General features: G+C 42.1%; 1 pseudogene; it reads right to left on the reverse strand.

The window, feature by feature from the left end:
* Positions 1 to 132,697: 132,697 nt before the first annotated feature.
* Positions 132,698 to 133,847, reverse strand: LOC100345176 (tubulin beta chain pseudogene; annotated as a pseudogene).
* Positions 133,848 to 144,179: the final 10,332 nt, after the last annotated feature.

A 144,179-nucleotide genomic window follows, 5' to 3' on the forward strand; every position in this document is an offset into this window, starting at 1 on the left:
CTGGGACATGAACCTTCGCCCATATAGGATGCTGGCACTGCAGGAGGAGGCTTAGCCTACTGCACCACAGTGCTGGCCCCCTGGTTTTTTTCATACAGAGGCAATCTGCCCATGGCTCTGCCCCACCCCTTCAAACTATACTTTTTAAAGCTGGTCTTTGTTATTAAGGAATTTCCTTATCAGTAGATTGGGGTTATTTCTTCAGTGTATGCCCAAAGAGCAAATTGGTGCTTATACCAGAGAATAATCTGAAAAATCAATTTTAAAGTTTCTTGCCAATCACACTAATTGTCAGATGACAAAAGAGTCTATTCTGGGGCCGGCACTGAGGCTCACTTGGTTAATCCTCCGTCTGTGGTGCCTGCATCCCATATGGGTGCCGGGTTCTAGTCCCGGTTGTTCCTCTTCCAGTCCAGCTCTCTGCTGTGGCCCAGGAGGGCAGTGGAGGATGGCCCAGGTGATTGGGCACCTGCACCCACGTGGGAGACCACCTGGCTCCTGGCTTCGGATTGGTGCAGCGCACTGGCCGTGGCAGCCATTTGGAGGGTGAACCAATGGAAGGAAGACCTTTCTCTCTGTCTCTCTCTCTCACTGTCTATAACTCTACCTGTCAAATAAGAGAAAAAAAAAAAAGAGCCCATTCTATAACAAAACTCACTGCTTCATTGTATGCTTTGGGACAAGAAATATAATCTTAACTTACATGTCCACCTGCAGAATGAAATAACTAGATAAGTTAATTTCCAAAGTTCCTTCTAGTTCTAGGTTTCTATTCTCCTATGACACAGAGCAGAAAATGTTAGTAATAATAACAAGATCCAGTGTATTCAAAAGTTGCCAACCAAAATAAAGTGCAGTATACTAATCAAATTGCTTCAGTCCAAATGAGTAGCCAAAGATTAATTATACAAGATATCAGAAAATGAGAGTGAAAAGCTCTACGTCGGTCAGCAGGATAAAGCTAAGCCAAATAGTGCTACTGGAAGGAAGTAAGAGGAAGATCCTATCTCTTCTGGATTAAAGTCTTCCCTAGTAGAGTTTAGATTAGTTCTTTTACAGGTAAGTTAAGATCTTTAGCCTCTTACTACTCAAGTTGTTGGCATAATGAGGAAGTCCATGAACATATATTGACTTGTCCCAACAGAATTTTCAAACCTAGTAAGCTAAGAGCACTCCATAATTAAAATTTCAAGATTGTGATCTTTGGTTTTCCCTAGTTTTGGTAACCTAATGGAAAGCAACAGTCTAATTTTCAAATCATGTATATATATATATATATACACACACACACACATATATATATACATATATATATAGTTTTAAAAATATCAATGAAAATTACCTGTAAGTATCCAAATCTGTAGAGTGATCATTTGTTTTAATCTGCCTGATATCAGATAACAAATTGAACACTTTTAGTTATTTTAAGCCCTCATCAATACTGTCTTGTCCATAAGTACTTAAAATAATTTTTCTTTAGAGGGTTTGAAAAGCATTTTCTTAGTTGATCTCATGGGTCTTAGAAAAGTTACTTTCTTTTCTTGGGTCACCATAGAAGCAAGGAAGTAATTTTCATTTCCACGTACAATAAATCAATCACCATTTATAGAACACCTATTCTGTTCTGGGCCTTAGGCTAAGCAATGTGGTGGATACAATGATGAATAAGATATGATCTCTGCCCTGAAGGCAAGCCAGGCTCTTAGACAAAAAGATAAGAAACAGATAATACGGGGCAGCATATGATAAACAGTAAATGAGTGGCAAGGGAAATATGAGTTCTGGTGTTTTAGAGGTGGGAGAGATCGGTTTGGCCTGCGGTGGTTGGAGAGGGCTTCAGGGAGTGTGTGGGAAATGACCTGGACCTTAGAGGATTGATGCTTTGAGACAAGCAAGCAGAGAAGGAGAGAGTATGGCAGGCAGAGGAAGTAGCGTGCAGAGCAATAGAGCTGTGTATATTGTCTGGCCAGGCAAGCACATCAGCAGCCTCTGTAGTACATGTCAGGCTGTGCCCAGAGCAAGCAGCTGCCCCATGCTCTAATTGAAGACAGGCAGCTGGCTGACAGCAGAGGCAACACTGGGATAGCAAACTGCAAGGCTCGTGTGTGAAGAAGAGGCAGTAGCAGTGGGCTCTGCCTTCCGACCCTGAGACACCCACAGAGGCCCAGAGCTTGGCATCGGGGTGGCTTTTGAGTAGCTGCTGTTCCCAGCATGAAGGCAGGAGCTTGGGGTGGAAGGAGCCCTGGAGTCTGAGCTTCCTTGTGAACAAATCCTGCAACCCTTGGAAAGTCGTTTGATTAGCTGTGCTTCAGGGTCCTCCCTTTTCACATGAGACAATTTGACCTGGATTTTGTCTGAAGCCTGCTTCCATTTTAATGCTTGATGTATCTCTGTAGGGGAACCTTCTCTTAGCAACTTCTGTGGCTCAATTAAAGTACACTTTTTAGGGGCTAAGCTAACTAATTCTCAATGTGTTTTCATTATATATCTTACTATTTAAATTAGAAGCCAAAATGAAACAAAACATGTGGTCCACATTAAGTACAGGTGAAGACAGTGGAACACACAACATGTGTTCAGATTGCAGTCCGTTAACTTAGCAACTTTGTGACCTTGAGCAGGTTATTTGATTTTTCTAAACATGCAGTTTCTTTACCTGCAAAAAGAAGATGACAACAGCATCTACAGATTATGATAGACTTTGAGATTTTACATGAAAGTGCTTAGCGTGGTGCCTAGCATGTAGAAAGTGTTCAATAAATGTTAGCTCTTTTATCATTATTAATATAATGCTGTTAGCTGTTGTTGGCGTTTCCTAACTTTTAAAGAATGCTTTTGAAGAATTCAGTAACGTGGGGATTATATTATCAGGTAGTTATAAGCCTGGAAGTGTTGTTCACATTATAGATTGACAAAGCAATAAAAGAGAGAAACCCAGTAAGACTAGACATGTGAGGCAGAAAATAACTACAGTTTAAAATAGGAAGGAGCTGAGTGCCTAGAGATAAATGATTGGAAACAGAGATATCCAGTGAAAGGCAGAAATTTCTCAAAAGCCCTAGAGTCACAGTAAACAGCACCTGGAAACTGAACCTGCAAAGTGATAAGATGATACAGTTCTGGACACCTGATTATTAGAAAGGTGTTAACCAATACGAAAGAATGGAACGCAGAGAAAGAGGGCTCGAGGGACTAAAATTTGGTTGAAGATTTTCGAAAACTAGACGTCTCTGTCACTGTGAAGAGAATCCATGGTGCAATATGCTTGTTGGGCATGTGGGTTGAAGAGGCAGAAACATCAAGGAGGGAGGTGAGATAAAAGGATAAGGGTGAGCAAGATCAATGCAAGCAAAGGAAAACATTTCTAATGGCCAGGTTCCCTGAGGACTCGATAGAAGCCATTTCCATCCCACCAGGACAATGCCCCAGGAGAACACTCTGCAGGGAACAGGTTACAGCTGCTAGGGCCTGGATAAAGCAATATTTCCAGTTAGCTATGATGACAGTGCTCTCTTCCCAGGGACGCTGCTGTGACTCCACAGAAAGATCAGCCTGCCGCATTAAAAGAGTTAATGTTTGCATCATGCTTAGAAGAGAGCTTGGCACACATCAAGTGCCACACAAATATTTGCTAAATAAATGAATTTTGAATTTCAGAAAATATTTGGCAAGCAATTCAGGACTCATCAGTATTGCTTCAAGGGTGAGCAAGTCTATTTGCCAACTCAGAAAGAATCAATTATTAAACCAAGCCAAGAAAATGCTTTTGGAGGTGAAGCGGTTCCTGTGCCATGGCCTTATCACTATGGTTGAGACTGGAGGTCGAAGTTTAGAAGAACCCCTGCTTTCAGGTAGCAGCAGAACAAAAAGTTTTACATAGGAAGAAAGCTCTACAAAATTTCATAAGATTTCTTCTCTGAAATCTTTGCAGAATTTGTATAGAGCTTCTGAGATGCCAAGCTTCTCTCATTCCCTGCATTGACGTTTATCCAACAGTGGCTCAGAGATTACTGTTCACCAAGAACCTTTGGTTGCCCTGCCTCTGCTAACATGCATCCACATTTCATCTGCGCCATAGCCCTGGGAACTCAAGGTCAGGCCACCTGGCACAACCAAGCTTTTTTTCTTAAGGAAGTCATGTTGGACTCGACCTCTTAATTATTGTCAGATAGGTACCCGCCTCTGAGGGAGCAGGTTCATTTCAACAGTATTCATAAAAGTCAAGGTCTGGAAACAAGTTAAGTGTCCACTGATGGATGAATGGATAAGAAATTCATATGTATGTTATGGAATATGAAAGTACTTCAAAAAGTTTGTGGGAAGTAGATTAAGAGAGAAATTTGTTTTGGTGTAAAACCCCTCATATTATTCAGTCCTAAGCAAGAAAACCCTTGGGGGCTGGTGTCATTTTATATTCTACGTTTCCCTTTTAGAATAAATGTGTTCCTATATTTCTGTACATCCACTGAACAGTCCATGCCACAATTTTAAGCATTTCCATGTTGGTATTAACAGATTGTCGCCACTTGGGGCGCCCACATCCCGCATTGGAGTGCTTGGCTTGCGACCTGCTTATTTGCTTCCAATCTAACTTCTGGAGAGCTTGTCACCCAGGTGGGAGACTCAAATGGAGTTCCTAGCTCCTGGATTCAACCTGGTGCAGCCTCCACTTCTGCATTTTGTGGAGTAAACCAGCAGGTGGGAGATCTCCTTCTCTCTCTCTCTCTGTCCTCTCTTTGTTACTCTTTGAAATAAATAAATCAATCTTAAGGAAAAAAGGAAAGAAAATTAAAGGCTAGGCCACAGATTGAGAGGAAAATAATACACATATCTTACAAGGAATTTCTACCCAGAATATTTTATAATGATGTACAATAAAAAGATGACTAAAATATGAAAGTGAGAAAAAAATTTGAATAGAAATTTGTGAGACAAGCTATACAAATGCTGAATTAATATATGAAAAAAGTCATTATTCTCAAGGAAATGAAAATTACAGCTATAATAAGACATCACTACTTACTTACTAGAACAGCTTCCATGAGAAAGATTGACAACCTCAAGTGTTGGGGAAGTTTTGGAGATATTGCTTTTTTGTCTGAGGAGTTAGAAAACCTAAAGTCTCTCTAGACATACTGTTTAAGAAAATGGTATTAATGTAAAAGCCTGTGTTTTCTATGACTCTGGAACTCTGTAACTCCAGTTAGCAATGCTTCTGTGTGTTTCCTTAGACCTCAGTGATTCTGCACCTGTTCTGGAACACTTTCTCTATGGGTTTGCCAGGCAACCTCCTGTTCTTTAAGAGTCTCTCAGTTGGTATTTTGTTGTAATAACAGAAGCCTTATCACCTAGTTGAAGTAGAAGGGGATTTGAAAAATGTACTTTTCAGTGCAAGCACAACAATGAAGTCATACATTTTTATCACCTTAACAAATTCTCATTTGTTCTTTCCAAAGCACCAGACAGCACAAGCTCCTGTCGATGGATCTACTTTCTGAAACTAGGTTTGTTTTTTCTAAAATTTTATTTGGATGCAATCAGAATGAATTCTAAATCTGCTTCTGGTCAGCATGTTTCTAGGATTTGTGTGGTTACAGTGCATGAGTTTATATTGTAGAGCAGTGTTCTACTGTATGGATAGACTACAATCTGTTTATCCACTTACACGCTGATGGACACTGGGGATGCTTTGGGTTGGAACTATTAAAAATAAAGTTGCTATGAACATTTTTATAGATTATTTTTAGGACAAATGATTTCATTTCTCCTGGGTAAATATCTTGGATGGTTTTCATGGGTTATACAGTGAGTCGATCTTTATAAGCTGCCCAAACCTCCTCCCACATAGTTGTACCATTTTATGTATAGTACATTTTGAAGAGCAAAAGTCTTACCTAGTGATGAATTAAAAACTTATCAACTTGCTTTTGTGTTTCACTTGGGTGTTTGTGACTTAAAACAATCTTTGCCCACCATAAAGTCATGGAGATTGGCCCACTGACTTTCTCCAGAAATTTTGCAGCTTTAGCTTTTCTGTTTTGACCTATGATCTATTTAATGTCAATTTTTGTGTATGATATGACATAAAGGTGGAGGCATAGGTTTTCAATATAGCTATCCAGTTTCCCATTACAATTTGTTGGAAATGCTTTTTTTCCTTATATCATCATATTATCTAAGTGTCTTTGTTGAAAAATCAAATTACCATAAACATGAGGATTTAATTTTTGACTTTCTGTCTTGCCCCTTTGATTTCTTTGCCTTTTCTTATAGTACAGTGTTTTATCTCCTATAGTATTATTCCTTTTTTTTTTAAAAAAAAGGATTTATTTTATTTTTAAAAGAGTTACAGACAGAGGTAGAGGCAGAGAGGGAGAAAGGTCTTCCATTCGCTGGTTTACTCCCCAAATGACCGCAATGGCCAGAACTGAGATGATCCAAAGTCAGGAGCCAGGAGCTTCTTCTGGGTCTCCCACATGGATACAGGGGTCCAAGGGCTTGGGCCATCCTCTGCTACTTTCTCAGGTTCATTAGCAGGGAGCTGCATCAGAAGTGTACTGGCTGTGAACTGGTGCACATATGGGATGCTGGTGCTTCAGGCTGGGGCTTTAAGCAGCTGTGCCACAGTGACAGCCCCATATAGCATTATTCTAAGTCCTGAACTCAAGTAATTTATTTTCCTTTGTTCTCATTTTTCAAAAAATTGTACATATTCAAGTTTATTTGTATGTCTACAGAAATTTTCAATAAAACTTATTAGCTTTTTCAAAAAATTACTGCACTTGTGATTGGATACATTTTGGAGGATTGATATCTTAAATACACAAATACAAAAGATTTCTCCATTTACTTAACTATTCTGTAAAAACTATCAGCCAGGCATTGTAATTTTCATTATGTAAGTATTTAATATATTTTGTTAAATTTATCTTTATACATTTAATAGCTTTATATTATTATAAATAGCATATTTAAAATTTCATATTCTAATATTCTAATACTGATATATAAAAGAAATTATTTTATTACAATACTTTTGATTTTTTCATAGATTGAATTCTTGTGACCTTGTTAGAGTCACTTGTTAGTTTTAGTAGCTTATTTACTTATTTATTCTTGATTATAGTATTTCTATAAACCTGATCATTTAATCTATGAATAAAAAGTTCTAATTCTTTTCTTTTTTTTTCTTTTATTCCCCTCCCCAAAAAACATTTATTTAAGGAATACCAACTTTATGCATTTCATAAGTACAATTTTAGGAATATAGTGTTTCTTCCCAGCATACCCATCCTCCCACCCACACTTCCACTGCTCCTCTTTCTCTCTCTTCCATTCCCAGTCCCATTCTCCACCAAGATACATTTTTTATTAACTTTATACATAGAATACTAACTCTATGTCAGGTAAAGAGTTCAACAATTTGCACGGAAAGAAGAAACTTTCTCAACAGTCGAGACAAGGGCTGTTCAAAGTCGTTGCATCTTGAAGTTAATTTCACTTTTTTTTTTTTTAGGAACTTAATTAACTTTAAAGAAGTACTCAAGAATGATACATCTTTTTGCCAGTATTTAGACATAATAATAATACAGCTCACTGAGGACAGAGGTCCTGCATGGGAAGTTAGTACACAGTGACTCCTGTTGTTAATTTAACAATTAACACTCTTATGTATGATGTCAGTGATCACCTGAGGCTCTTAACATGAGCTGCCTAGGCTTTGGAAGGGTTTTGAATCCACAAACTCCATCAGTATTTAGATAAGGCCATAAGCAAAGTGGAAGTTCTCTCTTCCCTTTAGAGAAAAGTATGTCCTTTTTTGATGACCACTTCTTTCCACTGGGGTCTCATCCATCAGGGTCCTTCACGTAGGACATTTTTGCCAGAATATTTTGGCTTTCCATGCCTGAAATGCTCACGTGGGCTTTTCAGCCAGACCAGAATGCCATAAGGACTGATTCTGAGGTCAGAGTGCTACTTAAAGTGATTGTCATTCTATTAGTCTACTGTGTGGACTGCTTGCCATGTTGGAGCATTCACTCCTTTTTATTTCTATCTATTATTGTTACCAGACACTAATCCTATCCATCTGATCACTTTAACACTTAAGCTGGTATTTTTACCACCCAGCTTAAGGGGATTTGGGGTCCCATAGCAAGTTTTTAAACTGTTCCCTTAGAAGTAAGTCTGGGGTCAGTGCTGCAGCTCAATAGGCTAATCCTCTGCCTGCGGCACTGGCACACCAGGTTCTAGTCCCGGTTGGGGTGCCGGATTCTGTCCCAGTTGCCCCCCTTCCAGGCCAGCTCTCTGCTGTGGCCAGGGAGTGCAGTGGAGGATGGTCCAAGTGCTTGGGCCCTGCACCCCATGGGAGACCAGGAGAAGCACCTGGCTCCTGGCTTCGGATCAACACAGCACGCCGGCCGCAGCGGCCATTGTGGGGTGAACCAATGGAAAAGGAAGACCTTTCTCTCTGTCTCTCTCTCTCTCACTGTCCACTCTGCCTGTCAAAAAAAAAAAAAAAAAAAGAAGAAGAAGAAGTAAGTATATGCAGAACTATATAGTTTACAGTTGCAAATTTCATACACTTCATAATTACGACTTCAATAACATGATGATTTCTTCCTACTGTGCTGGCCCTCGTATCCATACTCCCAATCATCTTCCTCCTCCCTCTCTTATTCTCACTCTTATTTTTTTTATTGTGATCTATTTTAATTGACTTTATACAGATATGTTTAACTCTATGTTAAGTAAAGAGTTCAACAAATAGTATGAAAAAAAAAAAACACCCTGTTCCTCAAAAGTTAAGACAAGGGCTGTTCAAATCATTACTTCTCAAAGTGTCAATTTCACTTCTACAGATTGCCTTTTAGATGCTCTATTAGCTATCACAGTTCAGGGAGAACATGTGGTATTTGTCCCTTTGTGGCTGGCTTATTTCACTAAGTATGATGTTTTCCAGATTCATCCATTTTTTGTAAATGACAAGATTTCATTTTTTTTTTACCGCTGTGTAATATATTTCGTGGTGTACATATCTCAAAATTTATTTATCCAGTGTTCAGTTGATGGGCATTTGGGCTGATTCCATGTCTTAGATATTGTGAATTGAGCTGCAATAAACATTGGGGTATAGATAATTCTTTGGTATGCTGATTTCATTTCCACTGGGTGAATTCCCGGGAGTGCGATGGCTGGGTCATATAGTAGGACTACATTCAGATTTCTGAGGTATCTCCATACTGTCTTAAATACTGGCTTTACCAGTTTACATTTCCACCAACAGTGGGTTAGTGTTCCTTTTTTTCCACATCGTTGCCAGCATTTGTTGTTTGTTGATTTCTGTATGAAAGTCATTTTAATGGGGTGAGGTGAAACCCCATTGTGGTTTTGATTTGCATTTCCCTGATGGCTAGTGATCCTGAGCCTTTTTTTCATGTGTCTATTGGCCATTTGGATTTCCCTTGAAAAATGTCTGTGTAAGTCCTTTGCCCATTAATTACTGGGTTGTTTGTTGCTGAGTTTCCTGATCTCTTTATATGTATTCTGCTAATTAATCCTTTATCATTTGAAAAGTTTATAAATAATTTCTCCCATCTGTTGGTAGCCTCTTCTCTTTGCTGAGTGTTTCTTTCACAGTGCAGAAGCTTCTCAGTTTGATGTAATCTCAATTGTCAATTTAGACATTGATTGCCTGTGCCTCTAGAGTCTTTCCCAAGAACTCTTTGCCTATGCCAATGTCTTGCAGGGTTTCTCCAATGTTCTCTAATAATTTGATGGTATCAGATCATAGATTTAAGTCTTTAATCAATTTTGAGTGGATTTTGTATAAGATGTAAGGTAGGCATCTTGCTACATACTTCTGCCTGTGGAGATCAAGTTTTGCCAGCACCATTTGGTGAAGAGACTGTCCTTGCTCCAGGGACTGATTTTAGCTCCTTTGCCAAAGATAAATTGGTTGTAGATGCTTGGATAGATTTATGGTGTTTCTATTCTATCCATCTGTTTTTGTATGAGTATCAGGCTGTTTTGATTATAACTACCCTGTATTATGTCTTGAAATCTGGTATTGTGATGCCTCTGCCTTTGTTTTTGTTGTGTAAGATTGCTTTAGCTATTCAGGTTCTCCTGTGTTTCCATATGAATTTTAGCATCATCTTGCAATATCTGAGTTGAATGTCCTTGGTATTTTGATTGGTGTCACATTGAATCTGTAAATTACTTTTGGTAGTTGGACATATTGAAGATATTGATTCTTCCAATCTATGAACATGGATAATTTTTCCATTTTTTTGAATCTTCCTGTAGAAATCTTTGAAATCCCTGGTTAAATTTATTCCAAGGTATTTTTTTTTTTGGCAGCTATTATGAATTGGATTGATCTTAGAAGTTCTTCCCCAGTCATGGCATTTTCTGTGTATAAGAAGGCTGTTGATTTTTGTATGTTGATTTTATATCCTGCTACTTTACCAAAGTCTTCTCTGGTCCAGTAGTCTCTTAGTGGAGTCTTTTGGATCCCCTATATATGTAATCATGTCATCCATAAATAGGGATTGTCTGACTTCCTCCTTCCCAAATTGTATCCTTTTGATTTCTTCTTCTGGCCTAATGGCTCTGGCTAAAACTTCCAAGACTATATTGAGTAGCAATGATTTGAGTGAGCATCCTTGTCTGGTTCAGAATCTCAGTGGGAATGCTTCCAACTTTTCCCCATTCAATAGGATGCTGGCCATGAGTTTGTCATAAATTGCCTTGATTTTGTTGAGGAATGTTCCTTCTATTCCCAATTTGCTTAATGTTTTCATCATGAAAGCGTTTTGTATTTTATCAAATTGCTTTCTCTGCATCTATTAAGATAATCATATGATTTTTGTTCTTCACTTTGTTAATGTGGGGAATTTGACTACAATGTGTCTTGGTGAAGATCTTTTCTGGCCGTGTTATTAGGAATTCTATGTGCTTCCTCTACTTGGATGTCCCTTTATCCAAATTAGGCAAATTTTCTGTTATTATTTCACTAAAAAGACCTTCTTATTCTTTTTCTCTTTCCATGCCTTCAAGAACTCCTAGAACCTGTATGTTGAGTCATTTGATAGTATCCTGTAGATTCCTGACAATGTTTTTTTAGTTTTTTAATTTCTTCTTCTTCTTTTTGGTCTGACTGTATACTTTCCTATGATTTGTCTTTTAAGTCAGATATTCTTTATTCTGCTTCACCAATTCTGTTGTTAAGTCTTTCCACTGCATTTTTATTTGTTTTATTGAATTCTTCATTTCAAGATTTCATGTTGCTTTCTCTTCAAGATCTCAATTTCATAGAAAAAATTTTCTTTTGTGTCATATATGGATTTTAATATTCATACATTTGCTTCTGATTACTTCTATGTAATCCTATGTTCAATTTTTTGAATTCTATTTTTGGCATTTCTTCTGTCTCTTCATCTTCACATTCTAATATTGAAGTGTTGTGTTCTTTTGGGGGTTTCATATTGTCTTCCTTATTCTTGTCTCTTGATTTGCTGTGTTTATTACTCATCATTTGTGAATACTTGTTGGTTTCTTCTTTTTTTTTTCCTGTGATGTCTTTTATCTTTGGACTGTGCCTCTGTGGATTAGGGGAGTGTCTGCTTTTTAGTGAATGCCCAGCGGTGTATGGTGGGTGTGACCAGGGAGCTGTGTTCAGCACTCCAGGTTAAGGTATATCCAAGGTGACACACAGGTTGGAGGTTGAGTGTGGTAAATCTCCTTTTTTTTTTTTTTTTTTTTTTTTTAATCAGAGGGGAGGTTTGTTCAGCTCTGTTGTTATAGTATCGGCTCACCTCTCCTCAAAGGAGACCAGTGGCTGGGTACTAGCCCCAGTGGGTGTAATATCCACACTGCCACAAAAGCTACACAAAGGATCTGTTCAGTCCTTGGTATAAGCACAGATTCTGCAGCAATGACCCTCACTAGGGAATCAAGGATCTCTGAGTGTGTGGCACATCCCACAGTGACTGTACTCTCTCTACTTTTTAAAAGCTATCTTCTTCTAGACTAGAGCAGTAAGCTCGCTCCCTACTCTGCTTCAACACTCTCCCTACACTACCTCTCTGTGATACTTGTTTAATTAATTTATATTATTGCTCTAGGGTTGACATCTTTCATTTATCACAGTTTTACTTTAAGTAATTATTTACCATTTATAAAATGTAAGGTCCTTGAAGCAACTCATTTTGGTTTCTCCCCTATTGTACTTTTTGCTGTTATTATATATTTGCTTTTACATACTTGTATAGTAGAAGCCTCACATTACCATATTCTTTTTTAAAATTTTTAAAAAGATTTTATTATTAATTTGTTTGAGAGGTAGAATTACAGACAGTGAGAGGGAGAGACAGAGAGGAAGTTCTTCCGTCCATTGGTTCATTCCCCAAATTGCCGCAATGGGCAGAGCTGCACTGATCTGAAGCCAGGAACCAGGTGCTTCTTCCCGGTCTCCCAGGTGGGTGCAGGGGTCCAAGCACTTGTGCCATCTTCTACTGCTTTCCCAGGCCACAGCAGAGAGCTAGATTGGAAGAGGAGCAGCTGGAACTAGAACCAGCGCCCACATGGGATGCCGGCGCCACAGGCAGAGGATTATCCTACTGTGCCATGGCACTGGCCCCACATTACCATATTCTTGTCTTGACTTCAGTTGTCTGTTATCCATTGAAAACATATAAGTATAAAAAGATCTTTTATATTTACCCAAATATTTGCAACTTATGGTGTTTATATCTGTATGAAAATACCTTAAAGGACTTTCTGGAGCATTTTTGTAATATGGGCCTATTGGAGATAAATTCTCTTTACTTTTTTTTCTATGAAAAGTTTTGTATCCATAGTTTAAAAAACTGTTTTCCTGGACATATAATTGCAGGTTGATAGTTGCTGAAGCATTTTAAATATGTTTGTCCACTGTGTTCTATGTGGAACAGTTTCCCTTAAGAAGTCTGTGTTGATTCTTATCTTTGGTCCTCAAGACTTTTCTCTCTGCCTACATTCAAGGTTTTTTCCCACTGGTGTCCATGAATTTGGCTATTATTTGCCATGTGTTTTTCTTTATGTTTCTTGTGCTTGGATATTCAACTTCTTTGATATTTCAGATTATAATTTTATCAAACTCAGGATAATATTGGAGCTTTTTTCAAATATTTTCCTTCCTTTTCCTCATCTGTCTCTGGAACTGCAATTTCATGCATGCTAAACCACTTTGTCTTGTCTCGTCAATCATTCAGTTTCTGTATGTTTTATTAGATCATTTTTCTATGTTTCATTTTGGATAGTTTGTGTTTCTATGCCTTCAGATTCAAAGAGCATTTTTTCTGCCATATCTAAAGTATATTTTTATTTCAAGTATTTATATTTTCCATTTTTAAAAGTTTCCTTTGGATATTTTTAAATTTATTTTTTCTATTCTCCTTGTGTTCATGTTTTAAATATTTTATTTTATTTTATTTATTAGAGAGTCAGAGATACAGAGATAGAGAGCTCTCATTTGCTGGTTCACTCTTCAAATGCCTGCCATAACTGGGACTGTGTTGAGGTGGAGGTGGGAAGCAGGCACTCAATCCAGATCTCCCATGTGGGTGGCAGAGACTCCCCAACTTGAGTTATCACTTGCTGCCTCCTAGGGTCTGACAGGAGGCTGGAATCAGGAGCTGGAACAGGGAATTGAACTCAGGTGCTCTAATATTAGGAACAGACATCTTAACCAGTAGGCCAAATGCCCACCATATCCTTTGAATATCTGAGCATTGTGGGGAGCAACTGGGAGCAACTCGGACTAGACTAAGTTACTGGAATTAAGACTTATTCTATGCATCTGCTCTCCCACAATATGGTGCTGAGAAGGGAGTAACAGCTTCTACACAGCTGCCTCCAGTTCAACCAATAAACAGCAGGACCTGTTCCTGATTGGAGGAGAGCAGCGTACTTGGCGTGTGGGTAGCAGAGTTGGGATTGGTGGAAGAGGACTATAAAGGAGGAGAGAGACAACATGCACCAGGAACATCTATCTGAAGGAACACCTGTGCAGCCCCCGAGAGAGCCGGCCGGCGGTGTGCCGCTCCCCCGCGGAAGTGGGGAAAGTGGCAGGGGGAACTGCCCTTCCATGGAGGTGGAAGGGATGGTAGCCAACCCGGGAAGGACCAGCAGCAAACCCGGGGAGGGCCGAGCAGACAAAAGAACAGCGCAGGGTCCTGTGTCGTTCCTCCACGTAGACGGGGAGCGACAGAGCATATCCTGGGAATCGCACAATGTGTGTCACTTCTGCCTGTTTTCATTTAATTTTTCTTTAGATTTTTGGTTTATAGTTCCCTGATTTTTGATGTGCTCTATGTTTTGATTAAATACTGGACATTGGGAATGCCACATTTTTGACTGTCTTATTTTGTTTTTGTCTTGCTTTCAAGCATTGGGCTTTATCAAAGCAGATGAAGTTACTTGCAGATCTCTTTTGTTATGGCAGGTATGGGAGGGTAGTCCATCCCTACTACCAAGGAGTCTACTGTGCTCTCTACCAGTGCTGTCTACCGTGGATGTCACAAGTGATCACCAAGGAGTCTTGCTTTGTTTGGAGTCTGAACATGTCCCTAGCTGGTGTATATTCTGGAAAGTTTTCAGTTTACAACTCTTTGCTGGTGACTTGACTAGTCTTGTGGAGTTTTATTATATATGCATGCCTAGTGATCACCTTACGCTTATTTCTGAAGATGGTTTTCTAGATATAGCTGCCTACTTTCTGCAACTGCACTTTGAAACATCCAGTCACTTCGGCTTCCCTGAATTCCAAAGTCAATTTTCTCAACTCAGCAAAACCACTGGACTTTAGCTGGGCTTCTGATCCTCAGAGTCTGAAATGTTGCTCCAGCCATGTAGCCGGAGTGATTGTGTGGACTTGCTGTGTTTATTTCTTTCTTGGGTATTGCAGTCTTGCCTTGTCTGCTATCCAAAGTCTGACAACTATTTTGTACAAAGTTTTAATTGTTTATTGTGTGAAGCTAAGTTAGGGCTTTTCTCACTTCACCGTGGGAAGAAGCAGAAGTCTGCATGAGAGTTTTTAGCAGTCAACAGAGCATGTTTGGGAGACTAGTGGCTAGCTAAGTTTACAGAGAAAAGCAACTTCAGAAATTATAATTAATTATTCTAAGAAAAATCTTGTTTGAGCACCTAAGCTCCTGTGCCTTTCTTTAAAATAGTATCAAAATACTCAATTTGAATATAACTGGGTGTCTGCATTTATATTCCTGTTTGGAAAACTCTACATTTCTTTCTATTATCAGCCACAGCTGTTATGTTTAGGGGTGTAACTGCTCCAACCAGAGAATTTGCCCATTCTACTAATTTGAGTGTTACTGTGGGAAAGTGTTTGTCATGTGTTTTTCTCACTAAATTAAAATGGGAGGCATTCAGCAAAGTAGGTGCTATGCCGATGGTACAACTTCTAACATTAAGTATGAACAGTTTAATGTCTAAGAGTTGAAATAAAGGTATTATTTTCTTAACTGTCATGCTGCCTTCCAGAGAATTCAATGTTAGCTGATTCTGAAATGTTTTTATTTTTATTTTTTATTTTTCACAGGCAGAGTGGACAGTGAGAGAGACAGAGAGAAAGGTCTTCCTTTTACCGTTGGTTCACCCTCTAATGGCTGCTGCTGCCAGCGTGCGGCGGCTGGTGCACTGCGCTGATCCGAAGCCAGGAGCCAGGTGTTTCTCCTGGTCTCCCATGTGGGCGCAGGGCCCAAGCACTTGGGCCATCCTCCATTGCACTCCTGGGCCACAGCAGAGAGCTGGACTGGAAGAGGAGCAACTGGGACAGAACCGGCACCCCAACCGGGACTAGAGTCCTGGCTGCTCTGCTTCCAATCCAGCTCCCTGCTAATATGCCTGGGAAGGCAGCAGAACATGATGCGAGTACTGGGGCCTCTGCCACCCACATGGTAGACCAAGATGGAGTTCCTGGCTCCTGGCTGCAGCCTGGCCCAGATCTGAATGATGAAGATATTTGGGAATGAACCAGCAGATGGAAGATTTTCTCTCTTCCCTCCCCCTCCCCAACCCTCCTCCCTTTCTGTTACTCCACTGTTCAAATAAATAAATACTTTTAATAAAAGTTGTCAACTAGATATTTTCTTAATATATAGAATATTAATTCTGAGCTTCCTGAAAGAGCAATTGGAAGCCATTATACTTAGTGAAATAGGCGAGTCCCAAAAAGACAGATGTCATGTTTTCCCTGATCCAAGGTAACTAATAGTATACCTGAAATGTAATTTATTGGAGTGAAATGGACATTTTGAGATTCCATGATTGTTTATAGACCTTTTCTTGATTGTTAAGGAACAGTGTTTTTTTCTTCATACTATTTGTTGAACTCTTTACTTAGTGCAGGGTTAACCTTATGAGTACAAAGTAAACCGAAAATAGATCTTTGTAAAAATTAAGAGTGGGAATTGGAGAGGGAGGAGAAAAAAGTGTTGGAGTGTGGGTGGGAGGGAGAGTAGAGTGAGAAGCATCACTATGTTCCTAAATCATATGAAATACTGAAACTTGTATACCTTAAATAAAAATTTAAAAAAAGAAACAGAAGAAAAAAAACAACTGATTTGGACATATGGTATACTTCCAAAAATTGTGTTTTACTCTTGTGAATACCCAAAGGGATAATGTAAGTGAATTAAATTGGCCAAGCTATTCTTAAACTTCACATATCTCTGTGTGGGAGTTAGGTTCATATAATTCCTTTTTTAACTTTTCAAAAATCAATTACTAATATTTACCCACATATTATTCTATCAAAAACATTGGTGACACATTTCTTGAAAAGTTGTTCATTTGCTGTCTCTCTGATTTTCTTCCAAGCTGCTAATGCAAATTCTCCAAGTTTTGACACATTCTGAACCCATTTAAACCCAGAGTGACAGCTGTTTTCAGACAACAGCTAAGATTTGTATTTCTTTTTTTTTAAAAAAGATTTATTTATTTATTCGAAAGTCAGAGTTACACAGAGAGAGAAGGAGAGACAGAAGGAGAGAGAGAGAGAGAAAGAGAGAGATAGGTCTTCCATCCGTTGGCTCACTCTCCAGTTGGCCGCAATGGCCAGAGCTATGCTGATCTGAAGCCAGGAGCCAGGAGCTTCTTATGGGTCTCTCACGCAAGTGCAGGGGCCCAAGGACTTGGTCCATCTTCCACTGCTTTTCCAGGCTATAGCAGAGAGCTGGGTCTCGAACTGGCACCCATGTGGGATGCTGGCGCCTCAGGCCAGGGTGTTAACCCGCTGCAGTACAGCACCCGCCCCAAGATTTGTATTTCTTTGTATGGCAGGCTTCAAATGTCTTTGCAGTTGTTCATTCTGTTTGACAATTATACTATGATTGCTTCCCAAATTTTGACTGTAAGAGACAAAGAAATGTATGATATGCCAGAGATGTGAAAAATTTTAATTTAAGAAAATGAGATATTCTTCCTCTCTGTCCTTTGTCTCTTCTTTCTCTAAATGGCAATAAATGCTACAGAGGTGTTCATAGATTGAGGCCAAAATTGACCCCAAAATGGCTAAATCTGGTATGAGGATAAGTAAGAAAAGCTTTGAAGAGCTAAGAGCATAGTACTCAGAGCAGATGTTGTGGTGCAGTGGGTAAAGCCACTGCCTGCAATGCTGGTATCCCATGTGTGCACCAGTTAAGTCCCTGCTGCTCCACTTTTGATCCAGCTCCCTGCTAATGGTCTGGAACAAATAGCAGAAGATGGTGCAAATGTTTGGGACCCTGCCACCCATTGAAGGAGACCTAGATGAAGCTCTTGGCCAATGCAGCCATCTGGGGAGTGAACCAGTGTGTGGAAGATCTCTGTCTCTCTGTCTCTGTCTCTGTCTCTCTCTTTCTAACTCTGCCTTTCAAATAAATAAATAAATCTGTTCTTTTTAAATAGTACAATGCTATAGGAGCATGGAAGAAGGAATGCTTACACTGTCTGTGAATGGTACATCAGGCAATAATAGGATGAAAGTGCAACAAGTTCATGGAAAATGGGACTCCATGCAAAATATTTTTGACTTCCTGTATAATTTTTTTCATAATAGTCATTTTTGTGAATTTTTAAAGACCCTTCATATAAGAATGAATCTTCAGGTTTTTTTTTGTTTTTTTGTTTTTTTTTTTTGACAGGCAGAGTGGACAGTGAGAGAGAGAGACAGAGAGAAAGGTCTTCCTTTTGCCGTTGGTTCACCCTCCAATGGCCGCCGCGGCCAGCGCGCTGCAGCTGGCGCACCGCGCTGATCCGATGGCAGGAGCCAGGAGGCAGGTGCTTTTCCTGGTCTCCCATGGGGTGCAGGGCCCAAGCACCTGGGCCATCCTCCACTGCACTCCCTGGCCACAGCAGAGAGCTGGCCTGGAAGAGGGGCAACCGGGACAGAATCCGGCGCCCCAACCGGGACTAGAACCCGGTGTGCCGGCGCCGCTAGGCAGAGGATTAGCCTAGTGAGCCGCGGTGCCGGCCTAAAAATGAATCTTGAAAATGAACTACCAAGCTGCCAGCACAGTGGCATAGTAAGCACCGTCATCTCTTATGGGCACTGATTCCTGTCCCAGCTGCTTCTCTTCCAAATTCAGCTCTCTATTATGGCCTGGGAACAAGTAGAAGATGGCCCAAGTCCTTGAGTCCCTGCACCCATGTGGGAGACCCAGAAGAAGCTCCTGGCTCCTAGCTTTGAATCTGTGCAGTTCTGGCTGTTGCAGCCATTTGGGGAGTGAACCAATGGAGGGAAGACCTTTCTCTCTCTGTCTCTTCCTCTCATTGTCTGTAACTCCAGCTTTCAAATAAATAAAATCTTAAAAAAAAAAAAAAAAAAAAAAAAGAATAGTTGGCCGGTGCTGTGGCTCACTTGGTTAATCCTCTGCCTGTGGCGCCAGCATCCCATATGGGTGCCGGGTTCTAGTCCCGGTTGCTCCTCTTCCAGTCCAGCTCTCTGCTGTGGCCTGGGAAGGCAGTGGAGGATGACCCAAGTGCTTGGGCCCTGCACCCACATGGGAGACCAGGAGGAAGCACCTGGCTCCTGGCTTCAGATTGGTGCAGCGCCAGCCGTTGCGGCCATTTGGGGAGTGAACAAATGGAAGGAAGACCTTTCTCTCTGTCTCTCTCTCTCACTGTCTATAACTCTATCTGTCAAATAAAAAAAAAATCTCTATTCAGGCCCTTTTAAAAAACAAAAAGAAAAAAAATGAAAAAAAATAATGATAGAAGTGGAGATAAGGTGAGTAGGCAGGGAGAAACCCATAAGGAAATACAAGATGTGTACCCATAAGCAAGAATAGGTCTCGTTTATGTATGATTCTGTAATGGATGTCATTAGCTGATTTTCCCAGTTGCGTAGTGAAGTCCTGAATGCATTAATAGAGACCCCTTGATTTATGCATTTTGTTTGAACAATATCTGGGAATATGCTCTTATCTGAGACTCTAAATAATTAAAATTATTAGTTGAGAAGATTGTAACTTGTTATGGAAAGAATGATGTACAATTTCGTATATGGTTAAGTGAATAAATATATATGGATATAAATGTAGATATAGACACCAATCCATAATTAAGGAGGCTATCAGCACAATTTGCTTCTTCTCATAACATTTTTCACTAGGGAATTAGTGTATGTTGTATTTAGAATTATGAGAAGCATCTCTCTCCCGGCCCTATCTGGATTCTTTTCTTTATCTCACATTCTGATCCTCCTCTTCTGTGCCTCTACTGATGCCCATTTATCCACCTGAGACTGGCCACTTTCTCCTAGCATGGTGAATACATTGACCAAAGACAAATTCAGTTTCTTTTTATGATCAACATATGCACTGGAAGGCAAAAAAGCCTTAATCAACTTAGTTTTTTAAAGGCTTTAATTAGCTATTTCTGTTTTTATTTATTAGTGCATGAATTCCTGCAATACTGAAAGTATGTTTTTCCTTTATGTGTACACTTCAGACATGGTGTTGGAGTGACTCAACAATAGCTTCCCACTAACATTTGGGAGTAAATAAGGTGAGGTGGGAAAAGGGGAAAATGTTTCAAATCCTTACTCCGCATTTATTTGCTGTGTCATATATCAGTTGTCTTGGGGCAGGTACAGTGGCTGAAGTTCTATTTTAATCATTTCAGTTGTATTAATAAGTATGTTATGGTACCTACAAGGCATAGACTAGCCAGAGAAGGTGGTAGAAATATAGAAGGCACAAAGGGGTGAGTGAGGAAGGCTAATGGAACACAAGGTTAGAAAAATGTCTAAAGATTATGAAGTGGAATATATCTTGTGTTAATCAATTTTTACTCTAAAATTACAAAGCCATATCTTAAATTAGAATACCAAAAGCATTTGGTTGATCAAGAGGAATTAGAAAAGAGGAACAAAGAAGATAGGTGAAACAAACAGAAAACATACAATATGATGGGTGAAATAAATCTATCAATAACTATTTAAAATGCAGAAGACCTAAACATTCCAAATAAAAGAAAAACATTGTTAGATTAGACTTCAAAACAAAATAAAACAAAACTCTGGACCCAAATACATATGCTGTCTATAAGAGAAAGATTTTAAATAAAATGAAACAAATAGGTAAAAAATAAAAAATATGTCATGCAAATGATAAAAATACCAGTAAAATATATTTCAAGGCAGACAATATCATTAAAGATGAAGAAAGATATTTTGTTATAAGAAAAGAACGAATACATTGAGAGGACAGAATATTTACAAATACAAATCCACCTAATAGCAGAGCTTTAAAACACATAAAGCAAAAAATGAAAGAATTAATAGGAGCAATAAATACATCCTCTCTTCTAGCTGATGACATAATAGTCCTCTTCCAGGAACTGATATGATAGGAGACAAAAAGAGATCAGTGAAGACAGAGAAAATATGGACCCTGCCAATCAACTTGACCTAAGTAACATTTGTAGGGCTTTGTACTCAATAGTTTAAAGATTTTTTCCCCAAATATACCAAATTTTCCAAATATACCAAATTTACCAAGAGACCATATGTGGGACCACAAAGGAAAGGTCAATGAATTCTAAGATTCTGAAATATTAAAGATATGTTCTCTGACTACAACTGAATTAAATCCAAAATCTATATAAGATGACATCTGAAACATGTTGTGGGTAACATAATAGAAACATACCCCACTGTGTCTGTTTCTGAAACTAACTATAAAACCTGCTCAGAATGCCTGGGGCAGCAATTTCAGGACCCGGGCCAGTCCTGTACTTACTCTGCCCAGTGCTGAAATCAGTCATTTAGGTATCTGAAGAACCCTCATTCCAAGACTTGGGCATTAGGTGTGGTTTGTGACTTTGGAGCATGTTTGATTCTTGGCTTTTGATTCAATGGAAAGGATGTGAATATGAAACGCTCGTACATAGACATCCACATAAATATATATTTGAACATACACCCACATGTGCACATGCAAGCGTGGATGTATGCATATACATGGACATATTTTAGAAATCATGATGCTATCACTCCAGTCTCTCCCCTGAGGTTCTCTCTTGCTCCACCCTCATCCCATTTCATATGTGTGTGTCCTCCCACAGTGGAAACTCTCGTTTCCAACAACACCCTTGTTCATTTTCTCAGTCCTGAAATGCACCTAAGGTAGTCTCAGGATGGCCTCACTGTGCCATTACAATCACCAAGCTTATTAAAAGAATTTTGTTTATTTGCAACTTGTTCCTCCCTCCCTCCACTGCCAACACACAACTATCTACCCACCTCTCTCAGGATTGAGTGTACAGAGCCAAAATTTGCAGCTGGGTTATTTGGATTTGTTTGTTTTCTTCTTTCTCTCCTCCCTCTTCCTTTCTTCCTTCCACACCTCCCTCCCTCCATCTCTGCCTTCTTTCCTTCTTCCTTGCTAACCTTGTGATTATGGCATTCTTTGGACATACAATTGGATTCTCTTGTTTCAGGTTGCTTTTATGTTAGATTCCCCCCTTCCTGCATTCTTGCTGATTGCATTTTACTTTGTTGAATATGTAGATTATCAGGGCCGGCGCAGGCTCAATAGGCTAATCCTCCGCCTTGTGGCGCCAGCACACCGGGTTCTAGTCCCGGTCGGGGCACCGGTTTCTGTCCCGGTTGCCCCTCTTCCAGGCCAGCTCTCTGCTGTGGCCCAGGAGTGCAGTGGAGGATGGTCCAAGTGCTTGGGCCCTGCACCCCATGGGAGACCAGGAGAAGCACCTGGCTCCTGCCATCGGATCAGCACGGTGCACCGGCAGCAGCGCGCGGGCTGTGGCGGCCATTGGAGGGTGAACCAACGGCAAAAGGAAGACCTTTCTCTCTGTCTTTCTCTCTCACTGTCCACTCTGCCTGTCAAAAAAAAAAAAAAAAATTATCAGTATGTTTCCAGGCAAACCATGCGAAAAAGTAAATTCAGGGAAGTGTCACTCCCACCTGTGTGTGTCCTTTTACTACATTTCAACCCCTTCCCTACTTTTGTAGGCAACCAATCTCATTGTTTTCTGGTTTACACTTCTTCATTGCTTTTTGCAGGATTTTCCTGTATTTCTCTTTTTCTTACACAAAAGATAGTAGGTAGATGTAGATATTAGCTGTATTTCACTTTGCTTTTGTCATTTAAAAATACTTTCTGGAAACCCTCAATATTAGTTCATGGAGCTTCTTCATCGTTTTTAAACAGCTGTATAGTAATCCATCATGTAGATGAAACAAAGCTTATTAAACCAACCACTTATATTTGGATATTCAGGAAATTTTCAGTATTTTATAATTTTGAATAATGCTGCAGAGAATAACCTGTGGATACATATTTTCACTTACATGTTGTTGGAGGTGTATCTTACGGGTAAATCCCTAGAAGTGAGATCGAGGAAACAGGGTAAATGTGTTTGTAGCACTGTTAGAAATTCCAGATTTCCCCACGGAGCATATCAAAGAGCGTGTTCTCCTGCCTCCCTGCTTAGAATGGCATTTACATTTCAGACTTTACATTTTATTTAGTCCAGAGTTTTTCAAGAAACACTCATATTTTAGGGTTTATCACGTCTTAGTAGAATAAATTAAAAGGTCATTTTTTCAGTTTCAAAATTTTAAGAGGAAGAAAAACTCCAAAACCATGTACAACAGCATCCATGATATGATCAAGAATATAAAGAGCATGGACAAAGGAAGAAAATATAGAGAAAAAAAATTAGGTCACTAAAACTTTATTTTTATTAATACCTGAGAACAACAGGTTTGAACATATATTGACAACTTCTTATAAATATGAATCTATTAAAGCTAATCTTAGAGTGATTATCTTGTAATCATTACTTTTGACTACAAACCAAATTCTGAGGTTGAAGATAAATAGAATTTTGAAGATTTGAACAAGTTTCTTCCAGAAAAAGACACTTTAAACAGTATTTTATTTGTATTTTGTTTTACACAAAGCAGCTAATCAGATTTTAAATAAGCCACCTGAAAATGAGTAATTCCTTAGTATCCCAAGTAAGCAGGATGAAGACTACATGGGCAATTTAGCAAATAAGAAACAAAGACATTTTTAATCCTATCTTATACTGTCAAAACTTTGGAATTTGACTTAATTATAATACATCCTTAAATGTAAAACTCAGAAATTCTCATATTCCAGAATTCCTTCAACCTCAGTTTCGGCAGCTATTGATTTTGGTCAACATTGACAATTAAACACTTAGCCACAATGGCCATTTGGTATATCTCTAATTGTAATTTTTTCCCTGAGTTTGGAAAAAGAAAAAAACAGAGATTTATCTACTCTAGCTGTTCACATCATTTTTAATTTAGGAAGTGGAGAAATTAAAACGGCCTGTGAGTTAAGGGGGAAAAAGAAAGCTAAGTCAGGAAAATCAAGATAAGAGAAATGCCAAGGGAGAGAAGTCTGGAGAAGGCGCAGAAAGGCAGAAACTGGGAAAGGGGAGGAGAGAGGAGAAAAGTGAGCTGGAAAGAAAAAACAGCTATCTGGCAGGAAAAGGCCAAGTGCTTCGACAATTTTCCATTGTAACAAATCATCCCTCTGTCTTTAAGGGACATTACACTGCAACCATCCCAGAGTGTGTGTGTGTGGGGGGGCATTTCTTTGTTTTTAAATAAGATACACATGTGCATACACACAAATATACACACACACAACAAACAAGCTAAACTTTTTAGCCTCACTGGTTACAACAAACAATGACATTGGACATTTTAGCTTTAAATCTGGACTAACAAGAAGCTGAAGGGTGTAAGTACTGGAAGGAACCTCTGACACCATCCTGTCCACTGCCTTATTCCACAGAGGCTCGCCCACGGTGATGCAGCCACGCGTGGGGGACTCCGGCTAGGACTTGGGTCTTCAGATGTCCATTCCAATGATGCCGTCAAGATACATGGTGCTCTCCCTCATCTTTTGACTGAAGAAGTAACAATCTCTTCTGTTAGAAAAACAGATCTCAGCTCAATTGCCTAATTTCTTAAAGGATATTACAGTAAATAGAATGCCAGTTCCTTTTAAAGGGTAAAGAAACTTCAAAAAATGTTTTACCGCACTTGTTAAAACTTCTGTGGTGAATGGAGAGGATTTTGAAAACATCTGTTTACCAATTTCCTACTGGTAACAGAACCTCAGCTGCAATAACCGAATCACCTCCTTGCTCTTCTCTGTGAAGCCATTAAGCCTAGGAACATGCTGTTTTTGGCAATACAGAAATCAAAGTGGTAGCACAGCCGAGCAGATCTGTGTTAAAGAACAAAAATCCACAGGCTGCTTCAAATATCAACAAGGAACCCTGAAATTTTCTATCAATTTCTTTTCATGGCCTTGTGACATTTTCAACTTAAAACTATATTGCTTAACATCAAGGCACTTTGAGAGAGCTTCAGTTGGAAAAGGTAATTTTTGAGTGAGATTCAGCAGAAAAAGGTGATTTTTTCAGAGAGGTTCACTGGGAAAAGGTAATTTTCAGAACCAATTGCTGCATTCTTTTGCTGTTATTTTGTCTTTTTTCTAAGTAGCCCTAATGCCATTCATGGGCACTCTATGTCAATACATCTGTACTGGCTAAGTCGTTTGTGCAAAGTAAGTTTACAGAAACTGTAGCTTTAGGCTATGTTATTCCAGGGCTGTGAAGATCAAACAATGCAATTTCACTTGGAAGTTTCATCAATTTTGCATCAATGTTGATGCTCGAGCTGGAGGCCTGTACCCAGAATCATAATTTCAGCCACAAAATATTTTGTTTTTGATGGAGAATCTAATTTTCTGTGATGACCATTGTTTGGTAATACCGTGCTTCAGTAATGCAGTTCCATAAGCCTCTAGCGCTGACCCCCAGTTGATGGGCAAGCCGTGGAGGGACTTAATAGCTGATTGAGACTGCATCAATTCAGGCTGTTTTTGAGATACGAAAGGAAGAGTAACTCATCTTAGAATGCATGTTATTATATGTTATTTGTATAAGTGGACGAGCAATATCCTTGAAAGCTGAGACCTTTCATCTGTTCATTTTTGGAGAGCTTCAATCTTTAGAAAGGAAATTATACAATTCAGCTTTAATGGTTTGAAATGCAGGCTCTGAAATTAGCAGACTCCTCATATATCTCTCCTTTGATTATGTCACCATAGAGAAAATGAACAACAACAACCAAACACTCCTTCAACACAAGATGTGAAAGTTGAGAGGCAGAAAAAGAAACATTTTATAGCCTCTTCTTTTTTAAAACCACAAGCCTGAACAGGCTAGTACTTTTCTCTCTCCTTTAAATTATATGTGTTTGATTTCAAGCGAGTATTAATGGATCTCCTTTCATTAATCCCTTTGTTTTGCAATTCAGCCTTTGTGTAAGAAATTGCACTATAGAGAAGTTCATGTTCACTGGTTATATCAACATGTCTCCAGCACAGTTGGGACACTTGCCGTGCCAGCTCCGCTGACACTGAACACAATTGCTTTTTCTCTCTAAAGAGCTCCATCGGTCACCTCTCTGTCCCACAACAGCACTGTGGATTGAAGACAGCAAATCATGATGGCATTCCTATTGAAAATAATTATCTCTTTTGTTATAACAAAAAGGCATATTTCATCAAAACTTACCTTCAAGTTGATTTTTTATTCATACCCACTGAGAGAAAAATTAAATGAATCAACTGTGATTCCTTTGGGTTTTTTTAATCTAGATTTTATCTAGTTTTATCTGGTTTTCTGTCTATAGTCATCTCTAGTCCAGTTAATTATTTGATTTTAAAGTCGATATTGACAACCTGTTGTATCAATAATAACTGGATGTGCACAAGTAGATGTTACACAGGTCATCATCAATCACTTAAAACAATCCCTGCCAGTCAGGACATATGCAGCCTGCTTCTGAGCTCTTTACCCGATGTGTTTTCAATTATCTACCATCCACACAAAGATTTTTCAGCAGCCAGTGCATAAACATTTTACTAAGTGGAATATTTTGTTTAATTTTTGTTTTGTCAGACTATAACAATAATTCTGAAAATGTGTTAAGAGAGTAGATCTCATGTTAAATGTTTTTGTCTGCATGACCTTTGGCATATCATTTATCCGCTCAAGGGTTCAGTGTAGCTTTTCTGATCCAAATGGTTATGATAGTACTTTCTATAATTGGTTGTTAGGAGGTTAAATGAGACAATATCTTGGTGCGCCTGGGCCAGAACCTGCATATTCTAATACTATTCCATTTTATGTTGGTGACAACACTTGCTGCTCTAAACATGCTATTCAATTAGAGTAATTTTGGATGAAGATAGGGTGGGCTCTCCTCTGGTGTTTTGCATCTCATCAGAAGATGGATCCTGATTCTGTGCTTTGGAGATTACAGAGGGAAAGCTTTGCTGTACTCTCTGGGAGGGAAGGCGTCATTCCCATTGGACCGAGAATCACCTGAAATCATGAAGCAGAGCTATGCACAGCACACACATCTTTACTTTCCTATCAGGTAGAACACTCTGCATAGAAGGATTCTGTAAATGCTCATTGAAATAAGGGATGGGATGGTCTGGGGTTGTCAGATGGCTGCTCCTCAATCCATGACAGGTTGTCTCCTGAATGTGGTATAACCTAATCACCAGTTCCTTTTACTATTTCCATAACTATTTGTATTCCATGCTCCATGATGCCATTATTAAGGAACTCCAGTGGGGTTTATTGTCCTGTTAGATTTTAAAATTATTTTAAGGTTACTTTGGTTGAAGCTATTCCTTTCAAAACACGTTCTTTTTCAAGTGGAAAATTATCCTAAATGTTTCTGTTCCCTAAAGCTGCAGTGTGCTGGTGCAGGCAAGGAGAGCCTTCCAGGGGTGGTGCCTGGGTTGTCTCACAAACACAGCTCCAGACACTATGAGACAGATAGGATGCAGTTAAATGAGCATAAATAAATGTATAAAATTTACATAAATGTATTTATAAATATATGAATGCATTTATATGTAAGTATGAATATATGGATGTGAATGAAGAGGGCGTTTCCCACTCCTATTTTCGAACTTCTATCTTTCAGCCTGTGGGGCATTCTGGTTACTAAAACCCTAAACAGAATTCTGTCAAGTCAACCTCTTGGTTGAGTTCTCCCACACTTCTCATAATTTGTTCCAAGGACATATCCACTAAGTCCCCTATTAACAGCCCAACTTGTTGGGACTCTGCTCACCACAGTAAGGCTGTCATTGATGCCGGCCAGGTGAATTCTAAGGCCCAAAGTCCAGTTAACAAAGGAAAAAAAATGCCCCACCACATTGCCAGGAGCTGGGCCTACTTTTATAGAGCGATTTTAGTGTTAGGCTTAATTCTCTCCAAGTTTGTGAATGAGAAAAAACAGGACATTTCCTAAGACAATTTGCTTGGTAAAAAGCTCTTTACCGTTACTCATCCGTAGACTGCTTGCTGCCTGGGTCTCTCAGCCTGCACTGCTCTCCTTTGCTTTGCTGGGCAGCGTGCCATTTTGTTCTTGTTTTGTAATTGAAATTTACAGGGCTTTTGTTTTCTTCCAAAATGTACTTTGGCTTATTAAACTTGGCTGCTCTCTCAGGTTATTATTTGTAACCAAGTTCAGGTTCAGAAGGGGCAGAACCAGGGATAATTCAGTTAAAAAAAGCAAAAATAGAAAGAAAAATAAAAAAGCCTATCCTTTCTCTTGGACGTGCACTTTGGGGCTGTGTGAGGTGTAGGGTTTTATCCATTACACCTGAGTTGGCAGGAAAAAGACTCTCTCGAACTATAGAATTCGCCTCCTTCTTGCTTCTGCTATTCAGCTTAGAGCCACAGGGACACCATCCATCAAAAGAACCTTTCCTGAAGAGGAGAATCTTGTTAAGTCTGGCTGTCAACTTGAGAAAACTAATCATGGTATTGAACAACAAAATGATTTTATGCTGCTTTCCTCCTTCTCTTCTACTGAGCAGGCCATTAAGGAGAAAGACCGACAGATGTTCAGCAACAAACTAAAAATGGCAAACCTGCTTTAAATATCAAGCGTGCCTGTTTGATTCTGGGGTAAAACAGTACGTGGAGCGTCCACATGGAGCGGAATTCCGATGCGAAGGAGTCTGATTCCGATTTGGCAGCTGCCATGTGAATCAGTGGGCAGTTCTTTCAGCCAAAGCACTTAATGACTCTATCAGATTTTCTTTCTTTTCCATGACCAGATGATGTCGAAATGTGTATGTGCTACTACTGATCTGGGCACATATTATGTCCTAGAGCCAGAAAGATCGATTAGTGGGGTTGAGTCTGCAAAATAGACTCAAGGCATTTTATTTTCTGCTCACTGTGTTCTTTTTATCTTCTCTTCAATGTAGCTTTCCTTTCCTCCTTATGCTATGGTACTGGCTGAATGCTGATGACTCCCACTACAACAACAGCCAAGTTACATTTAATGGTAATCTGGTGGCCACAGCTGCCAGGTTACCTACTGATACTGAAACAGGCAAGGACTATTCATTCTTATTTACAGCTGAGCAAAAATCCTGCAAACAGCCATCCTTCAAGCTTCAGTTCCCACCCCACCTTCTTCCACCTACCCTGAGGACTCCATGATGTTCCCTTTTTCTCTCCTCAACAATGGGAGTTTGTTCTCTCTCTCTCTCTCTTGCTTTCACTCTTTCTCTCTGCCTCTCACATTCACCACTTAGTTCTTTGTTCTACTTCTTTTTTTTTTTTTTCTTGACAGGCAGAGTTAGGCCGTGAGAGAGAGAGACAGAAAGGTCTTCCTTTTCCGCTGGTTCACCCCACAAGTGGCCGCTACGGCCGGCGCGTTGCAGCCGGCACGCTGCGCTGATCCAAAGCCAGGAGCCAGGTGCTTCTCCTGGTCTCCCATGGGGTACAGGGCCCAAGCACTTGGGTCATCCTCCACTGCCTTCCTGGGCCACAGCAGAGAGCTGGACTGGAAGAGAAGCAACCAGGATGGAATCCGGCACCCTGACCAGGACTAGAACCCGGGGTGCCGGCGCCACAGGCAGAGGATTAGCCTAGTGAGCCGCGGTGCCAGCCTCTGCTTCTTTAATTGATAATAAATGCTAGCTAAAGCTTTCCCTGTTTATATACCATCAGTAAATGTTCATTGATTATTTAGATTGCTTGTACCAGGAGGGGGCAGGACTACTCTAAATATGCAAATTGCAAATCTTGGTAACAAAACAACATGCATGTATACATACACACCAATCCCTGCATCTAGTTGAGAGGATTCCCTGACCCCCTTGAGGCCTTGCAAGGAAGGAACCCTGTTGCTGAAGGACACTGTTTAGTGAGAGAGAGTCCTTGTGAGGACTCTTGGGAGCAAGACAGGTGCCTAGTGGCTTCTCCACAACAGGCAGAAAATAGCCTGTTTGTTTCAGAAATGTACAGTTTCCATAAGACTCTGAGGTTATGCACATGTATCTCAACATTTGTACTACAAGGCTGTGAGGCCACAATACAGAGTGGAGAGAACAGCTGAATTTATTTCAATCAGATCAGGACTTGAATCCAGGTTCTGCCATTTACTGCCTGTGTGATCTTAGCCAAGACATTTAACATTTCTGGATGTTGTTTTTAATTGACAGATTATTCTATATGTTTATTATGGGGAAGAGGAGAAATACTGGTCAAAAGGTATAAAGTTGGGCTGGGCATTTTGGCACAGCAGGTGTCACTGCTTGGGATACCCACCTCCTATATTGGAGTCCTTAGGTTTGAGTCTTGGCCATGCTTCTGATTCAGCTTCCTGCTAATGCAATGTGGGAGGCAGTAAGGTGTTGGCTGAGTCTCTGCCACTCCTGTGGAAGACCTGGATTGAGTTCCAGCCTCCTGGCTTTGGCCTGGCCCACACCTGCTCTTGTGGCCATTTAGGGAGTGAAACAGTAAATGGAAGGTCTTTCTCTCTCTCTCTCTTTCTCTCTCTCTCTCTCTCCCTTTCATATAAATAAACAAACAAGCAAACAAATAAAAATAAGCAATTTTTAAACAGGTACAAAGTTGCAGTTCAATAGGGGGGATAGGTTCTGGCCATCTATTACATAACATGATGACTCCAGCTAATAGTAATATATTTTACACTTCAACACAGCTAAAAGAGGATTTTAAGTACTCTCACCACAAAGAAAGGGTAAGTATTTAAGGTGAGGCATAGCTTGATTTTATCATTTCATAATGGGCTTTAGTTTTCCATCTATATCTATCACCTAGGAAAAAAGTTAATACCTTCTACCTCAGAGATGTCAAAGCACTCAGTCTTGGTTTACTCTATTCTTGGGAGATACATCCATATCTACATCTATATCCACATCTATATATTTATATCTATACCTATATATGGATATATAGAGTTACTTTGGGCATGATAGAAACATTCGTACATTTATTGTGGTGGTTCTTTCATGGGTTCATGAACATGTCAAAAGTCATTAAATTGTCCATTTTAAATATATGTGTGTTTTATTGTACATCAATTATACTTCAATTAAAGTGAAACATGCAAAAATGTCTATGTATATAGACATTTTTTGAAGCTGAAAGATTAGAAAGAAATACACCAACAAACTTAACAATTATTTCTGGGATTATAGGTGATTTTAATTTTTTCTTTATGCTTCCATGGAATTTCCTAATTATTTTTCATTTTTAAAGAAAATTAGCAGATTCTATTAACTTTATATTTTATTATTTTTGAGATGACATTTTAATTTATATTACAGCCAAAGGCTTAATTCTCCACAAAATGAAGAGCTAAACAAATAAAAAAAAAACAGAGTTCAGAAGGAAAATAGGCAAGGCTACAAATAATTTCTAAAATGCCCTTACATTAAATGTCTGTACTTGATGTAACAAATTAACACATATTGGATTAATGAAAACAACTAGAATTCATGGTCTCGCAGCTGTGGTGGAGAGGGTGAAAGAGCTTCACTGGGCTGATGGCAAGGTATCTCTCACAGTGCTTGAAGGCAGAATTTGTTCCTTGGCTCTTCTGTCCCCTGCTGGCTGCCAGCTTTCCTTGGCTTGTGGTAGTGTTATGCTAATATCTAAGTCAGCATATTCAAGTTTCTCTTCCTTATCTTCATATCACCTTCTCCTCTGTCAAATATGCCCCTGCCTCACACAAAATGAGTCATGTGATTGCATGTAGAATCTACACACACAATCCAGAATCATCTCCTCATCTCAAAATCCTTAACTTATTTACATCTGTAAAGACACTTTTCAAAAAAATTTGGTGGCATTTACAGGTTCCAGGGACTTGGACCTGTCTTTGGGGATTTTATAGCCTACTATAACACCCATATTGTAGCTTCCAATATTTTGTGTTTTTTTTTGTGTGTGTGTGTGTGTTTAGTTCTTTAAGTTTCTTTGAAATTGTATAGATGATCAATGAATATATGCTCATCATTAAAAATTCAGACAACATAAAATGTTACAAAATAAAAATCAAACTCCACTGTGCTAATGGACAATGCTAAGTGAAAGTCAACCTCCTTTACAGATGATGAATTCAGGCAAACCCTATTACAAGCACTGTTCCTGTGAGACACACACACAGCATAATTTACAGTAGCTACTCTCACAAATTTAGTGTGCATCCTTCCAGATCCTTTATTGTAAATTTTTTTTTTGACAGGCAGAGTGGACAGTGAGAGAGAGAGAGACAGAGAGAAAGGTCTTCCTTTTGCCATTGGTTCACCCTCCAATGGCTGGCGCGGCTGGCGCGCTGCGGCTGGCACATCGCGCTGATCTGAAGCCAGGAGCCAGGTGCTTCTCCTGGTCTCCCATGCAGATGCAGGGCCCAAGGACCTGGGCCATTCTCCACTGCACTCCCAGGCCATAGCAGAGAGCTGGCCTGGAAGAGGGGCAACTGGGACAGAATCCGGCACCCCGACCGGGACTAGAACCCGGTGTGTCGGCACTGCAAGACGGAGGATTAGCCTATTGAGCCACAGCGCCAGCCTATTGTAAGGGAGAGAGAGAGAGAGAAAGAGAGAGAGAGAGAAAGAGAGAGAGAGGTCTTACATCTTCTGGTTCACTACCTAAATGTCAACAACAGTCAGGCCCGGATCAGGCAAAAGCCAGGAACCAGGAACTACATTCAATTCTCCCACATGGGTGGCAGGGGCCCAAACATTTGAGCCATCATCTGCTGCCTCCCAAGGTGTGCACTAGCAGGAAGCTGGATCAGAAGTAGAGGTGGGGCTCCATCCCAGGCATTCTGATTTGGGATGTGGGTGTCCCAAGCAGTGACAGCTTGTTGCACCACAATGCCCATGCTGCCAGTCCCTTTTGTTGCATTGTAATTTACCTGTTGTGATTTTTAGTTTTTTGTTTTGTTTTGTTTTTGTTTTACTATAATCATCAATGTTGCAGTGAATATCTTGTGCCTATAGTTTTGGACGAATGCACAATGTCCTATAGTTTAGCTTCCTAGAAGTGATTGCCAAGTCAAAGGGCATGTGCATTTTACCTTTTGATAGGTACTACCAAGTTACTTTCCAAAAATGCTCTTTCAATTTATGCTTCTGCACTATCATACAAAAATATTTTTATGCCCACATATTTGCTGCTCTGGCAAGGAACCAGCTATCACTACTTTATCATTGTAATAAATATTAAAGCTGCCATGTGTTGGTTCTTACTTTAGCAGGCAGTATAGCATTATGATGAATGTTTCAGACTCAAGAGCCAAACCACAAAGGCTGAAATCCCAGTGCTATTACTTAGTTGTGTGACCTTGGTCCGCATGCTTAGCTTCTCATTGGTGAACTGAAGACCAAAAGTTATTTTCCCTTAATTTCTGCTACTCACTGGCTCTTTCTCCATTCCTTTAGCAGTTGGGATGTTTAGATGCTGACTGTAGGTAGAGATGTCAGACCAGAGGGAGTCAGAACAGAGCTCTTACATTTGAAAGTAGGGTTTATAGCAAATGAAAGAAAAAGGCTTTGAGTTAAGATTAGCTTGTTTGCTAAGTTTATTTTAGTTCCAAAAGTCTAAGTGTAAGCATCGCAGGACATGATATGAACAATATGTTGAGAGGAACAGAAAAGAGGTAGCTTGTCATACTCCCTAACTTGATGGAGTCCACACATTGGCCTGTGTAGAGACAGAATAGGAAGAAGAAGGAAGAAGAGGGCTTGGCCTCTGGGGCCTTAAGAGGTGTCTATGTCCAACCACCTCCACAGCAGGTGGAGTGCTGGTGGGACAGACAGAACTTCCAGAAAGGTTTGTTTCTGAGAACAGAATCTCGGCATTGCTGACACCAGCGTGGTAGAGGAGCAGGAGGAGGGTGTCTGCACACAGGCCAGCTTCAGGAATGAGTAACTTGCCCAGGCACACAGGCCCTCACACTCTCCTGTCACCATCTTAAACAATTCTTGATAATTTTTGAACAAGAAGCCCAGATTTTCCTTTTGCATTGAGCCTCACAAATTGGGGAGCTGGTCCTGTCTACACAAAGTGGCCTGAATGGTTCTGACATCCCAGCATAGAATGGGAGCAGTGTGATGATGTCCCTGCCCACCCAGAGGGAGAGACAGCTGGCAGTCCTGAAGATGCTTTGCAGTGGGGACAGGAGGATGCTGTATTGACAAGCACAGCCTGATGACCAGAGACCAGCTGTGATGACAGGCACGTTGGTGGATGCCAGCGTGGACACTTACCGACACTGAGGACCAGCTGTTCCCAGCTCAGAATCTGACATCTCACAGGTGTCCTGGAGCACCTGGGAGATGTAGGAGCAGAACCAGAATAGTCTGAGATTTTATCCCTCAATAGCCCACAAAATGGGGGCTCAAAGCAAATGCAATCACAATGTTTTAAAAATGTCATTTCTCACATGCGTGAATATATGGACTATAGTTTTTACCTATTTCATAAGTAAACATATGTCTTATTACATGGATTTATTTATTTGTGTATCCATTACGATTCTTTTAAGTACTATGTATCTTGCACGTGGATGGTGTTATTTAAATTTAAAGTTGATGGCTTTATTGCTTTTGCTTAAAGCGGTAGAGTTTCCCCTACTGGCACTTGGATAGTGCTTAGATACAGCTTAGATATTTCTCCTACAGCAACTGGATACAGCTTAGATATTGGGTTACTTTTTCAAATGGCTTTAATGGGGACTTTCTCAGGGACCCAAATGAATTTCTTGACCTTGTAAATCTCAAACTTTTAATTTTCAATCTTCCCTTACTTAACATATGTCCTAGAAAGCCAATATAATTCATTAAACTCCAAATTGCCAAACACAGGCAGCCGTCTGGAAATGGAGCAATGCCGGCCTTCGGAGGACCCCTCATGAATGACGGGAAGTCTCATTCACGCACTTCAGGTTTGCCTTGCAGTCTGGAGGACAAAACCAGTGACTGTCACCTCGGTCTCCAGCACAAGACGCTTAAGAAAGATGACATTGTGAGAACATGGGACGTGTGGTTTCAAAGAAACAAGTGTGGAGAAAATGAAACATACGGACAGAAAATGAGCTCTTCTCACCCCACCCCCCAAAATAAAATACTTGAAAACTTGAACTCAATCAGTGCAAAAAAGTTGTGCAAGTAAAACCTGTCATTAATAGAGATTGCATTTCCCAAGGCAGGAGGCTACGGTGCCTTTGCACACCATGTACTAAGAAACCATTTCTGCTTTGCCCTTGCAAATGTCCCATCCATCTTTAATAATATCTGTGTGCCTCATTGCATGCCACAGCAGTGTGAACACAATATCCAAAGAGCAAGTGTCAACTAGGCATGAGCAAAGCAAGGTGCAAACAGGGAAAATGAGATTGGACAGGGCTTGGGGGGTGGGGAGAAGAAATGATAAAGCTTCAAGTTTACCAGATAGGGTTTATCTGAAAAATGCTGTAGTCCAGTTTTAAAATGATGAACACATAGGGCTGAAAGGGCCCCTGAGAAGTCATCTGAGTCTTCCCCCAACCTCCAGGGAGATTTTATCTAAACCATTTTTACCGAGAGGTATCTGTCGTGTTCTTAAAATTCTGTGGGGAAGTGGTTTTGACAGCCTCTCTAGCATCCCATTAGAATGCTTTATAACCACCAGTGTCAGAAAGCCCCTCCTTATACATATATATCCTTTTCTGCTCCGGCTCAACCCTATTGTTTCTGTTGCATCCCCAGTAGAGAAATGTTCATATATCTGGATACAGTTTCTGAATAATAATCTTTCCTACATTTAAAGAGGCATGAAGTGGCCCATTTCTTCTTCTTCTTGAGGGTAAATAATCCCAGGGGCTTTATCTTTTCTGCATTGCCCCATTTTCCCTGTCCCTCTGAAGTTTTTGACATCTCAAGCTGGGCTTCTTTACTTGGCAGGAGTTTTGACTTGTGGGTGTTTCCAGTGCTAATATCATTTTCCTTCCACGTGGTTGCCTTTCAAGTCTTGTCCATATAAACACTGCACAATGGGGTGGGAATTTGTCATTGGATTTTGCAAAAACACAAAATTTCTTCACACTAAGTTTGAGGGTGCCTGGCACAGCTGGCAGAAAGAGTAAGATCACAAGAGAGGATTGTGAGAGCTGGCTCCAGCTATAAGTAGAAAGACAAATTCGATTTCTTGATTCCATATCTTTTTAAAGGTGTATTTATTTGAATATGTATTTATTTGAAATGCAGAATTACACAGAGAGAAGGACACACACACACACACAGAAAGAGAGAGAGAGACAGAGACAGAGACAGAGAAAGAGATCTTCCATCTGCTGGTTTACTCCCCAAATGGCTGCAATGCCTGAGGCTGGGCGATGCCAAAGCCAGGAGCCAGGAGCTTCATCCGGGTCACTCACATGGATACAGGGGTCCAAGTACTTGGACCATCTTCCACTGCATTCCCAGGCTCATTAGCAGGAGCTACATGGGAAGCAGAGCAGCCAGGGCTCAAACAGGTTCTCATCTGGGATGCTTGTGTTGTAAGCAGCGGCTTAACCCACTGCACCACAATGCTGGCCCCTTGATGTTATATCTTTATGTGGCTCTGTGACTGTGAATACCCCTGAGATAATCATTTGCAAACCCTACCACCACTTTGGACTCCTTTCCAACTATAGGCCCAGAGATGAAATATCAAGACATAATCTTCCCACCCTCAAGACTAGATGACTCAGCTCTGGAATTATCTGGGTGCTACATTTAGAATATTGACAGGATCATGATTTCTGAAGGAAAACTGGGAGGGGTAACAATGATATGCAGTTGTCTTCTTTCCAACCAAATGAAACCAACATGCAGAGTCTCTATCTTTCAAAAGTCCTGCTCTGTGAATTAAGTATGGAGGTGGTACAGTGAGGAGATAATAGCAAATTTCAGTGACCTAAGCCCCGAATGCATTAGGAGCAGATAGACCTCTTTTATGATAGTTGGAAAGTTAGAGTCATTTCTATTGCCAAGTAACTAAAAGTGAAATGTATGGGACCATATTTTATCAAATGTAAAGACACGAAACAATAAGAGAACAGAGTCTCTGATTAAAAACTGTGCCAAAGACCTTAAAAACATCTCATCATTGAAGATGTACAGATGGCAAATAAGCACCTGAAAAGATGCTGTACATTATATGTCACTGGGGAAATGTGAATTGAAACAAGGATGAAGTAACATTACATACCTATTCAAATGGTCGAAGTCCAGAACACTGACAACACCAAATGCTGGCAAGGAGGTAGAGCAATAGGAACTCTTACTCATTGTTGGTGGTAATGCAAAGTGTCACAGCCAGTTTAACAGACAACTTCATAGTTTCCAAAAATCTAAACTTACTCTGACCATACCATGCACCTATCACACTCCTTGGTGCTTGCCCAAGGTTCCAAACTTATGTTCACACAGTAACTTGGACACAGGTGTTCATGGCAGCTTTATCCATAATTACTCAAAGCTTGGAATAACCAAGATGTCCTTCACCAGGTGAATGGATAAACTGGTACATTCAGACCATAGAATGTGGTTCAGCACTAAGAAGAAATGACCTGTCAAGGCAGGAAGAGAGGTAGAGGAAACTTCACTGTGTATTACTAAGAGAAGGAAGCCAGTCTAAAGAGGATCTGTTCTGTTTGATGACAATTCTATAATATTCTGGAAGAGGCGAAAATGTGGAGACAATAAAAAGATCAGTGGCTGCCCAAGATTGGGCAGGGTAGGAATAATTAGATGAAGCATGGAAAATTTTTAGTCAGAGAAATTGCTCTGCATGATGCTGGGAGTATAATGGTGGGTACATGTCATTATGGATTTGTCCATGGCCATACAATGTGCAACACCAAGAGTGAACCCTAGGGCTCAGCATTGTGGTGTGGTGGGTCAAGCCACTGCCTGTGATGCTGGCATCCCAGATGGGTGCTGGTTCAAGTCCCTGCTGCTCTACTTTCAATCCAGCTTCCTGTTCATACACCTGGGAAAGCAGTGGAAGACGGCACAAATACTTGGGCCCCTTCTGCCCATGTGGGAGACCCAGATGAAGCTCCTGGCTCCTGGCTTCAGATTGGCCCACTTCTGGCTCCTGTGGCCATCTGGGGAGTGAACCAGAGGATGGAAGGTCTTCCCATCTCTGTCTCTCTCTCTCTGTGTAACTCTGTTTTTCAAATATATAAATAAATCTTAAAAAAAAAATAGTGAACCCTAAAGTAAGCTATGGACCTTGTGATAATGATGTGTCAGCATGGGATCATCAGTTGTAATAAATGTTCCATTCTGGTGGGCCACGTGGAGAATCGGGGACACTGCACATATGTGGAGTGGGGGATTGAAGAAGTCTCTGTACCTTCTGTTCAGTTTTTCAGCTAACTTAAAAGTCTAAAAGATAAGCTATTAAAAAGTCTTTCTTAAAAAATGAAAGGTAACACACAAATATTCATTCTTGTTGTTGTTGTTAAAGTCTGTCAGCCTGGCTGCAAAGTGGTTTCCCGTGGCCGGTGCTTCATGTAAAGGATATTCGCTCTTGACGTTTATGTTTGTAATTATTATGCAGGTTTATTTAGACTCGGATGGATAGAAGCAAAACATGGCAGCTTTCTCACAGATCCTAGCAGCTGATGGGCAGAGGTTAATTTGCCTGTACATGGACACATTAGCTTGTCACATCTGCTATTAACTGCAAACAGATATATTAGTCTAATTAAACATTGCAAGGAACTGACCTAAATTGTTCAGTGCCTGTTGCTATACAGACTCCACGATTAGCACACTTCGGGTTGAATGTTTATCCTTGCTATACTGATAGGAAGTAGCATTCTCAACTCCACAGCTAGTAACGGTTCTAGCAGTCATCACTGCTGGTGTGTTAACTATGCCTGAAATCAAAAATAAAATGCATGTGACATAACCATGCGATTGTACTGCTGGACTGGAGCCATTTCTACCCCACTGCCTTGACCAAGAGCATTTTCAAATGCTTATTTTCTGTGGCAGCTGTCTAAGTGGGTTGCAGCCATTCTAATTTTGGAGCTCATTATTAGGACAAACAGTTGTGGTACATCAATAGCCCATCAGAATTAATTAAATGGGGAACAGCAACCGAATGTTCATCAGATCATTCACAAGCAATCGAGGGAGAGGCTGCAACTTCCCTTCTCAGACTTGAAATTGGTTTATTTTGTGACTTGCACTTGGGACGTGTTTAGTGATCACCAGAGAAAATCTGTCTATGTAGCAAGTTTATAATAACAGAAGCCCAGTAATTGGGTGAAGTCTTGGAATTAATCACCAATGTGCATTTATTTCCTTAATTTTTTATCAATACTAGACTCCCTATCATAAGTATATTGGCAGATCTTTCTCTGCATTAGGATAGCTCCCTACTAATAAGAAATTCCCCTTTGTGCCTACAGTCTTGTCCCGGACCCGGATACTCAGTAAATATTGATTGCATGAAAAAAACTTGAGGAAATAGTTTGCATCTTGTATAAGGCAGAAACAATACATTTAAGTGTACACTTTTCAGAGGCAGCATGTGGAGTAGTGGATGGGCACCACTTGGGACACCTACATCCCTTGCTGGACTGCCTGTGTTTGAGTTCTGGCTCTGCTTTCAATTCCAGCTCTTTGTGAATGGATACCCTTGGAGGCAGCAGGTGATTACCCAAGTGGTTAGGTTCTTGCCTCCAATAAGGGAGACCTGGACTAAATTCTAGGCTTGCAGCTTTAGCCTGGCTTGGCCCAGGCTGTGTGGCAATTTGGGGAGTGAACAAGCAGATGGAAGATCTTTGTCATCTGTATCTCTGTCTCTCTTTTTTAAAATAAAAATAAATACATTTTAGAAACACACAAATTTGGGGGCCTGCGTTGTGGTGCAGCGGGTTAAAGCCTTGGCCTGCAGTGCCGGCATCCCATATGGGTGCCAGTTCGAGTCCCGGCTGTTCCACTTTTGATCCAGCTCTCTGTTATGGCATGGGAAAGCAGTAGAAGATGGCCCAACTCCTTGGGCCCCTGCACCCGCATGTGAGACCTGGAAGAAGCTCCTGGCTCCTGGCTTTGGATCAGCGAAGCTCCAGCTGTTGTGGTCATTTGAGGAGTGAACAAGTGGATGGAAGACCTCTCTCTCTCTCTGTAACTCTGCCTTTCAAATAAATAAATAAGTCTTAAAAAATACATAACGTTTTACTAATAATGTAAAGAATTTCTTCAATATACATAAAACTTTATAAAATACATGAAAGATAGCTCATTTTTAAGCAAAAAAAAATTTAGAAAGTCAAATTTTAAAATGGCATAAACAGGTTTTCAGTAATTCTTGAAAATGTTGACATACAAAGCTAAGAATTGATAATCAAAGAATATTTCAAGGTGGAGTTTGTACACTGTACCATCTTGCCAAGTCCTGGATGCCTCTGAAAAGCAACCTTGCAGTAGCTGAGACAGTACCAGGTAAGAACAGACTTTTGCTGCAAGTGCTGACAAACTTGGCAGGCAAAGAGCGATTGAATTATCTGACTCTTTTCTCCTTTTTTTTGTAAATCAGTGCAGAAGCTTGGACACTTGGAAATAGATGCACTTTGCATGCTTCTCCTAACAGATTGCACAGTAAATCTCCTGAAAGATTGATGCAGTTGGCCCCCTTATACTGGAGATGAAGAGGCTGAAATATTGCATTGGGAAAATTTTCTCTGGCTTCTCTTTGATTCTGTAATTTCTTTTCTTCTTGGCAGCATCAGATCTCCTCTGCCCTGCTCACTTCAAGCTTCCTGGCAACACTTCATGATTCAGGCAATGGGCTTTCACCTTGATCTTGATAGAGGGATGAGATCTAGGAATGTGAACTCAGAAATGGGAGCCAACAGTTCTCTAGGAAGATCTGGTTTTATTGTTTTTTTTTTTTTTACGTTTGTTCCCCCACCTCCTTTCTGTCTGCTACAGATCTGCAAGAAGGCTCTTTTGTTGAATGTTTAGTTGAGTATGGCTTCATCTATTCTAGTTGAAAAAATCACTATTTTTTCACTCAACAAACACAACGATGGGTAGTACAAGGATGAGCTGGAAATGGTCCTTGCTCATGAGGAATGCATAATACATAGAGTAGCTGAGAAAGACATACTGACTAATGAATAATAAAGACAAGCAATATGTAAAGTGCCAGCCGGCGCCGTGGCTCAATAGGCTAATCCTCCACCTTGCGGCGCCGGCACACCGGGTTCTAGTCCCGGTCGGGGCGCCGGATTCTGTCCCGGTTGCCCCTCTTCCAGGCCAGCTCTCTGCTATGGCCAGGGAGTGCAGTGGAGGATGGCCCAGGTGCTTGGGCCCTGCACCCCATGGGAGACCAGGAAAAGCACCTGGATCCTGGCTCCTGCCATCGGATCAGTGCGGTGCGCCGGCTGCAGCGGCGGCCATTGGAGGGTGAACCAACGGCAAAGGAAGACCTTTCTCTCTGTCTCTCTCTCTCACTGTCCACTCTGCCTGTCAAAAAAAAAATATGTAAAGTGCCAAGGAAGAACAAAGGAGGTGAGCATTCATTCTCTATTGAGAAGACTGCACATAATAGATACATGAGCAGGGTATCAAAGGGAACCACTAGCTTGAGTGCTGGAGGATGAATAGAAAGAACAAGTCTATTTCTTGTGAACCTTAAATTCTAGTTGGGGAGACAGATAATTATCAAGTAAGTTGGTGAAAGGTCAGGCAGATATAAATACTATGGAGAAGAATAAAAGTAAATTAAAAGCATAAAGAGTGATGATGATGGTAGTGGGAAATTATGCTGTTTTATGAGGGGTAAATTGGAAAGTCTCACCAGAAGGAGATGATGTTTGGTCAGAGAAATGGACAAACAAGGTGACCAGGTGAGTACCTGTGGAAGGATCACTCCAGATAGAAGTCAACAACTCTGTCCCAGTTTCAACATGAGCAAGCAGTGAAGAGCTTTGTTTCCTGGCCTGTGTGTGTGTTCAGCAACTCCATGAGATAGATACTTTAGTGTCCCCATTTTACAGATGAGGAAAATTACTTGCCAAGTCCTATCAGGTACATTCCCCGGGGTGGTTGGAAACTAGGCTGACTTCTCTAGGCCTTCATTTGGGGCTCAGTGTTGCTTCTTTTTGCACAATGGTACATTCTATGGTTATTCTTTGAATCTTGCGAGTCGGGTCTATACCTGCATTATTCCCTAAAGTAATGGTTTTAAGCCTGATTGAACATATCTGCTCCAAATTTTAAAAATTTCACATTTAAATATTTATCTTTCTAATTTATTAAAGAGAGAGAGAGAGAGAAAGAGAGATCTCACATCTGCTGGTTCATTCTCCAAATGTCTCTAACAGCCAGGGTTGGACCAGGCTGAAGACAGCAGCCTGGAACTAAATCCGGATCTCCCACGTGGACTGTAGAAACCTAGTTACTTGAACCATCACCTGATGCCTCCCAGGGTGTGCCTTAGCAAGAAACTAGAATCAGGGGAGGAGTCAGAATCCAAACCCAGGCACTCCAATATGGAAGGTGGGTATTTCAAGCTTGTCTTAGCCACTGTGCCACTCACCCCAAAGTTGAATATTTAAAATATCAAAGGAAATTGTACCCCAGTAAAGGGAAATCACTTCAGCTGTGCTTCATGTGTTGGGTGAACCAGATGGCTCTCTGAACATGACAATGTGATCGGAGATGGTTTTGAACTCCTTACGACATATGTCTGAGTTCTGGTGATTATAAGTAGAAGCAGTAGGGGCTAGAAATAACCTTGATCTGATTCCTTAACTTCCAACAAATCACAGATACATTGGTAATACAAAATAAGGATAGGCTTCTAGTTGGATGCTACCCAGTTCTGAACTATTTAATGGCTTCCATCAAACTTGGAATAAAATCCAATCCTCTGATCATATTCTCCAGGGCCCTACATGAACTGGCTGGGTTCCTGGATTCATGGATCCAAACACCCTAACATTTGTTAGACCCAGGCAAGAGGTAAAACTTGAGGGCCATATTACATATATTTCTACATTAAAAATTAAAGACAAAGATAATAAAATGTTATATGAGTTATGTTCTGTTCTATTATGGCAAACACACCTTTATAATGACAAAAGCAAACAATTCCTAAAATTGTGAAAATTACCTATTAAGGTTAAGAGACAACATGTTTTGAGATGTCACATTGTATCTCATAAATATCATGATGATAAAATATATTTTTAAAAAGTTTAAATTGGTCATAATGAAAGGACTAAGAGTCAAAGGGAGCACATAAACAAGTCTAGTACCTGCTAACACTAACCGATGGAATAAATAAAGGGGAAGTGAGATACTCAGCAGACTCATAGAATGGCAGATGTCCTAAATAGCACTCTGGCCTCAGAATCAGCCCTAAAGGCATTCGGATCTGGCTGACTGGAGCATAGGGAGACTACTGATGCCATAGACAGGAGTGTCAATTGGTAAAGTCAACAACAGGAGTCACTGTGCACTTACTCCTCATGTAGGATCTCTGTCCTTAATGTGCTGTGCATTGAGATTTAATGCTATAACGAGTACTCAAACAATATATTTCACTTTGTGTTTCTATGGGGGTGCAAGCTGTTGAAATCTTTACTTAATGTATACTAAACTGATCCTCTGTAAAAAAAAAAAAAAAAAAAAAAAGAAATTATCAACTCCCAACTTGACTCTCACTGGGATTAAACATGACAATAGGTCTGATCTGATTTCATCATCATTTAAAAAAATCATCTATTATTTTTCACTTTATGTTTCTGTGTGGGAGCAAACTGTTGAAATCCTTACTTAATGTATACTAAGCTGATCTTCTGTATATTAAGATAATCGAAAATGAATCTTGATGTGAATGGAAGGGGAGAGGGAGTGGGAAAGGGGAGGGTAGTGGGTGGGAGGGACGGTATGTGGGGGAAGCCATTGTAATCCATAAATCGTACTTTGGAAATTTATATTCATTAAATAAAAGTTAAAAAAAAAGAAACAAAAAAAAAGTTTAAAAGACAAATGCAAATTCTAATTAATGACCATCAAAATTTTAAAGCAGTGAAGAAAGCCAAAGTTTCATTTTTTGAAAATTTAACTAAATGTTGCAAGCTATTTTCAGAATGTAAAATAGGCACCATTGTGCAGCTGAAGGTCCATCTAGTTGTCTGAGTATCACACTTCACATTGGCTACATCCGGACTCACGTCTATACACACTTAAGAGAAACAGGGACTGTTGAAGACTGCACTATGTTCCTCAGCGTCCCCGTGTAGCTGTTGCAAATACCACCCTAATTTATCCTAATTTATGAACACTTCCAGAGCCAGCACATGGAACTGGGAAGGGAGCGAGAAGATGATCTGAGAGACTTTCAGTATGCAGGAATCAGTTGTGTTCACGCTTTCTGAGAAAAAGATTTGACAAGTTAATTTCAAGTCAAAGGGCTTCCGGGTCTCAAGCCCGCCCTCCCTGCATTCTGCAGCTGCATGTCAGCACACTGAACCTCGACCCCCTGCACTCAGACACAGTCGTCTTTTGTTTTGAACACACAGAGCAAGAGATGTGGAGAACCGGTTCCCCAGCGCTGGAGAGTGAGCCGTGAGGGCAGCTGTTTCATATGACAGGTTGTGCGGTCACCAGAGCAGCTCGCCAGCATCTGTGGCAGAGGTGGGCATCCATGCATCTGCAGTTGTGTGAGTGAGTGAGTGTGTGATGTGCGAAGCTTCTAAAACAGAAGCTAAGGGCGTAAGTTCTTTTCCTCAGTGCTGGGAAGATATTTCTCTGGCCTCACTATTTTCCAAACACCACCAGCAATATACTGCTTCTTACCCTTTGTGCTTGTTCACTTCACTGTAAAATCTTTGTCCCCATAAACTTTCACCACTTACTCCTTTACTTCAGTTAGGTCTCTGCTCAAACATCATCCATTACAGTCTCCTCCCCCCACCCCCCACCTCGACCATCTAAAACACAACACCTGGGCAGGTGCTATAGTGCAGAGGCCTTAGCTGCCTTTGGGGATGCCTGTAGGAGAGCCAGATTGAGTCCTGATTGCTGTGTCTCTGACCCAGCATCTTGCTAATGTACACCCTGGGAGGCAGCAGGTGATGGCCCAACTACTTGAGTCCCTGCCACCCATGTGGAAGACCTGGATGGAGTTCCTGGCTCTGGACTTTGGCCTGGCCGAAAGATGGAAAGATCTCTTTTTCTGTGTCTCTCCCTTTCTCTCTGGCTTTCAAATAAACAAATGAATAAATGTTTAAAAAGCAAAAATAAAACAGCACTCCTGCCTCTTCGTTACCACCTTGTTCTGTTTTGCACCTCGTACTAACTGAAATTAAACCATGCATCTGTCACCCTCACTGTGTGTGCATCATCTGAAGAGAGGAGCCTTGTTTCCATGTTCATGACTGTGTCTCGGGTGCCTAGAATAGTGTCTGTCACACCTTAGGTGCTCAGCAATAATATTTTATTAGCAAAGGAATGAGTTTGGAGTAACAGCTTCTTATCACAAGGGTGGAATGCTTACACTTAACTGCAAAGATTTTGAGTAAGGAAAGGACAATTCTTTGCCCTCTAGGCCTGCCTGGGTTCCTAGGCAACAGCTAGAACCAAGCTCACCTCTTTCCTCCTGCAGAATATCTGAAAGCTTTGACTTTCCCCTTCAGTCTAATGAAGAACAAAGCAGGTGTGACACAGCAAATTAGCAATACTTCTCTCATCCCTACCTGGGAAGTTGTTGAACTGCCTTTCAATTATAACAGTGCTTTCTCTATGGCAAAAAAAAAATACAGGAACACAGTATTAACAAAGGCCAAGATGATCTGCCTTCAACTAATACCAATTAACACTTTCCAAGTGACAAGACTAGCAGTGAACTGGTGGTTTTCACATTTTAAGGAGTAGGTACATGAAGGTTTCATTCACCATCTCTGGAAGAGTAGTCGGACTAAATGCTGCGCGTGCTGAGCCCCTGAAAAGGATCTGTGCTCAGAGACTCACACCACATGTTTCAGGTCACACGAAAACTACCAGAGTGCAGAATATGCAGGAGCCCTGCCTTTGAGCAGTGAGTGAAACATTACTATAGGAATACTGATAAAGAGGAGAGCGGAAGTCTATTCACTGACTTCCACAACGTAAGCCATTGCCCCCTGATTATCCTGCCCTTTCTCAGTCAATACTCATATCTTTGTGTCACTTGAGACCCCTGGGGACATTGCTTAGGAGCTGAGCAGAGACAGCTAGACCACCAAGCCTCCCTGGACAGGTGGCTGTTTTATTACCAAATGTCTGTAAAGAATTTCTGCTTCTTTCTGATTTTAGTGTTTTCACTGTGATTTTTCTGTCTCTGTATAAATGGAAAGATATTGTATAAAACTCCACTCAGGGAAGCTTTCCAAATGATCACTTTAGTAAATGTTGATGTGGACAGTGGTAAAGGGAGCATTACCAGAATGATAACTGAACAGCAAGGAATGAACATATTAAGTGGCAAAGAGTCAAGGGGTGCCTAGAGTGTTCTCAGCAGTGTGTTAGGCACCACGGAGTGTACAGGACACGTGTGGGACTTTGGGGCCACATAGCAAGTGTCCATTTCTTTTTCCTACCAGGACCAGATTTCTCCAAAATTAAATATAGCAATTAAATTTCATTTCAATTGATGTCCAGCTTTTAAAAATTGGATAGCATGAATTAAAAGAAGATATGAGGGACTTCGACTTCCAGCAAGATGAAGTAAACCTAATTCTCCCTATTCTTTCTAGAAAGTACAACTGCAAACCATGCCACTGTATACAAAACAAACATAAAGCTGTCTGGGAACCCCATGGCCCAATCCAGTCAACTATAAAGTTAACCATCACAACTACTCTACTCCAGCCATACACCACAGAAAAAAATTGTGGCATTATCTCTATCCACACTAGTCAAGGCCAACTGAGGAGTGTGGACTTCCACCCTTGTCAGTCTAAAAGGAAACATTTCAAGAGAAGAAGATAGGCCAGCTTGCATTCTAGTGACCTGAGAAGCAACACTGGGTGAGTTTCTTGGGTGTTCTCTTGCTTTGTGAATTCCAGACTTGTAATTGAAGAAGTCATCAATCCAGAAATCCTAATGGACGACAAAAAATTCCCCCCAAAAGCTTATTATATTTAGCCCAAGGACCAGGAAAAGAGCTGGCTACTGAGACAGAAAATGTTCAGATAGTAACTGCTCAACAGAATAGACAAGGGCTGTAAATGATTATCAAATCTCAAAATGTTGGGGCTGGCACTGTTGCATAGTGGGTAAGGCTGCCTCCTTCAATGCCGACATCCCATATGGGTGCTGGTTTGAGTCCTGGCTGCTCTACTTCCTATCCAGCTCTCTGCTATGGCCTGGGAAAGCAGTAGAAGATGGCCCAAGTCCTTGGGCTCCTGCACCCGCATGGGAGACCTGGAAGAAGCTTCTGGTTCCTGGCTTTGGATCGGCGCAGCTCCAGCCATTGTGGCCAATTGGGGAGTGAACCAGTGGATGGAAGATCTCTCTCTCTCTCTCTCTCTCTCTGCCTTTCTAATAAATATATAATCTTTTTAAAAAAACTCAAAATGACTATTTCATGCCAATACGTTACATTTCAGGCACTCTATTAGAGTTCTCCTGAGACACAGAATCCATAAAATGTATACATATATATTGGTTAAAAAGCACTGGCTCATTTGAGTCTTTGGTTGGCAAGCTGGACAACCGGAGAGATGATGGTATAGTTCCAGTCCAAAGGCAGAATTTTGAGAACCAGGAACTGTTGAGGTTTCAGTTTTAGTCTGATGCAGGAAAAACTGTGTTCTAGTTTGGAGGCAGACCAACAAGAAGAATTCCCTTTTACTTCCCAGAGGGTCAGACTTTTTATGATTATCTCAATAGACACAGAGAAACCATTTGATAAAATACAACACCCTTTCATGATGAAAACTCTAAGCAAACTGGATGTGGAAGGAACATTCCTCAATACAATCAAAGCAATTTATGAAAAAACCACGGCCAACATCCTATTGAATGGGAAAAGTTGGAAGCATTTCCACTGAGATCTGGTACCGGACAGGGATGCCCACTCTCACCACTGCTATTTAACATAGTTCTGGAAGTTTTAGCCAGAGCTATTAGGCAAGAAAAAGAAATTAAAGGGATACAAATTGGGAAGGAAGAACTCAAACTATCCCTCTTTGCAGATGACATGATTCTTTATTTAGGGGATCCAAAGAACTCTACTAAGAGACTATTGGAACTCATAGAAGAGTTTGGCAAAGTAGCAGGATATAAAATCAATGCACAAAAATCAACAGCCTTTGTATACACAGGCAATACCATGGCTAAGAAAGAACTTCTAAGATCAGTCCCATTCACAATAGCTACAAAAACAATCAAATACCTTGGAATAAACTTAACCAAGGATGTTAAAGATCTCTATGATGAAAATCACGAAACCTTAAAGAAAGAAATAGAAGAGGATACCAAGAAATGGAAAAATCTTCCATGCTCATGGATTGGAAGAATCAATATCATCAAAATGTCCATTCTCCCAAAAGCAATTTATAGATTCAATGCAATACCAATCAAAATACCAAAGACATTCTTCTCAGATCTGGAAAAAATGATGCTGAAATTCATATGGAGACACAGGAGACCTTGAATTGCTAAAGCAATCTTGGACAACAAAAACAAAGCTGGAGGCATCACAATACCAGATTTCAGGACATACTACAGGGCAGTTGTAATCAAAACAGCATGGTACTGGTACAGAAACAGATGGATAGACCAATGGAACAGAATTGAAACACCAGAAATCAATCCAAACATCTACAGCCAACTTATATTTGATGAAGGATCTAAAACCAATCCCTGGAGTAAGGACAGTCTATTCAATAAATGGTGCTGGGAAAATTGGATTTCCACGTGCAGAAGCATGAAGCAAGACCCCTACCTTACACCTTACACAAAAATTCACTCAACATGGATTAAAGACTTAAATCTATGACCCGACACCATCAAATTATTAGAGAGCATTGGAGAAACCCTGCAAGATGTAGGTACCAGCAAAGACTTCTTGGAAAAGACCCCAGAAGCACAGGCAGTCAAAGCCAAAATTAACATTTGGGATTGCATCAAATTGAGAAGTTTCTGTACTTCAAAAGATACAGTCAGGAAAGTGAAGAGACAACCGACAGAATGGGAAAATATATTTGCAAACTATGCAACAGATAAAGGGTTGATCAACAGAATCTACAAAGAGATCAAGAACTCCACAACATCAAAACAAACAACCCACTTAAGAGATGGGCCAAGGACCTCAATAGACATTTTTCAAAAGAGGAAATCCAAATGGCCAACAGGCACATGAAAAAATGTTCAAGATCACTAGCAATCAGGGAAATGCAAATCAAAACCACAATGAGGTTTCACCTCACCCCAGTTAGAATGGCTCACATGCAGAAATCTACCAACAATAGATGCTGGAGAGGATGTGGGGAAAAAGGAACACTAACCCACTGTTGGTGGGAATGCAAACTGGTTAAGCCACTATGGAATTCAGTCTGGAGATTCCTCAGAAACCTGAATATAACCCTACCATACAACCCAGCCATCCCACTCTTTGGAATTTACCCAAAGGAAATTAAATTGGCAAACAAACAAGCTGTCTGCACATTAATGTTTATTGCAGCTCAATTCACAATAGCTAAGACCTGGAACCAACCCAAATGCCCATTAACAGTAGACTGGATAAAGAAATTATGGGACATGTACTCTATAGAATACTATACAGCAGTAAAAAAAAAAATGAAATCCGGCCATTTGCAACAAAATGGAGGAATTTGGAAAACATCATGCTGAGTGAATTAAGCCAGTCCCAAAGGGACAAATATCATATGTTCTCCCTGATCGGTGACAGCTAACTGAGCGCCAAAGGGGAAACTTGCTGAAGTGAAATGGACACTATGAGAAACAGTGACTTGATCAGCCCCTGTCCTGACTGTTGATGTACAATGTAATACTTTATTCATTTTAGTATTTTTTTTCTTCTAGTACTATTGGTTGAACTCTGTAATTAATACACAATTATTCTTAGGTGTTGAAATTTAACTGAAAAGTGATCCCTGTTAAATATAAGAGTGGGAATAAGAGAGGGAGGAGATGTACAATTTGGGACATGCTCAATCGGACTTGCCCCAAATGGTGGAGTTAGAAATGTGCCAGGGGATTCCAATATAATCCCATCAAGGTGGCAGGTACCAATGCCATCTCACTAGTCCAAGTGATCAATTTCAGTTTACAGTTGATCACACTGATAGGTCTTAGAGTCAAAGGGATCACACAAACAAGACTAGTGTCTGCTAATACTAACTGATAGAATCAAAAAGGGAGAGAACGATCCATCATGGGAAGCGGGATACACAGCAGACTCATAGAATGGCAGATGTCCTAAATAGCACTCTGGCCTCAGAATCAGCCCTTAAGGCATTCGGATCTGGCTGAAGAGCCCATGAGAGTGTTTTAGGCATGGAAAGCCAAGACACTCTGGAAAAAAAAAAAAAAAAAACCCTAAATGAAAGATCTCTGCGAGTGAGATCCCAGCAGAGAGAACGGGCCATCAAAGAAGGAGGTACCTTTCTCTGAAGGGAGGAGAGAACTTCCACTTTGAGTATGACCTTGTCTAAATAAGATCGAAGTCAGCAAACTCAAGAGGCTTCCATAGCCTTGGCAACTCATGACTAGAGCCTAGGGAGATATCTGACACCATAAACAAGAGTGTCAAATTGTTAAGTCAACAACAGGAGTCACTGTGTACTTACTCCTCATGTGGGATCTCTGTCCTTAATGTGTTGGTCAATGTGAAGTAATGCTATAACTAGTACTGAAACAGTATTTTACACTTTGTGTTTCTGTGTGGGTGCAAACTGATGAAATCTTTACTTAATATATACTAAATCGATCTTCTGTATATAAAGAGAATTGAAAATGAATCTTGATGTGAATGGAATGGGAGAGGGAATGGGAGATGGGAGGGGTGTGGGTGGGAGGGAAGTTATGGGGGCAAAAAGCCATTGTAATCCATAAACTGTACTTTGGAAAATTATATTTACTAAATAAAAGTTTAAAAAAAAAACAAATAGATAGAGGGAGAAACAGAGAGGTCTTCCATCTGCTGATTGACTCCCCAAATGGCCACAATGACTGGAGCTGGGCCTATCCAAAGGTGGGAGGCAAGTGTCTCCCCTGGACCCCTCAACGTGGGTGCAGTAGCTCAAGCCCCTGGGCCATCCTCCACCACCCTCCCAGGCCACCAGCAGAGAGCTGGATCAGAAGTGGAGCAGCCGAGACATGAACTGGCGCCCATATCGGATGACTGAGCTGCAAGCAGAGGCTCACGCTACTGCGCCACAGTGCCAACCCATAGTCAAGCTTCTAAAAATTAAATACAAAGAAAAGAGGAATGAAAGCGATCATAGAAATGACACCTATGAAGAAAACCACTTGGAATGACAGGATGTCTCATCACAAACCACACCGGTCAGAAGGAAGGAGCACAGCATTTTCAAGTGCTTAAATAAAAGAGCTATCAACCCAGAATTTGTATCCAGCAAAAATATCCTTTAGGAGTAAAGTGAAAATCAAGATGTTCTTACATGAAGGAAAATTAAAAGCATATGCACCAGCAGTCCTACCCTAATATGATGGCCGAAAGAGGTTTGCTAAACAGAAAAGAAATACAACAAACTTAAGAAAATCAGAATGGAATAATAACAGGAAGAATAAATATGTAGGTAATTGTGTTACATTTCCACTTTCCCTTGCTAAATTATATTTAACTGTTAAAGTAAAAATAATATGAGAAGTAGGCCACTATCCCATTATAAAAAACATAACATTCTAAATTATGAAGAGTATCTTTAGTCTATTAGGGCTGGTATAACAAAATACTAGATATTATAAAACAGAAATTTACTGCTCACTACTCTGCAGGCTGGGAAATCCAAGATCAAGGTGCCTGTATACTAGTATCTGCTGAGGATTTCCTCTGTAGTTTGTAGATGGTTCTTTCTTGCTGTGTCCTCACATGGTGGAAGATTGGGGATTCTTCTATAAGATCATCAATCCATGAGGGATTCTGCCTTTGTGATTGTGATCTAATCACTACTAAAGGCCCCATCTCCTAATACCACAAGATCATATGTTTAAACCATTTGAACTTCTGGGGAATAGGAACATTCAAGCCATAGCAAAGAAGAAATACTTAAGTCTATTATGAATGGGAGTGGGAAAAGAAATATACAAAGAGGTAACATTTCTATATTTCATTTAAACCAGCAGAATGTATACCTCAGTAGACTGCTAAGTTATGTATATATAATAGAATACCTAGAGCAACCATTTTTATTTTTGACAGGCAGAGTTAGACAGTGAGAGAGAGACAGAGAGAAAGGTCTTCCTTCCGTTGGTTCACCCTCTAATGGCTGCTACGACCGGTGCGCTGCGCCGATCTGAAGTCAGGAGCCAGGTGCCTCCTCCTGGTCTCCCATGTGGGTGCAGGGCCCAAGCACTTGGACCATCCTTAACTGCACTCCCAGGCCACAGCAGAGAGCTGGCCTGGAAGAGGAGCAACCGGGACAGAATCCGGCGCCCCAACCAGGACTAGAACCCGGGGTGCCAGCGCCGCAGGTGGAGGATTAGCCTAGTGAGCCACAGTGCTGGCCTAGAGCAACCATTTTTAAAAAGCTATACAAAAAGATATATTTAAAACACTATGTATAAATAAAATACGAGTATAAAAAAAGTTCAAGTATTTTGCAGGATGTCAGAAAAAATGGGATAAAACAGAGAATAAACAGAAAGCCAAAAATAATGACAGACTTAAATCCTAACATCGGGAATTATGTTAAATATGAATAGTATAAATGGTATTAAAAGAATGGCAGAGGGAATTGGAAAACATTGTCTAGGGGAGGACATCTGGCCTAACAGTAAGGTGCAGGTTCAAGCATCACTGGCAGGCAGCAGGCGATAGCTCCAGTGATTATGTCCTTACCATACACATGGGAGACTCAAATTGAGCTCCTGCTCCCAGTTTCAGCCTGGACCTGCTCCACCCATTGCAGACCTTTGGGAAATCAAGCTCTCTCTCTTTGCCTGTCTGTCTCTCTGCATCTCAGATAATAAAAAACAAAAATAAAAAAGCATTGTTTAGATGTGGACATTGTGCAATAGGCTAAGTCACAGCTTGGGATGCCCACATCCCATATTGGAGTACTAATTTGAATTCCAGTGACTCCATGCTTCTTCTTCTTTTTTTTTTTTTTAAAAAAAATTTATATGAAAGGCAGAGAGAGAAGGGAGAGAGAGGGATAGGGGGAGAGAGAGGTCTCCCATCTACTGGTTTACTCCCAGATGGTTACAACAGCCAGGACTAGGCCAGGCTAAAGCCAGGAGACAGAAGCTTCATCCAGGTCTCCCACATGTGGCAGGAACCCAAGCACTTGGGCCATCCTCCATTGCTTTTTCCAGGCCATTAACAGGGATCTGGATTGGAAGAGGAGCAGCTGGGACATGAACCGGTGCCCATATGAGATGCTGGCCCTGCAGACAGTGGCTATACCCACTATGCGACAATACTGACCTCAAGATGCATATTTTTTAATTAAAAGAAATTTATTTGAAAGGCAGAGAGAGAGAAAGAGCCTATTTCTGGGTTTACTCCTCAGATGGCAACAATGGTGGCAGGCCTGGGTGGAGACCAAAGCCAAAGCTGGAAACTCAATCAGATCTCTCATGTGCGTGACAGGAACCCCGCTACATTAGCCATCGCTGCTGCCTCCTAGGTCTGCATTAGCAGGAAGCTGGAGTCAGGAGCTGAAGGCAGGTACTGAATCTAGGCTCTCCAAGGTGGGTCATGGGCTTCTTTACCATTAAGCTAAATGTCTGCTCCCAAAAAGAGATCTTGAACATGGTTGTTGGGTTGGAATTCCTAGAGCCAGGCAGTCTTAATAGTGGCAGAACATGCAGGAAAATGCAAAGGAAATAAAGGAATGAATACCTGGTGGAAGCAACCGTGGTACCATAAGGATGCTCACAGGATTTGTTCCTGATCCCTGAGGGCCTCCAGAAAACTCCTACATCAGCAGGTGGAGGGGCAAAGACTGGGGTTCTGATTGTTGCGTTAACCCTGTGAAGTCCAGGACAGCAAATCAGTTATCTTTGTTTAATGTTATATCCCAAGCACCTAGAAGGGAACCTGTTAAGCCTTGTGTTTCTTGATTGAGTAATAAAATGAGTGAATGAATGGATGAATTTGTGTATGCAGGTTGAACAAACTGGCTCGATTAAGGAAAGTTTGGTTGCACATACAAACAGTATTGTTTAAAAAGATTGTAGTTCACAGAGTCCATATTGTTGAGATGCCAAGCCTCCTCAGATGGATCTGCAGATACAACAGAGTCCCATTCAAAATCCCAGAAGGTTTTTTTTTTTTGGTAGAAATTGATAGGCCTACTCTAAAATATATTTAGAAATGTAAAGGACCTAGAAAACCCAAAATAACAAATGTGGAGAACCAGGCCTTCTGATTTTGGGTACTTAAAATACAATTACATGAATCATGAATGTTATTGGCTAAAAGACACATAGATAATTGAAACACAGTAGAGAGTTCAGAAATATACTAAATTTATTTTTTTAAAGGTACCAAAACAATTTAAGGAGAAAGGAAAGCCTTTTCAACAAATGATGTTAGACTAAAATGACGATATGTATGGGGAAAAAATTACATTCTGCACAGATTTTATCTCAAAATGGATCTTAGACCTAAATGGGAAAACCTACCTATAAAAATTCTAGATGGAAACACAAGAGAAAATCTTTCGAAGCAATGGTTCATGCAAAGTTGACCCATGCATGCACTTGTGCATGGAGTGCATATACAATAGAAGAATATGATTGATAAGTTTAGCTTAATCAAAATTTAAAACCTCTGCTTTTTGGAAGAGCCATCGAGGAAATAAAACACAAGTCACAGAGTGGGAAAAATATCTGTAATAGGTACATCAAAGAACTTGTATCTAGGATTATTGTTTATAGCCCTTGTCTATACTTTCTGAGGAACAGTGGTTTTTCTACTTACTAACTATTGAATTCTTTATTTAGTGGAAGGTGAAGTTTACGATTATTCTAATTGTGTGGGATAACTGTGTATGCTTAGAGGGATTGAGGGAGTGGGGGAAAGGAAGAGACTGAGGATGCATGAGACAGAAAGGGCCATGGCTCTGGAACCAGGCAGGCAGCCCTCATGGGGCACTATCGATAGAGCGCAGGAGAAAGTGACCTTTGAGAGAGGACTCTGGCTCCACAGAGGCTGCGAAGAGCATGAGTACATCTTCCCAAGACAACAGAGCCAAGTGAAGACAGAGGAGGTTTTGTTTCCTAAGATCTTTTGTTTTGCCCCACTGTGAGTTGACATCACAGTGGCAAAGAAGAAAACATTGACATTCATGATTTGCTAGTTTCCCTTGTTAATTTCTGGGAAATTCTAAGTAATGAATGCTTTACTTTTTATGTACAGAATCTGCCTGGTATCACTATGCATCTATCATGCAAAATAACTTACCAGTGATGCTCTGCACACAAACATTAGCACAGTTCTTGTTCTTTATGTCACAATAAATGTGGAAAACACCCCCTGGTTGCTTGTAGATGCCATTTACAGTTCTTATCTTATTTATTAAGATACACACACATTTGTGGCCATTTTAAATATAGATGAACAGGGATTTTTGGTTTACTCTATATAATCATTTGGAAAAGTAATCTAGGAAAAGATTTTCAAGCTAAAGAAGTGCTCTTTAATTTAGTTTCCACAATGGAACTGTTAGAATATATTATGTTAGTAATTCAAGAACAATAATATCTGATAAAATTGGGGTACTAAATTTACATGATTTTAAATACATTTTCATTTCAGAAGGAATCTTAGAGATTTCCTGGAACAATTCACCTCATTTTACAGATGGAAACACTGAGGGGTTGCTGAACTGGAGCCTAGTGTGCCTGTCTCCATGGCCAGAGCCTTGGGTTCTCGATTGGACTTGCCTTACTCTGATGTCAAAACAACCACATTAAAAAAAATAAAGCACTTGATTTATATCAAGTTCAACCTGCAATGACAAAACCATGAAAGAAAGGAAAGGCGTGCAACAGGGTAACTGTGAAATGAGATTGAAGTCGGGATGCAGTCAGGAAGCCCAGCGCTCAGGCTCAGCTAAGGAGTGATGCTACATGCGGGAAAGGCCCTGGTCTTGTTAATTTTCTGTGTCTGTAACAAACACCTGAAGCTGGGCACTTTCTAAAGAAAGGATGCTTATTTAACTCACAGTCTGGGAGGCTGAAAGTATAAGATCAGACAGCCCCAACTGAGTGGCTCCAGTGAGGGTCTGGTGACCAATGGTATCAGCATAGCAGGAGCATATGCAGATGCAGGATACTGGAGTCAGGCTTGCTCTTTGTGTCACACTTGCTCTGATGGGAACTAACAGGTCCTGCAAGAACTACATTAATCCCGTCTGAGGGCAGAAGGAAACACATTTTCTTAGCTCAGAGCTTGGGGTTGTTTGGTCTTGGCCAGAGGCCACACCTCTCTTCACCTGTCATTGCCTGGAACTTACTTCCTCTTCACTTGCTCATCAGAAAGGTCAAGACCAACAGAGAGTGAAAAGTCCTGTGTGTGGGCCTCGCTCTGCTTGGGTGAGGACTCTGACCTGTCCCCCAGTGACAGTTCCACCATCTCAGTACCACTGCTTTGAGGACCGAGTCATCAGCCAGGAGCCCTTGGGGCACACTCAAACCACAGCCAGAGACAGCAGACAACTTCAGGTCTCAGCCCCAGGGTGGGGCAAGTCTCAGCAGGACTTGGGGAGAGACAGAACCTGCTGAGAACAGAGCAGCTGTCCGTCTTCTGCAAATTTGACCAGGAGTCGATATTCTGAAAATGCTCAGAAATAGTCATTTTGGAGTTTTGTTACTAAGGATTCTTATACTCTTGTTGTAAGGGAGAGATTTCTCTCAGAACCTTAATGGTGTTTCTCTTGGAATTTCCATTAAATGACAGTTGCCACTTAATCCACCTCTTCACATAGTCTTCTCTATTGCCTATTTATTTCTTGAATCACTATTTTGTTCACTTATACTTTTTCTTTATTTTTTTTTGGGGGGGGGGGCAGGAGATAGCAAGAGGCAGATTTGACTTCCTGTGGCTAGATCTTGACACAACAGAGGGACACATGGGGATCCTCACTCAAGCAGAGCAAGCACACACAGGATGTTTCACTCCCTGCTGGTCTTAACCTTTTTTTTTTTAAGAATTATTTATTTTATTTGAAAGTCAGAGTTACATAGAGAGAGAAGGAGAGGCAGAGAGAGGGTGGGGTAGGAGGAGGGAGAAGTCTTCCATCTGCTGGTTCACTCCCCAATTGGCTGCAACAGCCAGAGCTGTGCTGATCTGAAGCCAGGAGCCAGGAGCTTCCCCTGGGTCTCTCACATGGGTGCAGAGGCCCAAGGACTTGGGCCATCTTCTACAGCTTTCCCAGGCCACAGCAGAGAGCTGGATCAGAAGTGGAGCAGCCAGGACTCGAACCAGTGCCCACATGGGATGCCAGCACTGCAGGCGGTGGCTTTACCCACTAAGCCACAGCACCGGCCCATCTTGACCTTTCTGACCAGTAAGTGAAGAGGAAGTAAGTTTCCAGCAATGCAGGTGAAGAGAGGTGTGGCCTCTGGCTGAGACCAAACAACCCCAAGCTCTGAGCTAAGAAGTCATTTATTCATTCACCAATCCAACAAATATGGGTTGGATTACCTCCTATGTGACAGGCACTGAGTGAGGCATCGGTGGCTAGCCGGGAACCAGCCCCCTGGGCCAACCTGGAGTATAGGGAAGTAGGGGAGTCAGTCACAAGTGTGGCTCCTCTGTTGTTCCCGGCCAGTCCAGCATGGGGCAAAGACAGACACCAGAACAAGCTTTCAACAATCAATGATCTTCCATGGGATCCTTCTTATTGAAGATCCTTCTATCCAGGTGATTAGAATAATACACAAAAGGATTGATTTTATATAATTCACTATTTCCAATATTAAATTGGAGCTCTCTTGACAGACCTTGCTTCCCTCTCTGTTAACATTGAGCCAATATTCACTTTAAACCACCTTCTTCCGTCTGAGTTCTGTTCTGAGTTAGTTGGAGTGGTTTTACAATGACGCTGAGACAGGGAGCTTTTCAGCTTTAACCAGTGCTTCCTACTGTGTGTCTGCACAGAGGATGTTAACTTGACACATTTCATGAGAAAGCAGGCACGATTATTTCTCCTTTACAATGAGAAAAGCTCGAGAAATTAAATCAGTTGTCTTGAGCGGGGCAGGATTTCTGGCTCCAAAGTGCACACGCTCTTCCTCTTGCAGCAAGTCACCCAGTATCTGGGGCACCAGTCCCTGAGAGCCTCCCTGGGGAGGCAGGGCTGAGGGAGCAGCAAGTTCCACGTGTTCTATGAACATCTGCTCTTCAGTGATGAGGAGCTGCACCTGTGTAAGTAAGGGCATTGTGTTATTTGGTCTTTGTACTCATTTCGAAGTTACCAACTTTTGCTAGGTGCCTTTTGAGATCCTAATTAATAAAAAGGCAGGTTTAATAATGATAAAGATTAGTAATGACTTCTATTTATTTATACCTTGCTATGTGCTCGGAACAGAAGCAAGCACTTTCGGGGTAGCTGTTTAATGCAGCGGTTTACACACCACTTGGGGTGCCTGCATTCCCACATGGGAGTGCCTGGGCTCTGCTTCTGCTTCCAGCTGCCTGGTAATACGCACAGGGGCAGCAGGTGATGGCTCAAGTGCTTGCGTCCCTGCCATCCATATGGAAGAAAGGGATTGAGTTCTTGGCTCCTGGCTCCCTCCTTGCCCAACTTTGGCTGTTGCAAGTACTTGGGGGGACTAAACCAGCTCATTTAATTTTCACACCAACCTACCCATGAGGTGGGTATTTCTGTTAGTTGTCTGGATGAGAAAATGGAGTCTAAGAGAGGTTAGGTTACTTGCCTAAAGTCACAGAGCTGGAAATTGATAGAGTTGGCATTCAAAGATAGCGGGATGACTTGAGTATATTTTTTCTTTTTTAAAGATTTATTATTTGGCCGGCGCCGCGGCTCACTAGGCTAATCCTTCGCCTTGCGGCGCCGGCACACCGGGTTCTAGTCCTGGTCGGGGTGCCGGATTCTGTCCCAGTTGCTCCTCTTCCAGGCCAGCTCTCTGCTGTGGCCAGGGAGTGCAGTGGAGGATGGCCCAAGTGCTTGGGCCCTGCACCCCATGGGAGACCAGGATAAGTACCTGGCTCCTGCCATCGGATCAGCGCGGTGCGCCGGCCGCAGCGCGCCGGCCGCGGCAGCCATTGGAGGGTGAACCAACGGCAAAGGAAGACCTTTCTCTCTGTCTCACTAATAAAAAGATTATTAATTTGAAAGACAGAGTTACAGAGAGAGAGGGAGAGACAATGAGGGAGAGAGATAGTCCACCTGCTGATTCACTCCCCAAATGGCCTCATCAGCCAGCACTGGGCCAGGACAAATCCAGGTGCCAGGAGCTTCTTCCAGGTCCCCCACATGGGTAGCAGGGCCCCAAGCACTTGAGCCATCATCTACTGCTTTTCTAGGCCATTAGCAGTGAGCTGTATTGGAAGTAAAGCAGTGGGACACGAGCCAGTACCCATACGGGATGCTGGTATTGCAGGTGGCACCAGCATCCACTATGCTCCCATCCACTATGTCCCAACACTGGCCCCAGAGTTTTTTTTTTTCTTTAAAAATCACCTCCCCTTCATCAAGAAAAGTAAAGGAGTTGAGAGGATATAAACAAATAGACAAATGCAGTGCAGGGTGGAAAGGGACAAGATTGAGGCATGCACAAGAATTGCAGTTTAGAGGAAAACTGGAAAAGAGAGGAAAGGGGGGGAATTGTCCAGTGGAGTGTGCAGAGGGCAGAGCATTGAGAGGAAGACAGTGGCTTGTGCAAAAGTCAGATGCAAGATAGCCCAATGCATTTATACGTCTAGAACGAGTTCTCCAGGACAGCTGTTGAGAGGGTGGGGAAGGAGACCAGAGATGGAGGCAGATGTTAAAGGAACTGGAATAGAAGTTGAGGCAGAGAAGCCCTCTGAAGCACTAAGCGGCAGTGATAGGGCTGGATGTGTGAGGTTTCTGTGGTGGGGGCGAGACTGGAGATGCAGTTTAGAGTCATTAATCCACGTGAGAAAAACAAAGTGTGAACAAAACCATGTCCCTGGACATGCAGGGGGCAGGGTGGTCTGGGAAGATGTTTTCAGATGTTAAAGTTAGCAAGGCTTGGAGGCCAACAAAACAGGGGGACTCAAGGGACTGGGAAGAGCTGAGGGTGCCTTTCGCTTTCTAGAGATGAGGCAAATGCTGATGCCAGAGTGAGAGTGAACGGACAGTGGCAGCTTCAGTACTGGGCAAGTGCTGAGCCCCTGGACCCCCAGGCCTGAATGCTTCACTTGTGTTCTCTGGGCTAGCTCTTGCAGCTGCCCGTGATGTAGGCAGCATTATTGCTCACACTTGACAGATGAAGAGAGAGGGACAGACACACCAAGGCACTTGCCCGTTTGCAGCTGCTAAGGAGGTAGAGCCAGCATTTGAACTCAGCTAGCCTAGCACCAATTCTGTGCCCTTGGGCTCTGTGCCAGGCTGGGAGTAAGATGAGCTATATTTTGGGCCTCTAGAATTTGAGATGTCTGTGGCGGCATAAACTGGCAATCTCCAGTAGGTAGTTGGATACAGGGTCTTGGGGCTCAGGGAGAAGACCCCAATGTTGGTGCCAGTTACATCTGCACAGGGGTCCCCTGCAACTGGATGGCCAGGAGCAGGCACTGCCTGGGTGGTCATTTTTTGGCATCTGTGTCCTCAATATCCCAAGCTTATTAGAAACCTGAACTTTATGAATTGATTTTTAACTATGTGCTTAATGGTGTGGCTTGAAATTTTAGTAGGCACTGTTTGAAACCACTGGGCATCAATTTAGGAGAGAATCTGTGCTTATAAAAAATGACTCATCACCTTAAATTCTTTCTGGAATAAGGCAAGGGGATGATTAAATAGATAAAATACAAATAGGACTCTCAACTTGTCATATGATTCTGGATACAGCAAAGAGATAAGCCCTGATATGGAGAGAGGCTGGCAGAATTAGTGGGAAAAAGCTAGCCTCAAGGCGTAGGAAATAACCAAATTAAATGGGCTGCTTGCAGGCACAAGTCTACTGTGGGCTAATTTGTTTCCTGCAAAAAGAAAAAAATAACCCTCAACTCATTTTTGTCCTCTTAAATTTTAAACAGGCACCATGTAATTGCACTTCCCTTCCCTTCTTAGGACTGTTGCTTGGGCAAGGGGGACTGGGGCAAAGGAAGAGAGGGAGAGGGGGTGGGCACAGGGGGAGAAGGAGTGGGAGAGAGAGAGAGAGAGAGGCAGGCTTTGGGCTCCATCTCTTTGCTTATCAGAGATGCTAATAGCATCCCACCTGCCAGTGCAACAGGAGATGGGTATGTTTCATCTAAGCATCTTCTTCTCTTTGAATTATCAGCACTTGCGCTTTTTTCTGAGGAAAATCCCAACTTCAGTTTTCTTTCATCTCTGACTCTGCATGAGAAGCTATAGTTTAACAACACTTAGTGGACCAATTGATTAAACACTGACCTCATTTGCCGGCTCAGCCCAGACAGGATACAGAGAAAGCATGAAGCCTGTTTTTTTCAGGCCACTTGCTCATGGTTTCCCCATCTATGCTGGACATGTATTCATTCACCAGGTAACTGAAGGGGCTTATTATATACGGGGCACCGTTTCAGATGCTATGGAAACAACCAAGAAATAAAGCTCATGACGTGGGCCACTGAAGTGCTGGATGCTAAGTGCTAATGTGAGAGTAAGCAGAGAGTTCATGTCACGACACTAACATTTGGGGTACCAGGGCAGGCTTCCCATTGTCACAGGTACCCTAGGTGCCACTGGGTACCCCTGAAGGCTCAACAGAAGCTAGTGTGGCTCAGAGGGTAAAAGGAAAATACAGGGTTCCGGGCTATGAAAAGAGCACGTGCAGAAATTTTGAGGCTCCAACAGAGAAAGTGCATGGGTTCTACTGAGCTTAGTGGCTTGCGAGTGTGAGGAGGGGAGAGAAGGAGGAGCTTGGTTGTAAGAGACATAAGGCTGCAGATGACAAGTGCAAGGGCTCTGGACGACAGGCCCTAGCACACACCTGAAAAATTGGATTTTTACTCTGATTAAAACAGGAGCCATGAAAGTACCTTTATTATGAAAAAAGGGATGACATCGTATTTATACTGTAGAAAGATAGTATTGGCCGAGGGTGTGGATATGACTTAGAGGATGCAGCATTGCAGAGATGTCCAGTGTGGCTATATTAATGCCATGTGAGAAGATGCTAATGTGAACTAACAACATAGCTTGGTCACAGATTAGTTTGAGGGATTAGAAAGAAGGGGAAGCCAGGGACTGGCACTGTGGTATAGCAGGTAAAGCAGCCTCCTGCACTGCTGACATACCTTATGGGTGCTGGTTCAAGTCCCGGCTACTCCACTTCTGATCTAGCTCCCTGCTAATGCACCTGAGAAAGCATAGGAGGATGGCCCAAGTGCTTGGGCCCCTGCACCCATGAGAGAGACCTGGATGAGGCTCCTGGCTCCTGGTACTGCCCTAGCCATTGCTGCTATTTGGGGAGTGAATCAGTGGCTGAAAGATCTCTCTCTCTGTCTCTCTGTCTTTCTCTCTGTCTCTCTCTGTCTCTGTCTCTCTCTGCCTCTGCCTCTCCTGCTGTGTCAAGCACAGCAGATTTCAGGTTAACCCAAAAGAGGGATGAGGTCACATAGATTAAGGAGGCAGACTCAAAATTAAAGATTTCAATGTGGAGAAACCAGGGGACACTCTGTTTACTGCCAAAGGTAGAGGCAGAAGCAAAAAGTCTGGTCACTCCAAGTATTTATTATCAACAATGACATGATCGATTCATCATGAAAAATGTACAGTTTCCTGAAAATAAGATTTCATGTTGATTTGTTCTACTTAATACTTTTGGTTGAATACTGTAATCAATACACAGTTATTCTCAAGTGTTGAAACTTAACTGAAAAGTGATCGCTTAAATATAAGAGTGGGAATAAGAGAGGGAAGAGATGTGCAATTCGGGACAAGCTCAAACTGACTTACCTCAAACGGTAGAGTTAGAAACATACCAGGGGATTCCAATTCAATCCCATCAAGGTGGCATGTACCAATGCCATCTCACTAGTCCCAGTGATCAATTTCTCTTCACAATTGATCATAATGATAGGACTAAGAACCAAAGGAATCACATAAAAAAGAATAGTGTCTGCAAATACTAGCTGATAGAATAAAAAAGGGAGAGAATGATCCAACATGGGAAGCGAGATACACAGCAGACCCATAGAATGGCAGATGTCCTAAACAGCACTCTGGCCTCAGAATCAGCCCTTAAGGCACGCGGATCTGGCTGAAAAGCCCATGAGAGTATTACAGGCATGGAAAACCAAGACACTCTGGGAAAAAAAAAAAAAAAACCTACATGAAAGATCGCCATGAGTGAGATCCCAGTGGAAAGAATGGGTCATCAAAGAAGGAGGTACCTTTCTCTGAAGGGAGGATGGAACTTCCACTTTGACTACGACCTTGTCTAAATATGATCAGAGTTGGTGAACTCAAAAGGCTTCCATAGCCTTGGCAGCTCATGACAAGAGCCTAGGGTTATTACTGATGCCATAAACAAGAGTGTCAATTTGTTAAGTCAACAACAGGAGTCACTGTGCACTTACTCCTCATGTAGGATCTCTGTCCTTAATGTGCTGTACATTGAGATTTAATGCTATAACTAGTACTCAAACAGTATTTTTCACTTTATGTTTCTATATGGGTGCAAACTGTTGAAATCTTTACTTAATGTATGCTAAACTGATCTTCTGTATATAAAGAGAATTGAAAATGAATCTTGATGTGAATGGAAGGGGACAGGGAGTAGGAAAGGGGAGGGTTGCAGGTGGGAGGGAAGTTATGGGAGGGGGGAAGCCATTGTAATCCATAAGCTGTACTTTGGAAATTTATATTTATTAAATAAAAGTTAAAAAAAAAAGATTTCATGTTGAAGGAGTTTAAACAGTGAAACAAAGAACAATGGGGAACTTGGGTGTTTACAGGAAAGACGCAATTGCTTGGAAGTTGGGAATAAAAGAACAACCACTATGTGGAGGCGTCTTGAGGGGACTCATTACTGACTGGGACGAACGTCCCACCTGCTGTTCACCAGAGCCCACAGCATTTCCTTAGCTGCCTCAGCATCATGTCAAATGACTGTTGCCATTGACACAACTCTACCGATCACCTTTGCAATCTGGCCAAGCAGGCCTTCAGCAGAATTCAGGCCATGCAGCGGTCTCCGAAATCAGGCCATGTGCTGGTCCCCGACCCTCTCCCTGTCTGTAACTCTGCCTTTTAAATAAATAAACAAAATTTTTTAACTTTTTTTTCTTTTTTCTTTTTTTTTGACAGGCAGAGTGGACAGTGAGAGAGAGAGACAGAGAGAAAGGTCTTCCTTTGCCGTTGGTTCACCCTCCAATGGCCACCGCGGCCAGCGCACTGAGGCCGGTGTGCCGCACTGATCTGATGGCAGGAGCCAGGTGCTTCTCCTGGTCTCCCATGGGGTGCAGGGCCCAAGCACTTGGGCCATCCTCCACTGCACTCCCTGGCCACAGCAGAGAGCTGGCCTGGAAGAGGGGCAACCGGGACAGAATCCAGGCCCCGACCGGGACTAGAACCCGGTGTACCGGCACCGCTACGGGGAGGATTAGCCTGTTGAGCCGCGGCACCAGCCTTTTTTTTTTTTTAACTTTTATTTAACAAATATAAATTTCCAAAGCACAGCTTATGGATTACATAACTTTCCTCCCACCCACAACTCTCCCATCTCCCGCTCCCTCTCCCAATAAATGAATAAATCTTAAAACAAGAACAACAAAAACAGAAAGAGGACGAGGTCAAGGGTTGAGCATGAGCCGCAGAAGAGGAAGACTGAAGATTCACTACTCCCTGCCTTGGGGTGGCTCAAGGCCACACCCCTTCATTTGCTCCTGTAGAAGTTCTTGAGAAGTCTTGGAAAAACTAATGATATAATCACGATTGCTCCTCATTCACTTGCCCCACGTCGCCATTGACTCATTCAGCAACTTCATCATTTATGAGGAACTTCAAAGAGTTCATGGAAAAATGTGCATTATCTTTTAATTCTACTTTTCCACAAATGTTTTGAAGCCTCTTCATATGGTCTGTTCCCCGAGGAGCTTGCAGGGAGGAAGGGAGGAAAGAGAGGAGGGAGGAGGCAAGGAAGAAAGACCTCAGTGCCAGCTGGAACTCTATTATTGGTTGATTTTTTTTTTTTATGGTAGAATCACAACAATCGCCTTGCTGACAAATTGAGTTCTTAACACACATTCCCAATTTCTTTCTAACAATCTTGACATTAAAAATCCTTTAGAAATGCCAAATTTGTCATTTCTAAAAACAGCTCATGAACCTTCCTCATGCACTCCCATTTTGGCGAATTGCGTCACCATCTACCGACAATGACTTGAGCAAACACTTCAAGAAACAACCGCGACTTCTACTCCCTTGTTGCATGTGCCCCTTTCCCATCAGCTGCTTCAGAAGGCTTGGCGAGTTGATATCCTGTATGGAGCAGTGTCCCCACTGCCCTTGGGCTGGAAGAGTTTCTCCCCTGGGCTATTAACAGGTTTCAGAATACTCCCTCACATCCTCCTCCACTTTTTACCCTCCTGTCAGAGCCAGACAGAAACTCCTAGAAGCAAGCTGCATCATGTCATGACTTGCCTTGAAACCTTCTGAAGATTCTCTAGACCCAAAGGGTAAAATCAAAACTCCTTAACAAGATGCTTCATTGTCAGTCCCCAAATTATATTTTTTGTCTCTCTCCCTTGTAGCCTATGAGTTCTACTTGAGCAAAGAACAGGCCTCATTCGTCTTTGTAACCTGAGTGGCCAGCACAGGGCCTGACATACAGTATTTGCTCAACAAATGTTGGCTGGAAGTGTAAGATACAAATGTGACACCTTTCCATGTCTGTGTCAGAATGAACTACGATGTGTCCAGTCTTGTGAGTCATCTTCCCCCTCTTCCTAACCCTCAGAATTTCAGGGCCTGCCCCATGGCTGAGCACTTGCTGCTGCTGCTGCTGCTGGGTGAGTAGATAGCACAGGGAAAACATACAGTCCACGTTCAGAGGGAAGGTTGCACTCACATCCTGAGTAGCTACAAATAAAGTTTGAGATCAGGATGCATGTATGAATGAGTGATTTGTTTTTAGTGAATTGAGAATAAAATCTGCACCATTGCTTTGGTAGCCATGGTCTCTACTGGAGCTCTGTCAATTGACAACTGGGCCAGAAAAGAAAAACTAATGTGGCAAAGACTGGAGTTCTTTTCAGCATAGTGGGACCTTTCAAAACTTGTTTAGCAGAGCACATATCCTAAGGGGGATGATGGTGAGGACAAAAATTGTGAAGGCTAAGGAAAACTTGCATTTGACAAAGGAAAGATTACTTGTTACATGTGCATGCAAAGGAGGAAATGGTCTGTGAGAGACATACCAAATGACAATATCTTCTTGCTTCAGTTGCAGAAGAAATAATGAATAATGCCCAGCTGAGAAATCTTGGAAAATAAATGTAAAGAAAAAAGATCAATAGTCATCCCAACATGTAGAATAATAAAAGTTAACATATCGGGGTGATTAACAACCAGGCTTTCCCTATGTTTCTATAAATGGTATAACATATTGTTAAGGACCACAAATCTGTATCATCAGATAGAAATGGTTTCAGGTACCAGTACTAGTGCTTACTGTCTTCTTGATTGAAAACTTATTTCTACTATATAAGACTCAATTTTGTTTTCCATAAAATAGGGATAATAATAACATGTAACACATAGGTTTCTTTTGAAGATTGAATGAGATAATGTACATCAAGTGCTTATCATGGTGCCTATCACATACAGTAAATATACAACAAATATTGGACAATATTTTTAACAATGGATTTTATTTATATGTGTGCAGTTTTTATATCCTGTGTTTTCTCTCTAATACCTTCCAAATATTCTATTATATGACTGGTAATTTATTTCACCATCCTACTGTGGTTAGAAAGCTAGTTTGTTTTCAACTCTTCACTGGTATGAATAATACTAGCACTAGCAATGAACACTTGTGTAGCTTAATATCTACCATCCTCATGATTATTTTCCATGGATGAATTGCTGGAATGGAATGATTCAGTCAGAAGACATGAATATTTGGAGATTCTTCATACCTAGTGCTAAATTGTCCCCTAGATGAACTATGCCAGTTCATCTTCCCTCTGGCCTAAGATGAGAAGTCTCATTTTTCACTTCTGCCAACAAAGAGTGTAAATAAATATAGATATATACCTTGCCAATTTAGAAAACTTTCTTATTTGAATTTTTAAATATTATAAAATATCGACAATAATACCCCTAAAGGTTCAATTAAAATGATATTAAATTACATTAACTCACCAATTCCCTTGAAATCGCATCTATCTAGCACATTTGATGCTAATAATGGTGACTGCACAGATGAGAAGCGTCCTTTATATACCATTTGCTAAAGAGGTTGGTGTTATCCTACAGAAGATAAATCAAGGGGGAACTTCACAACTGTCATTAAGCTTATAAAGCCTTTATGTGATGTTTTTCATGTTGCGTAGAGTTTAACTAAACAAAAGGAGCTGGGCTTTGATTAAAACAGGAGTGACTTCTTAATAACAAGGACAGAACAACACCTTTCAACATAAAACACAAGGAAGCCCCTTGGGGGAGATCATAGGGTCCCTAAAGCTCCTAAGACCAGCACTGTCACCTCTTGACTTTGGGTGGTAGAGGTTCAGTCCCCCAGGGAAAGGGGCACATCCCTTGAGTGGTTGGGTCTCTTCCAATTTGGCAATTCTGTAGTTGTTTTAGAGGATGTTGATTTTGTGATTTTTTTTGGAACTAAAGAAGATGATTTTATTCCAGTACATACATCAAATGACATTTTTGAATGGATGAATTAAGCTCTGTCTAGAATCATCTGTCCCATTACAAGTACAGACACACACAATGCGGTTCCTGCTGTCAGCCGTCTTCCTAGAAGCAAGCTGGTCTCTAGCAGTGATGAACACAACCTTTGAAAAATAAAACTTTGTGTATTTGCTCTTTTCATGCTCAGGCAGTGTTTTAAGGAAAGGTGTATTTATTGCTAAGAGATACGTTTAATGGCAGAGAGCATAACGAAGAAGTGAGTGCAAAACGGACGTTTTTTCGTTGCTGACCAGTCCACTCTGGCTCTTCCCGCTGGATTCTTTCACACAAAGAGCACATTGTTATTGGAGCCATTACAGAGCTCCTGCGCTATGCCAGGCTCTGCGGGGCTCGAGGGAAATGGCTATAGATTGCAGCAGAAGAGTCTGTCCGACAGACCACATGTGACCTCACTGTTTCTAGGAAAGAATGCACTAGAACACTTCAGCTGAATGGACAGATTTTCCAAATGTTTTAAATCAGTTTCGAGACAAAAAGAAGAAGATGCTGAGAAATGGATTTGGCCTATACACATCAGACCGTGCGGTGCCCATTTCTTTAGGATGCAGACATTAGGGGCTTTCATGTGGATAGGAGACCTTCTGTGGGGAAAAATATCCCAGCCCCTCCTCCCCCCCACAACAATTAAGCAGCAATTGAAGAAAAGCAGGCAAGAAAAGATGGCCCTGTGTTAGTACAATAGCTCAGGGGCTTTTCATTTTGGGGCATAAAGACAGAACAGAGAATGTTGTTTTCTTTTTAAAGCCCTTTTAAAAATGGTAACTGCATCCTGCTCTTGTAGATGTATTACTTATGACATCCCAGTTTTCATCCGTTCATGATTTTACATTAGAGTTAAATCTCTGCAGCTTGAATCTCACGGCTGAGTTAGCCAGAGCCCATAAAATATTGAAACCTTTAGAGCAGCAGCCAGCCAGGTTGAGAGAAGTTCATGTCCAAAGCTGAGCTTTAGATTCTGAGACATCCCAATTGGAGTGTAGTACAGAAAAAAGCACTGATAAAATTTTCATAAAAATGAGCTAAGGATATTGCTAGCATGCTTCTCAGCATCTATATGAAAACTTAATCTGAGCTAATGGAAAGGATATGAAAGCCTTTCTCAATTCAAACACAGTCGATGCATGATTCATAAATTATTGTCAGAGAAGTGATTCAGCTCCCAGATTTATTCTCTTTTGGGTAGAAGCAACCAGAGGAAAACTGGGTCTTTTTGACCTTTAATGCCAGCAAATTTTACAGTAGAGCTGTCAATATAACCAAGTAAACTGGTCATTTCTCCAAACAGCAACAAAATACCCACATATACCCAGTGCGAGCCAATACTGACTTAGCCCACTAGGTTACTGACAGCACGTTCAGAGAAGCAACCAACCAAACATCAGAGCTTATTTGAGTGCACAGAACTGAATGAAACCCCTGTGTGTCCATGCCCACATCATCCACAGTAGTTTGGGTGAAATGTGACTGTCAGGTGTCCCCTTAACTTCCTGACCTTTGGGTGATGACAGTGGCACAGATATGTACTATTCTGTAAAGTATTATTATTATTATTATTGTTGTTAGCTCACTTTTCTAGGTGCGGGAGTTCGGTTTGTGTATTGGATCATAAAAACAATAGTGTTACGTGGAAATTATTGACATTGTCCAGATTAACATAGAAGAAATGTAACTAGGCCAGTAAGATGGAAACTTCAACAGCCCACATGATGGGAAGCCTGTTAGCAGTGTCATTTTAGTTCTATTTTCCTTCAGCCATCAAACATGCTTGAGCACCTACAAAATGCTACACACCGTGGAGAACAAAAAGATGAAAACACAAACTGTATTTTCAATGAGCAAATGACCCTATGCAATAGAGCCATGGAATCTCAAACTTGAAAAGAACAGGATTACTTAGTGCACTCCTTCTCCTGCTTAGAAATTTAAACTTTTCTACAAAGCTCTCTTTGAATAGGCAACCAACCCAGATTGCACACGCTTGATGAGAACCCTATCCTTGGCTAACCATGTCATCCCCTTAGCAGATCTTCACAAGGAAGCTAGAATCCATTTAGGTTCCTCATCTCTCAAACTCCTGCTCTTGGTGCCACCACTTGCCCCAAGTTCACTGGCAGATGACCAACGTCTCTCCAACTAGCCAGGCCCCTTCAGTGTGTCGCCACAGACGCTGTTCAGGCTTCATTATCTGTCCACAGGACTGTTTCAAGTGTTGTCCAAATTCGCCTCCCTGCCATCCTTCCTTCCTCCAGTCTGTCCTCCTCTCTATCACCACGGTTTATTTCTAAGACAAACATGATTAGGTCACCCATGTATTTTTAAAACCTTTTATGTCCCCTTATTTTTCACAGGACTAAGTCCAAACTCCTTGGCAAGCTATTCAAGGCTCTGGCAGTCTGACTCCCAGGCCCGTCTCCCTGCACCTACGCTCTGGCCAACAGCCGGTTTTCTCAACCCTGGCTGCACGCTAGATCCACTCATGGATGTGGCTTCCAGCACGGGCCAAAGACTGGACCCAGCCCAAGATCAGCTGGCTGAGAATTTTGGGAGCAGGACACGGTAACAGGTATATTTTTCTGACCTCACCTGGCGAGTCTAATGTGCAGCCAGGATTAGAAATGTTGTAGGAGCCCTAGGAGACTTTCTCTTCTCTCTACACCCGTGAACTTTGAGACCTCCGAGCCTTTGTTCAAGATGTTATCATGGCTTGATGTCCCAGCTCCTTCACCTAAGTCTAGAACAAAGGCAAAGACTTGCATTTAGAGTGGTGTTTACCAAGTGGCCAAGATATTATGTTGAGGAACTCAAGAGGTTTACCCAGGAGAGAGATGGGGGTGGGGAAGCATTGACTGAGCACCCCAGTTCTGGGGATACTCTAAGTGCTGTAGATAGAGTGAAATACCTGGGCCATGAAATGTATGCTCCATGAGAGAAGGAGTCGTGTTTGTCTTGTTCCATCTTGTTATTCCAGTCCATAGAAGAGTTCTCAGGGTGTAGTAGGTACTTAGTAAATGTTTGCTAACAGAGTCAGTGTCGAATGGTGACAATTTAAGAGACGTTTGGCTCTGCTATTAGCTCAGTCCAGCATTCGCTCTCTCCACTAAGATACTTTTTTGGATTCTGAATATGACATTTCAGATGTGAGAGCTCTCTCATGTCTCTGTTGTTTGCAAACAAATGGATTACCCACCAGAGCAGAGGTGGTACATACACATCTAGGTAAGCTAACAAGGTGAGCATCTTTACACATGGTACCCACATAAAGTATGAAGTGTCCAATAATATGTATAGTATTATTGAAATGAACATTCAAGAGCAGTGTTAGAGCCTTCAGGATGTAGTCCTGGGGCAGGTGTTGTGGCTCAGTGGTTAGGCCACTGCTTCAGATGCCTTTATCCAACATCAGATTGCTGCCGGCTCGAGGTCCAGCTACTCCTCCCTTCCAATCCACCTTCCTGCTAATGCTCCTGGGAAGGCAGCAGATGGGAAGCCAGCCATGTGGGAGACCCCAGTGGAGTTCTGGGCTCCCAGTTTTGACCTGACTCAGCCTTAGTTGTTGCCAGCATTTGGAGCGAACCAGCGAATAGAAGATTGCTTTCTCTCTCCCCTCCTTTCTCTCTCCTCCCTTCCTCTCTCCCTCTCTCTCCTCTTTGTGTCTCTCTGCCTTTCAAACAAATAAATCTTTAAGAAAAAAGATTTAATTCTTCTCTCAAAGGGGTTACAATCTAGTTTTGGTCTGAATCACTATAGAATAAAATGATAAAAAAAAAAAAACAAACAGAATACAATCTCTGATTAGGTAGCTAAATGTATTACATGAAGCAGGGCCAGAAATTTGATAATAAAGATAGATCTACCTCGCCTGGTATGTGAAAAACAAGGCTATTTCTTCTACTTCTCACATGTGAGTGCTTGAAGGACAGGCACAGTGTAACTCCTGGGGCAGAAGGCTGTACCCTGAGATGGTTCTGTCTCTTCTTGGCCATTGTTGAGCCCTCCAGTGATTCTGTGTACTTCCGCTCCAGAGAGACCTGGTGATCATGCATTCCAGGGATTTTAGAGACATTTGTGCAGCTGGAGTCATGTTTAGGGTAGTTGCTATCTGTATATTCACATTTAAGATCTATGAAATAATATTCTAAGACAGCAAGAGAATATAAGTAATTAGGTCAACTGGGTGAATTCTTGTTGAATCCCCTATAGCAGCTGACAGAAGATAGCTGCTACCAACTCCTCCCTCCAGGTCGGCCCCTTGCCAGTGCTTCCTACAGCCAGGAGGCCCGAGGGGTAGGAAGGGCCAGGGAGCTACTGCCAGCTTCAGGGATGAGAGCCACACTGCAGCAGGAACCCAGGGCATCGTGTAAGTCAACTCCGATTTTGAGAGTTGTTTCTCTCCTTAAGGGATTGTCTTACACACCAAGATGTACAGTACACACACTGTAGAAGCCCGGGGACGTGCGTTAAGAACCAGTGTGTTATTTAAATCAGGCCTAGGGGAAGCAAGAAGGTTCTTCTAATTAGCTTTTCAAAATCGCTGTGATCACAAGGCTGGGATCAGAAAACTACGACGAGGTATTCTTGTATACCTGTGTAAGGAACATTTCAAGACACTTATTGTAATTGTGCGACATCAATAGCGCTACTATTTTAAGAGCTGTGCAAGCTAAAATTCTACTATGTGGATAAAAAGCTGGCCTTTGTGCTAGAAGATTAAAGAGAACAATCCCCTATTAAGGTCCCTTTTCCATAAGGGCACGTAATTGTATTAGCAGCATTTACAAACCTCCTGAAAACATGCACCTTATTTAGGGTGATTAAAAAACAAAATCTTAAATCAGCCTTCTCTCCTGAAAAAAAATTATCATCTGAGGAAGCAAGGATGTTTTCCTGCTCACGGTTCCTTACGCCATGGCAGCCTCCAAGGCTATTTGGTCTCGGGGTGTCTGTCACCTATGGACTTGACCTCATTTGCTTCCTTTGTTTTTAATTGCCCAAGCAGCAGTGAAAAAGGAGGTGAGGACTGCCATTAGGGCCGGCCAAGTTAACATACATAAATGGCACTGTTATGTGGAGAGGCTGTAATAAGTCACGTGGCAGAGAGCACTGGCAGCCCAGCGTGCAAAGGGAGCAATTTTCTGCCCCGCAAACAGCACTTCAGGTGCTGTCGTTCATCTTGCTGTGACGCGCTCTGTCAAAGTCCGCCCTGAGCAGAGACGTTCGGGGACCCACCAGGCCATAAGTGTCCGGCTGAAAAACCTGGGAGATATCCCCAGGCCCTCGGAGCTCACTTTTTCAGTTGCACTGATTTACTTCAGAATGCTCCTTCAGGGAATTTCTGCCTTCCCCGGCTTTACTTTCCCATTTCCTTTCTTGTCATCTTTAAAAATCCATTAAAGACCACGCAGGCGGTTTCTGGAGGCTCAAATTTCTGAGAGTTTCTGTCGCTTTAATAAAAGGCACCCTTGCAGTGTGGGCTGTGGTCTCCTTTGTGCTTTTAGGGCTTGGAGACTATGACTGACTTTTAATCAGAGGTGGTGATCGGAGATCAAGAAAGCCAACCATGAAATTCTCTGGGAAGTCCGCATCCTCGCATCCGGGGATCCAACATGGCCACTTGGCTCACAGATGAGCATGGAAACACTGACCCTGGATTAGCAGCGCGAGAAACAAAATTCAGATATGCCCCCTCTCTCCTATCTCCCCTTAATTATTTGCTTCAGCGTCCTCTCATTGCCAAGGTTAAGTGTTTATTGTCAACACCATTGAGGGCTGCTTCAGGAGAAGGAATCCAGCTTTTAATTTGTTTACAAATCCAATTTCTAAGTGTGCTCTTTACCCTGCAAAGCACAAATATCTTCTGAAATCTTGCCTATAATTTGTCTTTGCTCCCACAGAGTCTCCTGTCTATACTCTTCCTCATAACTCACTCGCTGTATAATATGCATTCAGCCTTCTCCACAGTATGGGAAGATTATATTCAAATGCCACCTCGCCGATCAGATCATATTAATTCAGATTTGTCTATCATTTGGTGTGGTTGCTGCTTAGCCTTAGGTATTATAATAACAATACCTCACCTGTCATATCCCACTAGCACTGCCTCACCTAGAAAATTGCTCTAATACTGCCTCGGATCTCACACACCTTTTTTATTTTTAAATTTTTTTCACAAGCTTACCTATTACAGCATAATAATTGAACTTTTATTGGAGGCCTCCGCATATGTTTTTATTGTATTTTAGATCTAATCTAGCTACGTGGAATCTCTGAGAGCCAATGTTGTTCTGTTCTATTTTATTTTATATTATTTTAGTTTATTTTATTTTTGTTCATCTGTAAAACATCTTGTTTTCTTTTTGAACTACTGGCAACCTCTGTTGGGGGAGCTCCAGTAAGTAGTATTTTGAGATGAGTAGCTATTCAAAGTGCTATTTATTTGGGAATTTAAATAATAAACAGTATTATATGGCTCTATGGAAGTGGCAGACTTAACATCTCAGCATAGTATTTCAATTCTTGTGGCCAAATTTTAAATGTACATGTTCAAAACCACAATGCAATGTCTTTGAAATACATTTCTCAGAGAAATCCAAAGCGTGGTTCTTGCCAAATATTTTTTTCTTCTCCCAAAAATACTATAGAAGGGATTTTGTGTTCTTTCAATTTTTTTTAAATTGAAAAAGTTTGCTTAAGTCATTTTCAAATGTCCAGAGCCACAGGTAATCTGGTCACAGGGTTTGTGAGAACTCTGGCTGCTTTAACACGTCATGATGAATTAGGAGAAGACTACCTTTGAAATGCTATATAAAGAAAACAAATGGTACATTAAAGCTGGCCACCGCCTTGTGATGTTTGCCAGGTTCCAAGGAGAGGAGTAAGTTGCTAAGAAATACTATCTTACTGGCTAAGAAGCTGGCACCAGTGTCTTTTTTTCCATAATTAAACTGGACGTGTTTTAGAAAAAATTCAATGACAAAGCTAGACTGTTAAGCTGCAAATAGTATTCGATGGCAATATCAATTGCTGAGATTCCCAGGTATGCATATTAATTACAGGAAGGTGCTAATGTGCGTGCCTTCAGCTCCATTCCCAAGTCTGTTTACATGCTTTGTTCCACCTGGACCTGTTTGGAGGTTTGTCAAAAACCTAACAAGCAGAAAAATATTGCATTTGAAAATACACATGCATGTTTAATTAAGCCAGGGCCACTGAACAGTCCCCAATATATTTAGCTGTTGAGCTTTAAGCGCCATCAGAGCATCAAGCATTATCACCTTTTGAAGTATTGCCGAATCTTTAATATTTAAAGCACAAAGCAGGCTGCAATAAAAAATTCTAGCAGACCCTAGAAGATTAAAGACGCATTATAAATGTGACAGTTTGTAAATGGAACACCAGTATTAAAGGATCCCCCCCTCTTTATTTCACAGCATATTTTTCAGGTGTATGCTAAATTATGAATACAATTAAATAGCTGTAATTATTCTCCAGGAGTGGACAGCAAATTTAAACACCTACGATATTTGCAATTGGCTGCAGAATAGGGATTTATAGTGTAGTGGCTTCAGTGGGGAAGAAAAATCTTGCTAGCAGTTATCAACCAAAGCTCTTTTTAATCCAGTGAGATCTTCACTCACCCAATCTGATGGGCGGCCTTTAGGAGTCAGAAGCCGGTGGCTGTCTCCTTGGTCAGTGTGTACAACAGCACACAGACATGTCAGAAAGGAACGAATCAGGGTTGTGAGACCCACAGTCATGCGTCCTGTCGCCACATTTGCAATCGCTGCTCTACAAGAGGCCTGTGATTCCTACATTTTTAGCTCACCAATCTGATGGAACACACGCAGTGCTTGGCAGAGAGTGAATTCTAAGTAAATATTTGTGAAATGAATGACTTAATCAATGAATCAATCAGTATAAAATGATGCTCCTATTCTAATACCTTCTTATTTTTCAAAAATAAATAAATTTCCCTGGAAGCTAAATTTAGCTTGGTTTGGTCAAATCCGCAAAAAAGTAGGGAGCATATTTGTGTGTTTTACATTCTGAGCGCAAGCATGTACCAAAGTGTTTAGCTATCAGGTACTTCTGGAGGTGAGCCGGTGTAGGCCTTACAAGAACAGGCGTTACTCTACACTATCATCTAAGGGAACTGGGCAGTCCCTGAAAGTCAATCAACCTCAGCCTCCACGTCCGTAAAATGGGACACCAATCCCTTTTTCTTGGAAGTGAGACAATGAAAGATAGATGCTTCACTTGGTGCACACACATGGGAATCGCCTAATAAACGGCCTATAACTGAGAAAGGCAGCACACGTGACTAGTTCAGAACAGAGATGCAGGGGTGAGCACAGCTGCACAAGAGGTTAAGCTGCCTGCTTGGGACACCTGCATCTCACACACTTGATCTTAGCCAAAAGGCCGAGAAGCGATGACACTTGCATCTCATACGGGAGTGCCTGGGATCCAGTCCTGCCTCCACTTCTGATCCAGCATGTCTGCTAGTGAACACTCCAGGAGGCAGCAGACGATGGCTCAAGTACTTGAGTCCCTGCCACCCATCTGGGAGACCCAGATAGAGTTCCTGGTCCCTGACTTTGGCCTGGCGCTGATCCAGTCATGGGTGTTTGGGGAGTGGACAAATAAAAATAAATAAAACAAATAAGCTTAAAGAACAACAACAAAAAGACCCAGAGAGTCTGGGGCAGACTGCCTGGGGCTGCAGCCTGGTCCTGGCCCTGCCCTGCTGACCTTGAGCACAGATTACTTGGCCTACCTGACCTCAGAGTCCCTCACTGGAACACGGGGGTGATCTTGGAGCCTACCCCACAGCACTGTCAGGAGGATGAAATGAGCTAATATTTGTAAAATGGTTGGAACTGGGCCCGGCAGGTGTGCTCCAGTAAGGTCTGTGAAATAGAACAGTATCACTTCTCCGTGTGCTGCGGGGAGGATTTTCTGAAAAGGGGCGTCGCCAGTGGGGCAGTTCTTGGTGAAGCCAGTGGACTGTGCTTCCCGAGGGTGGGGACCGGCCTGTGTTGTTACACTGGAGACCTCTTCGAAGTCCGTGAGGTTGACACAAAGAACACAGGGGCTGAGTTCCTGGCTCAGGCCTCAGGGCTCAGGATGGGTTCTCCAAAATTCTAGCAGAAAAAACGACGCCATTCTGGGGAAGTTTTTCTCAGTCCTCAGGGAAATGGGAGCGTCTGCGCCATCTGCCACAGCAGGAGAAGTTCTCGTATCCCCCCCACCCCCACCCACCCCCGTCTTGCTGACACTTGGTCCCCCCCCCCCCAGTGGATGAATGGCCACGTCCGCTCTGGTTTATTGCAAACCAGCTTGTTACTGCTGCTCTGCAAATGTCCTCTTGTCATCCTTCATGACAGCTCTGTGTGGAGAATACGGTGGTCATTGCCATTTTCCAAATGAGGAAAGTGAGGCAGGGAGGAAGTACTTGATGTGAACCTGCAGAGCCAGGACTCGACCCAGGCCAACGCTCTGCTGTCTTCCTGGAGATGACCCGGATTGTTCCGAAAAGTCAAGTTGGGTTTTGCTGGGATCCAGCGGGTGCTGACGTTGCCGCAGAATTGTCGTGAGAGGAAGAGTAAATGTGTGTGTTTGCTTCAGACTCCTGATAAAGCAGAACTGGACATTGTTTTTCAAAAGTGCTGAGAGTAAAAATTTGAGGGGTGGGAAAATTTTCTTCCTTCTGGGAAAAAAGAAGTTGAAATCCAGTGTTTTTTGTTTCTGTTTTTGTTTTTAAGGTTCACCATTGTTAGAACTACTTACTCTGATTGACTAATACACCCCAGGACCCCAGAGAGCATTCTCACCATGAAGGAAGTCTCTGCTGAAAGAAGATGGCTGGTTCTACACTGAAATGAGAAATGTACTGGACTCGGCTACCTGGCTTATGATCACTCTTGGGCAACAATGTCTAAATAATGAATATGCAATGAAGATTCATTAGCTCAGCAGACCAAAAGTAGCAAATTACTGTAGTAATGAACCCACTTTGTTCAAGCTTTAGCCTATATAAGCCCTTAGGAATTCACCTCTCACTCTGGTTTTGGGTTTGGCCATGTGACCATGGCTTCGTTGAGCCCATGGGTAACAGCTTATGTGATCTAAGCAGAGACTTAAAACCTGCTTGCCTCTTGGGGTTTGTTCTCTTGTTCTTTGATTTTTGCCATTATATGTAAGAACCTGGGCTAATGTGCTACCCACTGAGAAGCTTGCCAACTTCCAGACACACGGATGATGCCATCCTCGATCACCCTGCTGCCAGCTGCCCTGCCAACTAATTACAGATGCTGGAGAAAGCCCAGCGGAGTCAGCCAGCCCAAGCCAGGAAGAATAGCTTCCCTCCTTCAGGATCATGAACTCAAAATTGTTTCAAAGACTAAGTTTTGGATTTTTGTTACAAAGTAAAAACTGATCCTGGTTTCAAAGAGTAGAAAACTTCTATAACAAAAGGTAACAATAGTTGGCATTGGTTTGGGGATCAGGCAGCAAGCAGAAGCTGGAAAAATGTCAAGGAAGCTGCTATAGCAACCTAGGATAATAGAAACCCATGTTGTAAGACAGTACAACTAGACCAAAGAGAAGAAGTGCTTTGTTATGTGGCAATTACCTCCTGCCACACCATGTGAATTTTGGCAAGAAATAGCCAACGTTAAACAAAGAATTGGCTGAACAGCAGAGTTCGTCCATGGGATCTGTGCTAACCCAAGGGGTGCGACATTGTTGGATAAGTCTGCTTTTCCCATTGCCACTCCCCATACCTCATAGGTCTCTGCTAGAACATCAAGGGCATCATTGTAGCTGTGGGCAAGGATTAATTTCCTCTTGTACTTATTCCCTTATTAATTCAACAAATATTGTTCTATCCTTTCATTCTAGGTCCTGAGCATATAATAGTGAGAAGATGGACATAATTTCTACAAATTTTATGTTTACTAGAAAATGTTGCTGTATGTAAGAAATACTGTTGATGAACTCTCCAAATAATTTGTTTCAACAAATACCTGGTGAGTACCTACTATGTTGAGACCATTATTATATCACAGTTAAACACAAGTAGGCAGACAGAGAGGGTGGTAACAGGGAGGGAAGTAATAGGGGCATTGCAGAAGTTTTAAAATCAAGTCAGGAATCATCTTATTCTTTTAGTCCTGCCATTTGTCAACTTTAATTATCCATAATAACTAATATTTATTAGATATTGCTACAATATGCCATATAATACGTGAGCTATTTAAAAATGCACTGCCTTATTTAAATCTTGCAGCTCTCCTCCATACAATTATTATTCCAATTTTACAAATGAAAAATGTTGAAGTTTTAAGAGGAAAGTAAATTGCCAAATATCTCACAAATCATAAATGGGAAATTCACAATTAAAATCCGATTCTGCCTGATTCTTGAGCCAGGACTACTGTGCCACCCTGCTGAGTGAGTCACCTTGGGCAAATCACTTACTATTTCTAGGGCCCACTTTATTTAAGCTTGAAACAAGGAATTCAAACCAGAAGACCTCTAAACTCTTTCCACCTTTCACATTTTATGATTCAAACATTGCACATTGCCCATAATACCTACTCTGTAAATAGGGTTTGAAAGAGCTTAGCTAACGATTGCACCAGTTTAGAGCCACTTGCCTCAGAAAGTGTCCAACAATAAATAAATCCCTAAAACCTCTCAAGTGTAACGTGATTGGGGTCGGGGTTTCAAGTCACAACCCAACATTTTCCTTGTTTTAGTTCCTCCCTATTTCTGCCTCCCTACCTTTTGCTTGTTTGTTTGTTTTTGAGAACTTCCTCTGCCAAATATTAAGATTTACTATAAAGTACAGCAATTAAAATAGTGAAGTATTGGCTCTAGAAAAAAATAGAGTAGTGAAACAGAATAAAGATGATAAATTAGTCCATGTATGTGAATACAGTACAATTATTACAATGATGCTCATCCAGAATAGAGGGCAAACAGTGCTTTCATGAAACAGAATTAGATCAATTGTCTCATTAACATTGAAAGGAAAAAAAGCTATCTCCTAAATCATGAATATACAAGAATAAATTCCTGGTGGATAATACATCAAAATGTTCAAGGTAAAAATTTTATATTTGGAATATCCACATTTACTACATCTAGATAACATTAAAAATATCTCAATGACTTTGGGTTAAGAAAGCATTCCTTAATAATACAAAGAACTATTGCTTCTCAGCCTTTTGGCTAAGATCAAGCGTAAGAATACAAAGAATTTAAAATGTAGAAGAAAAGTAAAAATTATACTGTATTAGATTTGTTAACGTTTCTCAAAAGACATCACTAATATAATGAAAATCCACAGAGTGGAACATCTGGCAACATATATAACCAATAGTAATATTTCTTCCTGATATAGAAAAATTCAAATATAGCAATAAAGAAGAGAAACATCACCCAATAGAGAAATGAGAATTAAACCTCACTGAAAAATATATTCAAAGGTTAAATAAACATATGTGAATTTGTTTGGGCTTAATTATCAGTGAAATGCAGTTTCAAACCTTGATGACATATTGCACACATATCAAGTATTTAAAAGTGAAAATTTTACATATAAACTTTGTATTGAATACATACTGCATTAGGTTCTCTCATTTAGTATATGTAGAAATATAAATTAGAAAAGCTATTTTGCTAAGTACATTTCACTACTTAAGATAAATGCACATTAAATGGCCTAGAAATTCCACTCTTCTGAATACATACAATGGAGTTGCATTCACAGGTACACAGAATTTATGTGCAAGAACCTGCATAGCAACGCTACTCATAGAAGTCAAATATAAAAATAGTTAACGTGGTCACCCACAGCAGAATTCATAAGACTGATTCATTTGTATAAAGGAAGACTACATAATAATAAAAACAAGGTAGAAAAAGAAGGAGAAAAAATGCATCTTTTGGAGACAGAAGAGGGACGTGAGAGTGTACTACAATTCTACTGCAGCGGAGTTTGCAAACTTAAATATCTACTGGGGAGCTCTTTTTAAAATAAACGCATGAAGTGGCTCAGCTGCAAGAGAGCACTGCCTTTCTAGGCTGCTGACATCACTGCCACGGAGCATCCCTACCTCACTTCAGTGTTTTATAAAATAACATGGAGAGGACTTCTTGGAGGCATGGCCAATTGACCCCAACCACTATTCTCCTGAAACTCAGTAAGATGCAACAAAACTAGATATAATCTACAAGGGCAAAGAGAATGGAGAAGGAAATAGAAAAGGAAGAGAGATTTCGATGTATTTTTGTCATCATGAAACTGAAATGAAGTGATAACTGTCATGGCTGAGGAGAGGAAGTTACGAACCAAAGCCCAAGCAGAGGGAAAGAAGGAGGAGAAGCAAGCTGGCTCACCTTGCAGGACCCTGAAAATCTCCGACTTGGAGACATCAAAAAGTGGGGGGGGGGTATGCGGCGTGGGAGGGGGGAGCAATGTGTTTGATAAGTGGTGTTAGATAAGTGGTGCTGGCATCAGGCTCACTCATTAAAATTCCTTACACTGTATTATCTGGACCACCGCTTCCCTCCTCACCTAGTACATACAAAATTCCTTTTATGCAGGAGATCAAAGTGGTATTTTCTGGATAAACAGTAGCAAAGAAACTATGAGTTGGAGACAAAAACAAAAAAAACAAAAACAGCAGTAAAGGGTGAAGGTGAGGCTGGCGCCGCGGCTCACTAGGCTAATCCTCCGCCTAGCGGCGCTGGCACACCAGGTTCTAGTCCCGGTCGGGGTGCCGGAGTCTGTCCCGGTTGCACCTCTTCCAGGCCAGCTCTCTGTTGTGGCCAGGGAGTGCAGTGGAGGATGGCCCAAGTGCTTGGGCCCTGCACCCCATGGGAGACCAGGAGAAGCACCTGGCTCCTGCCATCAGATCAGCGTGGTGTGCCGCCACAGCGCACCAGCCGCGGCAGCCATTGGAGGGTGAACCAACAGCAAAGGAAGACCTTTCTCTCTGTCTCTCTCTCTCACTGTCCACTCTGCCTGTCAAAAAAAAAAAAAAGAGAGAGTGAAGGTGAGGTCTAAGAAGTTTGGAGGTGAGTGTTTCACTTCTGGCTCTGGCTGATTACCTTGTTTCACTGCCAGCAGCTGGAGGATCAGAGATATCCACAGATGTTTCAAAACATCTATGTGAAGATGCACTAGAGCTAGCAAGACAATTAAGATCACAGTGGCCAAGATGTCCAATAGAAGGAACAGGCAAAGTGGTAAAGACACGTGCACCATTGCTTTTCTCTTCAGCTTACCAGGCATGACCCACAGGCTGCAGTCTGTGGTTGAAGACCGAAATGGAAGCTTGGAGTCTGACAAGATGAGGGGCTTCATGTAACACCACAGCCCCTCCAAGGCCTAGAAGGAACAGCAGTTTTGAAGTTGATGGGTCTCACAAAGTCTGAAACCAAACTTTGGTTCCCTAAGTGGATTAAGGAGATTTTCTCTAGGCCAAATTGTCTGCCAGAAGACAATGTTCACTAGTTCTAGAGGAAAATAACATTGCCTGAAATTTTCCCTCTAAGTTTCAATAACCAGGACTTAACTCAAACTGAAACAAAAACAACCGGGATACTAGAAGACAAATACCAATAGCTGAAAACACAGGAAAAATTTTAAATAACCCAAGAAATACAGAAACAGGAGCTATTAAACATGGTTTCTGAAATAACTATGAGTTATAAATCACAGAATAGGAAAAATGCAAAGCTCAGCAGAAATGAACTTTATAAAAATGAGTTTTTGTAATATCTAAAAAATAAAAAAGCTGAAATTAAGGTAACAATATGTAGGTTTAAGATATTAAACAAATTGAAGAAAGGATTAGTGAATTAGAAAATGTCATTTCAAGAAAAAATACAAAGTGAAACAGAGAAACTGAGGATGGTCATTATAGGAAAAGACATAAAATGCTCATAATGAGACTCATGAAAAAAAAATCCATCAGACATGCAATTGTAGCCTCAGTAAAAGAGAGATAATGTAAGATAGATGCAATATTAAAAGAAAGAATTGCAAGGATTTTGCAAGGTTGATGAAAGACATCAAGCCACAAATTCAAGAAATTCTATAAACCCCAACAAGACATATAGAGAAAACCACACCTAGACACATCATTGTAAAACTGCTAAAGAGCGGCTGGTGCCGTGGCTCACTTGGTTAATCTTCCGCCTGCGGTGCCAGCATCCCATATGGGCGCCAGTTCTAGTCCTGGTTGCTCTTCTTCCAGTCCAGCTCTCTGCTGTGGCCCGGGAAGGCAGTGGAGGATGGCCCAAGTACTTGGGCCCTGCACCCGCATGGGAGACCAGGAGAAGCACCTGGCTCCTGGCTTCAGATCAGTGCGGTGCGCCGGCTGCAGTGGCCATCGGGGGAGTGAACCAATGGAAAGAAGATATATTTCTCTCTCATTGTCTATAACTCTCTCACTGTCTAACTCTGCCTATCAAAAACAAAAACCAAACAAACAAAAAAAAACAAAAAACAAAACCTGCCAAGGAGCAAATAAGTAAACAAATCTCCCACAGATGCACACACTCAAAGTCAAAATCCAGAAAGACTCTCATTGCCTTCCAAAGAGAGACAGAAGACTTACCAATGATGTTCCAGAAGGAAAATGGAAACTGCAAGACAGTAGGGAGCTGAAGAAAGAGAATAATAGTCTATGTAGAACCCTGTACCTAGCAGAAATATTTTTCAAAAAGAAATACAACATATATTTTCCAGCAAACAAAACCAGGTAACTAGTCATCAAGAGGCCTGCAGTAAAAGAAATGCTACTGGAAATCTTTTGGCAGAAGAAAATACACTATACTAATAGAAGCCATAAATAAAGGGATGAAAACCAAAAGGAAAGGCTAAATATATATTGGCTATATAAAGATACTCAATAATGTCATGCAGCTTAAATCACTATATTTACTGAATAAAGGAAAAAAACTATGATTAGCTCAATAAATAGAAAAAATCCTTGATAAAATCAACATCCATTTTGATTAATATTCTCAAGAGAAACTATTTAAATTGATAAATGAATTTTTTATTATTATTTATTTCATTTGTTTAAGAGGCAGAGTTAGAGAGAGAGGGAGAGAGAGAACTAGCGAGATTGATCTTCCATCTACTGGTTCACTCTGCAGACGGCCACAGCAAGGCCAATCCAAAGCCAGTAGCCAAAAGCTTCTTTCAGCTCTCCCATGTGGGTGCAGAGGCCCAAGCACTTGAGCCACCTTCCACTGCTTTCTCAGGCACATCAGCAGGGATCCGGATCGGAAGTGGAGCAGCCAGGACTCAAACCAGTGCCCACATGGGATGCCAGCACAGCAGGCAGAGGCTTAACCTACTATGCCACAGTGCCCCTGATAAGTGAATTTAACAAGTCAAGGTATTTATACAAAAGCTGCTTCTATGTACAAGCAACAAAAATGCTAGAGAGTAAAAATTTTCCTTACAGTACTTTACAGATCTGATACCAAGGAGAAGTCCAGAGAGCAAGCATTTAGCCTAGCAGTTAAGATACCTGTGTTCCGTTTTGGAGTACCATATTAAGTTTGCTTCCTGGCTCCAGCTCTTGGCTTCTACTCCCTGCTGATGCAGACCCTGGGAGGCAGCAGTGACCACTCCGGTAATTGGCTTCCTGCCACTCACTGGGAGACCAGGACTGAGTTCACAGCTCTCAGGTTTGGCCAGAGCCCAGCCCCAGCCAGTGTGGGCATTGGGAGAGTAAACCAGCAGCTGTGCACTCACTCGCTCGCTCGCTCTCTCTCTCTCACTCATTTTCTCTATCTCTACCTGTATCTCTCCCATTTTTCTCTCTCCCTTTCAAATTAAGAAATTTTTAAAAATTTAAAGAGGCAAGTGAAAAAATGTAGCAAAATATTTGCAGAATATTTATTTTAAAAATGCAAAATTTTTAAATATTTTATTTATTTTTAAATATTTTTAAATTTTTTTTAAATATTTTTAAAATTTTTAAATATTTTATTTATTTATTAAAATATTTATTTTAAAAATGCAAAATACTACTGGGGAAATTAAAGATTTAAAATAAAGTAGAGGGATGTATCATATTCATGAACTGGAATATTCAATAATGCAACATGATAAGTCTTCCCCCATTTGATCCATAACTTCCATATAAGCCCGTGCAATATTTCCATGGCCTTCCTTCTACACCTTGAGAAACTAATTCTAAAATGTATATGGAAATACAAAGGATCAAGAATCATTAGGACCAGATGTCAGAAAACATCCTTTGTAGGATTTATTTATTTATTTAATTATTTGAAAGAGTCACAGAGAGAGAGGGAGAGACAGAGAGAGATCAGATCGTTCATCAGCTGGTTCATTCCCTAGATGTCCCCAAAGGCTGAGGCTAGGCCAGTTGGAATCCAGGAGCCAGGAGCTTTATTAGGGTCTCCCACTTGGGTGGCAGGGTCCCAAGGACTGGAGCCATCTTCTGTTACTTTGTCAGGCTGTTAGCAGAGCTGCCTGGGAAGTAGAGCAGCTGGGACTCGAACAGGCACCCATATGGGATGCTGGCATAGCAGGCAGTGGCTTTACCTACCATGCCACAACGTCGACCCCCAGCAATTATTTTCTGCAAAGGTCCAGATGGTAATTATCTTAGGTTTAGGTTTTGTGCATCAGACTGTCCCTGTCACAGCTCTCTAACTGCCACTGCAGCCAAAGAGGTATATAGTATGACAATGAAAGGAATAACTGTATACCAACAAAGTGTTATTTATATATTAGGTTGTTTGACCATAAACTGGCCATGGTTTGCTGACTCCTGATCTTGTGAAAGAACAATTTGGAGGACTTAAAATGCAGTATATCACGATATGTAGAATTACAGTATGGAGATGGTGGGGTATTGATGGAAAATACACCAATTAAATCAAAGTCCACAAACATGCCTGCACACTCGGACATGATTCATGACAAAAGTAGCATTGCAGAGGCCAGCACTGTGGCATAGCAGGTAAAGCCGCTGCCTGTAGTGCTGGCATCCCATATGGGTGCCAGTTCGAGACCTGGCTGCTCCTCTTTGATCCAGCTCTCTGCAATAGCCTGGGAAAGCAGTAGAAGATGGCCCAAGTGGTTGGGCTCCTGCACCTGTGCGGGAGACCTGGAAGAAGCTCCTGAATCCTGGCTTCAGATTGGCACAGCTCCAGCTGTTGCAGTCAATTGGGGAGTGAACTAGCAGATGGAAAACCACCCTTTCTCTCTCTCTCTCTGCCTCTACTTCTCTCTATGTAACTCTGACTTTCAAATAAATAAATCAATCTTTTTTTTTTTTTTAAGGTAGCATTGCAGCACTCATAGACTCATAGCTTTCCCTTCTTGATTAACACGACGCAAATGCTGCCCACAAATCCAATTGTATGGAGACTGAGAAGCCTACAGTGACTGTGTGACTGAATGCAGGGTTGTTTCTGTGGTTAGCCTACAGGAAGCAGGAATGCATGAAAATGATGCCCCACACTCCTCTGGGGAAGAATCAGTATACTCTTCAGAGCAGCCACGTCAAGGTCATGGCCAGCAGCCGCAGCACTTTGTGGTGACTGATCTGGTGTTCCCACGTGCATGTGTGGTTAAAGCGTTGCCTGCCTTCCACTTGGATGTGCATATTTGAACGTTAAGGACCATGTTCAAGTCACTTGTGCATTGCCTCACATGTTGTATATGGAAAAGAAAGTATTAGGAATTTGGTTCAGCAATTTTAGCAATTAAAATTAAAAACTATCTCAACAAACTATAACACTTATTTCTCCTATTTGAGAGTCTATGTTAGGATGTGCTTCTAGGGTCAGGTGGCACTACCGGGCTTCTCTAGGGCGTATCTCTCAATCTGAAATGCGCATGTGAATCACTTGGAATTCTTGTACAAATGCAGATTCAGATTCCGGAGGCCTGGGAGCAGGGCCTGAGCTCCTCCACTTTTGACCAGCTCTCTAGTGAGGCAGATGGTGCTGTTTAGACACCATGTTTTGAGTATGAAGGACCCCACATCAAAACAACACATCTCAGTTCCCGCCAACTAGGAATTGCATTAGTTTCCTATGGCTGCAGCGGTAACACCAACTGTATGGTGCGAATCAACAGAAATTTATTCTATTTTAGTTCTGAAGGCCAGAAGTCCAATATCAATGCTATTTGGCCAAAATTATTGTTCCTGAGTGTGGATTTAATGCAGGAACACAGTGTGAGCATGGACACTGGGCAGCCTGGTGGAGGGAGAGCTGAGGGAAGTTAGAGAGAACAAGTCAACTCCAAAGGTCAGACGTAGAGAAGGTGGTAGGGGTAAGGAGTCCAAAAATTGGGCTGACATCTGACAGATAAAGAGAATTATTTAAGAACTGTGAAAGCAGTTCTCTGAAAGTTGGTTTGGAAGTTGGGACAGAGTCTAGGGTCTGCAGATGAGCGCATGATGGCTCCAGCTAAGAAGGCGGCCTGCCCTGTAAGACAGGTCCTAGCTGGCTGTTTTAGGATTAAGGAGAAAAAGGAAAGGAAGTAAAAGTCAAGTCAAGTCAAGTAGGAGGGAAAGAAGGAAGGGAGGGAAAAGTCAGCTCTAGGTGATTGCTGCAATAGCTTTTATTAAGTTAGGAGTTACTGTTTCCTTTGAATCTTGGGGTTAGAAATCCTAAATAGTCCGTGGAGGTCATTTTCCTTGACCTGAAGAAACTACTTTTTGTTTGTTATTCTAAATGTGAAATTTAGAAAATATGTTTTACAGGGCAGTCGCTGTGGTGTAGCAGGTAAAGCCACTGCCTGCAGTGCCAGTACCCCATATGGGCACCAGCTCGAGTCCCGGCTGCTTCGCTTCTTATCCAGCTCTCTGCTATGGCCTGGGAAAGCAGTAGAAGATGGCCCAAGTCCTTGGGTCCCTGCACCTGCACCTAGGTGAGAGACACAAAAGAAGCTTCTGGCTCCTGGTTTTGGATTGGCCTAGCTCTGGCCATCTGGGGAGTGAACTAGTGGATGGAAGCTCTCTCTCTCCATCTCTCTGTCCCTCTCTCTGTAACTCTTTCTCTCTCTCTGTGTGTGTGTGTGTGTGCCTCTGTCTCTCTGTAACTCTACCTTTCAAATAAATAAATACATCTTTTTTAAAAAAAAAAGAAAATACATTTTACCTAAAAACCCTTCAGAACATGTAGTCACTGACCTTCTTTATGATATTTTGTCATAGCAGTCTGTCCGGGACAAATGTCACTTGGCATGTTTTTCTCACCATGATGTCATAATGAGAAGATCACCAGCCCTTTCTCTGGAATTGGGTTGGGATTCCAACAGCTTTGCTACCTCCACTCATTTGCTACTCTGGGCGTTCCAGTTAGGCTATGCAGCTTCATCAGAGTACTGTGGCCAAGTGAAAAAAATAGAACACCATCCTGATGGGAAGTCAGGAGACCTGGGTTTCCAGCCCCAGCCCTGAGTCACAACTCCTCTGCCCTTGGGTGTCACTTTCCTTACCAACGGAATGGGCAGTGGTCTAGGCGGGTGCATTATCTACTCCTCAGGCCTGGGATAAGGCCCAAAGGGAAAAATGAGATGTTGTTCTGTCCTCAGCCTCCGAACATGCTGCTACTTTCCCTGGCTTATTCCAACTCAGTACTTTCAATAAGGCCATTCCATGTCACTGAAAAGCTGCCCAGTCACTTTTACTGTGTTGACCTTTTCCCTAGATGATGATAAATCTGCACTCTGCTAATCCTGGCTTTGTCATCTTTTGCTTCGGGTGGCGGGGAGGTTATGTCTATGTTCTGAAGAACTGCCTGGTCTCTCCCCATCTTGGTGGTGCATCAGGGAGAGCAGAGCACCAGTCACTGAACCACTGGAAAGCGGTAAGTCCTAATCCTTAGAACATCGTGCGTGTGACCCTAGAAACTGGTGCTCACAGGGTCCAAGCCATGCACTCACAAACACAAAGACTTAGGCCTAGAGGTATTTTCATTATAAATTCATACAAATTTAAGCTACCCAGAAGAAATCAACATTAGAAGTCCAAAATTAACTAACACATTCAGATAAGGTTGTTGGCAGGAACTCTTTATGCCATACAAACGGGTTTTATTTCATACCAGCGTTTCTCCTAAATTAGAGGGAAATGTGGAACTTAAATCCTCCATTAGGCTGCTACTGATTATGGTTAAACCACTTCCATTCCAGTATTGTGTCCTAAGTTCTTTTTAGCTGTGCTGACAAATTTTGAAATTAATAAAAACAATTCTTAGGTGTTCTCACTTCAACATAGATAAGGTATTTTGATAAAGAGTAAGCAAATTAGGGCTGGCGCTGTGGCGCAGCGGGTTAACGCCCTGACCTGAAACGCAGGCATCCCATGTGGGCGCCGGTTGTGGTCCTGGCTGCTTTTCTTCCAATCCAGCTCTCTGCTGTGGCCTGGGAAAGCAGTAGAAGATGGCCCAAGTGGTTGGGCTCCTGCACCCATATGGGAGACCTGGAAGAAGCTCCTGGCTCCTGGCTTCGGATGTGCATAGCTCCGGCCGTTGCGGCCAATTGGGGAGTAAATCGGCAGATGGAAGACTCTCTCTGCCTCTCCTCTCTCTGTGTAACTCTGACTTTCTAATAAATAAATGAATCTTAAAAGAAAAGAGTAAGCAAATTTTGTTAAGTTAGAAAAGGATTTTTAAACACAGGGTGCTACAGCAGTGTGATGACGAGGGTAAGGATGAGGATGCTACTGCTGCTGCTGCTGCTGCTGCTGCTGCTGCTGCTGATAAATGATGATGATGATTGTCAGGTACTTTCCCGCTATTCTGTTGCAGAGGATTTGTGTGTGAATAATTACAAGAGCTTGTCTTCAACCTTCATTTTAAAATATGAGATGGAGAAACCACTTGTAGCATTCTTCTAACCATCTTTATACCCATTTTTATTGAGAGATTTAATTTCCTCTTGAGCTTTAGAAAGTATAAAGAAAGGGGCTGTGGTATTGCTGGACTGATTTTTATCCAAGTCTATAGAATTTTCCATGAGTAATAAATAGGATAACCAGAGCTTTGTTTAAATTTTTTTTTAAATTAGGGGGCTGTTTCCAAGATAGCAATTTGTATATGAAGGCTGAACTTGGTGTTGAAATGTTAAAATAAAATTATCTTGATGTTAGAAACAACTCAGATGTAACTTGTCCACAACTGCATCTTTTGTACTTAATGGCAACTCATCAGTCTGTCTAAATATTTCCCAAAGTATGACCTGTAGATTCCTAGTTATTTTGAATACTTCTTGAAAAAAGAATTGTGTGAGAGAACTTCAGAAATTTATGGGAAATGGAATCAAAAGATGGGCTTATTTTCCAAAAAATTGCAAATCCTGCATTTTTTTCATCAGATGTATTATCTGGGAATTTTTTAAGGACTTCTCATATGGTCAAACACATTTTATAAATGTGATGAACTTTTATTAAATTTTATTACATAAAATATATTAAGGACACTGAGACAACTTGTCATAGAGAGACATATTTAACTGTACAATCCAGTATTTCCAAAATTATTTGTCTAAAGCAAATAATTTTATGATTGCCCATAGAATGTGTGTATGTGTGTGTTTGTGTGAACTTACTCTGTTTAATTGACTTCCAAAGGCAAATCATTTCAATCTATGGGGAGCAATATGGTGGTCATTCTGGTACCTAATTCTCCCCACCTCTATGTATTTATTGAGATGAAAGTAATATTCAATAACCTGCACACATGTGAAGCATACAGTTTGCTGAATCTGCTGTGTGCAGGCACACCCATGAAACCATCACCAGAATCGAGAGATTGGAAACCTCTGTCACTCGCAGGCTTTCCTCATGCTCCTTGGTACCTCAGCCCCCCAGATATTGTTCACTGCAAACAATGACAGTGGCCAAGCTTGTTTTATTCCTCACTTTAGGAGAAAAGCTTTCATTTAGTCTTTCACAATAGATGTAGATTTTTTGTATGTGTCTCTTGTGCAGTTAAGGAAGTTCCTTTCCATTCCTGGTGTATAAAAGTTAATCAAGGGGGCCAACACTATGGTATGGTGGGCTGGGCCTTGGCCTAAGGCGTTAGCATCCCATATGAGTGCCAGTTTAAGTCCTGGCTGCTCCACTTCTGATCCGGCTCTCTGCTATGGCCTGGGAAAGCAATGGAAGATGGCCCAAGCACTTGGGCCCCTGCACCCACGTAGGAGACCCAGAGGAAGCTCCTGGCTCCTGGCTTTGGACTGGCCTATCTCCAGCTGTTGCGGCCATTTGGGGAGTGAACCATTGGATGGAGGACCTTTCCCTCTGTCTCTCCCTCTCTCTTTCTATAACTCTGCCTCTGAAATAAATAAATAAATCTTTAAAAAAGTTTATCATGATGTATGCTGAATTTTTGTCAGTTTTTTTTTGCATGCATTGAATTAATTTGTTAATATGGTAAAATCCATTGACTAACTTTCTAATGTTAAATCAACTTTGTATTTCTGGAATAAATCACCACTTGGTTAGGATATATCATACATGGGATAAAATGAAATTGATATATCCAAGGGAAATTCAAAGAGTTCATGTGATAATGCAATGGAAAGATAAAGCGCATCCTCCATGAAGCTTTTGAAAGCCCCTGGTGTATTTAATTGGATTAAATTTGCTAACATTTTGCTAATGGTTACATTTTATTCATGTAGGGTCTGTCTTTGTCTGGTTTTTGGTGTCAGAGAAGTGCTGACCTCCTAGAATATGTTGCCTTGTAGTCCTGACTCTTTGATTTGCTGTAAGAGCTTGCCCAGAAATCATATGACTTCTATCTTAGTTGTTTTTTAAATTAAAAGCTTATTCATTTGTTCATTCATTCATTCAAAAGGCAAAGTTTCAGAGAGAGTAAGAGACAGAGACAGAGATTGTCCATCTACTGGTTCAATCTCCAAATGACCACCACAGCCAATTCCGGGTCATGCCAAAGTCAGGAGCCAGGAACTACATCAAAGTCTCCCACGTGAGCGGCAGGAGCCCAAGGACTTGAATCATCATCCACTGCCTCCCAGGTCCATTAGCAGGAAGCTGGTTCAGAGGTATGGAGTGGCTGGGACTTGAACCAGCACTCTGATGTTGGAGGCCGGCATCCCAAGCAGCAGCTTAACCAGCTGTGCCACATACAATGCCAGCTCCCATCCTGGTTGTTTAGAATTCAGTACTGAAGCAACGGGACTTAATGTTTCCTTTGTGAGATTGCTTTTAACTCTTAGATGTAGGAATAACCAGGTAATGTTTGGTAATTTGCATCTTTCAAGGAATTTGTCCTATTCTTCTAAATTGTTGAGTTTATTGGCCAAATATTGCCCATAATATGATCATTTTCATATTTGCAGTATTTGTACTGGTGTTGCTCCCTTGCCTTGGTTGCTGGTGATTTGTGTCTTTCCTCTTTTTCCCTCACATCTGACTAGAGATTTACTGATTTTATTAAACTTCTCAAGGAATAAGATTTGATTGTCTACTGTGATCTTTAGTATTTTCCTTTTCTGCTTGCTTTGGGTGGTTTTTAACCTAATTTTTCAGTTTTCTTGAGGTAAAAGACAAGGTCATTGATTTGATAGTTTTCCTGTTTTATACTAGGGATATTTTAGTGCTATAAATTTCCCCTAGTGACTTCTTTGGTTGCATCTCACAAATTTTGATATTTTCTGTTTTTATTTCATTCATAATACTTCCTAATTTCCTTTTTTCTTGATATATTTAGAATGTGTTATTTAGTTTCTAAATATTTTGGAAGATATTTTTTCCGATATTTTTCAGTTATAGATTACTGATTTCATTTTAGTTAGGGGATATACTCAGAAGTACTTGAACATAATCTCATTAAGACTTATTTTATAGCTCAGAATCTGATCTGTCTTGGTTAATAATATATGTGCTTTTGAATTTGTATTTACTATTTTTTGTGGGATGTTATTTTTTAAAATATTTTTTATTTATATAAGGTGAACAAATTTCATGTATTTCATATATACAGATTCAGAAGCATAGTGATACTTCTCATCCTACTCTCCCTCCCACCTACACTCCCACCCACTCTCCTCCGTCCTTTCTTACAAATTTTTACAATGACATACTTTCAGTTTATTTTATAATCATAAGCTTAAACTTCCACTAAGTAAAGAATTCAACAAATAGTAAGAAAAAAAAAACTGTTCCTCAACAATGAAGACAAGGGCTGTTAACAATAATTAAATTTCAAAATGTCAATTTTATTCATATGCATTACATTATAAATTCCAAGTAAAATTGAAATTACTCTTCAAATTTTTGGTATGCTGATAATTTTCTGTCTACTTATTCTAACAATTATTGAAAGAAAGATGTTGAAATATCCAACTCTAATTGTGAATTTATATATTTCTCCTTTCTAAATTTTTACTTCATCTTTTTATGTGCATAAACTTTTAGGATTATTATAAACTCTTGATGAATTGATCCCCTTTTTCCTATAACAAGATCCTTGTCATCTCTGAAATCTACTTTATTTGAATGTAGACACTCCAGCTTTTTTTATTAATGTTATTATAGAATTTTTTCTGTATACATTTACTTTTAACTGTGTCAATATAAAATGAATTTCTTAAAGACGATATACAGTTGAGTCTTGTTCCTTTTACCAAATATGATGAAACCTATAAATTAAGAGAACAATTTAGATTATATAACAATATAATTTTATATGATTGGGTTAAAACTACCATTTTGCTATTTATTTTCTATTTGCTCATTTGTACTTTGTTCTTTTTTTGCTTTGTCTACTTTTTGTTCAATTAATTAAATTTTTACGGTTCCATTTTATTTCCTTTGTTGGAAATTAGATAATAGCCCTTGTAGGATTATGTGAATGCCTTCAGGTATATAGTATTCATTTTTTACTTTTCCGAGATTATTTTCAATGCTATTATACCACTGAACATATAGTTAAAAACTGTACAGCAATATGCTCCCATGTCCCCTGCCCCAGGCTTTTATGTTCATTGTTACACATTTCATTTCCCTATAGTTTCTTAGTCCAATTTTGCTGCCATAATGGTCTATCTAAGATTGAGTAATTTATGATGATAAGATACATACTGCCTTAGAGTTCTAGAGTGCAGGAAGTCCAATGTCATGGTGCTGGCAGTGGATGAGGGCCTTCTAACTGAGTCATCACATAGAGGAGATAGAGAGTAAATTAGAGGGCTCAAAAGAAGCTGAATTTGCCCTTTTATAAAGAACCCACTTTTATGAAAATGACATTAATCCACTCATGAGGATGGAGAGCTCCCGGCCTAATCAGCTATTAATAGTCCCACCTCTAAATACTGTTACAATGGCAATTAAATGTCAATGTGAACTCTGGAGAGTACAGTTGTTCCAATCATAGCAATACACCATGTAATAGGTTATTATTTTTTTCTGTAGAGTAGACTCTATGTTTATTTGAAAGAACTTTAAATTATAAAATGCCATATTTACCCATATAATTCTAGCAACATTTTTGTTCTTATTCTTTAGCATTTATTGTAGTGCAGGTCTACTAAAGGTAATAAATTATTTTCCCTTTTATATGTTTCAAAACATTTTCTTTCCATGTTCATTTTTCACTTTTAGTGAGCAAAGCCTTCTAGGTTGAGAAGATTTTCTTTTATCACTTCAAAAATGTTCCTCCACTGTCTTCTATTTTGAATTGTTTCTGATGAGAAATGTTCTGTGTTGTGATCAGGGTCCCATCATACGTAATATCTTTTTTCTCTGTACACTTATACTATTTTCTCTTTATGATTAAACAATTTGGTTATGAGGTGCCCTTGAGTAGTTTCTTCATGTTTCTTGTGCTCAGGATTCTTATAGCTTTTTGGGACTGTGGGTTTATAGTTTAATCAGATTTGGAAGACTCTTGTCCATTTTATTTCAATTGCTTGTTCTGTCCCTCTTCTCTCTCCTATCCTTTAGAGATTTTAATAAAATATTACTCTGAAGCTGTGCTACTGTTCACTTATATTCAGCTTCTCTCATATATATATATATATATATATTTTTTACAGGCAGAGTGGACAGTGAGAGAGAGAGACAGAGAGAAAGGTCTTCCTTTGCTGTTGGTTCACCCTCCAATGGCCGCCGCGGCCGGCGCACCGCGCTGATCCGATGGCAGGAGCCAGGTACTTATCCTGGTCTCCCATGGGGTGCAGGGCCCAAGGACTTGGGCCATCCTCCACTGCACTCCCTGGCCACAGCAGAGAGCTGGCCTGGAAGAGGGGCAACCGGGACAGAATCCAGCGCCCCGACCGGGACTAGAACCCAGTGTGTCCATGCCGCAAGGTGGAGGATTAGCCTAGTGAGCCACAGCGCCGGCTTCTCATATATTTTTAATCTCATTTCTGTGTTTTATTTTGTATTGTTTCTGTTCCTATGCATTCCAGTTTCTTAATCATCTGCAACATCTAATACAGTGTTAATCTTATGCAATATATTTTTCATCACAAATGTGGTAGTTTTAACTCTAGAAGTTTTATGTATCTTCCACATCTATACTTACAATAGCCAATTGATCCCGTAGTATCTTCAGCAAATGGAATACATTTGTAGCTACCAATTTAATGTCCTATTAATTTGTTCATCTGTGTCATTTCTTGGTCAGTTTGATTCACTACTTTTGCATCTTATTATATCTCTTGTTTTCTCCTTTTTTTTGCATGTCTGGTAATTTTTGATTGGATGTCAGACATTTTTAATTGTATCTTATTGGGTGCTGGACATATTAATTTTTTCTATAAATTTCCTTTTAAAAGATTTATTTATTGATTTGAAAGTCAGAGTTACAGAGAGAGAACTTTCATCTGCTGGTTTATTCCTCAGATGGCTGCTATGGCTGGGGCTGTGCCAGGCAAAAGCCAGGAGCCAGGAGCTTCATCTGGGTCTTCCATGTGGGTGGCAGGGGCCCAAGGACATAGGTCATTTTTCAGAGCTTTTTTCCAGGCCATTAGCAGGGAGCTAGATCAGAAATGGAGCAGCTGGGACTCAAATTGGTGCCCATATAAATCTTCTTAAACTTTAAAAAAAAAATATGTTTAGGTATTTAGTTTATTTGAATAACAGAGAGACAGAGAGAGAAACACACAAGGGAGAAATCTTCCATCTACTAATTCGCTCCCCAGACTCCCTCAACATCTGGGGCTAGGCCATTCCAGGGACAGGAATCAGGAACTAAACCCAGGTCTCCTCTATGGGTGGCAGGAACCAAAGTATTTGAGCCATAACCTGTTGCCTTCCATGGTATGTATTATCAGAAAGGTAGAATGCAAAGTGAAACTGGGACTCAAACCCAGGCACTCTGATAAGTTATGCAGGCATTCATGCAGTATCTTAACTGCTAAGCCAAATGCCTACCTACCCCTTGAACCTTTTTTTTTTTTCTGATGTGAATAAGCTGTTGGGAGACAGTATGATTCTTTCATGTCTTAATTTCTATTGGGTAGGATGATATGACTAATTTTTTTTTCTGATAACTTTTATAAAACTATTGGCTATTGGTAGTAGGCACTGTTCCTGCTCCTATATGGACTTCAGATATTATTTCTTACTTTCTTCAGTGGCTCTTTCTCTAGTCTTGGATAGTTTCTTTTTTTTTTCTAAAGATTTATTTTATTTACTTGAAAGAGTTACAAAGAGAGCTAGAGACACACAGAGAGAGGTCTTCCATCTGCTGGTTCACACTCCAAGTGGCTGCAATGGCTGGAGCTGAGCCAATCCGAAACCAGGAGCCAGGAGCTTTTTCCAGGTCTCCCATGTGGGTGCAGGGGCCCAAGCACTTGGGCCATCTTCCACTACTTTCCCAGGTGCATTAGTAGGGAGCTGGATGGGAAGTGGAGCAGCCAGGACTTGAACTGGGACTCGAACTGGCACCCATATGGGATGCCAGCACTGCAGGTGGTAGCAGTGGATAGTTCCTTAACATGCAGCATTGGTCATTACTCAGCTGATGACTCAAGAGAGAGACTCTGAAGGTCTGGTTTTCTTTCTGTGCAGCTGCCTTCTCTCTAGTATTCTGCCCTGCTACTGCCTTGGTCTCTGCACTACTCCGCCCTGTGTTCTCAACTCAGATAGACCGTCAGCTTCTACCCGAGAATCTCTTTCTCTCCATGCTGTGTAGCCCAAAAACCCAGTCCAGATTGTAATCTGTATTAATCATAGGGCACACCTCATTTGTTTCCCAAATCCCAGGGCTCACTACTATTCATTCTGTGATGTCCAGTGTCTTTTTGTTTGGGTTGCTGTTGCTGTTTGCTTTTTGTTCCTTTTTTCTTTTTAAGTTATTTCATGCAGGAAGGTAAACCCAGACCCTTCTACTCCTCTGGTTATTGAGGAATACATCGCCAGTCTGTCTGAGTTTCTTCATATGCAAGATACATGGTCACGCACCAGGCACAGACTATCAATTAGGTAAAAAACTTTCAACCTATAGATTTTGTTTCCTTCAATTTCTAGGAAAGCCATAAAAAATGAATAATGCCTAGCCTTTCCCTTTATCCTGTAAGCATTCGAGCCCACCCAGGTTTGATACTGACTTACTAGCTCATGACACATCAAAGTGAATTTTAGCCTTAAAACATGGGCAAAACTGACTTTCTGAGCAGGGTAATGTTTTGCCTCGGCTTATCCCGGAATTTTCTAGGTGCTATTTTCCAACCACAAAAAACAGATCCCTGTAGGTGAGCATGGAATAAGAATTCTGAGACTTCTGTTGTGCTAAGATACAAAAGAAATACACGTGTCTATAAGAAATGTAAAATAGCTCGGCTTCCTTTTCACAAAGCCATAGAAAGCCCCAAGGTATACCAGTCATTTATATTTGGGAGATCTAAGATATTTGTGGTCACTTTTCTGTTTAGCAGTATGTAACTTTGACTATGTTATTAGTATTATTTTAGATTTTCTTTTCATTTCAATTGATAAGTCCCAGAAACGAGTCCAAGCCATTGTGGGTTTTCTTTCCCCTACCTTCAGCCCCCGCCCCCATCCTGATCTTGGCTGACCATATGCTTAGATCCTGCCAGTGTGGTGATGATTTCTCTTGACCTGCAGAGCCAGTCATTATTTATTATACTTTACTCTCACTCCTTCTCACTCTCCTAGAGGGAGCATCGCAGTAGCTGCTGGCTAGAAAATTAGCCCAGGGAGCTGCTTCTGTCGGCCCCTTTTCTCATTATACTAGTAAGAAATTTAACTGTGACACTCTCTCTCCCTGCATGTCTCTGTATGTGAGTGTGTGTGTGTGTGGAAGCACACTGTAGGGGCTAATAGCGAGTAATTTGGCTGTGGCTTTCTCGCACATTTTACTCTTCCTTTCTCTAGAGTCGCTGCTGTGGTGCAGAGCGCCCATGTATCTTTGCTCCACATTATAAGCTGAGCTTTGGGTTTATGTGTCATCTCGCTGTTTCTGCCAGGTTGTTTTCTGGCTGGATGTGATACCGTTTCATCCATTGTCAGGGGGCTGCCCCAGATCCCTGGGTTGCTCAGGAGATGCGACACTTACTTGCCATGTGATAGCAGAGACTTCTGTTTATTTCTGTGACTGCTCCTCCCGCAACCCTCTGCGGGATCCCTGGATATCTGAGCTGATGGGGAAGCTGGAAACCACACAATCTTACTGAGGTTTTAAGGATTTCTGCTTATAGGTGTTTTTAAGTCAGCACTAGGTGACTGCAAACTGCAATTTGCAAGAACTTCTTTATTTTTAAAGTGTCCTTGTTATTCTGAATCTGTCTGGGTCACAGTTCTGCAATTGCACAAGCTTTTAACTAATGGCATTGTTAGTCCCACACAGCTTAGCTCCAGGAGGGTAACTAATAGTCACCTGAATAAGCAGAAGGCAGGGGCCACGCTTCCTGTCTTCCTCTGTATCTCAGCAGCAACTAGCTTAGGCACACCAAAACTACTTGTTGAACGACTGATTGATTTAGAAGAAAATAGATTATTTTCTTAGGAAAGCGTTTTTGATTTGGACCCAAGACATGAGCTTTTTTTCTTCTATAGCACTCTGTTGCTTGCAGAGTTGAGAAGTTAAGAGATTTAAGGCATAGGTGATAAAAGAAAGAAAGTTAATCCCCAAGGTCTGTCAATTTCTGCAAATGCTTCCACTTCACTATTCATTTCAATTAACAAGCCCATGCACTGTCACCCGATGTTGGAAGAGAAAAGGGAAGGTAATGATGGGAGAAATATAGAAAACAATGCTTTAACAGTGGGAGATTTTATTGTTTTATGTTGGAGAAAAACTTCCCTATTCTGTATGCCACTGAGTCAAGGGGAAGAGGCATGCACTGGTTGTTGGAAGAGGTGTTGTCAGTAGTGACCAAAGCAGAAGAACATGGGCTGAATTCAATTTGAGGAAGAAATACGTTACATTTTCCATTGTGTCTTGCAGTAATCTATTTAATTGACTATCTGACTATTTAGTTTTCTGTGGTTTTCAAGTTGTTAGAACAAGACTCTTTATAATTAGGTACAAGTGGTATGAGACAGTTACTGGTGGAGAAGCTACAGTATTTTATATTTGTATCTCATTAATGAGCCTTCAGATGAACACTACCAATTCATTTCTGTGGACATGTCACCAAGGACAGTAAAACCCTCGTTTCCAGCCCTACAGACGAAGCTTGTATAACCCCAACTTAACCTAAAACAGTGTCTTCTGTCAGAGGCATGTGTGAACACTTGTCCTGTCTCTGGCTGGCCTTGTGCCTGCTAGTGGAAAGTTAACCTTTGTCTGACCGATTCTAGGGTGTGCGGTGGTCCATTTCAAGGAGCAGAGAATGTGTAATTGATCAAAAGCACATTTGCTGACTCCATCTCCTATATTCCAGCTCTCTGGGGGAAGTCATGTCACCCCATGGTGTGTGATGCTGCTCCAAACTATTTGCAAGAAATAATCTAAATGTCAAGTTGTGGGTATCATGGGGCACTGCACATGTTGAGACAAAACAAAGCAGAGTGTGAGGAAACTTACAGCGAAGCTTGTTTTGAAGGTTGTGCAAAAAGAAACCCCCATCATCAAGCCTCCAGTAAATGCAAAGAGCCCAAAGAACGATGTCGCCATCATTTCATGATCCAGCCCATAAAGAGCAGAGACACTAATGTGGGTGTTAATATATTTCTTTGAAACAACTCAGGACATTTCCTCAACCAGGGTTTATTGAGTGTCTCCTGTGTGCCGGATACAGCAGACCTGTGTGCTAGATTTGATGGACATGGCAGCGAACACAACAGAGACCCTCCCCTCACAGAGCCTGTCTTCTCGAGGGGAACAACAGATAGGATAGCACACCAGCCAAAGGATCTATCCTTGTGACAAGTGTAGGAGTGGAGTGGAGGGGGCAGTGTGCTATTTTTCACAGGGGACTGGGGGAAGTCTCTGAATGGGTAGCATTGAAGAGAATGGATTCCTTCAAGTTCTTATCCCCATTCCTTCCTATCACAGGCTTTTGCTAAATTGGCACACATTTCTTTGCACAATCAAAGCTGTATCGGTGTGGACATTTCTACAAAATTCATAATTGACTCCACAGTCAAGGAATAGTTTAGCTGAATCGTTCAGGAACTGAACTGTAGGCTAGTCAAGAAGGGTCCCCTCCTCTCGTGCTTTGCTCCTCCAGCAACCAAGAACAGGCTGTATATTAAACACATGAATCAGGGCCGCAAATAAAAAGAGCAATTGTGACTCCTGGAGGAACTCTACACGAGGCAGGTTGTCGTGACCAAAGACACCGGGAAAGAGTGGAGGAGACAGCCTTCAACACTGCTCAGCTGGGAAATAATTCTGATCTAATCACTTAACTTCCATATGCCTCAGTTTCCTTAGCTGCGGAGGACAGACAACAGTGCCTATCCCAGTGAACCTGCTAGGAATTCAATGAGATCTCTTTGGAAGGCATGGCAGGTAGTCAGCATTCAAAATGATTATAATTATTATTGTTAACAATTTTGCTTGTTGGCACAGCTTTCTTTCTGTTTAGTAATATGCTTATGAGTGAGTATAAAGGCTGTCTAGCTAGCATTATTCCTTTTTTAAAAAAAGATTTATTTATTTATTTGAAAGGCTGAGTTACAGAGAAAGGGATGTTCCATCCACTGGTTCACTCCCCAAATGGCCACAATAGTTGAGACTGGCTCAGGCTGAAGCCAGGAGCTGGGAGATTCATCTGGGTCTCCCAAGTGGGTGCAGGGTCCCAAGCACATGGACCATCTTCTGTTGCTTTCCCAGGTGCGTTAGCAGGGAGCTGGATCGAAATGCAGCCAGGATTGGAATGGGTGCCCATAGGGAATGCCAGCCTGCAGTGGCAGCTTAACTAGCTATGCCACAACACCAACCCCTGGATAGCATTATAGCATTATTCTTTACTCATTCATTTAAGGACTGGTTATTGAATGGCAAGTACACTGCAACCTGCACATCTATGGGGAGTACAGGATGTGCTTGGCTTCTGACTAGTTACAGAGGGGACTGACACTCCAAAGAGGACTTGTTCCAGATGACCTTTAAATCCCCTTGCAAGCTGGATTGTCTGGGAGTCTAAGGCACTTACTCACCATCCAATAAACAGAGACGTAGAAGCTCCGGGAAAGTGCTGGGACCCGTACAGTGCTCCAAGGACTCCAGCACAGGCCAGAAAATGCCTCCTGGGTCGCAGGCAGGGACAGGAATAGTAAATGGTTTACAGGAGTCTGTATTCCCTTCTGATGCTGCACATCAAAAACAAATACAAATCTCTCCCCTTTGCACACTGTTTTAGAGTTTTCCAGGCACTGTCACAAACATCATCTGGAATGATCCTTTTGCTACAACTGGATAAGTCAAGTGTCCTTATCCTTATCCTACAATGAAGAAGCTGAGGATCAGAGAATTTAAGTGACTCATCCAAGGCCCCATAGTGGCAGAACTAGAATTCTGTCATTTGAGCATAAGAGCTTGGCAGGAGGTCCAGGCTCTTGGCTGTCAGAGGGTCTTCCTCAATTAGCAAAGTTCTCCTGTCACACCCAGTCTGCCTCCACAGGAAGCCAGTCACCTGCTGCTTGGGTCAAGCCTTCCCTGACAGTCCTGGACAAGGACACAATAGCAGAATCCTTTGGTCCTCCCTCTCCAGGTCAGAGCTTAAAACAAGCCACCCCACAGCCACACTATTTACCTCCTGTCCCTTAATGCCCACAGAATAGGGGGATTTTCCTTGGCGAGCATACAGGTCTGATGCACCTGCGATCCTGCTGCCCCTCCACGATCCCGCCCAGCTCTTGTGCCTGCAGCCGGGCCTGTATGGGAGGCTGGCACGGGGGCTGCACCTGTGCAGGACGGCCCGGGAAACAACGCAGACCTCACAGCCCAGCTGTCAGACACCGCTGCCGCCCCAAGGGCAGGAGGACAGGTCAGCAATGCCCCCGCCCGCCTCCGAGTGGGGCTGCTCCGCCTGGCAGCGCTCTGAGCCAGCCAAGGGGGCAGCTGGCTCCAGCAGCTTTCAGGCCTGCTCCCCCACCTTTCTGATAACCACTTGGATAATTCAAAGAGAAAGAGGAAAAACGCACCCCAAGGTATGGAGCGTGCAGGCATTGCATCCTGCACGAGGTCTCTGAGTGTGTGTTCTGCAATGCCATAGACATCCTGTCTGGGCTCTTTCCCCAGCCTGCCTGCTCACGTGACCCCCAGAGGGCCAGACCCTCTTTCCTGAAAGGGTTTTGCCCAGGAGCTCACACAGGAGCCTCTTCTTTTATCATGTCACGAGATGGCACACCGCAGTCTGTCCCACTGCATCTTGCAAGAAGCTGATATTCCAATGATGTTATTAAAAAGTGGCACCTTGAGCCACACTGTGAGAAAATCTTTCTGGTGGGGGCAAGGAGACTGCGATGCGTTTTCCCGGCGGAGCTCACTTCAGCCGCTGCGTTTGATGTGTGCTGACATCTCACCTGCACTCTGGTGCACGCATGTGCGCACGCACACACGCACCCCGCAAACACATTTCCTAGCTGGGAAGAATGAGGAAGTTAAGGGACTTGTTCAAGGTCACACACAGGGACAGGGAAGTCAAGTCATTTACTCAGGGGGCATAAAGCACTGAGCCCAGTGCTTTTTTGGCTCTTAATCCTTCTCCCTGACCTCTGATCGGCCACCACCTCACCTCCTTTTCAGCTGAATAAACGTGCAATGTACACTAGAAACACTCCTGCAATCGGGTGCATCACTTCTCAATGGTGGCTTTTAGCTAACAAGAGTGCTGTTAACTCTCCCTCCCTATGGGTATTTCTCAATTCAAGGTTGTGTGTTTTTTATTTTTTATTTATTTGTTTGCTTTCTGAGAACACAAATCCATGCGCAGCTCAGCCCAGTATCCAGATCTTTGTCAGGGAAGCCTGGTACGTCGAGGCCGGAGGTCTTTGTTGCAGCTCCAGCTCTGCTCCTGACCAGCCTCGGGGCTTTGGGGCTGGTGCCTGGCCTCTCCACAACACAGAGTCAGGCAGTCCTGAGTTCAAATTATGGCTCCAGTTACGTGTTCATGGGCGAGTTATTGAACCCGAGTCTGTATGAAATGGGGAGGCAATAACTATTTGGCAGAATCATGAGGAGGGTGAAATGAGAAAGGCTGTTAAAATCTCCAAGCAGAGCCCCAGGCATGAAGAAGGGGAGCACCCCTTGTTAGTTTCCTTCTCCTGGGTGTCGCAGGCCTGTGATTCTATAGAGTACACGTCTGTGGAGACACTTACAGGCGGTTTCATGTCTTACGTATACCTGAATGTCCAGAGTCTGTCGCTGTGTCTGCTACATTGCAGGAGCTCAATACTCATTTGTGTCTATGAATGAATATTACAGATTATGGATGGACATTTTAAAATCTGTTTAATTTTAAGAATTAATTGTAACAGTTGATGCCGTGCATGGATCTGGCTTCCTAATTGGGAACAAGGGAGAGAATTTGACAGTTTTATTTATATTGGAACAATGGAGTGGTAATTTGTGCATTTAACTCACAGATCGGCTTAGGATGATCCAAGTCTAGCAGCGATTTTCTTCACTCAAAACCAACCTGACTTTATCATCTGGCCCAACTCCACACTGCAATGACTAACTTCACAGCAGGAGCTCACGTGGACAAGTAAACACTTGGGAGAAATTCCCCTGGGAAGTCCCCACGTGCTTGGTCGGAACACCATCTCGCCATGCAAGAGCCAATTTTTGAAATAACTGTCAAATTAAGCTGGCTAATTGTTCTGGTCTCCAGCTAGTCCACCACAGGTTGGGAGGAGGAAACAGATCTCTAAGGTAAAAGGAAGACGTAAACAAGAGCCCCAACAGTGCCCTGAATGAATTATGCTTGGTAACCTGGATAGCAGTATGTGTTCACAAAGTCCATTTTTATATTGCTTTTCCTGGTATTTTTGCAAAGTTGTTCTGGATGGAATTATTTTCCAGGGTATTTGATGACACATGCATCATTATTTTTTAATATTACTCATAAAGTTGTCAAACACAATTCACTTCATTAAGTCTAATCCCAAAATAAACTTCCAATATCTTGAAGTGTTTAAAAACATAAACGTTGTACTAGGTAAGACTGGAACCAGAGGTTTGGAGACAGAGAACAGCAGTGGGGAATGATGGCCTAAAACCTAGAAGTGATGCTGAGCGTCTTCTTTCTCCTGCTCCCTGAGACATTAATGAACAGACAACCTGCTTGCTTGTCTAAAATGAGCACTCACGGAAATGATGCCCCAGCATAGCTTTTCAAGTCTTTATTTTTTTTTTCTGTTGAAAGTTAGCCAATTACCCTGCAGTTATTTATGACTTAATAAATGTATAAGGAAAAAACAGTCTTATCTGTCTAAAAACAAAACAAAACAAAAAATGCTTTCATCATCATAGCCATGGTCAAGCACAAAAATGTCAGGTGAAATGCCCATCTCCACAGTCACCATGCAGTACCACTTGGCAGAGGTTGGAGTATTTTGTTTTTCTTGCCTGAGAACATCCATCCTTAGGGGAGATTGTCCGTGTATACCTTCCTGGTGACTCTGGGTAAAACCCACAGAACCTCTGTTTCATCACCTGTTTAGCAGAATCACAATACAGCCACCTTATGGGCTGTTGGTGAGGAATAAGTGAGTTAATACAGCCACGAATCTACCCAGTGCCTGACTCAGAGGAAACCTTCAATCAAAGGGCTATTCTCATAACCACATCCGGTTGTTCTAAAGCTCCTAGAACTGGCTTCACCCGATCACACACCTGTGTGCTCAGGTTCACGTCTGGTGCAGCTCAGCATCCATGTCCTTTTAATGTGGAGGAGGAAGTAAGCTGATGCATCTCTTCCTGAGCTGCTCTTTCCTGCAGAGCCTCGGCCACCCTTCCCGAAAGCTCCCAGAACTTGGAGTGAACACACTCACTTTCTCATTTGGCAGCTTTCATGCGCTCCACACGTATATGGCCTATTTCCAACTGATGAGTTTATGTCTCAGCTACACTGCATCTTAGGAATCTTCCAGCACCGAAAGAGAAGCTTGGCTTCCGAAGGGATCATGACTGGCCAGTTGATCTGTTAAGTAATATGCCAAATACTGAGGAAACATCGAGAGGAGAAAATTACATTCACACTTCTTTATTGGTGCCATTAACAGCATTTTGTCGTCCAGCTGATGAAGCAGTGCCATCTCTTCAAAGGCGTCACACCGCAAGACTGCCTGGAGCCTCGTGCAACCCTTCACCCCTGGACTTAGCTTTGCCCTTGGCTCCCAAGTCGGGGAAACAGAGGAGGACCAGAGGCAGACTTGTGACGATGCACTGGCTTAGAGGAAGATTAGGGAGCAGGGTTTTCAGAAGACTCTCCTTCCACTTAAAAGCCATTTCCACATTGATGTCATCAAAGCCCCGACGAGCTCTCCCCCACCACCGCTGTGGAGGTCAGCAGACCCCTCTTTGAGCCGGGCTGCAGCTCCGCCCCTCAGCCACCTGCCTTGCATTGTGTACTGCTTGGCTGCTGAGATCTGCCTTCTCCCCATGCGGACTAACATGAATGCCTTCTTGGTTGTTGTTGTGTGTGTGTGTTTAAGAGTACAAACTCTCAAACATATATGTTTCTGACAAACTGTAACCAAAAAGCAAAGCATAGGGGACAGGCTTTTGGCACAGAGGTTAAAATGCCACTTGGGACACCTGCATCCTCTGTCCAACTGCCTGAGTGTGAGTTACGGCTCCACCCCTGACTCCAGCTTCCTGCTAATGCACACTGGGAGGCAGCAGGTGACGGCTCAGTGCTTGATTTCCTGCCACCCATATGAATGACCAGGATTGCATTCCCAGCTCCTGGCTTTCGTCTGGCACAGCTCCTGAAGGTATTTGGAGAGCAAACCAGTGGATGGGGGTTCTGCCTGTTTGTCTGTTTCTCAAATAAATGAATTAAACAAAAGCAGCAGAGATGGGATCTGCCCCTAGACCCACTCCCACAGCAGTCCCAGTCCAGCCTTCTTGGAGGTCAAGCAGCTCAGACAGGGCTCTGCACAGCACATGGTATTCTGGAGGCACTGAGCAGTGGAAGGCGCAGCCCTCGCCCTCACTCCAACCAGGGAGGATACCCGCTGGGTTTCAGTTACTACTTCCATCAAAGACATCACTTGGTGAAAAGGACCTATGACTAAAGGAAAGCTTGGGGAAAAAAATCCCCAAGTAGCAAACAAGGAGAACACTCACACCATAGCCGGATTCCTGGTTGGAAATCAAGCAAGGGCGTTAGTGGAAGGCACACAGGTCAGCCTGGCCAAATCTCACCCCCTTTCAGGGCAGCCGTGAACTGGGTTCCTGAGCCCTGAGAAGGGCATGGTGGCAAGGCAGTGGAGCGGGCAGCACTTCTGCACTGGGCCCCAGCAGCCCCACCAGGTCTGAGGCTGGAGTCTGGAATGATGGGCAGGGCAGGAGATGTGGACGCCCGGAGACACGGAGTTAACCCCGGTACCTGGCTGCCAGCTCCAGGAGTGTGCAGGGGTGGCATCCAGGAAGCAACTACATCTTCCAGCTCTGAGGATGTCTGCATCTGGGAGAGACCGCAGGTGGCTCCCAGAGAGATGTGTTGGGGTCTCTCCCTCAGGAGTGGTACGGGGTGTGGTGGGGGAGCTGCATCCTGGGGCAGTAAGGGGATGTCAGCCAGGGATCCCTGGCAGGGACCCTTCTCCTAGGAGCTCAGGTGTGGCTGCAGTTCTGAGCTGCTGGACGGAGACCTACAGGACCCCCCAGTGCAGGCAGCCGAACCCAAATGCCTTTTTCTAGTCCTGAGCAAACTGCAGAAGAGACAGTGGTCTGCCTCAGCCAGTGGTCTCTCCTGCTCCCACCATCTTTCCCACCTTCCTTCCTGTCTCACGGTCTCTCTAGGATTTCAAATGGATAGCTGTCCAGATGGAGAATTTTACAGACACGATGAAAGACTTTTAGAAAAATATAAATCGAACTGCCACACCCCTGTTTAAAACCCATCAAATTCCAGATTGAAATCAGAAGTCTTTACAGACATGACTACCCTCCCCTCCAGCCTGGTCTCTTGCACGCTGTGTCTAGCTCACCACATGCCAGTCATGTTGATAAGCAGAGCTCACGTTATCCTCACAACCGCCCTAAGAGGTCAAGAGTTATCCGTGTTTTACTCATGGGGAAACTGAGGCACAGAGAAGGTAAGTAACAAGTGGCTAGCAAGGGGCAAATGGGGATTTAAAAATCCAGGCTGTTTAGCAGGAAGAGCTCTCCTCTTGCTGACCGTATGCTGCTTGTCCCCAGCATTTCCAGCATGCCAGGCCTTCGCTGCCTCAGGGCTCTTGCACATGAGGTTCCTCTAGTCTACTCTTCTCTTCTCCCATCGCATTTTTTTTTTTTACAGGCAGAGTGGACAGTGAGAGAGAGAAACAGAGAGAAAGGTCTTCCTTCCGTTGGTTCACTCCCCAAATGGCCACTACGGCCGGCCAGGTGCTTCCTCCTGGTCTCCCATGGGGGTGCAGGGCCCAAGCACTTGGGCCATCCTCCATTGCCTTCTTGGGCCACAGCAGAGAGCTGGACTGGAAGAGGAGCAACCGGGACAAGAACCCAGCTCCCATATGGGATGCCGGCACCACAGGAGGAGGATTAGCCAAGTGAGCCATAGTGCTGGGCCCCTGTTACCCCAAGTTTCAAACAAACAAATTAAAAAACATTTACTGTCCTTTCCTACTAGAACCTTTGTTGGGGAGATTAAACTTCACCCCATCGACATCTGATTTGCTCAGGTGACTTGCTTGGGGCCAGCAAATGTGCTGAGCAGAAATGCTAACAAGCACAGCACTGCAGTCACTTTTGTCCTCTGTAGGCAGAGGTTGCTCCTTCAATCTTGGGCTGAAAGGGGGAGATTTAGAGGCAGAGCCTCTATAGCCCTAACGTGAGCATTAGAAATCTCTAGAATATGTAGTTATTTGTTACTGCAATATAGCTGGGTTGAGGTCGAAGGATCCATGGGCTTCCTGGATACATATTTCCCTACTAGACTGCGCCACGCATTCCCAAAGTCAGAGACTGCTTCTGTTGAATTCTCTGCTCTTTATTCTGCACCTAGCACTCAATAAATATTTGTTGAGTGAATAAGTGTGTAATGAATAGACACAGAGGCCAGCATTCGAGGGCTGCTGTTTGGCATGATTCGTTTCACCTGCTGAGTGATGAGCTCCTCACAAAGCTAATCAGCTCTCACCTCCCACTCCGCTGTGCACTGCCCCCAGACACCCTCCACACCCCTCGACTCATTCCAATTCCCAGCACACACCTGACTTTGACATTGCTTTTAATATGTATGTGGTTGCTATGTAAGTTTTAATTCCTAGGAGAAAAGTCACTTTACAACTATTTAGTTTCCATAGAAAAAGCAACAACAATAAAAAACCTTTTAAATATCTTCTTTCCAAAAAAGAAAAGCTTGTCCCCAAATGATCAAGGGACTTAAAAGAACCTGTTAACAGCTGTGAGGCTGTGTGCTCTCTCAAGTGGAAATAAAATACACATATTGTGGGACGACGTATTTTGAACATATTTTGAAAATACAAGGAAACACACAGGCTTTCTCAAAGGCGGGAGCTCTTTCTCTGTGTGGAGACTATTTCTACTTCTTTCGGTGGACACACAGGCACTTTTCCTCCCCTGTAAGGATTTTGTTAAAGATCCTGAGAAGTAGAGGAAGTATGACAATAGAATGCTGTCCTGCCTTGAAAACAGTCTCGGTGATCCATGCCTCACACCGTATAGCAAGGGAGCTGGTTGTAGCAGAGGCTTCCACTGTAACCCGCATCTCTACAGAAGAGAGTAGGGGTATGTCTCATTTATATTTGTGTCCCGAGGACCTATACCAATTTCCTGGCACAGAATAGAGGCTCAGTAAATGTTCAGAGCATAGGCCGGCGCCGCGGCTCACTAGGCTAATCCTCCGCCTGCGGCGCCAGCACCCCGGGTTCTAGTCCCGGTTGGGGCGCCGGATTCTGTCCCGGTTGCCCCTCTTCCAGTCTAGCTCTTTGTTGTGGCCCGGGAGGGCAGTGGAGGATGGCCCAAGTGCTTGGGCCCTGCACCCGCATGGGAGACCAGGAGAAGCACCTGGCTCCTGACTTCGCATCAGCTCGGTGCCGGCCATAGCGGTCATTTGGGGAGTGAACCAACGGCAAAAGGAAGACCTTTCTCTTTGTCTCTCTCTCTCACTGTCCACTCTACCTGCCAAAAAAAAAAAATGTTCAGAGCATGAATGGTTTCATGGAAATAAGTGAGAAAACCAGAAGTGGGAGGAAGGCTTGGGGCGCGTACTCATTTGCATCTCTGAGAGAACTGGGAGGACAGTTCACGAACGTGCAGCCCACTTTCCTCCCCAGAACGCTCCTCTCTGTCAGCACTGCATGCCGACTTCCAGCGGGTGCTGCCCTCTCCAGTTACTTAGATCCTTTGGTCCAAACGTATAAGCATCAAGCTAGAGAGGGCTGAGAGACAGGAAAGAGCCACATTCTACTGGTGGCCCTGTGCCTTCACATCCAGGACCTCGTTTGCAAAATGAGCCATGGCCCAGATGATCCCTGAGGTCTTGTCTGTCTTCCCCCACCCCCTTTTTTTTTTTTTTTAAATATTTGATTTATTTATTTGAGAGGTAGAATTACAGACAGAGGGAGTGACAGAGAGGTCTTCCATCCTCTGGTTCACTCCCTAAATGGCCACAGTGGCTGGAGCTAAGCTGATCTGAAGCCAGAAGCCTGGAGCTTCTTCTGGGTCTCCCATGGAGAGTGCAAGGGCCCAAATGCTTGGGCCATCTTCCACCGCTTTCCCAGACCACAGCAGACAGCTGGATTGGAAGAGGAGCATCCAGGACTAGAACCAGCGCCCACATGGGATGCTGGCGCTGCAGGCGGAAAATTAATCTACTGTGCCACAGCACCAGCCCCAGAGATCTTTTCTAACTCTGACATTCTATGCCCTTTCCTTGAGACATTCCAGACATGGAAGCACTCTCTCTCTCAACACTGCTTCTTCCCACCCAGTGTTTAGAGCTATGTGTGCAGTAGGCCAATTAGCTGGGTAATTGTTCCTCAATATAAGCTTATTCCTAATTAGATAGTGGCTGGGTTCACACCACAGCAATTAACCCCCAAATAGGATAATTGCTCTAGAATGAACACAGCACAACTGTTTTTAAGTTTTCCTTCCTCCTCCCCGACTCCCTTCTGGTTACAGCAGAAGAGGAACTATCTTCTGTGCTTTGTCACCCTCTCCTTGACCTCTGTGAGGTCTTTTCCATGTGTTTTTGTGGCTCTTAGTTGTCTGAGTGTCCCCACAGCCTGGTGTCAGGCCATTCTCCTGCCCTGTGACATTGCCGCCCCCATGGACTGTGATCCTCTCTCCTCTGTACCTCCAGAACTCCTATAGGTCATGCAGGGCCAAACTCATCCCATGAATAAAAGTACCCCCCCAACACATGCAGCAAAGAGGGCCGGGGAATTAGGAGACTTATTTTCAGTCTGTCACAGCATCATCTGGGTTGCACAGACTTAGCTACTTTCTGTCTGTTTCTGGAATTTATTAATAATGGGTGAGAGATGGCTGCAAATAATGCACCCCACAGTCAGTCAAGCACAGGCTTCCCACACGAGCTGCACTCCGTGTAGCACAGAGGGAGGCAGTGCTGAGAAGGATCTGTTAGCAAATTTGTTACAGCAATTCATAGGTTCTTAAACGTGAGTATGTCTTTGCAGTCTAAGGAAGCTGCCCAGTGTGAGTAACTGGCAATACATACTCACTGTACCATTCCCCTCCCTTCGCCCCCTACTGCTCAGTGTTTCTCGGCATGCTGACACCCAGCAAAAGGACAGTAGGCACTGGTGACTTTTCTTCTGCCTGGTCCCAAGCACCTGGCCAGAGATGCACCATCTGGAGTAGAAAAGGAGTAGGGAAAGAGACCCCTGCCTGTGTTTCTGATTCAAGCTCCAGTTCACGAATGGTGAGAAGTTTGTCAGCGGGTGAAGGAAGCACTAGCGGTAGTGCAGAGTGGCTGAGAACTGCAACTCTGAGGCAGACCCTCTTTATATGCAAATTTTTATTCAGCCAGCAATCACTAGCTGTGTATCTGACTCCTGTAAACCTCAGTTTCTTTAGCTGTAGAATGGGGATATACTGCTCCCATATTGTGTGACAAGTGCAATGAAGTATGGAAAACGTCCCACATAGTCCCCAGCACACAGTAACACATGACAAATGCTGGCAAGGATTAGTAGTGAAATTACTAAGAACCCTGAATATAAATATGCTTAGTCCTGTAGCCTGCCAAACGTGCAAACTGAAAATGTACTTAATACTCAAAACACTTTGCTGCCTCTGTGTGTGTGTGGGGGGCGGGGGATGGGAAGTTAGAGGGACAGGGATAAATATGCAAGTCTACAGTCACAATCAACCTTCACGGCACCGCACGGAGCAGGGGTGGGGAACGTCCAGCCCACAGGCTGTATAAGATCCCCAGACTGGGGCCGACGCTGTGGCGTAATGGGTAAAGCCGTTGACTGCAGTGCCAGCACCCCATATGGGTACCAGTTTGAGTCCCGGCTGCTCCACTTCCAATCCAGCTCTCTGCTATGGCCTGGGAAAGCAGTAGAAGATGGCCCAAGTCCTTGGGCCCCTGCACTCACATGGGAGACCTGGAAGAAGCTCCTGGCTTTGGATGGGCACAGCTCCGGCCATTGTGGCCAACTGGAGAGTGAACCAACAGATGGAAGACCTCTCTCTCTCTCTCTCTCTCTCTGCCTCTCCTCTCTCTGTGTAACTCTGACTTTCAAGTAAACAAATCTTTTTTAAAAAAAAGATCCCCAAAATAATTTGTTCTGGCCCTGCCAAGGCAAGCACAGGTGGCACTCAAAATTCAATAAATGTATAGCAGGCTAATTTTTAAGTTGATGATTTTGTATGGCCTGCAAATGACATTATGAATCTCCCAATGGCCCTTGGCAGAAAACAGATTCCCTACCGCTGCCAGAGAGTGAGGAGGAACAGAGTCCACACACCTGGGAGGTGCAAACTGGAACAGATTTTTAGCAATGGTTGTGCCTCATTTCTTACTCATTTCAATGCCCTAGACACTGAAGATCCAAAAGATGTTTTATTTGGATTTGTTAATTAGTTAATTTATTTGAAGCACCTCGGTGGAATATCTCCCGACAAATAAGCCCACTGTGCACCAATCTCATTCCTAATGTTAATTCTTAGTGTTTTAGGCAGCTCATTCACGCGGTGACTACAGAGATTGCCCTATTGCACACTCTCTGTGGCTAGAAGGAAACAATTAGGTAAAACTTATGGTTCTCAGATACCTGCTTGGATACGTAAGGTGTTTCTTTTGGTAAAGGGAAAGGGAACTAGATTGAGACAAATCATGTGAAGTCTCTTTTTCCACTCCTGTCCTATCTATCGCCTGTCCTGACTGTTAACTACAGGAAATGGGGCTACAGTGAGGACCATGGGCAACCTTGAAGCAGTCCCACAAGATAACCTGAACCTCAATATGGACAGGACGGGTGCATACATGGAAAAGAAAGATCATCCACATGACCAGTGGGAAAACTTCGGAGTGCAGCAGCATCTGACGGCACCAGGGTCATCCTCTCATTAGTCCCAGTTGCAGAAATATCCTTCTTGGTTGCTCCCCTGGGCTCATACTCATTCCCCAAGGGCTCAAGGCCTAGGATGAGGACTGAGTCAGGAGTGGGCTGGGTCTGACTCCCTTTGGTGTTAGCAATCTTGGATTGGCTGAGGGACTGCCCTGCTCACTATCTGTCTCTGGAAAGTGGTGTTACACTATTTTCTCCAAGCAACCAGGGAGTTTGTGAAGAGGTCTGGTGATGATACCACCAGGACTTGAGAAGGCTTGGACCTGGCTTTCCAGCCTTGGGCAAGCCAGCTGAATGCCCCATCTGTAACATGAGAGGACTGATCAATGAACTCTAGGACCTTGGTCTCTGGGAAGAGGCTGCATGTGTGATTCCTGGCTCCAACAGTGAGGAAGTGAATGCCTTTGGTGAGGTAGACACGTTGTTAGTGTGTCCCCAGAGCTGTTTCTGTCTTGAGCACCATGAGAATGGTGCTTTCTAGCCCCCTTGCATATGGTCAAGCCCATGGGTACAGTTATGAACATGGATTCAGGAGCAAACCAACATGTCTCTTTGGGGCTAAAATATTTATTGTTGAGGAGAGAACCCTCACTTTCTCCCTTTCCTTGCTACAACAAGCAGCCAGATTCTTGGATCCCAATGGCATCACTTCAAGATATTGATGGTTAAGTCACCACGTGGAAAACAGTTGCCCCAAGAGTCACCTAGATGCATAGTAGACTTTTTTTTAAAAATTTATTTATTCATTTAAAAGGCAGAGTTACAGAGAGGCAGTGGCAGAGGCAAAGGGAGAGAGAGAGAGAGAGAGAAGGAAAGAGAGAGAGAGAGAAAGATCTTCCATCCTCTGGTTCACTCCCCAGATGGTCGAAAACCGCTGGAGCTGCACCGATCCGAAGCCAGGAGCCAGGAGCCAGGAGTCAGGAGCTTCTTCCAGGTCTCCCATGTGGGTACAGGGGCCCAAGGACATGGGCCATCTTCTACTGCTTTCCCAGACCATAACAGGGAGCCAAACTGGTGCCCAATTGGGATGCCAGCACTGCAGGCATACCTGCTACACTACAGTGCCAGCCCCACATAGTAGACTTTTAAGATGAGACATAAGCCTCTGAGATAGTATATTTTAGCTTCTCTTTCTTTAGCATGGAGTTATTAATATAATCCACTTCTCTGGAAACTTGTAAAGATTAAGTGATGTGTGATGTGTGTGTAAAAGAATTCTAACAACATGTGGCACATGGTAAGCACTCAAGAGACACTTGACAGTCGCTGTTATTCTTTGTAGGCCTATGATTCTATTGTATCGTGCTTGCTAGCTGCTATCTTAAAGCATCTTCTGCAGACATGTTTAACAGGAATTGCTGCCTGCTGGGGACTGAACTGTGAACTCTGCCTCGTATACTGAAGTCCTAGCCCCTAATATGATGGCATCTGGGGGTGGGACCTTTATGATGTATCAGGTCCTTAGGTGGGGCGCTCTGATGGGGTTAGTGGCCTTATGAGAAGAGAACTGGGAGATTTCTCTCTTCCTAATTCCAACTTCTTCCCCCTCTCCCTTTCTCTCTGCATCTCTTTCCTTCTTCTCTCCCTCTCCCTAGTTCTTCTTCTCCCTCTCCCTGCCATATGAGAATGAAACCACTATGCAACCATCTGCAATCCAGGAAGAGTCCTCAACAGGAACCAAGTCAACCTGCACCTTGATTGTAGACTGCTCAGCTTCAGAACTGTGTGGAAATTTTATTTATGCCATCCAGTCTATGTTTTTTCGACAGTCTGAGCAGATTTTTTTTAAATTTATTTGACAGGTAGAGTTATAGACAGTGTGAGAGAGAGACAGAGAGAAAGGTCTTCCTTCCGTTGGTTCACTCTCCAAATGGCTGCTATAGCCAGTGCTGTGCCTGTCCAAAGCCAGGAGCCAGGTGCTTCTTCCTGGTTTCCCATGCAGGTGCAGGGGCCCAAGCACTTGGGCCATCCTCCACTGCCCTCCACAGCAGAGAGCTGGACTGGAAGAGGAGCAGTCGGGACTAGAATCCTGTGCCCATATGGGATGCCAGTGCCTCAGGTGGAGGATTAACCAAGTGAGCCACGGCGCTGGCCCAGTCTGAGCAGATTAATACAATGCCCTTCTGGAAGCTCCCTCAGTACCCACACTGCTCCAGGCTAGCAACCCAGTGTATTGGGTTAGAATGTGTCCTTATTTGGCAATGTTCCCACCAAACACTGACCCATTGAAGAGGCAAGGATGATATACTTTCTTTTTTAAATATCTAAAAGTTTTAAATTTTAATTTTAATTAGTTTTTACCAGATTCAATGTGATTTGTAGATACAATTCTAAGAATATAATCCTATTCCTTTCTTCATTCCCTCCCTTCCACCCTCTCTTTCCCATTCTTTTTTTATTTAGTTTATGAGATAACATATTTTAAAATTACATTATAGTAAAAAGGCTTAATACTTCACCAAATAAGAAGCTTAATAAATAAAAAGCAAAAAGACTCTAATTTAGTGGGAATATAGACAACGGATATAAACAATAATTGAATGGAAAAATTACTATTTCATCCATATACAGTAAATTTTAAAGTACTTTCAGATCATTAAAAATATAGTAATATCTTTTTAAAAAATATTTATTTATTTGAAAGGCAGAGTTACAGAGAGACAGAGGCATAGATAGAGAGGTCTTCCATCTGTTGGTTCACTCCCCAAATGGCTGCAATGGCTGGAGCTGGGCCAATCTGAAGCCAGGAGCCAGGAGCTTCTTCTGGATATTCCACATGTGTGCAGGGACCCAAGGACTTCGGCCATTTTCTTTTTTCTTTTTTTTTTTTTCTTTTTTTTTTTTTATTTATTTAATGAATATAAGTTTCCAAAGTACGAATAATGGATTACAATGGCTTCCCCCCCATACCGTCCCTCCCACCCACAACCCTCCCCTTTCCCACTCTCCCCTTCCATTCACATCAAGATTCATTTTCGATTCTCTTAATATACAGAAGATCAGCTTAGTATACATTAAGTAAAGATTTCAACAGTTTGCTCCCACACAGAAACATAAAGTGAAAAATAATAGATGATTTTTTTTTAATGATGATGAAATCAGATCAGACCTATTGTCATGTTTAATCCCAGTGAGAGTCAAGTTGGGAGTTGAGAGTTTCTTTCTTTCTTTCTTTTTTTTTTTTTTTTTTTTTTTTTACAGAGGATCAGTTTAGTATGCATTAAGTAAAGATTTCAACAGTTTGCACCCCCATAGAAACACAAAGTGAAATATATTGTTTGAGTACTCGTTATAGCATTAAATCTCAATGCACAGCACATTAAGGACAGAGATCCTACATGAGGAGTAAGTGCACAGTGACTCCTGTTGTTGACTTTACCAATTGACACTCCTGTCTATGGCATCAGTAATCTCCCTATGCTCCAGTCATGAGTTTCCAAGGCTATGGAAGCCCTCTGAGTTCTCCGACTCTGATCTTGTTTAGACAAGGTCATAGTCAAAGTGGAGGTTCTCTCCTCCCTTCAGAGAAAGGTACCTCCTTCTTTGAAGACCTGTTCTTTCCACTGATATCTCACTCACAGAGATCTTTTGCCAGAGTGTCTTGGCTTTCCATGCCTGAAATACTCTCATGGGCTTTTCAGCCAGATCCGAATGCCTTTAGGGCTTATTCTGAGGCCAGAGTGCTATTTAGGACATCTGCCATTCTATGAGTCTGACTTCGGCCATTTTCTACTGCTTTTCCAGTGATAGCAGGGAGCTGGATTGGAAGTGGAGCAGCCAGGGACTGGAACCAGTGCCCATATGAGATGCTGGCACTGCAGGCAGCACCTTTACCTGTTACGCCACTGTACAGGCAGTAATATCATTCTTAACCATTGGTTTGACCAAGACATAAAACAAAGTTTTGCAAAATTATATTTTCAGTAATACTGGTACATACAGACATTTTTTTCTTCTTTGTTTATTTTTAAATTTTAGCTACTGGGGCTGGCAGTGAGTAAAGCCACTACCTGCAATGCTGGCATCCCATATGAGCACTGGTTTGAAACCTGGCTGCTCCACTTCCTATTCAGCTCCCTGCTAATGTGCCTAGGAAAGCAGTATAAGATGGGCAAAGTCCTTGGGCTCCTACGCCCACTTGGGAGACCTGGAAGAAGCTCCTGGCTCCTGGCTTCAGCCTGGTCCAGCCCCAATCACTGCAGCCATTTGGGGAATGTACCAGGGATGGAAGATATCTCTGTCTCTCTGTCTCTTCCTCTCTCTGTGTAACTTTAACTTTCAAATAAATAAATACATCTTTTTTAAAAAAAAAATTAGTTCTCACATATAAGGGAGAATATGCAGTATTTGTCTTTCTGGATCTAGCTTATTTCACTCAAAATAATATCCTCCAGCTGTGAAGGACTATATATTTTCCTTATGAGCACTACCATATTTATCTAAGTGAAAGAACGTTCCATGGGCATTTGTTGAATGAATGAAGTGTGAGCTCTGCCTCCTTCTTCCAGCTGAACAGAATGGGGTCCAGGGTGCTTTCTGCAACCCAGAAGGAGATGTCCGTGCTTCTTGAGTTGTCAAGGACACTACTTGTTGGCCTGGGAAACAGAATCCTTGGAATCACCTTAGTATCCTTATGGGTGAGACAGGAGAAAGTGAAATAGATGGGAAAGGAAGAGTCGATGTGTGGCTAGCAAAAGAATTGCTCCCTGGTTGATACAAGTCTTGGAGTAATTCCTAGTCGTCTGCTCAATAGATAGTTTTCCTTTGGATACAATGAAGTAAGAATTTTTTGTTTAAATTTCTGGGCCAATATTCTAGTCTGAAAAATACTTTCAGGAAAAATGTTATATTGATGTATTTGGGTACCTATAATTTAAATGGCCTAAATTTCTAACAAATTAAATTATAATAAGATGCTAAAATTCTGTATTTTGCCAAGAACTGTACAGGTAGCATTTTGGAATGACTCTCAAAAGTGGACACACAGGTAGAGGTATGGCCAACACCAATCCTGTTGTCTACCCAGCACGCCTTGACATGCTGTGGGGAAATGGTCTTTCTCTTATATGCTATGAATTCTTCCTGCAGCCAATCTTAAGTGTCTAGGGGTCTCCAACACAGACCCATCCCCCTGGCCACCAAAGCGCACATGACCAGAGATGGGCTAATCAGAGCTCTTCGCCAGGGTGGTATCCATGAGAAGTAAGGAAAGAGAGCCATTTTTTGCCTGGTGCTAGAGTTGGAAGAGATAGCACAGGATCTGCCAGTGGCCATATGTCTCATCTCACAGGAAACTCCACTTGGAGAGAAGAAAGCCCACATAGCGAGGGAAGCAAAGGCAAACAATGTCCTGAAGGGCATCTCTCATCTGATTGCGACTGAAACTCGACTTTAAACAGCCTAGGAAGATAGGAGAATGCATTGTCTTATGCTACCGAACTGTGAGAAAAATCTTGGAATAATTAAGTCTTAGAAGTGACTGAAACTGTATAGATGTACCTATCGAGGCTCAGAGAAATTAAATGAATTATGCAATTTAGAAAGAAGGAAATGGACGTTTCACTTGATGAACACTTACTATCTTCCAAGCAAAGTGTGCTTTCTTATAAGAAGATATCATTTTCCTTAATTTATGTAGCTAATTTTGGCAGAGCTGGGATTTGAACCCAAACCTGCCTGGCTCCCAAGCCCATGATCTCTCCCTATATTAAAATTTCTGACAACTCCCGTTTAATAAGTAACAAAGCCACAGAGCTGAAGTGTTGCTCAAGTCCTTTTCCTACTACATGATGCTGCTACATCAAGCCCTTGAGGCAAAAGCCTAGAAGGACCCTCATTATTTACCTATGTGTAAAAATGTATTATGCAGCCCTCATTATTTTTTATAGTACAAAAGTACACTTTGATCTTCTGTCATCAGTCCTCAACTGTTCAAATATTCTCCTGATTAACATGACTACATTTCATATTCTTGAGTAAGGAGCTGGCTGCAAAGGTGTTAATTCTGAAATAGAAACTAAGCTCACCGTTCCCACATCCTGCCAAATATAATAAAAATTTAACATCACAAAAAGCTCAGTTTTCTACTTTGGCCACGTTTTCAGCAGAGATGCTGAGAGACCACATGTTCCCTGAGAAAATGTTTTGCTGTGAAGAAACCAGCAAGAAGGGCAGGTTGGGGAATAGAACTCCAATGGAAAAGACAGATAAATGTGGAAAACATAACCATGTGAGGAGAAATGGCCAAAAGAGGGTGGTATATTTTGGATGCAGTTTGTCCCCTAAGGTTCTTACTTTGGAAGTGTGATCCCTAATGTGGCTATCTGAAGAGGTAGTGGGACCTTTAAAAGGTGGGGCCCAGTGGAAGGTAATTGAGTGATATCTTTGGAGAGGGTTGATGCAGCCCTAATGGGGCCCTGTTAGTTACCATGAGAGTGGGTCATTACAAAAAGGGCAAGTTGAATTGCTCTGGCTTCCAGTCCCGCTATGTGATCTGTCCGTCCCAAACATACTCCTGCTATTGAGATGCTGTCTTGTATAAAACTGTCACTGGAGGCCCAATGGATGGCACTGCCTGATCTTTGTGAGCTACATAAACCTCTCTTTTTTGTATCACTGCTAACCGGAGGTACTTTTTTATAGCAACAGACTACAAATGAATACAGAGTATCCAAGCAGTAAGCAAAACACACAAAGGAGATGAGTGTGACATGTGGACATCCTGGAACAAGGGAGGAGCTGAACAAAAGCAAAGAACGTTCTAAAAGGAAGGGGAAAACTGAGCAGATGAAAGGGTACAAAAGTGGTGAAAAGTGGAGTCAGGACTTGGTACTCAGCACCAGAGACGGAAGCCCTAAAGAAAAGACAATGCCAAATCATTCCATTGCTGTGCGGCTTTGAAATGCAATTTCCCTGTGGAAAAGAGGATTATGGGAAGGCTGATAGATACTCCAAGTGTGCTTGAGAGCTCTGTTTAATTTCCTATTACACATCAGCAGGTGGAAGTAGTACGTACTACCTTACACTTCAGAATTGTATCTGCAGTTGGCACAGCACCTGGCTTCTCCACTTCCAATACAGCTTCCTGCAAATGCACACCCTGGGAGGCAGCCGATGATGGCTCAAGTACTTGGCTCCCTCCCATCAATGTGGAAACCCTAGATGGACTTCCTGTCTCCTCACTCTGGCCTGGCCCACCCTGGCTATTGTGGGTATTTAGGGATTAAACCAGCAGATGGAAGATATCTCTCCCTCCTTCTCTCCTCTCCTCTTCTCCCCTCTCCTCTCCTCTTCTCCCCTCTCCTCGCCTCGCCTCACCTCGCCTCTCCTCTCCTCTCCTCTCCTCTCCTCTCCTCTCCTCTTCTCTCTCTCTCTCTCTCTGTTTCTCACTCTCTCTTTATCTTTCCCTGCCTTTCAAATAAAGAAAAAGGAAAATAAAGAAAAGTTTAAGAAATAATTGCACTTTTAAGCACATTCCCATGACTCTACAAAGTTCATAAAGAATCTGCCAAAAACTTAGTATATGAGCTGTATAAGAAGTTGTGAATAAATGAATGAAAGAGAAGTAGGAAGTGGAGTATGGTATCCAAGAAAATAAAGCTAGAAGCATGAGAGAAATGATGTAAATATGAGGAAGCATTTAGCAACTGAAGGGGGATTTTTTTTAGAGCTGAGAATTGAGACCAAACCTTCTTGGGTGTGAAATTCTGAAGAGGAAGCTCCTATGGACAAAACCTGCCCCCACTCCAAAAAAAAGTGACATGCAGGAGAGTACTGTGGTGTTCAGGATTTCAAAGTGTTTGAGTGATCAGGAAGAAGTTCCCGGTGATCTTAGGGGAACGTAGGGCTGGGGAGATGCAGGGGCCACAGTCCAATTTGCAATCTGAAGGATCTGGCTGGAATGAAGGGAATGGGTTAGAAGAAGGCCTGTTAGATGCATGGAGACGTAGACCGCAAATGGTCTAGGTAAGAGATGGTGGATTTTTGGATGTATTTGGTGGTGGCAATGGAGAGAAGTGGAAGGATCTGAGAACTATTTTAAGATATACGAAATAGGTAAGGCATCAGGATGGATTAGACTACAGTGAGAGAGAAACAAGTGGTTAGGATGAAAGATTGAAACAGACTTGGGGCCAGCATTGTGGTGCAGTGGGTTAAGCTGCATCTTGCAGCACCAGCATCCTAAATGGGCACTGGTTCGAGTCCCAGCTACTTCACTTCCCATCCGGCTCCCTGCTAATGTGCCTGGGAATGCAGTAAAGAATGACCCAAGTGTTTGGGCGCCTGAACCCATGTAGAAGACCAGGAAGAAGCTCCTAGCTCCTGGCTTCGGATGGCCCCTGCCCTAGCCATTGCAGTCAACTGGGGAGTGAATCAGCAGATGGAAGATCTCTCTCTGTCTCTCCTTCTTTCACTCTATAATTCTGCCTTTCAAATAAATAAAAATAAATATTTATAAAAAAGATTTTTAAAAACTTTATTAGAATAGTTTTGTTATTCTGTATTCTTCAGAATCTCTAGGATGCAAATGATATGAATTCCAACTTAAATTTGTTCAGGCAACAAAGGACAAGCATTTTATTTTTTTATTTAAACTTTTATTTAATGAATATAAATTTCCAAAGTACAGCTTATGGATTACAATGGCTTCCCCCCCATAACATCCCTCCCACCCGCAACCCTCCCCTTTCCCACTCCCTCTCCCCTTCCATTCACATCAAGATTCATTTTCGATTCTCTTTATATACAGAAGATCAGTTTAGCATACATTAAGTAAAGATTTCTTTTTGCAACAACAAAACCAAGAGGTAAATCTAAATTCACATGTTACTCCATCTAGGGGCTCAAATCATGCCACAGGACCCTGCTTTTCCCCACTTCTTGGCCCCACTCCTCTCCACAAGGGCTTCATATCAGGCCCCCATGAGTGCAAGGTAACCATCGTAGTTTCCCTATCAATGAGCTCCGAAACAAAGACAGGTTCTCTGCACAGGAGACTCCACGCAGCCCTAGATCAGCATGAAAAGCATTGCTGGGCAGGAGATGAACGTCTTTCCCCAACAGGAAACTCAAGACAGCCCTATCAAAGCCAAGGGGAGCAGATGCTGGCAGCCAAAACGTATTGGTCATTCATAACGCGTTTCCCATAAGGCCATGGCAGTGTAGACAGATGCTTCTCTCTTTGAAACCACAGATTAATTTATAAACACACACATGTTCAGTTGATGAAAACTGATACAATTTAGAGCCAGACCATGTACCTCACTCAATACCAGACTACTGAATCTTCCACAGACTTTCCAACTTTGTGAAATTATTTGTGGATTTACTTACAAGCTCAGAACCAAAATAGAATTTGGCAGTCTATTGGTTAGTCTAAGTGAAATGTTTGAAAATAAAATAAAATGATGTGCCAAACTGATTTCAAAGAGCAATTGTTTTGTAAATAAAATAAATGTATGGTGGTATTTCAAGAAGTTTGTGGAAAGTGCATTACCAAAAAAACTACATGTGAATTTTGAAATTTTGGTTCCACAAGCTTTATGAAGTCCCTTGCATGTTTGATCCTTAAAATGTTTGGTAGTTGTAAAAGGCCTGCCCATCTAGGCAAAGCAGCTTAGAACAAAGAGGACATGCAGAGGGTTTAGCGACCACTTACACCTGCTGAATACTTACAGACTCTGGGTTACAGACTTGACTGCTTGCAAGCGTCTCCACTGCTTAGCGGTAGCAGTGCAGTTGGCCTGGGCTCACATCTTGCATCTGCCGTTTACTGGCTGTGTGACCTACAGCAAGAAATACAACCTCTCTGTGCTTTAGTTTCCTCTTCTGTAAAATTACAACGCAGCTGAGCAGCTTTAAGGGGTTTTCCTGAGCAGTCAGTGAGTTCCTCCTGTGAAGCTTGTGCGACAGTGGCAGTGTTGTGTACACACTTCTTCAACACCAGGAGGGTTTGCAACTGAACCTTTCTGAGGCTCGGTGTACTCCACAGACTCAGTATCAGACTAGCAGCAGCTTCTGAAGGTTGTTCTGGGGTTTCAATGAGATAATTGCATGTGAGGCTCCTTCTACTGAATTTTGTGCAAGACAGACATTCAAGAGATGCAGCTCTCCTCTCCCCCATCAATGTTAATGACCCCTGGAAGGAACCTAAACTCAACCCCTCCCCCATTATTCTCTATTTCTGATTCTTCAGTAGTTCTCTCTGGCCTCCACCATCATACCCCCCATGCGACTATAAGCTCCAGAGGCAAGTACCATATCTGAAGTGCTCACTGCACACCTAGCAGTGTACACACTCATTGTGCACACCAATTAGCACATGACAGATGGTCAATAAGCAACCACTGAATGAATAGAGAATCATTCAACCTCTCACTTCAACTCTCTTTGTCCACCCAGTGGTATCCTTCGATGCTTCAAGATAGATTCAGCAAAACAGACAACTCGTGATCCAGACAATTTTTCTCTTTCTGTGTTAAAATTCCATCTGTGTAAAAATAACTGAGCAGGGCTGCAACCAGCTGTCACTTCATGTAGACATGTGCAAGCCCAAGCCCTGTGTGATGGGCATAGTTCTTGAGCTGTGCCGTGCTACACTCTGTCAAATGGAATATGTTAGGAGAGGAAGCGTTGGGCCCAGCTTTATAGTTACAAGCCAGCATTTTGCAGATAGAAAAATAAGATTTGAGAGATGTGTCCTGAAGAAACAAACAACTCCCTGCCTTCAAAATTATAACTCAAAAAAAGACTAATCTTTGCCCGAAACTTGGCAACACAAGAAACTTCAGGATGTTTCTCATCACTTGGATCCTTTTCCATTATTTCTATTGTCCTGGGTAATAAATTTCAGTATTTGATCAAATAATGGCAGATTCCATGCTATCCATTCAGGTATCCCCAGTTTATCTCTAATGATTTTCCTCTTGTCAGCTCATTTCTTAAACCTTTGCTGGATCTGGTTTCAGTGGTACTATAAACAATCATCATTGCATTGTAAAACTGGAAACTCTCCACTAAAATAGTGTTTTGATCTGGGTTGCCATAGTAATAAGTGTATGCTCCTCTCTTTGGAGGCCTTGTTATATGAAGTATCTGTGATTTGCTCAGAATGGCCCCAGTTCATCTGTCAAAATGGGTTTTTCCTTTTTTAAAATAATGATCTAGAAAATCCCACGGCGGCCACAAATATTTTACAGCCATAACGAGGAGCATTGGAGTAGTCAAGCTTTATAAATCTATGCCATTATTACATTAGAATAAATCACATTTCTTAGGTATATTACATAGGCATGTGCAAGCCTAATGTTAGATACACTGTTCAACCAGGGTGCGGTTGTTTATAATGAAAAGAGAATTATTAAGTGTGACTTCAAAAATGCATCATATGTCAGTTCATGTAGAGAGACCCTGGAGCAAAAATATGGAAATTACTTCTTATTTCTATCAAAATGCTGCAAATAGCTATTCAGGTTCAAACTTAGTTACAATTAGAATGTGATGAGCAATGATTTTTTATAACAGCATGAAATTCTATATTCCATTCACATTTGGGCTCGAGTGATTCATTGGTAGGAGGGGGAGAAAAAAAAAGAAGAAATCCTGCAAATTTATCAGTGTCACTGTGAACAAAATAATGATGGTATATTATTTAAAATAAAAATGTTCCAGTCAGTTACAGTAATGTGATACCAGAACTACGATATCTTTTCCTGCAGGAGTGAGAGTAAACAAACACTATATCAACAAACCAGCAATAGAATCCACAAAAAGGTGTAAGATCATTTTTCATCTAAGACAAATGGTTAAGTTGGTTACTTTCTGTAAGTCACTCCCGGCTAGAGGGTTATTGTGTGTAAAACACTGCTGGCTACTGCCTCGTAATATCTGATGTGGGAATATTAACAACATCACTGGGCAAAAGAACAGGAAGAATCCATCTGTATTCAATGAATTCTAATTAAAAAGTAATTATGGCACCATGAGGTAGCTGCCAACTTTATTCCCTCTTCCCAGCCGCAACCGCACACACAGAGAATTGGTCTTCTGCTATTTGTATCCTGCTTAACCACCAGAAAGGCAGGCAGGAGCCAGGCACACATTTCCTTGCGTTTTTCAGGTGACTTAGTTTTAAACAACTGCAGCCCCAGAAGACATTCGGGGGCAAGAGGTGGTGCACATCTTCTGTTATAATTGACCTGGGCTTTGAGATTTCTCTGTCATGATGTATCCCAGAATGTTGCATGATGGGAAGACCCTTGTTATTCCTCCACCAGTCGAGCCAAATGGACAAGATCAAGTAGGTCTGGGACTTGGGAAGAAAGGAGAGAAATATTGACAGATAAGTAACCACTCCAGGAAATGACAGACAGCTGGAGCAGTGTCAGTACTCTCAGGATTCAGATGTAATCCTTTAACCTCATGCTCAAACTCTGTAATCTTTCACTGAGATGGAAGAGAAGGAGGAAAAAAGCAAATTGCTTAATCAAAGCCCTTAATGTGTGACCAGGATTAGTAACTAAGTCAGAATGACAACCTGCAGGTATAAAAAGTCTTCATAAAATGGCCTCGGTACTAATGAAGTTGTACCTACAGGGCTGAAAATAAGAAACAAGTAAGCTGGTGTCTTGGCTGGCATGGACCCTTTTCTTGATGAGAAAGCAGGCACTCAGAACCGTTTGCCTGACCACCGGGAATTTTCCTGAGGCTGCCAAGAGGTAGGGCTCTTGCCGGCACTGGTGTGGTTGGCCAAGTTCCCATCTCACCCACATTCTGTAAACTCATCTTCATCCCGCAGATGACATAACAGGTGTCAGTTGGGTTTCTGTCTAAAGAAGAAGAATAGGCTCTGGCATAAGTCATTTGCTGCTGAGGGCACTAAAAGATGTCGGGGTTTTTCTTCAGAAAGGAAGTGCTAACAGACTAAAGTGGCTCTTGTCAATTCACATTAAAAATGGAAAATAATAGCACACTCGATTTCTACAGCATCCTGTGAGGCAACCGTTCATGTCGTACTGTGAATTTCTGTGCTAACTTTCAGAAATGGTGGGACATGTATATCAGTTGTCCCTCCTATCTCAGGCCATTCAGATTCCTTATCTTCATGTGCATAGTTGTGCAGCAAAAGAATTCTTATAGAAAGCAATGTATCTCAGCCCTCTTGCCTTGCTTCTCCTCATTACATTATCCATCTTCTACAAAATAAGTAACAGTGAATGCTTTATACCACGCTATCATACTCAGGGAGTAAGTGAATGGGATCTACAATTATTCCTCTATTGCCGCTCCTCCAGCTCTGTATCAGTTAGCTTTTGTTGTGTAATAAATTTCCCCAAAACTTAACAGCTTAAAACAGTAAGAATTTATCTCATAGTTTCTGAGTATCATGAATCTGAGTGGCTTATTTGGGAGGTCCGGGCTCTAGTCTCTTACAAGACTGCATCACCTAAAGTTTGATTAGAACTCAAGTATCTACTACCAAGGAGGATTACTTCCAAGGCTGTAGACTGGAGTCTACAGTTCCTCACTGATTGTTGGCTGGAAGCCTTCGTTGCACATCACGTGGAACTTTCCACAAAGCTCAGGACATGGTAGCTAGCTTCTGCCAGATCACGTGATCTAAGAGAAAGAGAGTGGCAGAGAGCCCAAGACAGAAAGAGTAGAGTCCTTTATAACCTAATACAGGCAGAGCATATCATTTCTGCTGTACGTGCTTGGTCGCACAGACCAACCCTGGTACCATGTGGGAGAGGAATGCACAATACTGTGACCAACAGGAGGCAGAAGTCATTCAGGACCACCATGGGCAGACTACAGTGCCACCAAAGAGGAGTGTGCTGAGGCCTTTGGTTATTTGGCATAAGCTAAGAAGAACAGTGTTGGTACACTGGTTTTTGGGAGATAGAAAAGGGTGTGTATATGTGTGTGTGTGCAGTGTGTGTGTAGTGGTTTGCTAGGTTTAGGAACAGCATAATGATGTGTCTACTGTCAGGCTGAAAAATTTGATTTGATTCCCTAGAGAGATTCAGCAGGCCAAGGCCAAGGGACTTTGTGAGACTTGGGACATAATGTTGGTTCCAAGGCCATATAACAAAGGGTTACTCAGAATTGGAGGGACTTTCACACATTTTGAGAGAAGACTTTGGAGCAATGACATTTGGCAGCACGGCTAGCCATGTCCAGCAGAAAGTTGGGGAAGCAAGGTTTATGCAAACATTGGCAGCCATGGTGGGAGCTGCTTCTCGAATATTCCTACAAAGGGGACAGAGGTAGAAGACCTTGAATGAATCCATTCCTAGTCACTATGTGGCATGTTCCGTAGGGAGGAAAATACCTGGAATGTTAAAATCATGCCACTGTGAAGATGCACTCTACAATCAGTGAAGTGCCTCCACAGTATCATTGTCCTCACTCGAACTTTCAGACTGGTGAGGTTAGATCACATAACTACAAATCTGCAAAATACACTCTGACAAGGTTATCATCATTTAAATGATATAACCCATTAAAGAGTGCAAAGCCACATTTGCAAAGAACAACCTAGTAGATTCCTGGCCTCACTGAATTCATTGAAGAGCCCAATTTCAACATAGCCACCTCTTGTCTGCCTGCCTGCTTTCTAGCTCCAGTTGTTTCTCCCTCACTTTTCTCCTGCTTTGTTCCATTATGAGCAGACTTCTGAGCTCTAGTTCCCTCTGGTCAATTTCTGGACTTTGACTAAGTTCTCCCCTTCCAGGTATGGCATTTCCTTGGACAACATCCTGAAGCAGATCTGTTTGTGAACAGGGCTAATAGTTCACTAACAGAGAAATCATATCCAATTCTTTGTATCCTTATCATGCAGTCTGACAACCAGCATATAGAAGGCTTTTAATACGTTTCAATTGAGTCAAATCATTGCTTTAGTCCTATCTTGTCAGAAACCTTCAACACCACGGCACAGCCTTAATATTGAGGAAGTTTGTATTAATATCATAATTATGGATCTGAGTTGGGGTCCAGCCCCAGGATTAGCACCACCAGGAATCCCTCTGCCCACAACTATACTCTTTTCTTCTCCATAATCCCACTGGAGAACACTGCAAGCAGGACTTGAAAAGAAAGCATTTGCACTTTGATTATTTAAACTGAGCATATGCTATGCAGCAGGTAGTGCACTATGTGCTGGTTTTGCAGTGATGAGCAAACCTACAGGAGATTTGGTCTCATGAAACCCAGGGTTTGGTTTATCCAGTAGGTACTTAGTGTTGATAGATGATGTAATGAGACATAGCCTTTGTCTTCAACTGTATAAATGACTATTTATTAAGAAAGAGGTTAAACTGATATTGAGGGAACTGTACTCCATGAGTGGCAGTACCTGGAATACAGACTTGAAATTGTTGGACATTGGGAAGGAATAGCCTTGGGAAGTTAAGAGTGTCTCAGCTCTAGGAAGCCACATGGATACCAGTCAAGGGCTATTGTATTTGTAATAATAAAGGTGGTGAAACTTTATATTGATAGAATTATTATTAGTTATAAATTCTTACTACATACTCGGTACTGTTGATCCTCTGTGAAGGAGGCACTACTACCATCATCATTTTGTAGATGAGGAAACTGAGGCCCAAGGAGGTCCTGAAAACAGACACAGGGTGGCCAACTCCAGAGCCTGTGTGCTTTCCTCTCCCTGTCTCTCCATTGAAAAGCTTCTTCAGTGAGTAGAAGCAACAAGTTCCTTCTGAAAATGAGAATTCCTGATGCTGTAATTCTCTGTCTGGACACTTATGAACCAGAACTCAAGATCTGTAGTTTCACTGAGTAATTGTGGAGCTATTAAGAAAGTCCCACTGTATCTCTCCCTTCCCATCTGCCTCCCAGGAACAGCACCAAATGGTTGGTTTATGCAGTTATATTACCAGCTTTTCATTGCTTCAGCAAAATGCTTGAGACAAGCTGCTTGTGAAGGAAAGGTTTAGTTTGCGACAGATTTAGAGGTTTATACTCTAAGATTGAGCAGGCCCTAATGACTTAGCATCTGGCCATGGTACTCTTGCTGATGGAGTCCTGGGGTGGCCCAGGGCAACATGTGGCAAAAGGCATTGTGTGTGTGTGTGTCTGTGTCTCTCTATAAAGCCACCATGATTTAATCATGAGGGCTCCACGTGATGCCTCAATCCAATCTAATCACTTCTCAAAAGCCCTACCTTCAGATGCCAAATTTGGATTAAGTATAAATAATCAGTGGTCTCAGACAATGAACATTCATTCCATGATTTTTGCTTGTACCCAACCCCCCTGGTCCTAACTGGATGATATCAGGCTTTGCATGTCGTGGTAATGAGCCCAGCACTGAAATCTTGTAGTCAATGAATAAAAAGTCTCACTCTTGGGGCATATTTGTGAACATGTGTGAAATCAAGCATGAAAAAGAAACCAAGGCTTTCTTACGTGGATCTAATTTGTGAGGCTAACTGCTAGGAAAGTAGGAAAGGTTGAGAGGAAACATCAGGATCAGGCAATTCTCCATTGGCTCTCAAAAGTATTAGCTCTTTGTCTATCAAAATACTCACTGACTGGGAGGCCAGAGCCAGAAAACTTGGGTTTGGTTTTAATAAATGTACACAGAAAGTGCCTTGGTTCTTGTGATGGTACTGAGTTGCACTGGCATTGGCTAAATTTAATGGCACCAGACTAGAGAGACTAATTTTTCCCTGAAGCCACTCTCCTGAATAAAACTCCGGAATGACTCCTACTGAATCAAATCCTTCAGTCGATAGTTTATTAAGTACCTACTATATTGAAGCCATTGTCTAGGTATTCTTTTAAAAATCTCCATTTAATTCTCACTCTATCTCTAGGAGTTTACCTATTTTATTAAGGGAAGGACTTGGGTTCAGAGGTCAAATCATTTCTCAAGGTCACACTGCTTAGCATAGGCAGTTAGAATTTCAACCTGGAACTCTTAAGCACTCGCTTTCCTTGCATGTCCCCCACACAATCATTAATCAACTCATCGGGTTATAATTCTCAGAGCAAACTCCTCATTTTCTATTGTGATGTGGACAGCAACCTCTAGGGTCTGGTCAGTGAGAAGCCGCCCTAAGAAACCGCTCACCTCCAAGGACAATGTTGCTTAGCAATTTCTGGACACACAAAACTAAAAATCAGAGGTCATGACTGACTTACTCCCCAGTTATCTGCCCCTAGGGACCCTTAGACTCCTAAGGAAATGTTATTTCTGTACCTATGCTACACATCAATTTTCAGTGTCAGTTTACCCCAGCCACTTCTCATCGAATGGGCAGTCAACCAATGTCAGCCCTCAGGGAGAAAACCACTCACTTTTCCTTCTGAAATCAGCATAACTGCTAAAAAAAAATGGATTCTATAATCTTTTAAAAATTCTAACTTCCCATATATTACTTTTTAAAATATGTCTCTTCTGAGACTGACCAGTGTCCTATGTCTTACAGGGGAACAGGCAAGGAGAAGAGAGCAAGTGCGGTGAGTCAGGCCATCCCACGCCATGACAAGGGTTCCCGACCCACTGAGAGGCCCTAAGAATAGTGGGCCCTGAAGAGGCTCATCCTTCCCTTAGCACCATATCCACCACATCCACCAACTACCCACTCTGCAAGAGAAGACAGTGAGCGTAAACCACGTAGAGGAAGGTAGATTAGAGCATCAAGCCTTTCTCATGATAAGACTTGCTCACTGTATCAGCTATCTTTCCTATGGCAGTTGGTTAAAACTGCAGTTTTTTAAAGATTTATTTATTTGCAAGTCAGAGTTACAGAGAGTGCACGAGAAACAGAGACAGAGAGATCTTCTATCCTCTGATGGCCGCAATGGCCAGGGTTGGGTCAGGCTGAAGTCAGGAGTCAAGAGCTTCATCTGGGTCTCCCATGTTACTGGCAGCAGCCCACAGACTTGTGCCATCTTCTGCTGCTTTTCCCAGTCCATTAATAGGGAGTTGAATGGGAACACTGGAGTCACCAGAACACAAACCAGGGCCCATAATTTATGCCAGGGTTGCAGGGGGTGGCTTTATCCAGTAGGTCAGAACACAGGCCTGCAAAACTGCAGCTTTACAAGTAGACATTTCCTCATAACTGCAGAAGAAAACACTTTAAAACAAAAACCCATCAGCTTATACAAGGGGACTTCAAGAAGTTCATGGAAAATGGGATTAAAATAATGTTTTTTCTATGAACATTTTGAAGATCCCTCATACACTAGAGAAAATAATCTACTCACAATAGGATATGGACATATCACGTATCTCAAAGGCAGTTTTATGGCTCAGTACAACACTGGTAATAAATCATTACACATTTTAATTTTATTTTTATTTTCAATTCTTGTTTATTTTAGGCTCTGGGGCAATGTCCTCTTTTCAATATGAAAAAAAAAAAACCCCAAGATCAACGTTAAAAAGAAAGTTGATGTGAGAATACAACAAAACCAAAGGAACAGGAAAAAGAATAGCAAAAGGAAGAGATGAGATGTTGCAAAAAGACAGAGGGTGTGCTGTCCCCTCCTCTCTGGAGAATGACTCAGTCTTTTAAGTGGCAGCACATACTTTTCCACATGTCAGGAATGTTATGGGAAGAAGGGTGTGAAAAGGCAGGGAGGACATTTCTGGGGCTTAGAGAGCAAGGCAGGCCTCTTTCTTCTTTTGATTGCCCTTCCTTTGATGAGGGGAAAGTAAAGAATGTAATGTGTGAGAAAGATGCAAGTGGAAGAGCGAAGATCCTTCCAAAGGGAAATGAGCGCTCAGGACAGAGCTTGGAGGGATACTGGGAGTGGAGATAACACTGCTAACACCTTCCCTGAAGCTGGGATGGATCATGGAAATACCAGAAAGTAAAGACTTTAATAGCTTGAATTCTCTTCTCCACAACTTTTCTAGAATGGAGCATCCCATCCCCTTCCATGCAATGACTTCTTCATCTTTTCCTCTTGTCCTCTACTTGGGTTTATCTGGATTCTCAGCATATGACGGATTTTAAACAGGAGATGGATGAGACCCAACTTGTTGGAGAATTGTTTTGGAAACAAGGAAAATATTAACTGGCCAGATGGGAGGAGGAGCCACCAGAAGGAAATGCATGGTACCCCAGAGTGTAACCAGGATTTAGGTTTCCTAGACTAGAAAGAGGAAGGCGACATTCAAGAAAGCTTTATTGAGCTCCGACTTTGTACTTGCACTGTTTTAGATTCCCTCCCTGCAAAAGAAAAAATGAGAGCAAGGAAGCAAACACACGTTCTGAGGGACAGGAAATGGCATTTAGGAAGGCGGTTGAGGGGACAGGGATGTCTGAGGTAGCACAGGTGTGAGGGTTCCACCATAGGCTTCCTCTTCAGCCTCCCCACCAGAATCTTCCTCCTCCTCTGCAGTGGCATCCTGGAGCTGCTGATACTTGGAGACAAGGTCATTCCTGTTGCTCTCATCCTTGCCCTCACCTGTGTTCCAGTGGAGGAAGTTCTTTTGGCAGAAGATGGTGATGAACTGCTCCAAGTTGCACTCAACAGCTTCTTGGTGGCTGTACTCTTGTCCATGAAGGTGTCTGCCATCTTGAGGCCATAGGCAGGATGTCGTAGACAGCCATAATGACATTGTTAGGGTTCTGGTCCAAGAAGTAGCTGCTGCTTTTATTCTGTACATTGAGCACCTGCTCATCAACCTCCTTCACAGATATCCATCTATGGAAGACAGCAGCCACCATGAGGTACCAGCCACACTTGGGGTGACAGTCAGCTATCATATCTTTGGCATCAAAGACCTGCTGGGTGAGCCTGGGAGCAGTTAGGGCCAACACTGCTAGGTCCCATGGTGTGTGAGAGGGATAAAGCCAAGCATGATGAAGTGGAGAAGTAGGAAAGGCACCACGTTGACTGCCAGGTTGTGGAGATCAGCATTGAGTTGACCAAGGAAGTGGAGGCAGGTGGTGACACCAGTCATAGTGGTTGAGACAGTGGTTCAGGTCCCCATATGTTGGCATGGTCAGCTTGAGGGTGCAGAAGCAGATGTCCTAAAGGGCTCATGGTCAATTTTGTTGTCTCATCAGTGTCTCTATCAACTGATAGACAAACAGAGTGGGACTGTAGGACCTTCTCTGTAGGGTGGCCTTTGGCCCAGTATTGTCTGCCCCAGACTGACCAAAAACAAAGTGGTCAAGTCTGAAGATCTGGCTAAAAGGACCTGAGCAAACAGAGTACATGGTCTTAGGTTCTAGATCTACTAATGCAGCGCAATGAACTTATCTTCCACCTATGGCTTGATTGTCGTTCACGGAGATATGTTCCAGTATTAAGTTGCTGCCCCTGTGGTAGGTGCTGGTGGGGTTGATGCCATGTTCATCACTGATCAGCTCCCAGAACTTGGCACCAATCTTGTTGCTGCACTGACCGGTCTGCATGTGCACAATTTCCCTCATAGTTAGAATTTATTTTAATTTTTTGCTTGTTTGTTTGCTTTGCTCATCTCAGTAAATGTCCAGGACAAGAAAATACGTAGTACAATTTTTGTTTCTCTGTGCCGATCCCAGGATGAAAGGATGGAACATGCCCCAGAGGCCCGAGTAGCAAGATTCGAATGTGGCAGCACAAAGGTTCAGAGCCCTTATACTTTTTAAAAATGGTAACTACATACAGATGTTTTTAATGACAGAACTATGCATCAAATGAGATTTTATTGGGGCAATACAAATTATTCTTCAGGACTTTCTTTTAGAAAATTCACTAAATTATTTTAATAGAGAAAGTCATACATTTTGTTCCTTTGCCAAAATTTTAAGCTTTCATTACTTTATTTTAGGTAATGAAAACAGGTCAAGTTCTATTCAAAATTAGTTGAAGAGTAATTTAATTCAACCAAAGTGTGTCACAGTAGTATAAGGCACCTAGATATAATATTTGATGATAATACCATTCTTTATTTCCCCAGAAACCTTTTATTTAAGGAATACAAACTTGATGCATTTCTTTAAAAAGAAAGATTTATTTTATTTATTTGAAACACAGAGTTACAGAAAGAGATAGAGAGAGGTCTTCCATCTGCTTGTTCACTCCCAAAATGGCCACAACGGCCAAAGCTGAGCTGATCCAAAGTCAGGAGCCAGGAGCATCTTCCAGGTCTCCCATGTGGCTGCAGGGGCCCAGGGACTTAGGCCATCCTCTGTTGCTTTCCAAGGCACGTTAGTAGGGAGCTGGATTGGAAGTGGATTAGCTATGTCATGAACCAGTACCCATATGGGATACTGGAGCTTCAGGCTGGGGCTTTAACCCACTGTGCCACAGAGCCAGCCCTACTTCATGCATTTCATAAGTACTTTAGAAATAAAGTTTCTTTCCACCATACCCAGCCTCCCACCCATACTCCAACCCCTCTTCCTCTTCCCTTTCTATTCCCATTCTTATTTTTTACTAACATCTATTTTCAATTAACATTATACACATAGGATTTTTTTAAAAAGATTTATTTATTTGAAAGTCAGAGTTACACAGAGAGAGGAAAAGCAGAGAGAGAGAGGTCTTCCATCCATTGGCTCACTCCCCAGTTGGCCGCAATGGCCGGAGCTGTGCAGATCCGAAGCCAGGAGCCAGGAGCTTCTTCTGGGTCTCCCACATGGGTGCAGGGGCCCAAGGACTTGGTCCACCTTCTACTGCTTTCCCAGGCCATAGCAGAGAACTAGATCAGAAGTGGAGCAGCCAGGTCTCGAACCAGTACCCATATGGGATGCCAGCACTTCAGGCCAGAGTGTTAACCTGCTGTGCCACAGCACTGGCCGCTATGCACATATGATTAACTCTATACTAAGAGTGCAACAAATTGTATGAAAAAAAAAAAAACTGTTCTTCAACAGTCAAGACAGACCATATCCCTCAATTTCTTTATCCAGTCTTCAGCTGAGGGGCATTTGGGTTGATTCTATATCTTAGCTATTGTGAATTGAGCTACAATAAATGTGAGGGTACTGATAACTCATATGCGGATCTCATAGTGCTACTCCAATTCTGTGTTTCTGTGTGTAGCACATCCTTGAGCATCTTTTGCAATGCTGGATGAGTGGTGACAAATTCTTTCAATTTCTGTTTGTCATAGAAGGTCTTTATTTCACCTTCATTCATAAATGAGAGCTTTACAGGGTACAGTATTCTGGGTTGACAGTTTTTTTTTTTTTTCTCTGAAGACTTGGAATATATCTCACCATTCTCTCCAAGCCTGTAGGATTTCTGATGAGAAGTCAGCTGTGAGTCTAATTAGAGATCTTCTGAAAGTAATCTGGCGTTTCTCTCATACACATTTTAGAATCTTTCTTTTACGTCTTAATGTGGAGAGTTTGACTATAAGTGTTGTGGTGAAAATCTTTTCTGGTCATGTCTATTAGGAGTTCTATGTGTTTCTTTCTCCAAATTAGAGAAGTGTTTTGTAACTATTTCACAAAAAAGGCCTTCTAATCCATTCTCTCTTTCCACACCTCAGGAACTTCTAAGACCCATATGTCAGGTCATCTGACAGTATCCCATACATGTCTAATGCTGTTTTTCAGTTTTCTAATTTCTCCTTCTTTTTTTGGTCTGACTATAAAATTTCCAGAGATTTGTCTTCTAATTCAGATATTCTTTCTTCTGCCTCACCGAGTCTGTTCTCCAGGCTTTTCACCATATTTCTTATTCTATTGAATTATTCATTTCCAATATTTTGTTTTGATTTCTCTTTAAAATCTCAATTTCATGAGAAAAATTTCCATTCATGTCATGTATAGATTTCTTTAGTTCATGAATTTGCTTCTGATCACTTCTAAGTAATCCTATGGTCAGTTTTTTGAATTCTGTTTCTGGCATTTCACCAGTCTCTTAATCTTCACATTCTAGTATCGAAGTGTTGTGTTCTTTTGGGGGTGCCATGTTGTCTTCCTTATTCTTTTTTTTTGAATTACTGCATTTATTATTAGGCCAATAATTTAACTGGCTCCACCTATTTCTTTAAATAGTTTTGGAGTAAGAATCAGGGCCATGGATTCTGCTAGCCCCAGGAAGGCGTAGTATTTGATTGTCAGTAGATGGATGTTTGCACAGGCCACTAAGCTCAGTACCATTTCCTCCAAGAAAGTTGGGGGGGGTAAGAAGGGGAGAGGAAGGGAGGGGAGGGGAGGGAAGGGGGAGGGGAAGGGAATGGGAGAGAAGGGAAAGGAAAGGAAGGGAATGGGGAGGGGGTGGATAAAGGGAGGGAAGAGAAGGGAAAAGCAAGGGAGAGGAGAGGAGGGAAGGGGGAGGGTAGGGGGAGGGAAGGGGGAGGGGAGAAAGGAGGAGAAGGGGAAAGAAAGGAAGGGGAGGGCAGGGATGGGAGGGGGAGGGGAGGGGATGGAGGGAAGGGGGATTGGAAGGGGAGAAGGAGAGGAAGGAAAGGAAAGGAAAAGGGGAGAGAGAGAGAAGAGAGAAAAAAAGAAAGGAAAAATGTGCACATAAACTATGTTGTGTAAACAGAATCACTTTAAATTTATTTGCTCACTGACTTTGACCCTTCTGCTGTTCTCAGCATTTCCCAGAGCATCCAGGAAACTCTGGGCAGTACATAGGGAAAAGGACTTCAGGAAATTATTGAAGGCTGTGCTCTTCTGTTTGGGTCCAAAGCTGGGATTCTCCTGGTTTTCTCGCTAAGCCAGTTACAAGACCAAAGATGTGTATAAGAGAAAGCATGCAGAAAAGAAAATACTAAGCAAGATACTGATTGAAAGGAGTGGAAATTAACAATGCAAAACGGTTTTTAAAACTAGAGGGAGGAAAAAAGCTTTGCACAAGGTGTTTCTGTTGCAGACAAACTTGCTTAAAAGTGTTAGCATTTAAATGGTCACACCTTGGCTTTGAACCTAACACTCCATTAAGCGGCTGAGGGAAGTCACACCTCTGTCTGTGGCGCCTTTCACTCTTGTTGAGCCTCAAGGAAGGAGAAGGGGCACAGAGAGGAGGAGGAAGAGTAGCTACAAAGGGAGCCATGGGGAAAGTGATCGTCCTAATTATGCTGCCTGTCTCTGTGCAATTATTAGTGGCTTTTCCCTTCACTCCTCAAGTGTCCTGATACAGATAACAGATTATACGGTCACCCAAGGTAGGGTACATGATGTCCAAAATCACAGTGACAAGGCAACAGTCATTTGTAATAGTAAATAAAGACAAAAAGAACTACATTTACATTTGCTCCTTGGAAAGCATACTTTGGTTCAGAAATTTCTATGTCATTTCACATGCTAAAACTAACTGTTCATGATTGCAAGAGCCAAATCAAAGAATCTAAGTATCTTGGAAAGGGAGCCTGGAGCCGCACGGTTGTCGTTTTGGAAATGAGAAACTGAGGGTTAGACATTGATTTGCCTAAGGCCACACACTTCCTTAACTAAGGAGCCAGAAATAGGACCCAAGTTTCCTAAATGCAAATTATACATTTTTAATGTGTCAAATATTTTTAGAAATAATGCTCTCAAGAACGGAGGAATAAAACACGGAAGCTGTGGCAAATTATACAGATGTCCTGTTCTAGGTCGGGGCCTCAGAAATTGGGGGAAGGAGAGCGGGACACAGCAGACCCTGGTCGTGGGGCTGAAGTGTCTGATACTCCCTTGTGGTTTAGACTGCGGAGGAAACAGAATTTTCTCAGAATAAGCGAAACCAGGAATCTAGTTACTGTCCGGCTTTGCAGTGTACAGTTGAAACTCACAGTCCAATCACAGTAACTGGTCACAGGTACTGAATGCCTTTAAAGTTCCTACTTACACATCTATAAAATGGGTATAAAATTGATATTAGTCTCAGATGAGCATTGTGAAAATTAAATAAGAGAGTTCTTGCAATGCACTGAGCCCAGTGCACAGAGCAAGTTCGTGGGAAGTGGAGCTAAAAGATAAACTTATTTTCATGGAAAAGTTTTTGAAATCTATGCATATGAGAGCTCTTCAAAAAGTGAATGAAAAATGTATGTTATCAAAAAACTATAAATAGATTTCAACTTTTATACCCAAATAGAGTTATCTTTTAATTCTACTTTTGCATGAATGTTTTGAGGTGTGCATGTGTGCATTCGGTCAGCATTTGCTCAGGAGACTGAAGTCTCAGGTGGATATTTGGACCAGATGCCATTATGGTCCCTTTCAACCAAAAGCCTCTTTTTTTTTTAGTGATTTGGCCACCTTATAGAGCCAGGAATATTCTTAGTAGAACACATGTTTAGTCTCTTTATAACTTCTAAATATGTAGGGGCTCTTGTAATGTCATTTTGAGTACCAAGCTTCCCTGGATCTAACTCTCTCATTTGGGGTCGGTTAGGCTGCTGCCTGCAGTGCTGGCATCCCATATGGGCGCCAGTTTGAGACCCAGCTACTCCACTTCCAATCCAGCTCCCTGATAATGGCCTGGGAAAGCATCAGAAGATGGCCCAAGTCCCTGGCCCCTGAGCCCATGTTGGAGACCTGGATGAAGCTCCTGGCTCTCAGCTCCTGGCTTTGGCCTGGCCATTGCAGCCATCTGGGGAGTGAAGCAGCAGATGGAAGATCTCTCTGTCTCTCCTCCAGTCTCTGTAATTCTGCCTTTCAAATAAATAAATACATCTTTAAAAGAAAAGAAAATTGCTCTCTAGAAGGAAGTATGTCCTGGAACCCTGCCCACCTCTTAGTTATTTCCTCCTCCGGATCTGTGTTCAGCTACCCATGCCCTATTGAATGCTTACCGTCCTATCCCTACCAACCCATCACCACCTTCAAAATCTGGTTCCCTGCTGGCCTCTCTTAGAAGGCTTCCTGTTTTCTCTTATTCTCTGTAGTATACCTTCCCTTGCTTTTATATTGCCCATGAGTCGTTCTCCTGTTGTTTCATGTTTCTGTGACTCTCCAACTGAATTCTAAACTCCTAAAGGGCTGTGAATCTCTGTCAATAGAGATGAAAAGGAGAAGAGCCCAGATTTTCCTAATGATCACACAACATTGGGTACAAAGCACCCACTGGGAGCCCAAGATCCATCAAACAAGAGTGAAATTCCACTAGGATTAAGGTTAGGTGGGGCAGTTCAAGTTTCGGAAGATCAGACATTCACATTCTGTTCTCAGGAGTTCAACAGTCCTTCCAAATCACCAGGACAGCAGACATAAAAGTTTCATCCAGCCACTAGCTCTAGCTGAACATATCACAGGTTACTTAAAGTGCAATTTATTTTTAATAGAAAAATTGATTCTGGAATGAGACATGAAGTAGCCTCTTTTTTTTTCTTTTTTTGGTAGTAGACTAACCTTTTAAAGAATAGCATTTTTGCCCTAGAGAGGGGCATGCAAGTTTAAAAGGTTATTTTCCACATTACATGTAACCCACATGCTCACCTTTCCTATTTCCTTGCTGGATCTGTGCTCAGGGTGCCTGTGGCACTGACTCACTAAAAATACCGGCTCCACTAATGCATGATTTACTTCTCTTTGCAAAGCACAGACCCCATATTTCAAAGCAAATTCAAGCTTTTGTAATTCATTACCTACTGTGTGAGACAAGATGGCATGGAATTTTCCCTCTCCAAGACTCAACAGAGCAAAGCAAATACTGAAGAGAAATCTTCCCTGACCCACCCAGAGGCCTCGTTTCTCTCTCAAGTGACTTCCTACAGGCATTTTTAACTTACCTCTTCCCTGACACCCATCATAACTGATCATAACCATCGGTTTGCATGACCGTCTCTCCTATTCCTACTATCTAATCCAGGAGAACAGAAACCCCATCCTATCCTCTTTGTAATCCCACGTTGTGGGGGCTTTTGTGTGCCATTCACAGCCTTTGCAGGACAAGGCTCCCGGTCCCCAAGTGCAAGGATTGCTGCGTGCTGTGAGTTCACAGGCGAGTTTCTTTCCTGGCCCTGCACGCAGTAGCTGGAGCTGCTCTGCCCAGGTACTAGCCCTCAACATGAGATCCGCCAATGTGAAGATGTAAAGTCCTTACATCATTGCCTCAGCTCTAGGGGGTCATCCCAGCTCTGGATCTCTGTGCCATCAGCTTAGTCCTCATTTGCAACAGCACCACAGCTGAATTTGACCTCTGCCCAGCCCTGCTGCCCTCCCTGCCTCACAGATGTCATTCCTGATAGATCCTGAACACAAATCTCCATCTCAAAGCCCATTTTCCAAGTGTGCCCACTTCAGACACTTCAGACCTTAGCACAGTTTCTACTACATGATTCGTGTTTCATGAATATTGGCTAAAAGAATGCATGAATGAAATAAACAAGAAATTAATAAATAGAACCATTATACATTCCAACATCCCACCCCTACTGCTCTCCCCACCCTGTTCTATGGTTGTGGTTCCCAGTTGACACAGACAACTATTAAGTGAGCTCCTGTGTACTAGACCATGTGCTGTGCATGAGGGAGTGAGAGACAAGCTAGGCCCTCCTTGATTGTCAGCACGCATGGCGGGAAGGAGACTGTCCCACATGCAGCCCAGTCAGGTTTGCTATTTCTTGCAGATGAAGATCCTGTCTTGGTGATTCCATTGATATCTAGGGTATAGAACTCCATCCCTAAACATTTTATCTGTACTGTTACTTCTCCTAGGCACACCTCATGAATACCCTGAGACTTTTAGAATGCAATGACTGTTACTTCAACTTGGAACTGAGTAGTCAATCCTAATTTTATTTTTAGTGAATGATTTTTTTAGAGTAGAGACCAACATAGTATCCTAAGAAAAAGACTTTATTTGACATGCATTTCACAATGTCCAGTATTAATATGACTCTATTAGAGTTAGGAAATAGAAAAATCCAATAATTCAAATGTTATAGTCAGGAACTGCTCTATGCAGAGGACAGAATATTTTTGGGTTAAAGAAGGCAGTGTAGATTCCCAAAGTCTAACAACAGCAAAACAAAGAATTATAGAAAATTTTGCTTAATCAGTGGTATTGATACATGTGAAGCAAAAATATTGTAACAGAAGGAAAAATACCTGCATTGAGATCAGACAAAGGCGAGCCATAGGGAGACATCAGCAATGGCCTAGAGAGAAGCCAGAACTCTCGTTCCTACCCAATGGCAGCCAGAAATCCCTCCATCCCTCAGGTGTCAGTGGAGGCCAGGTGAGGAAACCAGACACCTACCTCGCCCACCCTGGCAGTAATGAGCTTCTGGGTTTCCATGAAGTCAAGTTTTAAATTTCAATTACTTTAGGCACATGGTGGGTGTGCATTATTACACTTTCACTTTGCCACAGTGGTGTCAAAAGAAGCAAAGGAAAACAGAAGCTTAAATAAGATCCAGAATCTCATATCATAATAGAAAATGTCCAAGTTTCAGTTAAAAATCACTTGTCATACCAAGAACTAGGAAGACGTGAGACTGAATGAAAAAGACAATCCATAGATGCCAACACTAACATGAAAGAGATGTTAAGAATTATCTGGGGCCGGTGCCGTGGCTCACTAGGTTAATCCTCCTGCGCTCACTAGGTTAATCCTCTGCCATGCCTCACTAGGTTTATCCTCCATATGGGTGCCGGGTTCTAGTCCCAGTTGCTCCTCTTCCAGTCCAGCTCTCTGCTATGGCCTGGGAAGGCAGTGAAGGATGGCCCAGGTGCTTGGGCCCTGCACCCGCATGGGAGACCAGGAAGAAGCACCTGGTTCCTGGCTTTGGATCGGCGCAGCGCCAGCTGTAGCAGCCATTTGAGGAGTGAACCAATGGAAGGAAGACCTTTCTATCTCTCTCTCTCTCTCACTGTCTAACTCTGCCTGTCAAATAAAAAAATAAAAAAAGAATTATCTGACAAATGTTTTAAAATTCCTCAATGAAAAATTATGAGCATTCTTGAAACAATGGAAAAAAATAGAATCTCAGCTTAGAGGTAGACTATATAGAGAAGAACAAATGTAAGAAATAAAATTAAAGGTTAGCTAGATGGTCTCAACAGCAGAGTGAATAGAATAATAGAAAGAATTAGTGAATCGGAAATTAGAACAATGAAAACAACCTAGTCTGCACAACAGAGATGGAGTAGACCAAAAACAAGTGAACCAAGTTTCAGTCCATGTGAGAAAATACAAGATCTCACATTTGTGTCATTGAAGTCCTGGAAGCAGAGGAGAAAGACCAGAGAGCTAACAAAGTCAGCAAATAACCAATGACTGGAAATTTCCCAAATCTGGAAGGATGTAAACCTATAGATTCAAGAAGGTGTATCCAAATCAAGAAAAACCCAAATAAATCTATGAAAAGCAACATAGTCAAATTTCTGGAAAGTAAAAACAGAAAACTTGTGACAGTGCTAAGTAATAAATGATGCTTTGCCTACAAGAGAAAAATAAAGAATAAAAATGTATTCTCACTTGGAACCATGGAGGCCAGAAGGAAGGGGCATAACATTTTCCAAGGGCTAAAGTCTACCATCATAAACTAATATTCAGAAAAATATGTTTCAGAAGTTAGAGAGAAGTAAAGACATTCTTAAATGAAGGAAAACTAGAGAATTTGTTTCCAATAGATGTACTTAGGATATGAAGTATCACTGTGTTCCTAAGTCTGTATATATGAAATACATGAAACTTGTATACCTTAAATAAAATTTTAAAAAACAGTAAAAAAAAAGAATGGATAGGGTAAATTCTCTGAATAAAAAACAAATGATAAAAGAAGAAATTTGGGGACATCTGGAAAGAAAAAAGATGATAATAAGCAAAAATGAGAAAAATACATGAATATTTCCTTTCATCTTGAGTTTTTATAAATTATGTTTGATGATTAAAGCAAAAATTATAATTAGGTCTGATGTGATTCTAAATGACTAAAGAAGAAATATTTGACAATTATATAGTTAATGTGGGGAGAAGTTAAAGTACAGGGGAAGGTAAGCTTTCTATACTTGGACTATTAAAAGTATGACAAAAATAGACTGTGATAAGTTATGTATCCATAATGTGATATCTAGAGAAACTACTAACACAGCTATACAAATAGATACACTCAAAAACATGACAGATGAATCAAAAAAATTCAGGAAAAAAATTCAAGAAAATCAGCAAAAAGCTGGAAAAAGAAAACAAAACAAAGAGTAAACAAAAAAATAAAATGTTATATTCAAACCTTAACATAGCAATAATTATATTAAATGCAATGATCTAAATATACCATTTAAAAGACAACGAGTGACAGATTGAACTAAGAACTATAGGCTGCAAGACTGCCACAAAACACACCAAACACCGCGTTAAGGGATCGGTTTATGGTCTGGTGGGGGAAGCCTGAAGGGCCTAGGGGAGAGGGGAGAGAGTAAGAAAGAGAGGGATCAGGAGAGAGAGTATGCATGTTCCTGGAAGCAGGTCTTGTTATACCATTGCAGGAACAACAAATCTCATTAGGGTGGGAGTGGAGCTGATCCTTGGTTGGGCCATGGGGCTTAGGACCGAAGCTTACTGTGCAAGGTGGCCACAGGGGCCAGAGCCTAAGATGGCATCCTGGGAATAGATGGCTTCACAGATAAGACGGCACAATTTTACTAACATAGGCTGCCAATAAGTAACTTTCTTTAAGTATAACTGTTTATAGGCAGGTTTAGAAATCAGAAGTTGGGGAAAAATGTATCATGCAACCATTAATCCAAAGAAAGTCTGAGTGACTAAGTAATATCAGAAAAATCAGACTTCAAAACAAAGGAGATTACAACATACAGAGAAGGTCAATGTATAATTCACAAAGAGCCAATTCATCAAGAAGGTACAGCTATCCTAACGGTCCAGAGTCATAAAAT

Source organism: Oryctolagus cuniculus, chromosome 7 (assembly GCF_051225735.1).
Source record: "Oryctolagus cuniculus isolate XC-2025 breed Fujian yellow rabbit chromosome 7, ASM5122573v1, whole genome shotgun sequence".
In the NCBI taxonomy this organism is placed as follows: domain Eukaryota; kingdom Metazoa; phylum Chordata; class Mammalia; order Lagomorpha; family Leporidae; genus Oryctolagus; species Oryctolagus cuniculus.